Source organism: Thermobia domestica, chromosome 12, assembly GCF_964235325.1.
Source record: "Thermobia domestica chromosome 12, izTheDome1.hap1.1, whole genome shotgun sequence".
Classification (NCBI taxonomy): Eukaryota; Metazoa; Arthropoda; class Insecta; order Zygentoma; family Lepismatidae; genus Thermobia; species Thermobia domestica.
In genome coordinates, this window is record NC_137465.1 from 143,348,981 (window position 1) to 143,493,159 (window position 144,179).

A 144,179-nucleotide genomic window follows, 5' to 3' on the forward strand; every position below is an offset into this window, starting at 1 on the left:
GCGCTTATTTTAGTCAATTAATATATTTTTTAGAAGTTTGTTTTATATTTCCACTTTCTTATTACCCGTTAAAGGTAGGATATTAACTTTCCATAAAATGGATCCTACCTTCGAAATGTGCATGAACATTTTTTTTTCCAAATCGATCTACGCGTTATGGGATTATACTGAGCTTACACACAATCGATATTAACATTGTCGTGTTGAGAAGTATTATAATCTTGTTTCTAAGACTACCACCAGAACCTAATGAAATTAACACAGAATCACAGCGGAAGCATATTTTTTAAACAAAGAATAAATAACCAAAATCGGTGCTCATATATCGATGTTATGTTTGAAGATGTCCACCTACGAGTCATTACATTACATTAAGGTTGCAAACGTGTAGGCTAGGGCGCCAGAGTGTGTTTATCTGATCCTGTACAAAGAAACTTAGAAACCACAAAAGAGATAGTCATAATGAGCAGTGACTGACGCAGAACTTTAAAAACGGGGCTGAAGTCTTCAAGCACTTAATCTCATACCTAAAAAGAAGCAAAATACGAAATTTCATATTTTAAACTATTCCTCATAGGGCAATGAGAACAAGCATCTTAACGTTTCGTGATATCTCGAATCGAATTAACGTATATATATATATATATATATATATATATATATATATATATATATATATATATATATATATATATATATATATATATATATATATATATATATATATATATATATATATATATATATATATATATATACATATACATATACATATACATATAATATTTTGAGAAAATATTCATATTTAGTCAAAATCTTTATATTTTTTTCATATTCTCATGTTTTGTGCGAGGGAACTGAACTTTAAATTTCGATTAACCTAGTGATCTTACATTATCTTCAAACACTTATGTAATGATAAAATTTTTAGTAAGTATACTCTCGACCGGGTACGAACATATAGGAACAACTATGATGAATTCTTACTTGATCAATATTGTTTTGGTAAGAATTTACTTTCAGTAAATGATCACAAGCAAACAATTAGAATATGTATTCAATTTTCAGCGTATACCTACATATTATGTAAATTACGAGTGAGTATAAGCTGTACTACTCCAATATATCGTCGATTACATTCTGCTTTCTAGGTCAAACGCGCTTTTCCTTGCCAAGGTAGAAGGTGAGGTTCTTTTCTTATCAGATCAGTAGCCGTGAACTGAAGCCCATCCTGTAGTTATACCTACTGATGAAAAGAACTTCCCTAGCAAGCGGAAGTCTGCATCAGCGCGTTTTAGATTAACCTCAGATCCTCCTTTTGGAGCCAGAAATCGTCCTGACAAGACATAGTAAGATACCTAATCCCACGGTATGATCACAACCTTAGAAGTCCAACCTATGATCCTCTGTAAAACCAGGGAGGGACTACAATCTCAGAACTAGCTCAGATTAGTGCTAAGGTACAGCGGGGGACACTTCTAAATGGTACAGCCATATGGAGATTTACGGCTAAGGTATACCATTTAGAAGTGTCCACCGCTGTACCAGTTGCACTACTGAAACCAATAACTAGTGCAATAATCTCATTTAGGAGTGGGACGAACATTTCCTTCCCCGGAAGGTTGTCTTTTCATCCATACTTTTATGAGAAAGAAAGACAATACCAGAGTATGGCCTCAGCACATTTAATTTAAGAAAAGAGTTTCCTCGTGGTTACATGGTTATTGTTCTAAGTTTTTGACTCGGTAGTTCCGCGTTCGATTCACTGCGGGAGATTGTGTGGTCCGGATACTACTTTTAATTGTAGGTCCACGTTTCATATAGCTTCGGTATTGAAAGGGGTCCAAGCCCCAATCCAACTTTTAAAAAAAATTACTTCACTATACTTCACAGAGACGGAGCTGTGAGACGTAAAACAAAATTGGGTGAATAGAAATGGTGATCTGTTGAAGTATCTCCCACACTTATTCTCCGTTGTGGAAGGGTAATTGCTCTCGTTAAAGGCTTATGCCTATTGATTGACCTATAGAACCGTAGGTGTGTAGTGATTCCTGGTTCAAAAGATAGCTGTTTCACATATAATATAGCCCCCATATATACGTTTTAATATAATAAGGTGGCTAGCGATTGCATCTATGCACGTAGATAGTCCCAGGTTCGATTCCCGGCGGGAGAGCATAAAAATTAATTTCACAATTTATTCATCTGTCTCCTTTAGCCTAAAGGGCATAAACGCGGGACTTTAAAATAAAAATGTCATTTTCTTATCGCATATATTAGTCTTCCGAAGAAAGGTCATGAAATGCTGCCATTAGGGCAATAAACCGATGTCCATCTCTCAGTACACCTGCTGGTGGAAAAATCTCCCCTATCCAGTATGACTGTACCAGAATCTCCTGTGGCGACATTGGAGCGTGAAAGCAAGTTTCCATCTCCTTTTGGTGCTGAGGCACCTCAAGGTACCGACTTCCAAGGTATGACCAGAACCCAGCAGTAATACGGGGGATAGTTGGACGAACTTTTATCTCATTGACTGAAGTACGTCACGTGACCTGATCACGTGGAATGACCCATAGTGGTCAATGCCCTCTTGATTTTGACAGGACTACCTTCAAACATCTCCTAAATTTTAGGACGAGTGCATTGAACTACCCCCTTAAATTTTGGAAATTGCGAAATTTAAAAACTTGGTATGATAGTATAGGACCAGAGTATGTACCTCGGTAAATTTGAGTAATCCATCTCGTTCCCTTTCATGGATAAAAAATTGCCAAAAATGTAAATTTCTGAGATTTTTGATCTGTTTTATTATTTTTTGATGAAGCATTGTTATCTTATATGATTATATTGATGAGTGCAGGAGCCCATTTTCTTTTATTAGATGTGGATACATTGACCATCCCTCTTAAATTTTGGAAGTAGTACATAGGACAACTCCTAAATTTGAGAATTCTCAAAAAAATAGAACTTGGTAAATGTTCTCTAGGACCCGAATATATATCAATTTCAATTTGTATGGTCCATTTCGTTCCCTTTCATGGGTATAAAATTGACCAAAAAATTTTATTCAGAGGTTTCTGGCCTCATTTATCCTCTTTGATGAGGATTTATCACGTTATATGATTATATTTTTTGAATATAAATGTGTTCATCTTCTTTTATAATACTTGGGTACATTGATATACTTCTTCAAATTTTTGGAGGTTACATAAATTATCCCTTTAATTTGGGAATTATCAAAAAACAAAATTTGGTGAACCTTTTATAAGACCCTTATATATACAACTTCAAATTTGGGTGGTCTACCTTCTCTTTTACGAGTATGGGTAAAAAAAATTGTCTCAAAATTGAAAATTTGGAGATGTTTGACCTAATTTATCTCTTTTGATTTGGCGTTTCACTGCAAGAGTTGCGACAATTGCAAAGCTATCTGACGAATTTCGAAATTATAATGTACAAGTTTAATCGGAGAGGATATTCTGTATAAAGGATCTGGTGGCGAAGACAAAATTTCAACCAATTTGAGGTGCCTCAATTTTCCTTATGGTATATTTACATGGCTAACATTCGTTATTTCTGTTGTTTATTGTTTCTTTGTATCCATGTTACTGCAGACTTTATCTAGTAGGACACTCACAAATCTATCTCCGGCGAGATCCGAAAATGCTGTCATTAAACATGTCAATGGATTAATCAAATTAAGCATCTTGCAGCGAACAAATGTCTTCCATCCTGTGCTCCTATTACGCACCAAAAGAAAGCTATTGTTCCTACTTTGTACTGCATGTGCCACCGAATTAAATCACGATTCCCCATGCGATCATTCCGAAAGCGAAGAATGCTTGACAGGTACGTGGGTGTAGTATGAAATTAAGAAAGCCGTGGAATTTGGATATCAAATCATCGAAGTGTACGAAATTTGGGACTGTAAGTTACAGTGTATGATTCTGAAACGAAGACAGGCGGCTTATTCAGTAAATATATAAATAAGTTTCTCAAGTCCAAACTTGAAGCCTCTGGATGGCCAGCCAACAGCGACATGGAAGAAGAAAAGCAACAATATATACACAGGGTACAATAACGTGAAAAAATTTACCCTAGATACACCCAATATGGCGACAACACCACGTCGCAATCTCTCAAAACTTTGCTGGAATACCACGTAGGGGAATCTTGTCATGAGGGACAATTTCAGCCAGACCACCAGCATTAATGATCTAATAGAACTATGTCAAAAACTAACAGCTCCAGACATACGGGTGAACCAAATTTTACCAGTAAATGATTCATTATTAGACCTTTATTGGCAATACGAAGAAGATGTTCCAGTTCAAACTCGTAACTCTAATATCGTTCTCGGAGCTTTCACTACCTGCCAGGCCCGATTGGAAGTATATAAATGTTAAAAAAAAAAAAAAAAAAAAAACACCAAGAAAGATTCTTATATTTTGACCCCGACTTAGCGATATTTACATTCGACCGTCTGAATCTACATTACATTTAGAGGTATTTGTTGATTCCTTTTCAAATGAACTAGTTGATATTTGAAGAAAGGTATATATCAAGAAATTCGTGTCTCGAGAACCTAAACAATATGTATTATAAATCTATGATCCCGACACGGAGTCAACAAACTATATTTGCGAAATTCGAGAATTTCCAATCAATTATAACTCAAACCAAAATTTAAATTTCAATAGCCTGGAACGAATGATTGTAAGTCAATCCTTGAAAACCCATCCATTGACACGCCACATAAAATTTTCAGGACTTAAGTCCAGAATTCTTTTTACGAAATCAGAAGAAAAATTATAGTTTCAATTATCAAAACGCCGAATAATACCTGACAGCTATGAAACACTTCCAGATATGAGAAAGTAAACAGAAAATTACGTACTATAGCCATATATCCTTCTGCTCCCACCTATAGCTTATTTTCCAACATCACCAAGACGAAGAAGAAGAAACAACCAGCCAACCGTCTCAACTATAACCAGAGTGTAAGCTGTTATGAAAAATTTACGACATTTGCACGAGACCAAACCGAAAACCAAGACATCATACATCTCTTTTCTCCCTCTGAGAATCAGTGGAGACCAATCGTGAAACAAATTCAGTTCGATAAGTGATTTATCTTTAATCATTTTGTGTGTAACTCAGCACACTAAATTCTGTTCAATATCTACAATACATATTTTTCTTATATTAAGATTCACCTGAGTTCCCAGTTTCTCACATCGGTGAAATGGTATTATAAACTTTGACAAAAACTGGATGAACACATTATCCAAGAACAGTTTGTCTCGACCACAGGTACAAGAAGGAAATCATAAACCATAATTAGGTTGTCTCTATCAAATATTTCTAGCATAAGTCAAAGTTTTGTAAACATTAATCATGATCACACTGCTTTTCAGGAAAAATCCTTTCTACCTATAATCTTTCTCTTCCTACAATGGCCATGACATGTGGAAGTGTTCTCCTATATCTGTTGATAATAATAAGTGTGTAATTTGTCCATGCACTTGCTGGAGGTCAATAACTTGGTTCTTTTTTATAGGAAAAATAAAATAAGAATTACACGTATACTAATATGTTTTAATTTGCCCTTACAGAATTGTTTCTTGTACCACCAGAAGAGGAATCATAGATACACCTTTATCACTCCACACGTACGAAGAAAAGGAACGATCTGAAAATGAATGTACACTAACATGAAGAAAAAAATATTTTGTTAAAATATATGTTGTTTGAAAAAATCCTGTATTTTATTTCACATTCTGAAATTCAAATTAAGATTTTCTAAGAATTTTTTGAAATCAAAACTTCGTTGTTTTACAACTTTTGAAATTAAAAAAAAATGGTTCAGATTTATAACTCAGAATATTTCAAAACTAATTTTTCGTTACGAAAAAATTTGCATTAAAATTTCAGTAACACGATTTTTTGGAAATTAAAATTTTGTTTAAAAGTTCTGTTTCAGAATTTTTAGTTTTTAATAAAAAAATTTCAGCAAAAAAAATTTGTGTAAGAAAAGTTTGAAACAAAATTCTGTTTCCATTAAAAGAAACTTCAAAACCCATGTTTCGCCACGAAAACAATCTAACTGCTCCGACCTGATGAATCGATTCATTCCGATAAAAAAAAATTATATATTTCAGTATTGGCAAAGTTGAAAAATCGCGCAAATATTATTAAGACGCCTCATCCCGGCGAAATTAATATACCGCTAATTTTACAGTAATTATGTGATATCTTGAAATAGATAAAAGATAATTGAAATGTGGAACAAGAGCGCCCTAGACAATATTATATTGCGTGAGTTACCGTTATCCCAAGTCACCTAGTGGCTTTCCGTTTCCACTCGTTTAGAAACGCGAGAATAAATGCCAATTTCAAAGTGACTTAAAATCGAAAGCAGATAAGTGAGTCGTGATAACGGTATCTCATGTAAAATGATATTATCTAGGGCGCTCTTGTTCCACATTTCGATTATCTTTTATCTATTTGAAGATATGACATAATTACTGCAAAATTAGCGGTATTTTAATTTCGTCGGTTGAAGGCCCCTTAACTACTTCTTAGCGGTTTATTGTTGTAGTTTTAGATTGTGGTATCACTAAGGCGTTGACTTACAGTTAACTTGAAATTCAAACGATATGTGCATTGCTAGATTCGAACCTAGGTCTCTGACAATAATCAAACATTTTTTTGAACAAACTAACAGCATTCATTTAGGTCTGGTAAGCACTTCATCTTTAAATACAGAAAGCTAAATAATAAAGTCATGTTTATGTCATTTCTTATTCGTTTTAAATTTCATTGACTAACAAAGTGATTAGTATTGCAATATAAGAAACATGTCGTTTCACCAAATATATAAATGGTTTTCTTCAAGCTCAAACGTTGGTAACCACAAAGGAGTGAAGATGATTCATACGAAAATCGTACAAGCAAAACAAAACTAAACATTAAAAAAACCTAAATACATTAACATAGATAATAATAGAACAACACAAATCTCAAAAAAGAAATTATAAAGTAGGCCTATTATTTTAATTAAATGATTACGTTCCTTTTCAAAATCATGGCTATACGAGATATGAATCTACAGCATAAGGTTGAGAACTGCTCTCGCAGGAATTCAAACTAGTACTTGTTAAAAGCTACAATCAAGAATCGAATCCAGCAACCTTCCATTGTACACTATCGAGGGACCTTACTGTTTAGTATCAATCTATGGTCCTATACGTATGACCTTGACCTTTCCCAAAATTATCTCCCAAATCATCTCCCAAAATTAATTTTTGACAATATCGTAGCCATAAAAAGGAAACAAGATGAATAGACCAAACTTCATCATGGTCCTATACCATTTCCATTTCCAAAATTTAATGATGTTGAAATTCACCCCTTCCGAAATTTAGAGGGGATGCAATAAGGTACTCATGTCCTATGGGTATCCCTATACTCATTCATGTCAATAACTTTATAAATTTGTATTTTTGGCTTTTGTTTACCTAACAGAAGAAACGAGATGGCTCACGAGGTACGTACTATAATAATATACTACCATAGGACTAAATTTAAAATTTTGAGAATTTCTGAAATTTGAGATTAGAACCGATACACACCTCCCAAAATTTTAGAATGATGTGTGTTAATGTATCCCATATTTTGGACTTTATATTCAGTCATAAAATAATAAACCATCATTCAAGAAGAGGATCTTTCAGGTGCAAAACCTCCCATATTGGAATTTTTGTACTCATAGAAGGAAATGAGATGATTTACAAGGTATATATCATGGTTCTATACTTTCATACCAAATTTTAAAATTTGGCAATTTCCAAAATTTAAGGATGAGCCTATTAAATACACCTCCCGAAAATTTAAAGGAGTAGTTTTAAATTACACCTACGCTTATTCATAACATAATGAACCATTATTAAAAAGGAGAATCCTTGAAGGCAGAAAAAACCCAATTTGGCTATTTTAGTCCCATAAAATGAAGAAAACATCTATATGTCTTATACGCCCCTTCTAAGGTGGGGAAAGTTACCCATTGTCATTTGATTGGTCCTACGCAACCTTTCACCATGGCCCCTAAGCCAGGGATCCAGAGGCACAAAAGTAAGGTCAATTGACACTCATAGTACTCCAGCAGAGTTGAACCATTTCTGGTGAACCCTCGTTTTTACGTGCTGAAATACTATATACACTCCTGGATTCAATGGTCTGTGTAAATTGCTCATTTGGAAGAAGTGACATGCCTCTCGTCTCCCGGTAGGGCCGGTAGAGGCCAAGCTATTTCTCTGAATTCCTACCTACTTCAATTTTGATTCTGGAGGTATCACGTACACCCTTGGGTCCAATGACAAGTGTTAATCGCCCATTTGGGATATGGAACAAGTTTCTCCTCCACATGTAGAGCCCATAGATAGTAACTGAACTTTCCTATGCTTGTACCCGTTAGTTTTATTCTTACTGTATTACTGTATCTTTTAAGGTATAGCCAATTGAACCACTGATTGGAAAAAGGGAATAAGTACAATTTTTTGCGATTTTAACCTGAGATAGCAGATATGTTCCTTTGAGATAGTTACATCGTTGAGTAGAAAATAGGAATGTTTGGGCAACTCTATATGACCAATGTAGAAGACAAAATATCTCGCTGATTAGAAAAAGGGAATAACTACGTTTCTTATTTCCTTCTTCCAATCACTATAGGATACCACCACAACTGTGAGACTGTGTGTATGTAGACAACCATTAGAGCCCTCTGCTGACGTTACGATACTTCGCATTGTCTTAGCATTGCACAACCTATAGAGAAATATTTGTCCCAATCAGTTACAAATTTACGTGTTTTCAGTGATACAAGTGGTGATCATACAATACCAAAACTGGAATCATACAATGACATTAATGCTTTTCAGTCTGATCGTGTCACAACGCTTTACCACTGTACAGCAATATTTGCCTGTCAGAGGTCACAGTTTTTACCATGTGACCGAAATTTTGTTATAATCAAACGGGAACTCAAACGACACAATCGCATTTATTTACCAGCATAGTATAACCACATGATTACGAATGCAAGAAACACTGATACTAAATTTCAGGTTAACGAAGTTGTCAATGAAGAAATCTTAGATTTTAAACATTGGTGGTAACCGTTTTACAAGAAATCTTCAGGTAGCATTGTGGACAAAACAGTGAAATTCCAAGTAAGTAAATAGAGACACTATTTATAAAGCAGAATCTGTAGGTTATGTGCAAGCTCATAAGTTTATCAATGAACTAAGAACTGATATTTTTCGATAACTCAAAAATAATGTCACAAACGTTCCACTGCCAATGTCAAAGGCATACGATTGGCAAGTCCCGATCAATCAGAAAAAGATAAACGATTCTTCACAAATCATCAAATGCATACCTGACCAATACAAAAAATTTTATAGGATGATTTGTTCATGGAAAACCACTGACCAAGAAACTGCAGAAGACGAAGATGCAGACGGGTAGGACCCTATGTAAAGTCATTCTATTTTGACAACGTATTTTGCTACGTATTTTGTTCAGCTGTCTATTGTACTACTTTTCTTGCTGTACAAATAACATGTACTGTACAACAAAAAAAAAAAAAAAAAAAAAACGGTGACAATAAAAGGGTTAGAAGCCTAACATGCGTGATAGTTCGGATACATATATCCAAGATTAACATACAACATTGTATTCAGCATGTACATTTTCATAGCTTTCTACCATAAACTGCACATTACATGCCCTACACACAATTACAATTGCGTCCAACTCTAATTGATTGGAAAAAGGGAATATTTTTTCCATTTTTAATCTTATTTAACCAATTGCAGTGCTGCAATACAAGATTCTCCTTCTTGTCTTAGTGTTTGTTAGTTCTTTTGCTACAAGTAATCAATTATACACTTTTTGCAACAAGTACAAACAACGCCTCGGGAAGGTTTTTTAGCGTTTTTGAAAACTTAGGTCTGATGCACTTATTCCCTTTTTCCAATCAGTGATTCAATTGTTAACCGTAAGTTTTAACAGTGTTAAGCCTACGCCTGATATGTTTCAAAACGGTTAATGAACAGTGAAATAAATGTAAGCTGATGTTATTTTTAACTATTCTGCCTGTTGAAAGGTTTCTGGGACTAATAGGAAATCTGCCCCCTCCTTTTATGTACGATATGGAAATGTTTCTTGCACGTTTCTTGATCTTCGTCTTCCTCTTTTAACTCCCAATATTTTCTTGCATTTCTCAAATTATCAATAAGTGTTGTTTTTCTTTCTGCTGCTTGTTTTCCTTTCATATTACCCTCTATGTCGGTATCAAAAAGGCAACATATTTCCAAGATGTGCCCAAATCCAGTTGATCAATCTACGAAGATTGTGAGATAAAAGCGTCCTCTTATCTCCTATCCGTTAAAAAAATAAAAAAAAAATGTTTGTTACTCACTCTATCCATTTTATCTTCTCTATCTTCCTTCAACACCACATTTTGAAGCTCTCTAAATATTTCTTCTATAACTTCCGTCATGTGTAAGTCTCTCAAGCATACAATTCCATGTTCCATATGTAGCACTTGACTATCTCCTTTCTTAGTTATATGTTAATCCTGCTACTTAGGAATAATAAAATGATATATCCATACATAGACTACATAGTGAATTTTTTAGAAAGCATTAAAATTTCATATTTTTTTATATTTTGGACTTTTGATTTTCATATTTTTTTGGATCAAAAGATCCAATATATTTCATTCAATAAACATTTTCTTGTACTCCTTATATTTGGAGAACTACATACAGTGTAACCAAACCCAAACTATCACTTAACTCAATATGATGTGCTTATTCGGTAGAAATACGAAAACTCAATTTAGGGGCTGTTCAAAAATTTTGTGGCCCCTGATCCCAAAACTAATTATTGGCAAATATCGCAATCTTTCGATGCATTTTTTGATCATTCCTAAAATACTTGTTTCTTCATACTTTGCTTCTCTTTATTCATCTTTACTCATATTTCACCACACGTGTGATTTATATATATAAATATAAATATATATATATATATATATATACGAGTATATAGTCAATGTTTATTTTTCCACAATTTCATGTTCAAGGGGGTTAAACCTTGAATCCTTCCACGTGTACGCTATTCAGAATAAGAATATAAATGCTTAATCAAACATAGAGAAGATTAAGAGAAATTACTGTAAATCATTTTTAAGAGAGTATACATTCATTTAAATTAATCTGTTTTAAATGGACAAAACCATGAACTGTATTGTTTCACGCTTAGTAGAACAAACTAAGGTGTATTTTTTTTTAAAGAATCCTACCCGAAAATTCATCGTTCCTTTTGTAATTAGTCAATAAATATAAATATAAATGTGACTATAGTTCAAAACTTGTACTGTGACTTAAGTACACAACCACAGATGAATGATGAAATTACTATGGATATTCGCAGAGAAGTGGAGGGGGCAAGTGTTGCTCTGGCACTTCTCTGGAACTCAAATAAACCAATAATTTGAATTAAGTTTCTGGACAACATCAATATTTTCTAAATTTAATAATTTTCTTTATTTTTATTCTTTATTCTTAATTTCTTTACGTTTCCAATTTGGGTTTGGGTACAAAATCTCGCGGCCAGAACCTCGCGGACCAAAATCTCGCCGCCCAAAACCTCGCGGTTCAAAATCTCGCCGGGCCGAAACCTCGCCTGACCAAAACCTCGCCGGACCGAAACCTCGCCTGGCCAAAACCTCGAGTCCCAAAATCTCGCCTGGCCAAAACTTCGCGGTCCTGTTCTCGGGACACAGAATCTCGCCTGGACTAAATAACGCTGGGCGTAATCTTGCCTGGGAAGAAATGTCGTCAGTATAAAAAGTCGTCACTACGATTTCTTCGATGTAGAATGCTCTATATATTGCTATATGTATATATATTTTGTAATAACACATAATTGCATTAAAATAATGACAAGAAAATATTCTAACGCGTGCTTTGAAAATCTATCCTATATAAAAATGAAAATGACTATGTATGTGACATCATACTTCTTGAGCCATCCAACCGATCTCGATCAAATTTTCAACATAGATGAGGTTCGAGTCTCGGATGTATTTTATAATTTCATTTTGACGGGAGGGGGAAATATTTTAAGAAAATGAAACTTAATAACTCTTGAACCACGAGACCAATCTCGATCTAATTTGCCACACAGATCAGGTTAGAGCCCGGCATGGTTTTTATCATTTCACTTTGATGGGAAGGGAAAGACATATAGAAATACATAAAAATGAAAGTGGTTTGCCTTTGTGACTTAATAACTCTTGAACCACTCGACTGGTGTCGTTCAAATTTTCAACATATATGGGGTTTGAGCCTGGGATGCTTTTATTTCACTTTGACGGTGATCTTAGGAAATTCTAACAAAATCTAATAGTATTGTGGTGGATACATTAATAATTGGCAGGTCAGACAGTATAAGAGTATACGGAAATTAACTTAAGAATCTCTTGCATTGTTTAAAGCCAGACTTCCGTGTAAAGAAATCTGTATATGCACATTACTCCATAGACTTCACAATCAAGGAAATATGTAAAATATTTGTAAGAATCTAGAGTCAGGTATAAGGAAGTCTTACTACAAGGAAGACAAATTGAGTCACCTGCGAAGTAATTGTAACGGTAGGAATTTACAGGTAAAGTATTGCAAGAAACACGGAAGGTAGTTTTCAACCTGCATGTAGAACTCAAGGAGAGCAGTCTCAATTAAATTCTCGTTTCAGAAAGATCTCGCGATTCGGCACCCAAGTGTCTGTATCTCTAATGATTGTAATTTCAACACTTCTATACCAGGACTGGAATATATCAGCAGCCACCAGGTCAGTAGTTTCTCTTGAGATGTCTAAGTTAAGCAATTATTAAAAAAACCAAACGATCATTAGTTTCAACTGAAACCAACTAAACGAACTTGCGTTCAAACTGTAAATTTAACACTTTATGAGAGAAATAGGAAAGTAGCTAGTAGCCACACTGCCCATGCAAGGCCCTAAGTCATTATTAATTTAATTGTTATGAAAATTAAGAATAAACTATTTAATAACATACGTCAAGTGTAGTCATTTAGTTGGTTGTCTGGTTCGCCATCATACAGATTGACCAGATTATGATAATATTACCGGCCATTGATTAACCTTGATTATAAATCATCAACATCGAACCATACACCACACCACAATATTTATGAAAATGTGAAATAATATCTGAGTTTTTACGTCCCTCGATTATGTCTTTTAGGTTAAAGGAGACTTAGATGATCAGGATGAAATAAATGATGGAATGAAGAAAGTGGGAGGAAATACGTCGAGAAAGTTCACGATATTTTGTATATTCTTCTTGTTCTTCTTTTATTATTATTATTATTATTATTATTATTATTATTATTATTATTATTATTATTATTATTATTAATAATAATAATAATAATAATAATAATAATAATAATAATAATAATAATAATAATAATAATAATAATAATAATATTTGTAATATGGAATTGCATATTAAGAAACTCGCTTGGCAAGTTTTTGGCCAAACAAGGTTTTTGGACGTCGAGATTTTAACCAGGCGAGATTTTGGGCGCGTGGTTTTGGGCGGAGAGGTTTCGGCTGCGAGATTTTGTCCGTATCACACTAATTTGTTGTGAAAATATGCTTCTTATGATAGTATTTTTTAGGTGATCAGCGAAAACATTGTCTTTTTGCTGAAACTATGCCATCCACGAATACTGGAATCAGCCCCTGAGTGACTCCTTTCCACGTTCTTTCCCTTCATTCCTCTATATGAATAGTTGAGCTTTATTTTTCAAAGGAGTTAATAAATTTAAGAAGAAATAAACTAAACTAAACCGAACTCGGAAGCTTCGGATGAACATGCAAAATTGTAGAACACATTCTCTGTTGCGGAGCCGAGCCTACTCCTGCCAGAGCTTAGTGATCTTTATCCCCCGAAATATGAGCTATTTGCCCACCAAAATGCGTTTAGATCCGGCCAATATTACCGATAAATGAAGTAACGCATACCAGTTGAGCTGACGCTAGCCTTTGCCTGGGCGAGCCCAGCCACCAAATATAGTGATCTTTATTTCTTAAACCATCGGTTCTTGTCTCCAAAGGGAGCTGAAATTAAAAAAAAAAAAAAAAAAAAAAAAAAAAAAAAGACTACTGGGGATAATAGACTGTTTAGGGGGCGTTTGAGATTTTAAGATGTGTTAGACTTTATAATTATTATTATTGGGATGAAAGTCATTATGCATTTCCCAAATTATAAAAAGTATATGACTTTCCAAATAATAATAATAATGCGTTGATTATAATATGCTTTTGGTTTCTTTTAAAAGAAAAGTCGGGCAAAGAAATGGTAGTTGCTCGTTTTTTTTTTTATGGAAAGTGAGAAAGACAAACGTATATTTATAGAAAAAGTGGAAGGAAATAGACGACTAATGTAAGATAAATTATAGAAATAAAATTTATTCTCACTTCTTATATAGGTATATTCTTCAAGACTGATTTTAAGAATTGTAGCATTTTCTGGTTGTTAGACTGTTTCTCCCAAATCTTAATTTAGCCTTATGCATGGGTAGATTGGGTTAAGATGACAGGAGGCGCTTAAGACAGTGAAACTTGCTGGAAAGGGATAGCTCGAAAAAGTTGAAAACTACAGGTTTAGACCATGGTCAACTTGCCCTCCAAATTTCGTTCAGATTCGGCCAGTAGTTATTTTTATTATTATTATTATTAAGGTGGATCACTAGGTGTTCTCGGTGCTATGCTAAAAACTGCTTGAATAGTGTAGCGTTGTCAGGTAGTGTCGAGTGTTTACTCATGTCAGATAATAAAGGAAGTAATCATGGAATTCCCTTGAGTACCTACTGGAGAAATTAGTTTTCGACCCTTACCGCAAATCACAGCTAAGTTCCACTTCTCGAACTGCAAAGCTAAAATCCAGAAAGTAAATGTACAAATTTGGCAACAACGCATTATGGCGTTCTGCGCAAGTTTCTTCTCAAAATCTATTTCCTTAAATGTAAATTAATATTTAAATAAAATGTGAAATATAACACGAAAAACGGTCAGACAATTGATCTATTTTGTAATAAGATCGTTACTTTAAAGTACTTTACACATTCAAATAAACATTTCATAAAATTGGGCACTTCTAGTGAGATCTAACAGCAAGTGGTATCTTGTGTGCTCATTGTAAAACGAATCAAATATTTTCTTTTATTTGTTACCTTTTTCGATGGCGTGGGAGACCCGGGTTCGATTCCCGGCGGGAGCTCATGTGGTTCGGATTCCACGTTAATCAGTAGGTCCACGTCTCATATAGCCTCGCTGCTAAAAGGGACGTTAAACTCAAACTCAACTCAACAACTCAACTCAACCTTTTTTGATATCAGAAGACACAACCAAATGAATTAGTGTCTTGTGTTGTAGATGAAACATAACATTATCTTATAGTACAATATTTATAATATGTAACGTTTCATTGTGCAGTAGCTAAGGGAATGAGCTAAAATATGTGTTCGACTTCCGGGTTGTGATCCACCTTAAGTATTCTGCCTTTCAGCAGGTCCTGGGACTAATGAGGATTTTTTTTTTTTAAACTTTAGATTTGGGCCTGGAAATGTTTCTTCCGCTTTTCTCGATCTTCAGCTTTCTCTTTTAACTCCCAATATTTTCTCCTATCTTTCCAATCATCAATCAGCTGTTCTTCTTCTCCCTTCTCCTCGTTTCCCTTCCACCTTTCCTTCTATGGCGATGTGAAGAAGACAATTTCTTCGCAAAATATGCCCAATTGAATTGGCCTTTCCACGACGGATGGTGGCTAGAAGTGTCTTCTTCTCTCCTATCCGTTTTAAAACATCTTCGTTTGTTGCTCTCTCTGTCCGTTTTATCTTCTCCATCTTTCTCCAACACCACATTTCGAAGCTCTCTAAATATTTCTTCTCTAACTTCCGTAATGTCCAAGTCTCTGAACCATACAGTCCAATGCTCCATATATAGCACTTGACCAACTTCTTCTTAAGTCCAATATTGAGCCTGCTAGTTAAGAGTGATCTTTTCTTGTTGAATGTTTCTTTAATTATGGCAATTCTTGACCTAATCTCTTTGGTGCAGTATGCGTCTCTCGTCAAAATACTTCTCAGATACTTGAAATCATCGTACTCCTCAAGTTTTTCTTGTTCTACTCTGATCCGTAAGGACGTGTTTCCGCGGGATATTCACATGACTTTCGACTTTTCGATGTTCATTTCCATTTCATACAGTTTTCCAGTGTCAACTATTTTGTCAATTATGTCCTGTAGTCCTCCTTCGGTTTTAGCTATTATAACCTTATCATCTGCATACCTGATCTTGCTAATGATCTGCTCTCCAATCTTGAAATCTCCAATTCCCATTAATGCTTCCTTCATTAAATATTCACTGTAAATGTTGAATAATTGGAGCGACAAACTACATCCTTGTCTAACTCTTCTTCCAATCTCTACACTATTGGTATCTCCTTCAGAGAAATAAAGTACCACACATACATCTGGAGTGTAACTATAACCTCCCGTATGCTTACACTGGGAGCTAAATATAAAGGAGTACAAACTTCAATTTGTTGTGCATAGTATCCTGCAGCCAGTGTTCGTAGGTTTCCGAAAGAAAAGTTTCCTCGACTGACAAAAAAATTTACTTTTCTTGATAAATTTTCCCGTTTCTAGATGTCCAATTTCTATGGCAGAGGTTATATGATAAGATTCATTAAAGAAAGTGCCAATCAAATTTATTTTATTCATTTGCTTTTTGTTTCTATTATTTACTATTTCCTTCATTTTCTTTTACACAAACACACCCAGCCAATGGTTGCAAATTATGCTACTTTGAACACACACACACACACACATACATACACACATGAGCTCCTTCATGAAGCTTAGTGTACGCGCTTTGAGCATGATAGACCAGAGTTTGATTCCCGGCGGGAGCTCATGTTCGGATTCCACGTTAATCAATAGGTCCTGTCTCATATAGCCTCGCTGCTAAAAGGGACGTCAAACTTAAAATCAACTTAACTCAACATACACAAATACACAAACTATTGCTCTGAAAAGCAAAGAAAAATTCCGCATTTATATTGGTCAATCAGTGAGCGTGAGAATTTCCCTGGATTTTTCACGTTTTAACTGAAAAATTTCCATTTTCCCTTTTTGCTAAATTTACCTATGAAATTTCCCTCAAACTACGAACACTGCCTGCAGCTCATCATGGCAATTACTCGTTTTGTATACCAGGTACGTTTCTAAGAATTGATCGAGTCCAACTTCTGAAAGCAGAATGTGCAAGCAAACGTTTAATAAGATAATACATGCAGACAGATTAAACCATGGTATGACATAGTACAGCTCACAGATGACGAGAAAAACCCTAGCAGAAGTAGTGTGACATAGGTATGGGCTCGCCTACTTTCGCACGGGGGTTTCAAATGATACCACGGAATAGCACACAGATAACTACCCGGAGTAGCAGACGACACCTAAGTATAGACCACACCTCAAAAACCGAAAATGGACTTGACCGTGTCGTTGACCTTTCCCCGCTACCCCTGTTTTAGGGTTCTTCTCGTCATCTGTGAGCTGTACCTATTTCGCCCATGACTAGAGAAAAGATTGAAATAATAAAAAAATAAGTATCAGATATGTTTTAAATAATATCATATATTTACCTACAGCCATCATTGTCGCTGACAACAATTATTTGGTATTTTATTTTACAGAACAACGAATAATAATATTAATAATAATTACAATAATATCAACAGAATTTTTTTCTTGCTTCAAAAGAAAGCGGGAGTGTGAAGAATTTAATCTCCAACCATATATTATAGTCGTAAAAACATTTACTATATACATGGAAATCTTTGATTTCTTATTTATATTACATGTAAGCGCTTTATTGCACCTTTGTCCTTAAGATTGAGAATTGTTTTGAGATCTTTAAGGATAACGTTGAAGCAAATATGATTTCTACGATACCTCCAAACGAGGACCAATGAAATTGCTTTATGGAAAGAATACAGTATTAAATCTTTTTGCATATTACAAATTCCTCTCGTCATAATTAATATAGACGTTTCTTACGGTATCCATGTCCAAGAAGTATTTACATTTTTTTTTTGGTTAAAGATTTTGCACTTGTCCCTTGCGTCGCCTTAAAAAAATCAATAGTCTCTCGCTTTTTTAATACATTTTTTTTTTGTTTTACAGCCGATTTCTTGGCGGCCAGTTACCACACCATTACTTAGTCCATTGTTGCTATGACGATTTGCTATGTATCCTTTGAGAGCACTCGTGGATATGAGACCTGCGCATGCGCACTCACGAGAGAAATTTAAGTGGGGAGGAGTTTACCGCTGATTTCACGAAGAATGGCCCAGAGTGTGATGGTTGATGTGGTGGAAATATGGATGCGTGTAGGTCTGAGATGCTGGGGGAAGTGTATAAGGTAGAGCGGGGTTAGCCGATGACGGGGAAGTTAAATAAGGAACATGACCGGAATAAAGGAGGCTTGTGTGAGAATATGGACCGGAAGCGGGATACGGAGTTGGCATTGTCGTTACTGGCGGTGGAACTGTGGGGCTATTGACGTCCATTCCGGGGTTTTGTTTTTTCCACTTGGTTCTTCTGTTTTGGAACCATATTTTAACTTGTGTCTCTGTTAAACTTAAAGATAAAGCTAAATTCAACCTTTCACACACAGAGAGATATCGTGTTGTTTTGAATTTATTTTCTAACGCTACTAATTGTTCATACGTAAACGCAGTCCGTGCCCGTCTTGGTTTCCCAGCTTTCGTGTCAGCACTCGAATTGGTCCCCTTCTTCTTCTTACTGCCTTTGCTGTCACGGTCGTCGCCAGTGTCACTAGATTCGTCCTTCGCGTTGCTGTCATCATCCTTGTAATCTTCCACATGATGATCTTTCACTGCAAAATACAACAAAAACAAAAATTTTGTCAAAACTCTTGTTTGTTACACACAGTCAGTATATAGAAAATTAACACAATGATATAATAATGGGCCATAAAGTCAAATAACAATGATAATCACTATGTTTTCTTTTTCTGGGTATTGGTACTTTTTTTTAAAATGTTATTGCAATAACTTCCAACTCTCCCACATACTCTGATTTCTTATTTCATTTGCCCTTCGTTAATAGAAACAATACTATGCAGATATGTATTTGGAGGAATGGGTCCACAATATAAAAATGGCTAGATTTAAAATATCTTTAAGAAAAGGTGCCGGTACTGCATACTGTTGCGAACAGCAGCCAGAAATAATGGACTGATCATAGGTATTTTACATCACTGACGTATAAGTTTATCATTAAAATATCATCCATCAACTGTAATCTTTCTCTTCCTTCTGTCTTTTATTTATATCACTTTTTAAGGGATTTCTAAAATCTAAACTACTTTATATGTTTACCTATCAGTCCGGAAGAAAAAAAAATCACAAGAACTTTTTGATCAATTATAATCAAAATTGGTGAAAATGTAGGGGGTCAGAAGTTAGAAAACGAGTTCGTTTTTGGAGCCAATATTCAAATCACAAGCAGTGTTCGTAGGTTTTCTCAAGAAAACTTCCCTCGACTGATATAATATTTTTCCCTTTTCTTATCCAATTTTCACTAGTTTGTTGAGAGTCCAATTCCTATGACAGAAATTATGTGATAAGATTAATTTAGCTATATTAAAGAAAGAGCCAACCACATTAGTTTTCTTAATTTGCTTTTTGTTTGTATTTTTACTTTCTCCGTCACATCTATTAAACAGAAAATACACACAAACACATCCAGCAAACCATTGGTGCAAATTATAAACTTTGAACACACACATACACACACAGGCACAAAACATACACAAATTATTGCTATTGTTTTGCTTTATTTCTGAAGAACAAAGACAAATTTAAGCATTTAAATTGGTCAATCTGTCAGCGTGAGAATTTCCCTGGATTTTTCACGTTTTATCGAAAAATTACCTTTTCCCCTTTTTTTGCTAAATTTCCCTCAAACTACGACCACTGATCGGAAGTGGTAGAAATTAACTATTTCCGGTTTTAACGTTGATCATTATAGAGCAAAAACAGAAATAGTCTATATAGAGAGATACGGTTTTCTGCAATCGGTTAAGCCTCCCAAAAATATATTACATCTTCATCGTTAACTCTCTGCTAAAACCAGAAGGGTTAGAATTTCACTACTGGTTACAATATTGATTTGTATACCACAAAAACGATAACATAGAGCGAGAAGGGCTTTTCTTGCAATCAATTAAGCGTCTCGAGAATATATTCTATCTCTATTCTAATCTCTCTACTGAAACCGGAAGTGGTATATAGCTACTATAATTTCCAGTTCCAAAAATAAATGAAAAATATCAGGCATACAAACCAAACTCCTTCACGTGGCACTAGTATTTCTATTACATTTCTCAGGTTATAAATTCTTCTCCATTAAAGTTCTAATCAGCGCTTTTTTCCCATACTTTCTCAGGTCATGGAGCGTTTAATGTACCAGGATTTCTCGCAGCCCCCCCAAGTCAGAACATAGGCCCACTGCAAAAAATAAATCAGTGCTTGGACATTATTAAGAAATGACTTGTGGTACATTGTGAATACTCTTAGAGCAGTTATGATGTATTCACAACAATTTTCATTCACTGATAGAATACTTCAGGAGATTTCTGGACATGCTAAACAGTGACCAAAAGTCATTTCTAAAAAAACTTCAGTGAAACTTTCCAAATATTTTGCGGCGCCTCTGCAAGCCAGTTAAACCTTGCAGCTTGGAAAACACTATCCTAAACAATTCCATTTCCGGTTTTTCTTAACCTCGTCAATATTGTCTTTTCCTTCCCTTTACTCTTAAAAATGTATCATCAGTTTTTCGTTTTCACCATTTTCATTCAATCTTCTCCGCATTCACATTTTTGAGGTCAGATATTGTTCATAGATTTTTTTGAAATGATCATGTTTCTGCTCCGTGCAGTCAAGTACTCTACATAACACATTGATAAATAACATAATATAAAGTATTTCACCTAAAACCTGATATTATACATCGTGCTCTTGCAACATATGCTTTAACTGTTTACAACTTCATACCACGAATCACTTCTTTTTATTTTTTTTTTTTTACAAAAAAAAAAGAAACCTCAACGAACGCATAACGTCTTTCGAAAATTGACGTTTTATAGTTTATTTAAAGCAGCAAATTTGAACTTTCATAGAATTCGGCGGTACTACATAAATACAAGTGATAGAGTAATACTAAGAACTTGATAATATACTGTATTTAATACAGGTATTATTACAAGACCGATAAATTTTCCTGTTCTTCACTATTTTCCCCTTAAATAATACATTTCTAGAAGGAATGGTAAAATGTTACATCTATTTTACCCAAGTGATGTTTTGCTCTAAGAAAAAAGTATCAGTAACGCAATTTGTTATAATTATTGCAGGACTAATTTTAAAAATAACGTTTTCAATATGTTATTATTGAAATAGTTGTTCTCCCAAATCATTGGCTTTTTGACATCACCACTAGGCCTAGAGGTTAAAATCTCGCTTTGTCCTATTTTGAAATAATGCAGTTTTTAAGTCGCAATTTGTAAATTGCCTGCAGGAGGTATCGGTACCTATTGACATAAAACAGGCAGACATCGTAATTAAAGACACCTATCACGGTGACTGTGAACTATTACGAGCGTTACACACAGACTAAGACGTTTTTGTATTATAATAATGATAGGAGTGGAACCTTTTTTATACGATTTTCCAATTTGCTTTCGAATTTACTACCCCTTGCCCCTTGCCAAGCGCAGTTTACTGGAGATTGAAAATCGAATTTAAGATTTTTTAGTAAACGGCTCTAACAGTTTTGGTCATCTTTTATAAATAAACGTTTAATTAACAATCCTACATTATAGTATAATCCATTACTTATGAAAAACACCCACAGGGAGTATTTTACTCTTGAGGATGAGACGTTTCTGGCGACTACTCTCGAAAACGATTCAGGCAATTTTGTTTCTATTTAATAAATAAATGTTTCGTTATCAATGTACAAGTTGACTTATATCATTTTCAATGTACAGATCCACAATAATAATTTACTTCTGGTGTGTGTTTCCTTTAGATGAAGGTATCCAAAAATGTTTATTACAAGGGGGAGTCCGAAAATAAGTTTCTCCACTCGTTTTCCCGAGGAAATGGAACAGCAATGGGGGGAAACAAGACAGTGGTTGCACGTCCTGATCTCGCATTCACTGACTTCCATCTGTTTTCGGCTTTGAAGAAGAGACTCTCGGTGGTAGGAGCTTTGGAAGCAACGCCGAAGTCACAGAAGCTGTTCGACGGTTCTTCCCTATTGCAGAGCCCTGAAGGGTTTTTGGAGTTTATAGACCGGCATAATAAATGTCTCAATGCACTGTACATGGTACATATTTTTTCTATGTGGAAAAATAAAGGTACGTCTGTTCTAGATCGCCATATGCTGTTTTTGGTCTTGCATCGCCACAGTCGCTTGGAAAAACTTATTTTCGGACTCATCCTCGTATAATTTTGTTCGCATTTCATATTTTCGTAATAATTACCAAATTACGTATTCATATAAGAAATAGGAACAAGAAAGTTTAGTGCAGTGATCCGTACCTTTTATTTTAAAGATAAAAAGTGAAGCATGGGACAAATACGATGGTAATGACAAAAGTAAGGTTTCCAAAGCTCTGGAGACGCAAGGAAATTGTTCATACGGTTGTTGGCAACACAATTGTGTTTAATGTTTCCCCACTCCCATACAAACCTATGCGCAACTCACTGGGACGCTCAGTCTTGGCTTGGCAGCCGTTTGTAATGGAGCTCCCGCTAAGCGCTATCGCCAAGTGTGAAGTGCACACAATTATTTGTTTTCGAAAGCAAAAAGCATTAAACGTATTAAAATTCACTGTCAATTGACGGAAGTGTATAGCAAGTCATACATGGATGTCGAAAACGTCAGCACGTGGCATGTGGAGTTTGCGGCTGATAGTACTGAAACCTACGACGAAGAAAAAGCAAAAGATCGTCAATTTTCGACGAGATAGTGGCGAAGGTTGGGCATACCAATGACTAGCTTTCACCTATTTCCTAAGTTGAAAGAATATTTGGCCGAACACACTTTAGCAACGACGAAGACGTGAGAGATGAAATTCAATGCTTCTTACCCTCGTATAATATGAAATATTTTTACCCATTTGCTCATCAACAGTTATGTTTATCTAAGGTCACCAAAAAATGCAGTAAGTCAGGAGATAGACAAGGTTTTCAGTTTCTGCAAAAATATTTTCTATTTATTTCTTGAAGAAACTTGAAAGCAACATCATTGTTAGTGTGGCAATGTTCAAATCATTTATCTATAGTAAAAGATAAAAGTAAATTTAGTTGGTAGAATCTTACATTCGACAATCCCGTTCTTAGAAATTCCTGCAAATTTAAGAACCTCGACTGAATACGTTGAATACATGTAGGAAAAGATCTCGTGTTATGAAAACAAAATATTAAGATTGCCATATGCGGTTGCAGCAAAATGGAAATTTTGTGTAATAATTTCTCATTCAAACCATCTGAAGGGAAGGTTCTTAATGTTAGAACGTTTTAATTCTTATACAAAAGACTGGTACTTAGCAGTTGCAAATTTGCTCAGGTGCATTTGCATGATCCTTACTTCTAAAAGAGAGACCATCATTCCTTCACACCCCTTCTCTCTCTCAGTTCTCCCTCCTTCATGCCATTTTGCGTGCCTCTCTTTCCTCCTCCCTCACAAGTACTCGTTACCCCCTCCACACTACCCTCCACCGTCCCGACGCTTTCGTAGAATAGCATAATCTTTTAATTGAGACGAAGTAATTAGAACAGACGCTAATTACGAAGACGGAGGAGGATTTGAGAATCCATTACAAGGTCTATCTTAAATGCCTTGCTGATTAAACTTTAAGATGCGAAAAAGCTCCTACAAAGTTCTTCTGCGATGAGATGACAGAAAACGAGAGAGAGAGAGAGAAAGGAGTTTCGTTTCGTTTTTGTTACCAGAAAATTTCCATCTGGGTAGCAAGCAGCCATTCTTGTCGAACACAATGCAGTACGCAAATGAATTATGAACTGACTACGACGCTTGTACTACCACCATCACCATCCCGAAAAGGAGTGTGTGAACACAAGAAAGAAACGGTGTTTCTCTCCAACCATGCATTTACTTACTATATAGTAGCGAGACAGACAACAGACAATCTGGAAAAAGAAAGAAAGAAGAAAACAGAACATCCAGCCTTCCTTTTTAATGAAGAGAATTTGGTATTTAATCCTTCAGCTCTCGCTTTCTTTCTCTCTCCTTTAAATAGAAGGTTTTTGTTTATTTATTCAACTGAAAATTAATACATTCTGATTACAAAATGCAAGAATGACTAACACTTGCTTTCCCCTTGTTTCTCTACTACTTCGTCTCTAGCTTTTACGTTAAATTCATTTTGTCATTTCCTTCACGTCTGAACGTTTCATCAACAAAGTTCTATCATAACAAAAGAGTATAGTATGCTTAGTCTTTCTTTTTTTTTTAAGTAATAAAACACAATTCACTCATTTTAAATTCTTGTTTTCCTGTACTACGTAGAAATTGTGTAAACTCGTGACTGAACCATTCTGTTCTGACTCTATAACAGTACAATGCCTATCATACTCGAGCAAGAAATCTTTTTTGAACACTGAATTAGATAAGTTAAATCTAGGTATTTCACATTCCAATTGTTAACAGCATTATTTTTTCAATTACACTAGCCGCTTGGACTCCATACTGGTAAGGCGCCCCATGTTAAATGAAAAATCTATGTTTCCAGTTTAGCATAATGTTCGAACGAAATGAAAGAGCACGCAAAAATAACACGTGGCCGGGCAGGCACGTAGCCAGGATTTCGTGAAGGGGGGGGGGGGTCCGTGACATGAAATATTGTGGTCATCACACCAGGGACTCGATCACTCTAAACTATTTTACTGGAACATTATATTGGTTCGTTTAGCCAGGATTTCGTAACGGGAGGGGGAGGGGGAGTGACATGAAATTCCGAAGGTCCAGGACCTTGATCAATCTAAACTACTTTTCTATCAACATATATTTGTTTGTTAGGACAATAAAATTAGGATATCTTGGTAAGTATTTTAATAACAAACTATGAAGAAATCTCGAGTAAAATAATAATATTAATAAAAAAAACGCATTGAAAAAGATTTTACAATATTTACGTCCTTCCTCTGTGGATTCAAATATAACAGTTTTCGTTTCATTGTGACCTCAACTATTATAAAATGTACATATTCACTATAATAAAAAGTACTTCAATAATGTAAAAAGTATTTCAATAATATCTTGCAAAATATTTTACAATATCTGCGTTCCTTTGTCGAATCAAATGCTATTAGAACTTTCTTTCCACATAATTTTTTGTTTTTATTATTCCTTCAACTACTGTCGGTTTCAAATGACAGGTTAAAGGAGCAGTAGAAAATTGTTTTTGAAATAACATGTTTGATACTGCAAGGATGTAATGACGAAAAATTATGATTAAAAATGTCCATGCTGTTACTCAAAGGCACTATGCATTCGGAAGCTTGAACTCTCCTTGACTAGTAGCAGAAATTCTGAGAATTCTGTAACTTTCCTAGAAATTTCAAATTCCCTGACTCTTCCAGGATATCTTGCTCACTTGGCCACCATGTATTGTAAGTAATACAAATCGTCTTAAAAGAAAGAGTATTCAAAAGCTTCCTGTAGTTTTTTTTTATTTTTAACGCTGATCCTTCTTTTTCTCATTTCATTTTCTTTCATTCTTCCTTAATTTTTTTCATGTCTGGTCTTGAAGGGGGGGTCCGGACCCCCCGGACCCCCTTCCCTTTGGTTACGTGCCTGGGCTGGGCACATTGTAGCATTCTTGGTATGGTGAGGATCCAAGAGAACAGCCTGTCTGAACTGTCAATTTCGTTGTTTTCATTTTTAGATTGCAAACTTTTTAAATCTGAAAGTAAAATTTGAGTTCTAAATTTGCTATTCTTAGATTGAAAACAATCTATTTCTAAGAATTTTCCTCTTTTCTCATTTTTTTCCGTATCTTTATTGATAATGGAATCAGAATTTTTGATACACCCTGTATACTTTAAATAAGAGTAAGTTATCACAGGAACAGATAAATAAGGATAAAACAATAACAACATGCTATCCTTTTTTGTATACAAAATTACCAGTCTTGTCGATTCACTTGTAATGGGATATGCAAAGTGGATACTAATTCACAGAAAAGAATATGGCTGACGACTTTCAAAAACCATCTTGAGATAAATGTAACATTTGGAACAAAAGGAGCGGAACAACAGCTAGTTGAATAATATTACATGATATGAAATTCCACAAAACTTAGTAATACAAATAGGCTATAATGTGCACAGTTTGGCGGAATTTTTAACATGAAATATATAGTTTTATGGTTGGGAAATCTTTAGAGAAAAAATCTCCTACTAGATGAAACAAGAAAATATAAAGCTTAATCGTATGTGGGTTAAGATACGTCGTGGTACAGCATAAGAGTCAGTGCCAAAGGAGGAAAACACGAGAAACTAATTATCGAATTCGGGTATGCTAAGGAAGAAGCTGGTCAAATGTAGTGTGGGGTTATGTGCTTCGGATAATTGGATATTACTTACGAGGAATATATATAAAGATTGATTTTCAGTCTTGAAAGTTACTGTATTTTCAATTGAAATTTCATTCACTAGGAAACAATCATGTATCTTTAAAATAAATTACTTAGTGCATTATTTTTCTTGATCTTTTTCTTGATCTTGGAAGACCAATCGGAAAACGACCATTAGGAAGACCTAGACGCAGATGGGAGGACAATATTAAGATGGATTTCGCAGAGATAGGAATACTAAGTAGAAACTGGATCTTATTGGCTAAGGATAGAAGTCAGTGGAGAGTTTTTGTGAACGCGGCATTGAACCTCCAGGTTCCATAGGCCATAGAATTAGTTAGTTAGTTATTTTTTCTTTTCAGTGGTAATTCTAATTAGTATATTTTTTAATACCATGTGAAATTTCAGATAGTATTGCAAAGGGGTTCGCAGATCACTTTCCGAATAAACAGGGGCTCTGCATTATCGGAAAGTTTCAGAACCACTGCTTTAGAGTGTCTGCCACGCTCATTCCTAATGGTTCACAGTCAAGCTAATAGTGCGCTGCATCCTGTGATGCAAAAAAAAAAAAAAAAAAAAAAAAAAAAAAAAAAAAGCCACTAACTTACAGGTAATTAGGAGACGAGCCGAACTTGGGTGGAATAACTAGTAAGCAAACAATTAAACAAATTATACATTCTTACTTTAATACATTAAGATTTTTGTATATCGGATATATTCTAAACATTTCAATATTCATACAATTATCCTGGACGTCATAATTCCAACAAGTGTTTTTCCTGGTTTCTCTTCAGGTTATTCTTATTATTCGAGTTCGTCGATTTGAAGACGCTCTTACACAAGTCTTAAGGAGCGTAGGCAAGTTCTCATTTTTCCTCCTGGTTTAGACAACATAGAACGAAGTCCCATTGGACCATACAAACTCACAGGATATAACTTCGAGTGTAGTATCCCTTCACAAGATCAAATGGCTATGTAAACACATCCTATACTATCTATATTTTTTTTTTTGTATATCTTGTTCTCCCACTGGTGGCAACATGGCATTGCTTTGTTCCTGAGAAAACTCTGCTTAAGTCAACAGTTTGTATTGGTTTCCGAGTCGCTTTTGCGCCACAGTTCCTGAAGATTGCTTTTGAATCAAGTGTTTGCATAGCGTGAGGGGAGTTTTTGGTAATTGCGGTAATGGATACTTGCATTACATTTATTAGGCGCGTGGCTCGCCTATGTATTTGTCGTTATTTATTTACCATTTTGGTTGGTTGAAGAGAAATGGTTCAGCGAAATATCAATTGCCAGATCAATTTTCTAAATGGCCTTCTTGAAAGTTGCTTTCAAGTGTGATTAAACTCTCCGCTCATATAGGAAATATTATGGACCAGATGGAGAGAATATAAAGTGACGAAGTTTCCTCAATAACTAACTGAAACGTGAAGTAACATTTGTAACCCATTAAGAATATTAAGGTAATATTCTATGGGTTGTGTTAAAAGGTTTATTTTATATAACGGTTCCAAATGTAAAATGATATAGAAGCTACATAAGAAAGTGGCAATATTGATGGAAAAATATATATTTTTGAAGTTTTTCATTTAAAGATAATACAGAGTGAATCACAAATGAATAACTTACTAAAATGTAAAATGTGAGTTGTTCATTGTTGGGTTTCTATGCAGATGGTTTTATACTCATTGTTGAGTTTATGTTCTACACCCTCATTATTGATATACTCAATTAGGATTACTATTGTTCACGTTACGTGAAGTAATAGAAGTGCATTTGTTGTATAGATTGCATTTACAATCCATATTATAAAAAGAACAATCTCTCTGCAATAGTGATTGGGGGAAGTTGTGTACCAAGAGGATCGCTTAAGGTTTTTCCGAGCTTCTTGTGTCCCTTTCCCTTAAAAAAAAAAAAAAAAAAAAAAAAAAAAAAAAAAAAAAAAAAAACTGGCAAGATTTACAGGGGAATATGTACGTCAACAATCTGCATACCTCAATGAACTAAAAAACAAAAAAGCATGGTTGTCCGCGAGGCGAGACGAGTTAGAGCTCTTTCAATACAAACATGGATTTTTCGAGACCACTTTCACGACACCTTTTCGAGATGAGACAGCCTGAAATATTGTGTCGTAAGCAACCTTAATTAGCACAATCACTGTGAATCAACTACATAACATGCTGCGATGTACTCAGAAGCACATTGAAACGAACAGATTCACTTTCAACATGTTCCTTGAAATACGCGATAAAAGGTTGATGAAAAAACTTTGAATAGGCGGAATCGGTAGTGAAAGAGAAAGTAACAGGACGACAGAGATGTGCTCTTCCTCTACAGAATATCAAGGCTGATCACGATTTAGCCTTTTGCATCCACGGCGTTCAGTTCGGAAGCAAACAACTGTGCTCAGGTTGTCTTAGGAGGAGTGTTTGCCGAATTCTACACCAAGAGGTGCAAATTGTGCAAGAAGTGAAAGAAAACGATCACCATTTCGTTTGAAGTACTGTAACGTCTATCGACCATTTGTAGCACCTATGCTACATCTGTATTTTATTTATTTATTTATTTATTTATTTATTTATTTATTAAGAAAGACCCAAGCTTTGGTTGTGTGAATGACTTGTAATGCCTTTGCTCCATACAACGCAATACGTCAGTAATTTTTTCTTCGAGAAAGTGTGCAGTTGGAGGGTAATTACGACTGTGTAAGAATGGTACCGGAAGCACGTCTCCGGTTCGGGAAGAAAAAAGAAGATAAGTTAATTATTTTTCTCCAAAACTCGCCTTTTTATTATGAAGTAAAGAAAATACAAAACGAAGAATATGCAGAAATTGACTTTGGTGTAATTTGACAGAAATAGGCTTTTCACATTATTACTTTGCTTGTAGCGCAGCTGCTACATTGGGTTCTAACGACGATTTTACATATTAAATAGTAAAACAATGTTGATAGGCGTGTTTCATTCATGACACTAAACTGCAATATTTTTTCCTGACGTCTAGCTATTGCGAGGATAAAATTTTAGCCTTCATTTACTATAATTTGAAAGCAAATAGAAAGAGTTATTAATAGTTTTTCCTAATAACAATACAGGATGTATCAAAAACAATTTTACAACTTCGAAAACTTACACTAAAATACAAATGCTGAGCAAAGCAACGTTTAATTATAAAGTAATAAAATAATAAATGTGACAGTTTCGGATATCTAACATATCCTTCTTCAGACACTATCAAATTAAATGAAAATTCATATATCTCATATGAAAATCAGATATATGAATTTTCATTTAATTTGATAGTGTCTGAAGAAGGATATGTTACATATCCGAAACTGTCACATTTATAAGTTTATTATTTTATAATTAAACGTTGCTTTGCTCAGCATTTGTATTTTAGTGTAAGTTTTTGAATATAGCAAAGCTAGTATGAATCAGATAGTTTTTGAAAACTCATAGTGATTTTTTCATTTATCTTACAGATATGGTTTTGATGTGATTTTGTAGCAAAATACATCGTTTTGACTCACGTAGTACACTAGTTCATAAACGAGCCACCTCAAGCGCTTGCGGCAATCACAGAGAAAATTAAGCGGCATTCATTTTTCTTTGTTTAAAGCTGTGCCGGATACTGACATATCAAATCTTTTGGATATTATTGATGGAAACATATCTGATCTTTAAGTACCTAAATTCAGTAATGCTGATGAAGATTACATCCCGAGCTAAAATGAGAATGAAAGCAGTTCATTCAGAGGGTGAAGAAGAAACCAAATAGGCTACCAGACACTAAAGCATTACAACAACATGTTTGGTGTTGATCTCTTCAACAGGACTATTTCAAAGTATGCTATGCTAGCAAGGCTTAATAAGTGAACAATGAGAGTTATCTACCACTTTTTTGACTCCTCCCTTGCTGCAGTGTGGCTTGAGTATCGCAGTTGCCAAATCTAACAGATTGTCGAAGAAAGGTACTTTTGATTACTTTGAATTTAGAATGGTAACTGCTGAAGAGTTAATATATCCAATGAGAAGAGCTCATACAACCCTACAAATAGAAGAACCTTGCCTATCTTTTCCCATTGTACTTTTTGGAAGTGAGGGGATGCCATAGATAATTTTGCAAGTAGGGGAACGGCGTCCTCCCGGGCTCCCCCTCTCTTTTACCTTTAATGCCAACAGAAATTGTTTCAGGAGCTTTCATACCTAAAATCCCTTCTTCTAAAGTTAGATGTATATCTCAACATGCTGTCATCAACATATGTATATATATGTAAAAGTTTAATAAATAAAAGTTTAATGTAAACAACACTAAATGGGTAAAGTTTAATGTACACGCTGAAAACAATGTTTATTTTATGCCAGCTATCACTCCAAACGGATGTATTTAAATATTACAATATGAAAGGGTTAAAATTACGGGACTATTATTTACTAGAATATGTAAAAACTTGAAAATATGATCATTACGACCCATTGTAGCACCTACGCTACATGACATCAGAAGACCACTAATACAAATATTTTGAAAGAAATAAATATTTTTTGTGTATTTAACTTCAAAGTACAATGTTACAAGAGGATTCACTGAAATTCAAGTTGTAGATGATTTTTTGGGTCGATAGAGGGTAAACAAATGTGACGAAGATAGACGAGAACAGTGACTTTCTAGAGAAGGTGTTGTAGATGTCAGATGATGCCCACCTCGATCTAGTAGACTATGTGAACAAGCAGAGCTATCGTTACTGGGCAATCAGCGATCCTGAGGAACACTCCTTATTACGCCAGTGAGATGACAGCATGGTGTCCAATTTCGTCACATGTAGTCACTGAACTTTAATTCTCGAAAACAAAGAACAGAGCAGCACACTTCTGTTACTTCGGATAGGTATGTTCAGATGCTGATGAACTTTTACTGCATCTGCATTGAACATTTTTTTTTTCTGATTTCAATAGGGATGCTGGAACATTACACACTGTAAGGCACTTCATGGTACATGTATGAGAATTGTTTGGTAATCGTGTATTATCTCTCGACTTTGTGATATTCTCTGGCCACCAAGCTCTCCGGATCTGTTTGTATTTGATTAATCCTTGTCGGGTTACCTTACAAGTAGAGTGTACATGACTCAGCTACGGACAAAGGACGAGCTGAAGCAAATTATTCAAAATGAAATTGATGACTTCCAACCTGAGATTTTATAACATGCAATAAGGGATGTCAGCGACAATAAATAAACTATTAATAACCAAATATTTAACTTAATATTATTATGGTAATACTGTAATAGTAGTGGTAGTACTAGAAGGGCGAAATCTTGGAATGGATGAGAAAATTCCGTCACTTAATATTTTTGGAATACAATACCCTCCACTATGTTACTGAGGGATGAATAAAATAACATTATTGTAAAATATTTACAAATTAATTATTGTAATTTACACGTAATTAGCTGGGGTGAACTAATGGTTATCGGCATCCATAATCTTACATGGTTTGCTATTTAGGAATATTCAAATATTTGAACTCTCTATATGGAAGCATTTCAGTGCGAAGAATTTTTTACACTCCCGTTCCCCCACTTCGACTGTTATAATTTTGCACCCTGGATAGAAGTAGTATTTTCTAGATAATGAATATGATTGTACTCCAATATAGAGACATAGACTCTACATGTTTCGTGCCGAAACATCACTTTCCCGACACATTTATGAGACCAGATATCTTGCCCGTGCACATCCCAATAATGAGAACAATGCTTTAAACACAATAGACAGCAGAGGAGAGATCTAGTGCATACATCATGTAGTCAGATTGGAAGTACAGTAGCTCAGTGGAAGAGGATTCACCTTTGGTGAGAATAGTCCCTCGTTTGATTCCGGATTATGCGAGTTGGGTGAGCAACGTTGTATCTGTGGGTTTTCTTGGGGTTATCCTGTTTCCTCTCATGGTCTCACTCCACGAGTTCTTTCATAATCACTCGATTTCATTAGCAATTATTTATCCGTCTTCTTTAGTTTGATGCATAAGGAACCGAAACATACACGTGAGACGTTAAATAATAATAATAATAATAAATTTCGTTTTTATATTTAGACCAACTGAAATGTCCGTTATTTGCACTGGGAGTGTAAGTTTATGGAAAGTATTTGGATCTCCTCCCCTTTTAGGACACACAGTTGAATGTAAGTCCAAAAATCGTAGGATAATCTATTTTTGGCAGCCACGCACCCGGAATTTTTTGGTGGGAGAGGTCCAATGCTACAAGATAGTAGTACCTTTATATACAAGGGCCATCCGGGAAGTGGTACCCGTTTGCGCTGCATGAAGCGCTGACGACTCGGGGAGCCGCTGGGCAAGGTCAGATAGCGTGAGTGGCTTGTCTGCCTGCTCTGTGCGAGGTTGCGTGACGCTAGCAGTGCCTGTGTTGTGTCTGTGCTAGCTTATAATGATTAAACGAATTCAGAACCCCGCCAGTTGTGAAGTGAGGGCCGTGATTAAATTTCTTAATGCACGAAACGTTCGACCTTGTGAAATTCATCGCTAATTAAAGGAGGTGTATGGAGACAATGTGATGGACGAGTCGTCTGTTCGGTGCTGGTGTCGCAACTTCAACCTGGGGAGAGGGAGTACACACGACGAGGAGCGTTCAGGGAGAGCATCTGTCATTACAGACGAACTGCTGAGGTTAGTAGACGAATGCGTGAGGAATGATCGGCGCGTCACAATTCATGAACTCTGTGAACATTTTCCTAATGTGTCTCAAACAATTGTTCATGAAATTGTCAAAGACCATCTGCATTATTCAAAAATGTGTGCAAGGTGGGTCCTACGTATCTCAATACGCTGGAGGCGGAGGACTATGACGCTGGAATACAAAAACTCGTCACACGGTATGACAAATTCCTCAATTTGCTTGGTGATTATGTGAAGAAGTAGTGTGAAGAATGCTCTTTCCAATAAAAATGTGTATATTTGTTAATATGTGTCTTTATTGCACAAATGGGTACCACTTTCCGGATGGCCCTCGTAGTATTGACCGAAAAGACGATAAGTAATTATTCAGCACTAAAAAATCTCTCCCACAGGAGAGAAAAGTTTTAAAATTTCCATGTTTCCCACCAACCTATGGTTAAGGAGAGAAAGAAAAAGAAGTCACTTATAAGTATTCTCAGAAAAAAAATAAATAATAGAAGTAGATTGATTTTATAAGAAAAGGAAGGGTAGAGATGAAGTGAAACATCAAATCTTTAGGCTATATGTCATTACTTTGCTAAACAAAGTAAATTTTTATTAAGAAATTATACGCATTTATACGGAAATGTGAAGTTTTTTGGGGGGAGGGGATCAGCGGCCATTGACCCCCTCTCCCCTCATTTTTGGTATAAATTCTTGGACCCAGTATCCACTTAGGATACACCCGTTAATCAAAGTGACGTGACAAAAATTCAGCTTGAAGTAGGTACTATGTTTCAAAATTCATTTCAAAGTGTTCAGCTTTGGAACTGTGTTTTCAACACAAGATTTTAGTTTCTTTCTTTATAGATATTTGATTATTATGCTAGTCAATAAGAGATGATTTAGGATCGAATAAGAAAAAATATGGTGGAAAGCTGGAACAAATTTTATTTTCTTTATATACGTGTCAGTAACAACATACTAATTTTGCACCACTCTACCACCTCTGATTTGGCCGCCATCTTGGAAAAATGGCGCCAAAATTAGTTTTTTGTAAATATCTCGCATGGAAAGCATTTTAGAGCAAAACATGTTATTACAAAAAGTAATCTACATTAAATTCTCTACAAGAAATATCCTCTTCATTTTTTCTCTAGGATGCGCCGTTTAGATGTTATAGGCGTGGCAAATTACGCGTTTTTCTTTCAGTATCGCTTTGTAGCAGAATCTTAAAAAAAAATTCTGAAACTACTTTTTTAGTGATTCTTTTTATGTAAAATATAAATTAGTATATTTTTCATTCATTGCAGGTGTGACTAAGAATAAGTAATCAGGTCTATTAGATCAACTATGTTCAAGATGTCAGCTGAAAAATGTTTTATCTGTGAGAAACTTTTCGGTGATGGTGTTACATGTATAGTGAAAGAAAAGGGACTGAAAACATTAGTAGACTGCAGTATTAAAGGAAAGAAGGAAACGAATGTCAACTTAAGGGACTGAAATTGTTACACTTCATGAAAAATGTAGAAAAGTTTTCATAAAAACAAAAAGTAACAAAGCGTTGCTATCATAACGTACTTCATCACCTACGCCTATAACCCTTAGGTCAGAAGCACTAAGATTTAATTTTGAAGAAGTCTGTCTGTTGTGTAGACAATGTACATAAGGTGAATCTTTAAAGAGACAGAGTAAAAAACTTTTGAGTGAGCGTGAGAGTGTACTTCGCGTTGGCATAATTCAAGTTAAAGATTCTATTTAGGAAGCTAACAAGGAAGAGTGCCAATTTTCATTCAGTGAAATTTTTCAATATTATAATGAAGTACTACCAACTGAAAAAAAAAATAAAATAAAAACTAAACTGAAAGAAAATTACTGAGGAGATATTATTATACCAACCAAAAAAAAAAAAGAAAAAAACATAAAAGCTTATAGTTTGCTTCCGTTATACAGAGCATAATATTCTCACGGATGCATGCTTTGATCGCCAAAAGCGTAAGTAGCTATATGGACGAAGATATGTTGAGAATCATAATGACAGCCGAGCAAATAATTGCTGAAGATATCAGATCCCAGGTTCACGAAACTGATGAATAGCCATCAGCAGATTATCTTTGAATGACGTTAATTTATTTATTCCTGGGACCTTAAAATGTCTTCTCGATGCTACTATCTTGAAAAACAAGACAAGAAATAGCACAAAATGGGAAATAAAAAGTATAACAAATTTTCACGTCCTAATTGCAGCAGCTACACCAAAATATCTTTTATTCTCATCGCAAGTAGGACTTGCGGTGCATCTTAATCAAAAGTCAGCATCGTCCTAATGTTCTCTCTTCGTTAGAACTGTATGCATCATGTACTGAGGCAGCTTGCTTTCAAGTTTCGATTCTTATGCACTCTGCATTCTTTGTTTGTTGATATAATAATATCTTCTGAGTAATTTTCTTTCAGTTTAGTTCTTATTGCTTTTTCAGTTGGAAGTGCATCATTATAATCTTGAAAAATTTCACTGAATGAAAATTGGCACTCTTCCTTGTTAGTTTCAAGGTAGTTGAAAACATGAATCATAGTATCTGAAACAACATTATCTTTCGGACGACCACGTTTCATTCCAGAAGAAATCTTGTAGAACTTTTTTATGCATAATTAATGGTATCTGGCTTCAGCAGCAACTAAATCATGAACTTTGCCAATCCTAATACTAACTTCTTTGCCTAGTCTTCATTTGTTTTGTCGGTTGCTTCCATAATAGAATCTTTAACTTGAATAGTTTCGACTCAATGTACACTCTCACGTTCACTCAAAAGGTTTTTACTCTGTCTCTTTAAAAATTCATCTGATGTACATTGTCTACAAAACAGGCAGACTTCTTGAAAATTAAATCTTAGTGCTTCTGACCTAAGGGTTATCGGCGTAGATGATGAAGTCCGTTATGATAGCAACGCTTTGTTACTTTTTGTTTTTATGAAAACTTTTCTACATTTTTCATGAAGTGTAACATTTTTCAGTCCCTTAAGTTGACATTCGTTTCCTTCTTTCCTTTAATACTCAGTCTACTAATGTTTTCAGACCCTTTTCTTTCACTATACATATAACACCATCACCGAAAAGTCTCTCACAGATAAAACATTTTTCAACTGACATCTTGAACATAGTTGATCTAATAGACGTGATTACTTATCCTTAGTCACATCTGCAATGAATGCAAAATATAGACTACTAATTTATATTTTATATGTATAAAAAATCACTAAAACAAAATAGTTTCAGAAAATTTTCTTTAAAATTCTGCTACAAATCGATGCTGAAAGAAAATCGCGTAATTTACCACGCCTATAACATCTAAACGGCGCATCCTAGAGAAAAAATGAAGAGAATATTTCTTGTAGAGAATTTAATGTAGATTATTTTTTGTAATAACACGTTTTGCTCTAAAATGCTTTCCATGCGAGATATTTACAAAAAAAACTAATTTTTGGCGCCATTTTTCCAAAATGGCGGCCAAATCAGAGGTGGTAGAGTGGTGCAAAATTAGTATGTTGTTACGAACACTTATATAAAGTAAATAAAATTTGTTCCAGCTTTCCACCATTTTTTCCTTATTTGACCCTTCATTGACTGGCTTATAACTTACAAAATTAAATTAGAATACCATAAATAAAAATAAACCCTCGTAAAGACATTAACGAGTTAAAGAGAATCACGTGAAACGTACATTTGTGAGTGAGTCTATCTGGTGCTGAAGCTGTCGGTATTAGTCTATATACCCTCTCATACCCCAAGAATATGCGGTTTTAACTCCATCAAGGGCATCCTCCATCACATACAGGGTGGACACGAACTCCGGGAGGTAATTCGTGACATCAAAAGAAGACAAAGACTCTTCTTACATATTGTCGAATTCCGAGTCGTGTACGAGTGACAGAGATGCTAACTTGGAATCGAAACTCGAATTCTGACAATTGGAACGGAATAGAAAGATGCACACAACATACACGACTCAGAATTAGACAACATGCAAGAGGATTTTTTGTCTTTAGATGTTACGAATCACCTCCCGAAGTATGTGCGCACATCTTTCTGTTCCGTTAGATTACAATTGTCAAAATTCAAGTTTCGATTCCAAGTTGGCAACTCTGTCACTAGACGTCAACGACACGGAATGAGACAGTATGCAAGAGGACTCTTCGTCTTCTTTTGATGTCAAAAATCACCTCCAGGAGATCGTGCACATCTTTCAGGTTCACTATATATATATATATATGGAGAGAGAGAGAGATTTAACCAAAAATCTTATAATTAAAGTTGAACTGATTACCACACAAAACAACATCCTAGGCTCTATATAGGTCTACTTTCTTATACCGTAAGTAAATGAGGTTTTAACCTTACCAACATTTTGTGAAATTTAATTAAAAAAAAAACTAACCTCAAAAAATATTTTATATTTTAACCTATATTTTTTCCTAACCACATGTTGCCATGAATGGATATGAATAGCCACGGTTACTCCTGAAGGTGCTAAAAGTTTGACTCCATTTGCAAATTTGATCGAGGAAATCGCTCAAGTTGTCTATTGAAGAAGAAAATAGGATTCAGAAATCCGTTTTCGTTCAAGACTTACCTTGTGGAGTAACGGATGGACGAAAAGCTGAAGTAAATGGGCACTTTTCGAAAGAGGAAATATTTGAAAAAAGAAAAAATAGGTAAGTTATATGTTTACTTTCTTTAACTGCTTGAGTCCTTAGGAAAAAATACATCTTCTGTTTCTAATAGAGAAGTTTGTTTGTGTTTCTTATACAAACTAATGAGAAAATCAGTATTGTATACCATGCCAAGTTTGGTGACACACAAAAAGAATACTGGGAGAAAGTACATGTAATAGAACCTTTAGACAAAATCTATTACTTAGCTTGGTAGTAATGGATCTTGAAAATCTACTAAAAATTGGAGGTCAACACACACACACACACACAGAGAGAGAGAGAGAGAGAGAGAGAGATAATACGTCGTAAAACAATGATGTGTGTAATTAATCAAGACACATAAAAGAGAAAGAAAGAAGAAATAATACAAAATTTTGGAGAGTTTTATTTACAAATGAGCGATGCCCTGCAACCCTGAAAGCTCGTTTTCTAGCTGACAAACAAGCGCGGTGAATCAACGCGGACAAGTGAATAGCGTTGAAAACCAAACCAATCAGGTTGCGGGAAAGCCACAGGCAAAGGCAATAAAGAAAAAACAAGCGAGTTGAAAATTAAAAAAAGAGAGAGAGAAAAAGAGTAACTAGTGGGGAAAGATCTCAAAGGAAAAGCTGGAAAGTGCATGGCAATGAATACTCGCCAGTAACACATGTTTCGGATCTACAACAGTGAGGAAGAAGAGAAAAAAATCGATTTGTGGTCGTAACTTGACTAATTCGAATAAACTGTTCTAATTAACTGTTAAAATGAACGGAGTAGATTGCTTTAGCAAGAGCAAGGGTCTATCAACAATTAAAGAAAAAAAGGAAGAGAGAAACAGGCTGCTTAGAAATTAGTTATGTACGTCCCAAAGAAAGTGTGAGCTCATAGTTGTGTGGGTTGGGCCTTAGAAACAAAGCATTCCAACCGAAAGAATCTTCATAGCGTCCCAAACAGCAGTCTTTACGGATCCACTTAATTTGTCATTTAGCTCTCTAAGTTCTCCCCACACCTGTTGTTTCGTGATTTAATTTCGTTTGAGATTCCTTAACTTTTTCTTTTTTCTTTGTCAGAACATTTTAAGTTCTTCGTATTACATGGACTAGTACTTTATTTATATATATGAGGCTTTGACAGAGGTATTACGTAGTTTCAGAAATTGCTTGAAAAGTTCATTCAAATATCTTTCATTCCAGTGCTAAGGACACCAAGTCTTAATTAAAACTAAGTTCTTGGCACACGGCGTGTTATCACTGAACGCATTAAATCAATGATTGGAAGTCATATTTAAAAGAAAAATCCAGCGCCAATTTTCGTAAGTGCAAATAAAACGCACAGATATTAGAGCTTAAAGTCCTAGAAAATTATATATAGGGCCGGATTTAGGGAGGTGCAAAGGTGCATGTACACCCCCCTTGTTGTAAATATACACTACCTAAAGTGAGAAGCTAGCAGTGAGTTTTGCAAAATCAATAGTTTAAGTCAATTTTCTGAAGGTTGAAGGAAAATAATTCATCGAGAGCAGACACTTAGCATTTCCAAAGGAATTCCTCATTCACATTTAAAAAACCCAAATTTAATTCAAATGTACTGGTAGTTGTTGGTGCACCCCCCTCAGGGAATCCTGGATCCGGCCCTGTATATATATATATATATATATATATATATATATATATATATATATATATATATATATATATATACTCTCTCTCTCTCTCTCACACACACACACACATATATATATATATATATATATATATATATATATATATATATATATATATATATACAGTGGCGGATCCAGGATATGATCAAGGGGGACTAAACCATAGTTTGCCGCTTTATCCAGTGTAAAGCAAGATTAAAGCCCATTTCATCCAGTGTATACCTGAGCGTCAAGCGGGCTATAGCCTTTTAGACCCGCGCCTGTATATATATACAGTAAAACCTCTACTAACGGACACCTCTATAAAGCGGACACCTTCCGTAACGGACATATTTTGTAATCCCCAAACACTGTAATAGGAAAAGACATATTGATAAACCTCTCTAAAGCGGACACTCTCTAGTATGGACACGGACAGTCTTTCCTGTCTTTTATAGGTATTATTTACCTCCGTATTACGGACACTTTCTCTAGAAACAAGTTGGAAAGTGCAGTAAAAATACATTTTTAGTAACTCATAGATGTGTCACCAAGGAAGCATTTTGACAACATTTTGCTTCCTCAATTGTCTGCTCAGCAACCCAGACGAAGCGTCTCTGTTGAACAACACTCTCATGTCCTTTACTTGCACACCCAACCTGTTTTAGACACAAAAGTGATTAACAGTTGCCCCCTATTTGGGATGGCACATTATTCTGCTGTCCTGCTGGAATCTCTAATCAAGGAGAAGACAGGTTCGGTAGTTTTTGCCCGCGATTACGCATATTTCTTTCTTTTTTTTAAAAAAAAAAAAACTACTGGACTGCAATTAATCCACAAATTAAAGAACATACCGAAAATGTAGTAAGTAATGATAAATGTAAAGTGCAGAGTACTATAACATCTTATTTCCATGTTGTGCCTCGAACATAGAGTATTGAATAGCGGAGGATAATGCAGGTACAGTAACATTTTGGTAATAATCGTGAATACGTAATTCATGCAAAAATATTTTATCTAATTGCATATTACCATGTTTACTAATTTACGTAAGAAAATATTGAAACCTCTTTAAGGCGGACACCTCTCTATAGCGGACAATTTTTGATTCCCCACGCCTGTCCGCTTTAGAGAGGTTTCACTGTATATATATATATATATATATATATATATATATATATATATATATATATATATATATATATATATACGTGTGTGTTTGTGGTATATGTATATTTAAATTGTAATTAACAAATACATAACGGTTGTTAAGTACTGTTACGTTTTTAACACTGTAAGATTATCTCGATGTATATCTAAGCTTAAGCATCATTTCGGAAAACCTGATCACTATTTTGCAATACTTTCTATGTTTAAGATGCGTATCTTATTTTTTAAATTTTATATATGTAAATTATATGAAAAGTTAGTGCAAATTTAATTCCGAATTATCTCTGAATGGTTTTTCAAAAATATATTTTATGTCCTCGCTTATACTGCGCGTTCCTAAAATCAAACTATTAGATGTCTAAGCATTGCTTGAAAAAGTAGGCAATGCCTAATGGAAGAAACATAAAAAATAAACTAATATATCCTTTACTCTAGGACCAGTTAGGGCAAAGAACAAACCAATGTCCAAAGACTTTTATTTTTCACAAATCGCCAGATTCTGTTATTGTTCAGCAGATAAGTTACAAGTTACGTTGGATTTGAAGGCACCAACAGTTTATGTTTTCTATAACAATAATCCACTAGTACTATATACCGTTTAATGTTACTTTCGTATAGTCGAACGGTTAATTCCGTATCATGGTCTTCAGCAACCAACAATGTTTGAGGTTTCATCTTAGTCTAATCTCCGAATGGGTCTAACTTTGTAATAGTATTGCATTACGTTTCTCTGAAAATGCAGTTTATTTTATTTCTTTTGTTTATTAAATAATTGTTTAATTTTACGAAATATCTATATGTTGTTATTAATCATATTTACGTTAATTTCCAACCATTTTATTTCAAAGTTCATTTATTGAAGCTTGATGTAACATTTTAACTTAGAGCCGCGGTATATAAAAGTTACCACTACTACGTCGTGCCTAATTAGGATTTGTACATCTATGCATTCAACTGTATGACACTAAAATTGGAATAGAATTTTAAGTAGCTAATATGAATGGGTTTTCATATGGAAATCGTAACTAAAATAAAAATAAAAATTAATATATACAATTAATACAAATTAATGCCTAATTTAAAATTATCTTGGTGGTAATTTTATGAGGCATCAATACAGCATGTTTGGCTTGGCATGTTATAAAAAATACAACTAATAGTAATAAATAATTTTGTTCTCTTAAGCGCTTTATTATTAATGGTTTTATTCTTTAGTTCTTTAATTATTTTTCGTCTTTTCTTGAAGTCCGTTCACACTTTTTTTTAAAAAATTCTAGTTTTTGATATGCTTTTGATTTCGGCTATTTTTTAAAATAGAAAAGTTTTAATTTTCTGCTGTTTAATGCGTTTTCGAAATTAGTTACTTTTCTTTTAAGTTCCTTTTAAATTAACTTTTCGAAATAACAGTAGTTTACTTACATAACTAAACTAAAGGTAGGTCATTTACTTCGTATAAAATGGGTCTCTCTACGACCACATACTTGAACAAATGCGTAATAATTAGTTATGAAAATTACTGAAATACTTTTTACTGGAAATATAGGTAAGAACCCTCCTTAGGAATAGCTCATTATATTAGTGAAAACCGCATCAAAATATCACGTAATCTAAAAAGTAATGAACCTTTTGCGCACAAAATGACATTAGTGTCCCAAACCTCTCGGTATACGAGTCGCAGCAGATTTAGCCTAACATCACTTGACAGATTACAGTTAAAGGTAGTATAGGGGAAACTATACAGTCGTGGGCACCTTAAGGCATTTTTTTATTAATTAATTTATAACTTTTATACGTTTGGCCATATGTATCTAATATTTGTCAAATAATATTGTTACAGTATGGGCTTTAAAATAAATATGATATCGGACTGAAATGTGACGTTAGGTACGTGTAATATTTTTTATAAAAAAGTACTATTACTTTTATAGTGATGGGCCCTACAGAGACTGAGTTGGGCACTTTTGATTACAGTTATGGGCACCTGTGCAGAAATTTCTAAAATTATTTAATAATGTCAAGAAACATTACTTTGTTACATAAATGCATAATACAGCATCTCGTTTTGATGTTTTGTAGTTTTATAGTAACAATTTTAATAAAAAAATTAAGAACTTATGAAATTAGGCACTCTGTTTGCCTAATCGCTGTCACTTTCAGTTTCGTCTAAGATCTGCAAACACTGGATACAATAACATACATTATCGTAGGCTTCTCCATAGCAAGCTTTATGAAAAGCCTGTCCACAGCGTTTGCAGTTCATTCCTGGAAAACGAGGTCCTACACTCTCACCACACTGGTTACACAATCCAGAAAATGAAAAAGACATTACGGTTTTCTAATTGTTCCGTACTGTTTTATAACACCCTCACTTTCAATATGTTTGAATCTTCTTTGGATGCTGAAGAAGAATGAACTCCCTCATTTTTGTTCTCTTGCAGTTGGCCAAAAAGCACTCGTTTAGCCGGAGGGGCAGAGGGTAATTTCTCCACATCAGCTCCAGTTATACCTGTACGTTCAGAAGAAAATAGATTAACACTAGGAGTATCTTCGTGCCTTTTTTCTACTTTCCCAGCTGGACCTGACTGTTTAACTTCTCTTTTCCTCTTTCTCTCCTCTTTCTCCCTCTTTTGTTTTTCTTTTGTATTTCTTTTCTCTTTGTGCAGCTCTTTCCATTTATCTGATGTTATTACAAATGGGAATCTTTGAATATTGCGACCTTTCCGCTTTGGCATTTCTGGCCATACCAAACAGTCCTTAAAAAGCGGCATATCTGATTTCTTGATTGGATACATTTTACCCCGGTCAGTAGTTCCGTTTTTCTCTTCTGGTGTCACCTCAACTTGTAGAGAAGTGCTTGCTTCCTCAAGTTGTTCTGCTAAAGCACTATCAGTCTGTTGTAATCGTGGTGAGTTTGAGGCTTCATGTGACGGCAACTCATCATTTGTGTGGATTTTTATGAGCGTTTCATCTTTAGAAAATTCTTCAAATATTTTACAGAGAAGGCGAAAATCTTCAGACTTTTCTTCATCACCATTTGCACCTTTATCTGTAAACTGTTTTATTTGGTTACACTTCTCGGGCCGAAGTAAATCACGAAACTTCTCATAAGTCAAATCACGAAAACTTGATTGCATTTATATTGTATTTACATAATCTTGGAAATAATTTAGTCCTTACTCAGCGCCGCAAACTAACTTGGGCAGCTACCTGAGTGAAAACGCTGTGATTAGTTTCTTAAAAGCCGGTATTAACAGCAGTGGCAAATGATGTGCTGAGTAATCACATCCGAGGCACCAATGCAAAAATCACCGATAGACACTGGCCATTACATCACAGAATCAGCTTAAAAAGCAACTAGGCCTATTTCATACTCCATAACTTCACGTGTAAGTACTGTACATGGCCACAACGTAAGTCACTGGCGTTTCTCCTAGCGCGAGGACCGTAGCTATATTTTAAATGTAATAATATGTGATAAATATGAATAGGCCTTGTTATTAATTTTCAAGGAAAAAACTGTACACTTAGCAATATGAAAAAAGAGGCTTCCGACTTCCAACGCACACTGACGTTTGTGCAGTGCTTCCCCTTCTTGTTCTTTTTTGGGATCATGATCTAGGTCTAGCTGAGTCGAGGCGTCGAAACCTTCCTTTCATATTGGTAAGAGTGCAGATTTCCTCCTTTTCCCTAAAGTTAAATGTAATCAGATACATGAGAAACTTAAACCTAGTTAAGTAATTTGATTATAATGGGCCCTATACCGAGATCGTTGTTATACACTTCCTTGTACATTTTTTCCAGAAAGGGGTCTCTATAAAATAAGCCTAGTTCTATTGTTATGCTTAATCACGGCTGACTTTATTGTTATACAGGCCAGTCTTGAAATGGCAACTACACCTTTTTGCCTTCCAGAGACTATCCACCCAGCACAGCCGGCTGCCCAAATTCCCTGCATTAATGTCTAGAGAAAGGGAGGATCCTCGCTAAAATGGTAGAGAAATAGTCTGTGGGCTGACAACTGTTGAAGGTGGATAGTCTGTGGCAGGTCGATTTGCGCAGATGCCACATTTAAGGTCCTGGCTTGTATAACAAAGGAGGCCATGGCTTAATCCAATATAAACATACAGTGATGGGCATAGTGAGTTTACAGTGATGGGCCCAGTGCCTTTAAATAACCTTTAAATTTCATGAAATTTTCGAGCAAGAAACACAAGAGCCTGCAATGCACTTTAGGCTTAAAATAACAACAAAAAAAGATCATATAGTAAAATATAGTTATGGGCACTAGGTGCCCATCACTGTCATGTTCCATTAAATTAAAATACGGTGGTGAGCACCTCATGATTTGAGAGCAAAACTCATTTAGACTTACATCTCATTAGCATGAAGTGCTCTTATCGTTTAATAATCACTCAAAACACAAAATTTTAATTTCCAATTGATTTATAATGAAACAAAACCTTAATCAGTACACCTATCTGATTAAAAGAATTCTTTAGAAATGAACAACAACCATCACAACGTTTCACATCGCGCACCTTTCTACACCCCGCCGCACACACGAAAGAAGGAAGACCTTTGACAAACTGTGAGCGTAAAGAAGAAAGGCGTACCAACATTTGAAAATCGTCAATAGCTCGCTACATGCGCTCAGACTCTTATTATTTGAAAATAATTGCCATAGGTGCCCATCACTATCAGAGTGCCCACGACTGTATAGTTTCCCCTATATGCAAAAAAAAAAAAAAAAAAAAAAAGGTGCTGCAGCGTGAAGTTGGGTGGACTTTTTGCAAAACTATGCTACATTTTACAATTTTATTTAAAGGCGCAGATGATGCGCAGGCCCATGAAGAAACTTGTATTGTATACTTTGGGCAAGATGTGCTACCAAAACCAATAGCCAAAAGACGGCTCATTCGTTTCTTTTCGGAAATTTGCATGTTCAAGATGTTCCTTGTAGTGGGTTACCAACCACAGGAAAGGTGAATGATATTGTGACAAAAGTCCAGCAAGACCGATATTTAAACAGTAACGATATCCATTACCAACCACAGTATTAAACCATTTGGAGAAAACTGCCAACAAAGATGTTTTCAACCCCTTAGTTACATGCAACCCACCTTACTTTGTTGATTATTTGGTTGCCGCATATTTCAGGAAAAAATCATGAGTAGCCTGCAGAAATTATTTGATTTTTTAAAAAATAAGTAATATTATATTTATTGAAAATGAAATAAAATGAAATATTTAAGTTTTACGGCTAGGCCGGCTAGGCTAAAGGAGACGGTGATGATGAGAAATGAATGATATAATAGAATGAAGAAAGTGGAGGAAGCGATAGAACCCCGAGAAAAGCCACGCACACGGTATTTGTCCACCACAAAGTTCACTGGCGAAAGCTGTGATCGAACCAAGGATCTCATGCATCAAAGGTGAATGCTCTACAACTGAGCCACCTCGGCTCTTATATTATATATTTTTGCGAATATTTTATATATAAGAACTTTCCTTGAAAATAGATTATTTGATTATTGGAAAGCGCTGGCAATATGATCAACCCATCGACATATCTATCAATATAAAAAACACAAACACACACACACACACACACACACACACACACACACACACACACATATATATATATATATATATATATATATATATATATATATATATATATATATATATATATATAAGTCAAACAGAACTTTCTTTCTTTTTGAAGTAGGTTAATAAGAGTATTGGAATACTTAAGGTACTGCATCATTAAGATAAACGCAGAGATGGAGTGGATCAATGGGTCGTCGGTCAAGAGGAAGTTACCTACTCTGACTCATCACCTACCATGACCCAGTCTAATCCAACACTGACAATGACCCACATTTTGACCCACTCTGACCCACCGACCCCCGTGACCCATTCTCATCCATTACCGAGCATGCCCCACTCTGACTTACCAACCCACTACGACCTATCCTGCTCAGTGTATTAAGACGGCATCTTCTGAATTGTTGAATTTGTCTACGTTTTACATCATTTTTCATTGGTTTCTATTTATTTACCTAAGTGAAAGAAAAACTTCAGACAGTCTTGGATATTGATGTATGTAATTGTAAAAATAGCAATAGGACTTTCTAATTGGCTTTCGAGACACAGCCTATGAGTTTTACACTGTATTTTTTTTTTACTTTACGTTGGCCTCCTTTTTCCTTGATTTGAGACTTTCAAATTTCATCCTAATTTCCACTCAAAAATATCTGTAATTCAACAAGGAAATAGTTATATATGATAGTTAAATTGAAATTCATTGCAATATGTTCCATGACAAACACTTTACCATTTTCTATCGCAAACATCAAATTCACTGGTATTGTAACAGAGTACTGCTTGATCAATTGATCGTAGAAGTTCAAACTCTGATTAGTGATAATTTGACAATCTTGTTTTATCACAAGTATAAACTCTTTAGTCAACGGAGAGGAGGGCGTGGATCATGGATCAGAGTTGGTGACGATGGGTTTTTGTGGGTCATGCTGGTTCTTGGGTCAGAGTGGGTCACGGTTGGTCGTGGGGTTTGGTGGGTCAGTGGATCATGTGTCAAGTCTTCATTGATTCACGCCATATCTGGATGAGTGAACAGTGAACTTTCTGCAAAACTGCGCAAATTTTACAATTTTATTTTGATAAAGGCGCAAATTCTGCGCAGGTCGATTAAGGAATTTGTGCTATTTATGGGTAAGCTACGTTATCGAAATGAATAGCTGAAAGATGATTAATTCGCATTCGTTTTGGAAATTTCGATTTCCAAGATGCTCCTTGCAATGGGCGAACAATCACATAAAAAGTGGATGATATTCTGGTAGAAGTCGTGCAAGACCGGCATTTAAACAGTAACGACAACCATTAGTAACAACAGTGTTAAACCATTTCTACAAAACTGCTTACAAAGATGTCCTTAATCACTTGTTTGTATGCAACCCACCTTACTTTGTTGATGCTAATAAGTGACGTGGCTGCCAGATATTTTAGGAAAATATTTTTTCATCAGCGCTGCAGAAATAATTTTATTTTGTTTTTTTTTACAAAAGAAATAACTAATACTGTTAATTTTTCTAATATTTTATACGTAAGATCTTTCCTCGCGAATAACTTACTTGATTAGTGAAAACCGCATCTCAATATAATCAACGGTTCTCGACATACTTACTAAGATATATATATATATATATATATATATATATATATATATATATATATATATATATATATATTAGGGTGGAGCGAAAGAAACTTTTTTTCACCAAGCAAAACGCCTGGGGTTCAAAAAGTTGCGTAGTGGCCTGGTGTCAATGGGTGTAAAATATATCCTTGATCGGTTGATATCTTCAGGTTGCGCATGCGCACTGAAGTTTGCCGAAAATGAGGAAAATTTGAAAAAATAGGATTTTTTAATTTATTTTTAATTTTTTTTTGTCACCAAGCAAAACGCCTGGGGTCCAAAAAGTTGACAACGGGTGTAAAATATTTCCTTGATCGGTTGATATTTTCAGGTTGCGCATGCGCACTGAAATAACATCCTTTTTTGCTTTACCAATAAATGCTATTATTCCATTAAGCCCAATTCGTGCACTGAAGTTCTGTTAGCAACATTCATGTATTGTTTGTAAGAGTAAGTTAAGAAGCAATTAGTTAATTATTCATTAATTAATTAATGATTAACAGGGGCCAAAGTCTTTCTTAGTTTCAAACTTCGGCATCGCGAGCCGATTCGGAAGACGTGCCCGGATGAAAAACCATCGCGCCTGTCCTGTCCACAGACTTGAGTTGCAGCTTCTGTCACCACACGAATGCATCGTTCGACTGCTTGCGTATGGCACGGTAGATCCTTCCACCACAGATTTTGAAGTTGATCTTGATCCAGGCTATCTTCTGGCAGTCCAATAACGAGTGGTGGTTTGGTGACAGCGAGGTCTTGCCAAAAGATGATGTCTGTGTAATCCTTGGCGCTGAAGTTCAACGGCGGAACTTCGAAGGTTCGAATCGAGCTGCCAGGACCAGGAGGAGTCTCTCTTGCCTTCAGGATTCGTTTCTTGGCCAAAGTACGAATATGAGGTCTCTCGTCATGCAGCATCGCCAGTAGGAGGTTTTCGGGATGTGCACGAAGGCGTTTCTCTGCATGGTGTCGTAAACGACCTTCTTCAGTCCCGGATCGAGGTACTGCGACCACTGCATGGAATACCACAGATTCTTTGGTGCATCTGTGATATTTCAATGGCGCTTGATATTGAACCACTTTGGAGCGTACACGCGGACCACGAACGTGGACAGGATGACTAGATTTTCAGATGGAATTTCACTCGCCACATACAGCCGCAAGATTCGATTTGCAGTAGTCAACCATCGTGAATGGGACAACATGCCAGGACTTCTTCCTCCCAGCCCTTGCGGGAATTGCCCGGTTGCGACAGCTCGACAAATGTCGAGTAGATACTTCTGGTCGGTGCTGAGGTCTGCGACGACGTCGGGAAAACTGCCTTGGATAGGCTGGAACTCCAGGACAGGAAGGTTCTCGCAAATATGAAGGTTCTTTGCGAGTGGTCCCGTATACCCTCGTGGGCTACTCGTAGGACCCTCTAGATACTCGATTAGATGACGTAGGGTAAGCTAATTGAAGTGGAGTTGACAGACTATGCACTGCAATGGCTTGCCCAGCTGAACTTCCAGGCAATGAATAACCCCATCTCGCTTTCCTGTGTTGACAGCAGTACCGTCGCTGCCGATCGCCTGCAGTCCCGACAAACCCATGTTCACGGCGGTTGCGTATTCCAGGATTGCATTCGTAATTGTTATAGCAGATCCGGATTTTGGTGTCACGTGTCCAAAGTATGTAGACCCTGGTTCACTGATTAGGGACACGTGTTCCTCCACAATCTCCCTGCGATGTAATTTTCCATCAGCCATCATTTCAACAGACATCGTTTTGTCCTTTCTCCCGTCGAATTAGAGTGCCCGCAGTGGTTGGAGCTGGAGAGGCGGATGTTGTAAACCCTCCCTCATCTTCTCTCGCTCTCGCCTTACTTTGCTTCTGTCGATGACTGTACTCTCAGCTGACGAATGGGCTGTGTCGTGCAGACTTGCAGAAGCAATCGCTGCGGCAGGCATGTCAGCAATCCCATATCTGTCTAACACTTGGGCAAACGTGGGGAGTTTGAGAATGGTACTGGGCGACTGCTTTGTGGATTTCCAGGTATCGAAGGTTACTGATTGGTCAGTTGTCTCAGCACTAGCAGACTCCGCGCAATCGGCGCCATCGTTGGAATCCGAATAGTCAGCTTCCATGTCAAATTGGGAACTTGGACCGGGGTCTTCCTTCCGCTTTTTGAAAGATCTTGCTCTGGCTACTTCGGACTACTTCTTACTTAATCGTTTCTGAATTGCCTTGGTGAATTTGACGTCCAGTCTCCCAATGAACATCTGCCGAGCTGTTCTCTGGTCGACAATGAATTCTTGCTCCTGTCTGGGGATCTTCCCTTTCTCGCACTGGCAGAGGGAAAATTTCTGACATTTGCAAGCGGCGATGTCGAACAACTTGCCATTTTCATCTAGAAATGAGTCCAGCGATTTTTTGAAAGCGTCGACGTTCCTTCGTCTTAAGGAACACTTCTTCAGCTTCTGTACTTTCTCCACATCCTTCTTAATTAGTTCCACGACTCTCTGGTGACTCACTGTTGGAATCGATGCCTTAGTCCATACCTCCTCTACCTGACAGGCCACTTCGTCTGCGATGAAAGACAGAGGCGGGTCTTTCTTTTTCAGCTGCTTCTTTTCTTCACGCTTGAATTCCACGTACTTCAGGACATCTAGACGTGTGGGAAGAATTGCATGCGGTAGGCGGGAGGCACTCCCTACAACCGGGCAGTCAACCTGACGTCTTGTTTTCGAAAGATTATAAGTTTTCTCAGTCATTTTTTTACTGTGTAATTGTCCGTTTACCCTTCTACCTTTCTCGGAACATAACTGCGACTGTTGCGTGTGGACTCTTTGTTCATTTCACTTCCTCAGCTAACTATATTGCAACAATCGCTCTCTGCAACAAAGAAAAATGCGTATTAGGTTAAATATTTAAATAAGAAATAAATGAAAAATAGTAAATACACATATTTCGATAATGAATGAGAAACGACAAAAATATGGTGTACCAGTTTTATTTCATTTCACATTTGGTGACCAAAAAAAAAAAATATCCCATTTTTTCAAATTTTCCTCATTTTTGCCAAACTTCAGTGCGCATGCGCAACCTGAAGATATCAAACGATCAAGGAAATATTTTACACCCGTTGTCACCAGGCCACTACGCAACTTTTTGGACCCCAGGCGTTTTGCTTGATGAAAAAAAGTTTTTTTCACTCCACCCTAATATATATATATATATACAATTTAGGGATGAGCAAAATTTTCCGAAAATTTTCGCGAAAATTTATTTTCCGGAATGTGAAATTTCACTTTCCGGATTTTGGAAAAAATCAGGAATTTAGAAAATTTCCGAATTCAGATCTCGGAATTTTTTAAATTCCGATTTTTTTCGAATTCCCGAGTTTTCCGAATTACAGAATTTTTCCGACTTTACTTTCCGGATTTCGGATAATAAAAAATCCGGAATTTGCCATCCCTAATATAAATATACATAGAAAAATAGAAGTCAAACTGAGAACCTCTTTTTAGGAGGTCAGTTAAAAATAAATTGTAGAGTAGTTACGAGAAACGAAATTGGTAAAAATGTCCTAATATAATGCAGATCCAGGTAGTTATCGTTATCTTTTCTTATAAATTGTTAAGAATTGCTGGGTTTCGCAACAAGTTAGTTTCACTAAACAAGTTTTGCAGCATTTAGAAATAAAAATCTTTGATTCAGGTTAACATCCTATGCTTATGGCCTTTAGGCTAAAAGAGATTATGATTACAGCAAGTGATGGTGACGGAAAAATGATAAAATGAGAGTGTTGGAGGAAACAGGAGTATCATGAGAAAATCCATTGACACGATGTTGTCCACCACAAACTTACTTGGCCGAGGATCGAACCAGGGGCCCTAAGCACCAGAGGTAAGCGCTGTACCACTGAGCTCCCGTGCTCCCATTTGGAAACAAAATCAAGGAAATTTATGTCTTTGAAGCTAATTTAATAACAGTCGTATGAAATATGCACGTTCAGAATCAGATCAGTTGATTCAGAATCAGATCAGTTGATATTATGTTGAAATAAACACCGAAAATCCTCACGACTATTTGATCTGCTAATCCTAATGCTAAGTCGTCTAAAATTTGTTTATTACTAAATTGTAATTCTGTAATTTCTGTACATTATATCATTATAAAGGTATTAATGTGAATAGGATTAACATATAATGTAAATTTATATAAATTGAAGAAACCCGAATAATTTTCATGATTTCTAATGTCAGTGACACATTTAGCGCATGAGTGTACTTAAATCGATTTTCTCTATCCAATGCCAACAGACAGTACCAAATTATTAATTAACATCTTATTATGTTGGTTGAGTGATATTTGTGTGTAGGATTATCGATATATATGTGATGATGTATGAAATTGAAAAATTAGAATGTTCAATGAACAATATTTTTAACTGACATATAAATATGAGACTTGCAGAGTGAAATAGTGAATAAGTGATGAGAGATAAATAATGTTGTGAAATAGAAATTATTATGAATATATGAAGAATGTACAATTAATGTGTTAATAAGATAATGAAACGCCCGGGTTCGATTCCCGGTGGGGGCAATCGGTCGAAAAAGTGTCAAAAGTTTTTTCAGGCCAACCATTATGAATGAGGTTTTCCTGTGTTTTCCTCATTCACACCAGACAAATGTCAGGGTGGTACCTAACACATAGGTCCCAGGCCGCTTCCTTCCTTCTCCAATCTTTTCTTCCCTCCCATTCCCCAGATAGTGTGCTCGCCGAGGGACATCATCCCTTAAACATGACGAGACGAGCTAACATGGCCATCGATGTTGAAAGCCCAGAAATCAACCCTACACCCTAAGATAATGAATTAAATGGTGCGATATAAGTAAATAAAATAATAGTAATGTCGAGTTTAGTAGTTATTAATTTGTAATAAGATTACGACTAAGGATTAATTAGCAGAAAGGTTGTATTTGTTTCATGTGGGAATCAAATTTCCTTTCTCGCACATTTGCTATAATTATTTTATTGTCAACAATATCCTTGAGATGTCAGTATTAAAATGCTAGCATAAAAGTAGCCTATGAATTGATTCTTTGTGCACTGTCAGTTGAAGGCCGACAGAACAAAGAAAGGTATTAAAATGTGAATAGTTTGGAACGGTTAATTTACTTAATGTTCTTATTCTATAATTAGAATCTTCAGTAGATGTAGTAATTAATTTGTATTTTGTGCATGTTTTCATTCAAATGAGAAATTATGAATAAAATATCGTTGAATGAATTTGCTGAAATAAGTTGTTGCAATCATTGTCTATAACATAAGGATAATGTTAGAAGATCTAAATATTAGATATCAGAAACAGATTTTGTTCATAAATTTCTCACAATCTAGACACTATCTGTATTCACTATTAATCTAAAAATGTTCTGGTCTTGAATATTTTTATTTAGTAACACTTATTTCTATCGTGACCTTCAATTTCACTTGGTTGTAAATTGGGTATTACAACTTGCTTCCTATAGCTATAAACTTTAAAAAAAGAAAGAAACCCAGAAGGCATTCATTCTTTCTATCTAATACACACTACAAATTCATGTATTATTAAATAGAAATTATGCATATGCCGAACTAGAATTGTAAATTCGAACTTTATCCGGAGACGGGGACAAATATTAATATTGACCCCCTAGAAAAATATGAAATTTTAATCCCTTAGAATTAAAAATTATAATAAACAATTTTATTACTTCTAGGAACCCCATTTGATATTTTATTGAAGTACGGCCCACATTACATCAGTTCTATGGGTAATATTTAAGTCTGTAATTAATTTTTCCACATTTGCGTCACTTTGTAGCTCGGGAGAGACACATTTCTTTTCAACTCCCGGCATAAGTATAAGGTGGCTTATAGTTTCATTCCAGGTATATAAGGTATTTTATTTCTCGGTAACTACTGCCCAGATCTGAACAAAATTTGGTGAGTAAGTAGCCCATGGACTAAGGAATAAAGGTCACTATATTTGGTGAGCGAGCTTGTCCCATGGACAGAGTAGGCTTGACAAAAATGACTGTGTTTCAGAGCTTTGCACCCAGGAGCTTCCGAGTTCGGTTAACGGAGTGTGTTCTCCATCTTTCTTTCTCTTTTATTTCTTATCCTCTTTAGAATATCCTATACGCTACTACACATCAGGTCCGCCATTTTTCCATACTCGATATAACTATTATTATTAATGAGAATAACAAAAGTTATTTTTCTATTTGCTCTTTCATACAAAAGTCAACAAAATTAAAAAAAATAATCTGGCAACCCTGCTTGCGGATAATTTTGGCCAGTTTCCAGCGTCGAATGAAACACGACGGGATTAAATTTAGTGCTATGTAGGAATTTCCAATTCAGGTGTTTACAAAACATGGAATGTTTGTTTGTCAGTTGGTATGTCGGAAACAAATTACTAATTACCGGCGAAGAGAAAGAAAAATGGAGCTAGTTAGATAAGAATGATTGAAGACGTCGCCAACTGAACAGAACTTCCGCAAGATATTGTAATAGATTTTCAGTGAGAGTTAGCCATCTCCATAATTACGTTACTTATCTTCCAGAGACTGTTCTGTGTGCCTTAAATAATGAAGTGTATCATACTATGTATATCTTCTTTCTTTAATCTACCACTAAAATTTATTAACGTTCTGATAAATAATTCTAAATTTGTTGTGTGTTAAAGAAGTAATCGATGAAGCTGACTTTTCGTTATTGCCAGAAATCAGGAGTAAACTTAAGTCACAATATATTGGTGTGTAAATAGGGTTGTGGTGGCTCCGTGTAGTGTGATGTTATTTCATATTATAGTAGAAAAAGTTTTAAAAGAGACTTTAATTTCTTTTCTAATATTTTATATTCGATAAAGAATGTATATTTTGCCTTTATGGAAATAGAAGGCCTACATTTAGGATAAACAGGCGGACGTCCTATATTGAATTCAAGCCTACGTGACCAGAATAAAAAGGAAGTCATACTAACACAGTCAAGCAAACAGTATAAAATCTCAGATTTTTCTAACGGAGGAGCTCTTTGTCTTTGATCTTATTCATTTTGCTGGTCACCATGGGCGCCCGAAGAAAATTCTGTTGGGGCATCTCCCTGGTTGCTACATTACGTTTGGTAATTTTTATTTGTATTAAGAAAATCTTTTTAAAAAAATAATACATTTTCGTGAGCGAGGGGGCGGGCCCCCTGCACCCCTTTGGGCGCTTATCCTTGTTACTACGTTTTGGCGCGCAACAATTGGATACTGCGCTACACTATTTAAGTTGTCAACTTGGAATTTAGTGAGTAAAGACACATTCTGAAAAATAGAATTGTCGTCGTAAGTAATAGGACAATTTTTGTATCCATAAAGATACAACATTGGGTTATGGTTACAATGTTAGCTTTGTCCAATATCACGGATGGTCTGTCTGACAGGACACTAAAAATTTCATTCGCAATTCCTTTTTGTCACATGCATAAACAAGCGTGTAATTTGTAGTTTGACTTATCAGATATCTAAAATAAAAGTTCATTTTAGTGTAGGGATATTTCTTATTTTTCTTAATTATTTCTATGCATAATCATTCATTTAAAATTTGATAATTTAAAATATACACTATGGCCTCTTTTGTATTAACGCATTATCTAGGCTTACACTTACTCATTAGATACTCGCACTATCGCTACCGAATGTCCTTCTATTCTACTCTTTTGTATTAGCATAAGTCTCGCAAAACTAACATTTAGAATAAAAGCTTTAAATTAAAAAAAGAAAAGCAAAAAAAGATGATGAAGAAGGAAACTGGAAGCTAGTTAGGCAATGTAATTCGATTCCAGATCACTCCAAATGGGCTTTGTGGTAGACAAACACTATATAGATGGGTTCTCTCTTTCCTTCCACTTTTGTCATTCATTTTATTATCGTCCCCTTTAGCCTCGGTGCATAATTCTGGAACATTAAACTTATATATATATATATCCTAATCTCAACAGTTTGAGAGCAACAGGTTGTGAACCTCTTTTGACTTTATGTTGCGTATTGCTAACTCTGTTATTATTCTACACAGGTGAGACATAAATGATTTGAAAGGTTATGGAATGGCGTTTCCAACCGTATGCAGCATGCACCAGTGATGTCTTTGGAGGGGAAGCTATTGAGGGAAATTTGGGAAAGTTAAGGTTATTTAAAGAAATTGGATAGCAACACTGATTCCCAAATATTCCACAATAACTAATCTTTCATTCCATCACCTTTTATATCCACTATGTCTCACCTCTGTAGAATAAATACAGGGTGAGCAATAAGCAAGATAAAGTGAAAAATGGTTGATAACCTGTAGCTCTCAAACCGTTGAGATTAGGACCCATGTTCATATGAACATTTTTGATTAGAATCAAACATACTACCATTTCCCAAAATATTGTCCTTCCTCCTGGGAGTCTCTCTCTCAGGTGCTTCCACTGTTCGAAACATTGTTTGTAGTAATCTTAGAAATGGCTGACAGCTCCTCCCTCATTTTTTTCTTGACCTCTTCAATGCTGCCAAATCGGTGTCTTTTCATGCCTCTTTTCATGCGTGGAAATAAGAAAAAGTCGCACGGAGCCAGGTCAGGCGAGTAAGGTTTGTGGGGGCAGCTGAAAAATATTATTCTTAGCCAAAAATTGGGGAACAGAAATGACTGTGAGTGTGTGTGCATTATCGTGGTGGAAGAACCAGTCTCCTGTCTGCCACAAATCGGGTCTGTTTTGACGAACACTGTTGCGCAATCTTCACACTTCAGAATGAAAGGTTTGTTTGACGGTCTGACCTGGCGGAACAAACTCTGATTTCACTACGCCCTTGGCATCAAAAAAGCGAATCACCATTGTTTTGATATTTGATTTGACTTGTTGACATTTTTTTGGACGGGCTGACGATGACTTCTTCCATTGACTTAACTACTGCTTTGTTTCTGTGTCGTACCCATAGCACCATGTCTCATCACCAGTAATGATCTTTAACAGAAACTCAGGATCAGTTTCAAGCTGCTGTTTCAAAGCACGACATGTTTCAACTCGATGTTCTTTTTGACTGTCAGTCAGAACCCGAGGAACAAACTTGGCGGCAACCCATTTCATGCCCAAATCTTCAGTTAAATTTCGCTGAACCAAGCTCCAAGATATTCCACTAATCTCTGACAGTTGATCAATTGTTGGCGGTCTGTGAGCACAAGCTCTCGAATTTTTTGAACGTTTTTTGTCATTTCGGGCACTTGATTGACGTCCAGAACGAGGTTTGTCCTCAATTGACATGTCGCTATGTTTAAAATGAGCAAACCACTCGTACACTTGACTTTTACCCATAGCGCCCTCTTTGTACGCTGTTTTTAACATTACAACAGTTTCAGCAGAATTTTTACGAAGTGGAAAACAGAATTTCACAGCTGCACGTTGTTCACTTAAACTTGCCATCAGAAAAAACGAAACAAGAACACAACAGCGCTAGCAAAAACACTCACTACAGAAGCTCCGCCCACCACAATGCTATTCCGGAACTTTCCACCTATTTCAATAATCAACACGAAATAACTTAAAGTTCGTTCAGGGAACGTTCAGTACCTCATGTAAACAAATACACGTGGTGATGGCTTTATTTCATTGGTTACAGAGCCTATCAACAACCATGCGGTAGAAGAAAATAGTCCATCATCAAGTAAGCTCTTTTTTAAATGTTTTTGTTTCTTATAAAGCAATTTCCTTCTAGAAATGCAATTTCCTTACAATTAAATAATAGAAGTAACAATATATCTAAGAATTAAATTGAATTAATGCAATAAAAGAGAATACGCATGTGCAGAAAGTGGCTTTGCTCCACCTTCGCGCGAATTACAGTTTACAATATGGCCGCGTGCGGGGAATATGTAAAACATCGACAGGGTAAACCGTTGCGTAGTGGTGAAAAACGTATTGTTCTCAATGTTTTCCATAAGCTGTGTGAAAAACATCCAACGCTAGCCATAAAAGACATGGTGAAATTAACTGCAGAATTTACTGGTGTGTCTGTGTTTAGTGTTAATGGTGCTCGCAGTGAAAGATTAAAAAAAGGAATACTGTCAACTCCCGGGAAGAAACATAGACGTGAGAAACCAGTATTGGAAGTTCAGTGTGATGAATTTGTAAGAACTGCTATTCGTAGAAAAGTTCATCAATTTTATGTGAGAAATGAACCACCAACAATCAATAAAGTGCTGTCCGCTGTAAACAGCGATACAGATTTACCTAATTTCAAAAGAACGACTTTTTATACTCTACTGTGTGAAATCGGGTTCGAATTTGTCCGCAGAAATCGAAAACAAATAATCATTGATCGTGAAGATATAGTACACTGGCGGAGGGAATACCTAAGGAAAATTCGTTCCTACAGGCAACAAGGTAAAAAAATATATTACCTTGATGAGACTTGGGTCAATGAAGGTCATACGACAACAAAAGTGTGGGTTGACTCAAGTGTAAAAGATAGAAAGCAAGCGTTTCTTTCAGGTTTGAGCACCGGCTTGAAAAATCCTACAGGAAAGGGGAAGCGCCTGATTCTCCTACATATTGGAAGTGAAGACGGTTTTTTGGAGGGAGGGGTCTTGCTTTTTGAATCCAACAAAACGGGGGATTATCATGATGAGATGACAGGTGATGTGTTTAGCAATTGGTTTCGAAACATTTTGCCGAAACTCGAACCTAACAGTGTGATTGTCATGGACAATGCGCCATATCACAGTGTAAAGTCAGAGCGCACTCCAAACAGATCGTGGGTCAAAAACGATATTATTGAATGGATGGGAAATAAAGACATACCATACGCAAAAGACATGATAAAAGACGAGCTAATTCAGGTGATAAAAGCAGCAAATGTAAAATCAAAATATGATAAATATATTATTGACAGTATGGCAGAAAACGCTGGCCACACTGTTTTAAGACTCCCTCCCTACCATTGTTTCTTTAACCCGATTGAGTTGGTGTGGAGTCAGGTCAAGGGTTATGTTAGAAGTAATAATACCACGTTCAAAATCAAGGAAGTTAAGAACTTGGTTCAAAAGGGTTTGGAGCAGGTAACAGCTGATAAGTGGCAAGAGTGTATTAAACACGTCGTAGGCGAGGAGGAAAAATTCTTAGAATTGGATGGGATCTGTGATTCAGTTGTTGACCGTTTGGTTATAAATGTTGTTGACGACACCAGTAGCAGTGAGAGCGAGGACACGGATATGGAAGGATTCAACCCATGTCAGATTCGCAATAGGTATGTTAACATGTTTTTATTTTTCGCTTTTGTTTACTTTTAAAACCACAATCAAATCATCAAATAGCATTATTGTTATTTTAATCGCGAGTAGGGAAACAAACAGAAATTCCAACTTTAATATGTAGTAATTATTTCTTGCTTTTATAATGCAAAATAGCCATGTTTGAAATTAATCGTTTCGTCTGCAAGATCACAATATTTCTCGTGGAGGTATTGTTTGGTAAACTGCGTGGTATAAGCACGTGCTTCTCGAACGAAGCGCTGACCGACAGCCAATCATCCGATGACTGGCGGAGTAATACCATTCTGCAATGTTTACATCAGGATCAGAAGATTCGTTGAATGAAGATTAGTCTGTGCGTTTACGCTATTCCTAATAATAAACATTACGCTCATTGATATCATCACCTTTATTATTGCTTGTCTGTCCTAAGCTAATACGCGTAAATGTTGGTTCGTCTGTATAACGAACTCTGAATAATTGGGTAAATGTGGTATGGAGTTTGGAGTGGTTGATAGACAAACACCAAAAATAATAATGAAAAATATTAAACCTAAACCATTAGGGCCTTTAATTAAGATCGGTTTTATCCTATACTGAACAAATAGCCAAAGGCTCGAGTGTAACAACTAGCATGTTTTAACGGAGAAATTCTCTAGTGGTGGACACAGAAAGAGGTTTTTAGTTTTTTTAAAGAAATGAAATCGGTTCTCGAACACCTTCAAAAATGTGAGTTCTAAGCCGGTTCGATTATATTTCAAAACCCGTTTCTGTTTCGGTTTTCAATCAAAAATGTATTTTCTTCGTTTAACTTGTGTGGGAATGAATATTATACAGGGTGTTTCAAAACAACACCGACAACGTTTGGGAGGTGATTCCTGACACCAAGATAAGACAGAAAGTATAGACCAACCTGGGTGAACAAATACTTCCTTTCGGAGTTATAGGCTGCCGAAAACATGAAAAAATGAACTTTAAAGGTCCATAGCTCAAATACGATGGGACCTACCGCAGTCGGGTCAAGACTTCACATAAGAACTAGTATGTGCCCTATCCAAATATCCATGTTTCAGAATCCTAAGGTACTTCTGCAACAGTTTCTACAGAGCAGTTGTTGAGTACTTCAAATTATTTGCCCTTAGCCAAAATCCCCCTATAAAAAATGTTGCGTGAGTACCGCAGGATTTTGAAATATGAATTTTTGGATAGGGTACATATTAGTTCCTAAGTGAAATCTTGACCCGACTACGGTAGGTCACATAGGTTTGGAGCTATGGACCTTTAAAGTTCATTTCCCAAACGTTGTCGGTGTTGTTTTGAAACACCTTGTATATAGCCTATAAGAACAAGAACACACATACCGGTTTCGGCCGAACTCACACTGGTTTCAATGATAATTCAAAACTCTTTTGGACAAAACGGAAAACCGTTTTGGTGGTAAACTGATAACGATTTAGGTGAAAAACCGAACCGTTTTTAGAAGAAATCTAAACCGGTTTTGGAGAAAACCGAAATGTCGGTTTTCTAGAAACCACTTTCTGAGTGTTTATAAAAATCGATTCTACCAATCAAACTTCTCTCTCTTTTACTTTTTCTTTTATTTCTTCCATGAGAGATTTTATGAACGGAGCTAATGGTTTGTCAAGACGTTTACCTTCCAACCGGATGGCCTGAGTACGATCTTCGGTAGGAGACCGGATTTATTTCTTGTTTCAAAGTGTCTCAGGAATCAATAATATCCATTCACCTTTGCTCACCAATACAAAATTGTAATAATTTTGGGAAAGCACAAATTGATATAATTCTTTACAGGTAAATGACGGATAAGTTAAAGAATGAAGGTTGCCTACAAAACGAGTTGAAGTTGTCTCGTCGTGACAGTGATGCAGGAACGCCTGCAGGATTTCTTCCAATGGGCGGGAGGAGGAGAGGGTAAGAAACCAACAAACAAGCTAAGTATCGAATACACCCACTTTGATGTTCATAATTGACGCACATTGGATAACTTTATTCACTTCGCGTCCTTAGAGCGCAAAGGTCCTAAGTCCAATTTTTTTCGAAATTGAGTTTTTTATATGGTAAGGACGGGGCAGAGGGACGGTGGGGGCAGACCGACAGGAGTTAAGAAATATAGTAATAGGAAATATACTAACCTGGTAACAGTGATTTGAGTCGTGTGTGGTGTATGGTTATAGTTCGTGCTTCACATCGCAGGAGTGGAATTCACTGAATATCGTGTGTTTGCAGCACTATTGTGAGGAAATCGGCAACAATTACACAGAAATAAGTGTCCCAAATCGTGATTTCTAAAAACTCGACTTCAGAAATTAAGTATTTGATAAGGAAGGAAAGTTGCTAAACATTCGCGGGAAGAGCAACAGACAATAGCATGGATAGGCACACACGCCACTAGAGTAAATGAACGTTACGTACCCACTATTGAGTAGGGTCAGAAATATTTGAAACAATGTGTATGCGGGGCAGACGGACACGCAATTAGCGGGGCAAATGGACAGTGACCTAAATGGTTAATATGAAGTAGGAAAACAATATTTCTGTGTGTGATATTATTTAAGAGGCGGGTTTCTTATTAGTACTACCATTTTTTCCAGAGATGGTACGTCATCGATCTCGCACAACAAACAGATGCAAATGGGAAGATGCGTCCATGGCCGCTGCTCTTAGAGAGATACGCGAAGACAAGATGTCTCTGTCAACTGCAAATGAAATTAAAATGAAATGAAATCTTTAAGTTTTACGTCCCATGATTTCCGGCTAGGCTAAAGGAGACGGTCTGTCAGCTGCAGCGACAATTTTCAGTGTCCCTTGTAATAAACTACGACGATGCGTTATGTCATCGCACATAAACCGAAAGTTTGGAAACCATAGAACATTCTCGCCTTGGATGAAATGATATTTGTGTTAACTTTACGAATTACGAATTTCGAAAGTTGGCGTACAACTTTGCTGTTGCAAACAAATACAAACATTCAATAATGATGTAAAAATGGCTGGCAAAAATTGAGTGCGTGGTTTCCTACAGCGTCACAAAACACTTAGTGTGTGTGTATAGCGCAATCATTGCCCTATGCTAGAGCTAGAAGTTTAACTCATGAAAATGTTAAGCATTGTTTTTTCTGGTTCCATGTAGAATGAGATCCAAACGGTCGTGATGCTTACTTTCTATGTATTCATTGTAAGAGTGTTAGTGGTTTGTACACTTTAACTGTAACTGTCCGTTTGCCCCACTATTTTTGTCCTTCTGCCCCACCCCATGGGGCATATGGACATCTTGCACCCTTATATACTAATTGTTCAATATATCCTTGACTAACTGACAAACTGATTTCTTTATTATACCTTCACTTTGTAGAAAGCTTACTGGTTTGTAAGAAACATCTTGAGTTCTCTTCGATCATTCGTATTCATACAAGCAACAGATAACTGCTTAGCATGTCCGTTTGCCCCGTCTTTAGATGGCGCATGATGTGCTCTTGCACATGGCGATAAGAAAGCACACGAAATAGCTATTATTTTCAAGAAAAATGAATGAAATATTGTCCTATGCCATATGTCTTCCTATGTCCTATGTCCACTTTTTTTTTTTTTTTTTTTTTTTTTTTTTTGTTCCCCTGTAAAATTTCTAAAATTGGAAATATAACTTTTGCGCTGGATGAGTAAACAAATCTAGTATGTTTTGACATGTATTTCGCAGAACCAAACTTCTTTAAAAAATTCAGGGAGGGATAATTGTCCTCTCTTCCCCCAACTGCGGGCGTCAATCGGCCAGATGAAGTAGTAAATTGTGATAATGTACTGTAATGAATTATAATGATATTAATACTTTTTGGTATTTACGCAGCAAGAAATATTTTTATTTGGGGAGAACACAGGAGGGGCTACAAAATGTTTAGTTCGCTTGACGAAACAATGAAAAATAACTTGACTCGAAGATACATTAAATAACTAATTCTGATTGAAGATTTGTTAGGGTTTTCAGTTTGTATATAGACAGTTTTATTTCTTAATGAAATGTAAAATCTGAAATGATCGTTGCTTTTACATCATTGAACAAACATATCCTTGCGGATCCAGGATATGATCAAGGGAGGGGCTAAACCATAATTTGCCGTTTTATCCAGTGTAAAGCAGAATTGAAGCCCATTTTATCCAGTGTAAACCTGAGCGTCAAGGGGGGGGGTCTATAGCCCCTTAGCTCCCCCCTTGGATCCACCCTTGCTTCTGATACAGTATTAGCTTTTTATTATGAAGACAACAGAACACGGTATGGTTAATGATATTTCTGATGCGTAGTTTTTGAAAATGAGAAAGCATTTTTCTAGTATATTGTTCATTGCCAATGATAAATTGTTGGTTTTATTCCGCTGGAATAAACTATTTATGTAATTACATACTGTATAGCCCATTAAAAAAATATTACTAAGTAGCAGATTGCATCTTATCTTAACAGTGATACTTCTATGCTGCTAACAGCGACACACTTAGTCCTAACAGTAACGTGCACACTTCTAACAGCGATACACGTACTACTTATAAAACTAAAAATGAAATGGAATCTTTCAGTTTAATGTCCACGCTTATGTCCGTTAGACTAAGGGAGACAATTACTAAGGCAAGTGAATGAGGATGGAAAAATTAGTGGAATGAGAAAGTGGGAAAAACGGGAGTACCCTAAGAAAACGCACGGTTACGATGTTGTCCACCAAAAATTTACTTGTGATCGAACCAGGGACCCTACACACCAGCGGTAAACGCTATACCACTGACCCACCGTGCCCCCTATAAAACTGAAAATGTTAAGCTACTTATAAATAGAAAAGGGTTCTGATAAAAATTTAGATTCTTTCAATTCTAAAACAGTGCATTGTAAAACAACACCGAATAAAAAAATGCTTTGCGGCAACCCTGTTGAACCTCTTTTTTGGCGTTTGTTGGTGGCGCTGGTAACCAAGTGTGGGAAGCAGTGTCTCTGGCGAACGAGAGGGATGTAGCAGGGCAGAGAGAGAGAGAGAGAGAGAGAGAGAGAGAGAGAGAAAGGGTGAATGCTCAGAGTGAAGCCAAGAGGCGTCGTACAAGAAACTCAACTAATTTTGTTTTCACATCAAGCAATTAATCTTGAAGAAGTAGGTTTTCTTTCTAATTTAATTGTAGCTGAACGTGAAATGGACGCGTCACCCAACGTGTAACACTTACACACACACATACACAAACTAATATTTCCGTTCTCTCTCTCTCTCTCTCTCTTACAGACACACATGGTGGCAATTAGGAAGATGCTGAAACCAGCTACAGCAACAATCAGATATGCTGCTGTAGGTTACATCACATTAGCACGTAGTTTCCTCTCATTTATATATTATCATTTTGTATATTTCATTTTGCATCATTTCTTATAACATTCGTGAGGTAAGAAGAGACGGAAAGTACATCTCAATGAATCTCTCTTGGTAATACTAGAAGAGATGAAAGTAAATAGAAAAATTGAAAAAATAGAAGAAAATAGGATTTTGGAGAAGAAAAAACCCTAGCACCTATAACTCTTGGAAAAGCATTTCGTCCATACTGAAATCCTTTTCTAAGCCTACTTCTTAACATTTTGTAGTCTGATAACAGTTTAAAAAAGAAGAGAACAGTGGTGGTTTCTATATTTTTTGAACAAGATATTCACTAAGACAAAAATTATTTAACCAACTAAAGACATTCTTTTTCCCATACAATTCTTAATGTTTTTAATAATAATAATAATAATAATAATAATAATAATAATAATAATAATAATAATAATAATAATAATTATTATTATTATTATTATTATTATTATTATTATAAGCAAAATTTCCACTACAGGAGTATCGTCGTTAGGAGTAGACCCTCTATGTGTGTCATCCTTAGGGGGAGACAAATGACGGGTAACGTTCATAAGACCTAAACGGCACAAGACCTAAAAAATAAACTAAGTTCTAAAATTTCTATCTCATAAGTTCTAAAAAATATGGGCACGAAAACTAAATTTTAAGTCTTCTGCCATTTAGTATAGGGCTTGTGCCTGTTTCATGAGCCCACCCGCGGCGGTCCACCGGGTAAGGACCCGTTCTCCGCCCCCAAACATTGTAACTCAACATACAATCTCAATAAAATTATACTTGTTTAACACGGAAATGATTGATGCAACATAAAAATATTATCTTACACTTCATCAGTATTCTTTCTCTTATAAAAACAATCTAGTTCTATCATTTTTTTCCCTTGAAAATATAGGCGGAAGTGTTTTATAATTTGTCCGAATTAACACAAATGAATGGAACAGGCTAGACGCGCATCCAGAAATTTTTGTTGCGAGGGGCCCAAACTTTGGGGATAAGGGGTTCAATACTACAAGGCACTACGTCTATGTAGCATTGAACGAGTATTATTCTGCACCCGGAAAGACGATAAGTAATTGTAAAATCATCAGAGCATATTTTCCTTATATTGAGCGTACCTAAAAAAATTGAGCGTAAGATTAGCTCTCTCCATTTAAAAGCTTGAGTTAGAGCATGAGTTAACTCACTTTCTACACTCTGAGTTTGAGCTGAGCTAGCTCGTTTCAAAAATGAGCGCTTAGAGCCCAGATTCCGAGTTTATGAAAAGTCCGAAGCCATTAACCAATAAAGATACGAAAAATTGGAAAGAGAGGAAGGTTGTCCGAAAATAGGTGAATTTAAACCTAAAATGCTGGAATTTTTTCAATCGCTCCATCCGTTTGGACTCCACACTAATAAAACTCCTTATGTTAAATGAAAAAACAACGTTGCCAGTTTAGCAGGCTGTTTGAATCGAACGTGACGGCACGCAAAAATGATACTGGGAACGTGCATATTGTTAAGTGAGGGACGTACAACACCTCAAATCAGTTTTCCAACAATATTCTGTATTCAGTATGGCGAGGCCCCAAGAAAATAGCTTCCTGAAATGGTAACGTTGGGTTTTCATACACCGTATAGGGCGCCCCCACGATTGTAGAGCCCAAACGATACAATTGGAAAAGATATATTTGTATGTATGAAGAGAGAGAGAGAGAGAGAGAGAGAAAGAGAGTTTTCATATGTAAACGGGAGCACGTGATCTTATATCCCTCACATAGTAAAACCGCAGAAAAATCACTTGCAGTGTAATTAAATATGTCATTAACCGTTATTAATTGTCATTAATCATATCTATCACTAATGATTATTAACTGGTTTCCGAAAGGTTTAAGAATATGTACTGGTATAAGGGAAATTAAGAACCATATCCATTGTTTTGAATAAGTTAGAGTCATAGTGTAGATATTAAAAACGTAGAGAAGTGGCTAATAATTCTATGTTCTCATCGAATTATTACCACATCCTTCCATTCTTCGCTATTCTTCTCCCCTGTATTAATTAGGCATGTAGTTATTTACACTCAGTACAAGTAATAGGCTAAATTACAATATTATATTGCAGAGATTATATTCTATGATGTATACTTTTAATACTCATATCATATATGACAAGAGTGGATAGGCTAGTTGTTTGCGGAATACACATTTGCAGATCATGTAATAATATAACAATACTATATATACACATAGACCTATATATTGTGGGAGGGGTGTTATAGGTAATTAAACCAGAATTTACCTCGTTGATATTAATCCGTGGGATATGAACCGTGCAGTAGTAAATGTGGGTGAGAGTAGTAGTACTGTCAACAATTTACCATAATTACATTAGCTTAATAGTCACTTAAGTTAATTTGAAATACTATCAATAATGTAGTGGTGCGTTACTTGAGATTGCAGGGACAATATGTGAACATGCTTGTGGATCAATAATATTGAACACAATAGTCGGCAAATAATAGAACCTAAATGTAAATGGTCACGAAATATGCCTTAAGAGTACTCATCAGTGTGTGGACACCATTTTTATTTTCGAGTGACAATAAGAGGTAGACTATGATGATCTTGAAAAATAAAAATAAAATGAATTCGAGATTTAAGCAGATTGACACATTTCATGGGCACCATGACGAAAATGGGATTTTTGCACTTGTTCCTACGTTCCAATGTAAGAATACGTGACTAAAGGTCACACTGGTCAATATATCCGAGGTGTTATAAAATTGTCTAGAGAGTGTCCTATCCTTAAACATAAGGGTAGATTACTGAAGGGTGAAAGTCCAAATTTTACTATTTTCTCGAAAATAGCTCTAACAATTTTGTTAATATTCTGTGAAATAAAATTCACTATAATATACTATAAATCATTTTTCTAGAGAAAATTCAGAAACTCTTGAGGGTAAGTTTTTCTAAACTACTTTCTCAGAAAGCAACTCAGGCGATTTTGTTCAAATATTTGTAACGAATAATTTATTAACAACTCTACAATAAGATAAAAAATCATTTTTCATGAAAAGAATTTGAGGGGATAATCTACTCTTGGGGTGAGTTTTTGTAAACGTGTATTGTAATTTCATTCGCATTTCATAATAGAATGATTCAGTGATAACTTGAGCATTACTTGATTTCGTTTAAGATAGGGGAACAAAGAAAGATTATAGTGTGGTGCTCCGTAGCTTTATTTTCGGATTGCTTTCAGAATCTTGAGGATAATAGAGAAGAAGATGGTGACATAGAAATGTCTTTTTCTTTCAGCCATAAATCAAGCTCCTTCACATTAAGAACATAAATTGTTAATTTAAATTAAGATATGAACCTTTTTCTTTCTATGACCGAAGAATTTATTCAGTAATTGTAATGAATAAAGAGAAGATGTCAAGCGAAAAAAAATAGTTTCTAAACATAATCAAATCATAAACGTAACAGGAAAAAAAGGTAGAAATATGTTTCGAGAATACAAATAGAGACTGTTTATTAGCTATCATTTTCATTCAGTGTTAAAACAACAAGAAAGCTACAGAAAGTATTTTTCCACTATAAAATCATAAACAATAATGATACGTTTTCTTAAATTTTTATTTTGAACATTATTTACATAAGCATATAATTAGCAAAAATTATCACTTTGGAGATAAAATTAATAACTTTTACAAAATTACTCGAAATTGAATATGTAAATACGTAGACCCTATTGATAGCTTTGATACAAAATTTAAAATAAAATATTAAGATATTCGCGAGGTTCTCACTTCAATTCACGCGAAAGAATAGGAGACCTTCCCAATTTTGTAGAAACTATCTCGTCAGGAGTTTTCTTCATAGTACATGCAAGTGTAAAGACTGTTGATTTCGGCATTTGGAGGTGTTTTTACGCTTCCGTTAATTTCATTTTCTTCTCATTAACCGCGATTATTGTCTGTTTTACATCATCCTCATATCAAGATTTTCTTTTTGCTTTAGGAGTCTGTTCTAGCTTTTTCTTGTGCCTGTATGACATAACCACATACTACTTCGAAAACGTTATTGTATCATGGAGATCGTAATTTTGCTAATCTCCATATCACCACCTGGGCCATGTTGTCGACCGACCTACCGCTTCCTCCCACTTTATTCGTTCCATCATTTTATTCATTTCTCATCATCACCGTCTCCTTTAGTCTGCAGGCATAACCATGGGACGTAAAATTCAAAGATTTCATTTCATTTCGACCGACCTACCCAATTGAGGCCTCAAAATATTATTGCGTGTTAAATACAACTACAATATTATACAACAGTCCGTACTGTATAACATGTAGTACTATGATCTATCTTCCCTGCTTCACAACACAAAGAAAAATTAACTTGTTTTACCTTGATAGCACCGGACACAATACGCATCTACTCACGTCAGTGTTTAATAACATGAAAAACGTACTTCTAACTTTCAACAGAAGTGTTCAAATTTATCCTTTAAATATGTGTTCAAAGGTAAAGTTAGTTAATTAGGCTACTTGCCTTCATTTTTTTCGTATCTACTAAGTTAATGTCTGCCTTTCTTAATTTTACTTTCTTCTGCAGAAACAGTCATTTACTCCCTTCCCTTATCGGAAAGAAGAAAGAGTTTTCTTTCATGAAAAACAACCAGTACATGCTATGTCTGTTTCTGTTATGTATTATTTCACTATGTAATATAAAATAAACATTCACAATTTGGTTTCAGTTTTGTGTTTATGCTTAAATTGTGCTTTTTATTCTCTTATTTTCCATTAAGGGCTCTGCCAGAGACGAAATTTGATACCACAATCCTGGGTAAAAATCTAGGGACGGAGCTGATAGTGCGAGTGTTAGCTGCTTGAGTTTCAGCCTCATAAAAGAGGGAAGAATATTTTCTTTTAAAAAGTGAGAACGAAGATGACGCTTGTACTCACTCTTAAGATTGATTCACACATAGTATGCCATTTCCATGCCGTGCCGAGTTTCACGAAGTTTCTTTTCAGAGTATGATATTCAAAATTCATTGCGAGCTCCTCCGTGGCTAAGCGGTTAGCGTACGCGCCTTTGGCGTGGGAGGCCCGGGTTCGATTCCCGGCGGGAGCTCATGTAGTTCGGATTCCACGTTAATCAGTAGGCCCACGTCTCATATAGCCTTGCTGCTGAACGGGACGTTAAACTCAAAATCAACTCAACTCAAAATTCATTGCATTGTCTTTTCTAATTCATACATGACGTGCCGCGCTCCGTCAGGCTGCCTTGAAGAGAAACTATCCCGGTCACGACTTGCTGACCGCGATGCGATGCTTGCCTTGGAGTACTCGAAACAGCACGAAGTTGACCCTCCTAGCAATCGATCCTGAGAAATGGTGTAGAAAGCAGTAATGGGACAGCACGGTACGGCATGGTATATGTGAATAAACACGGTCGTGGCACGGACGAAGTATGGTAGGAGAACGGCATGGACAAAACACCCTATGTGCGAGTAGTGGAACAACACGGTATGGCATGGTATATGTGAATGAGCATGGCCATTCACGGATGGAGAATGGTAGGAGAACGGCATGGACAAAAAAACACCCTATGTGAGAGTAGTGGGCAACATGGTTTATGTGAATAAACATGGCAGTGGCACGGACAGTGGCATGGACAAAACACCCTATGTGCGAGTAGTGGGATAGCACGGTACGGCATGGTATATGTGAATGGCCACAGCCGTGGTATGGACAGAGCATGGCAGGGAAACGGCACCCTATGCGTGAATCGACCTTTAGACTCTCCAAAAAGCATTTTATCCATTGTAGAAGTTGCTATGATCAAATTTCAATGTTATATTTTTGTTTTACAGTTATTTCTTAAATTGTAGAAAATCTTTCAAGTTTACGTCCCACATTTACCCTGTGTAGGCTAAATGAGATTGAGATATTGAGAAGGAATGAAATAGTGAAATGAAGGAAGTGGGAGGAAATGAAGAACAACGAGGAAACCCACACAAATACATGATATCTGTCCATTACAAGCCCACTTGGTGGGAGCCTTAAATTGCACACACAAGAAGAGTTTAGAGTGCAGGTGGTGCCCATGAGAATATTTGAGAGAGTGAGAAGTTTTGCATTGAAAATGATGCAATCAAACTGAAGAATGATAAATTTGGGGATAGAAAAGTGAATTTTCGGGGAGAAAGGTAAATTTGAGTGGAGAAAGGTTTTGAGGACAAAAGTGAATTGGGGGAAGATAGTAAATTTGTGGAAAGATTGAGAAATTTGAGATTGAATGGCAAATTTGCAGGGAGAAAGATTAATTTGAAAGGAGATGGTAAATTTGGGAGGAAAGAAAAAAATTGGATGCAAAATAGTAAATTTAGGGGAAGAATAATAAATTTAATTGGGTAGTTGCTCCCCAAGATCTTGAGGGGAATAGGCACTCATATTGCAAATTACCTTTCTTATAGAGTTCACAAAAGGTTCATGACAAAGTTAGCTATGTCATTATTCAGCTCAAAATATGTCTAGATTCAAAATCCTTGGTTTCATTGAGGAAAACTTGTAATAATGAGAAATTTGACCTGAATCAGTAAGAAAGAAAGGATTAGTCTTAGAAGGTTATGCTTAGTTGACAGTTATATTTAAAAAGTTTGCTAACGAATACATAAAATACTTCGAAATATGGCCTATACGTACAGGTTTGTTTTGAGTTATGATTATGAATACTCATTATACAGAAAGTACCCATTGCACAGAAAGTACCAATTATCCAGAAGTGTCAAGAATAACGTATTAAACTTCTATGATTCGTAAAATATTACCCATTTTTATTACTTCTTGACTTCATTCATTAACATATTAATTTCTGGTGACCATCACTATGTTTATGATTACTTATTGCTAATAAACAAACTTTTTCATACAACTAAACCAATATCAACTAAAAATTTAATATTCTTCCTTTATTTTCTTCCAATAAATTTATTCAAAGAAATGTCTTACATGGTGTGCATAGTGGTGCTTTTAAATGGATACACATTTTGTGTTTCCAGAAAAGGAAACTTAGATTTCTTGAACATAATCCCGGATTTAATTTCTGAAAGAATTTAATGAAGAAAAAAGGTGTCCAAAAATGAGACATATACCAATCAATAGATTTCATCAAGCTGAACAAAATGATGTGTGTCAGTGTAAATCCTCATGCGTAGTTTTCGAGAAACTTGAAAGAAACGAATTATTTTGAAAACCTAATAATTGATATTGTACGGCTACTTGTTAAAATGATATTGGTATCGAAGTATATCCTTATCAAGGCTTTACATTATGGCACTAGTAATTAAAATGGCAATGAAGATCCACTTAGAAATATCCATGAGACGAGACGAGACGAGACAGAGTTTTCATGACGATGTAGGATAAGACACAGAGCTCTTCTAAAAGGACAAGATACACTTTCTGAGACGTGACATCACTTTCATGACACCTTCCCCCCTAGACAAGATGCCCTAATTGCTTGTCTCGCAGGTAGCCCTAGATTCGCTCTCATAAAATAGAAATAATCAAGCTATTGTCTGTATACAGAATACCGGGAGAAATAATCTAACTATTGTTTGTAAACAGAGTATGGGGAGAAATAATCAAGCTCTTGTTTGTAAACAGAAATGAAATCTTTCTGTTCTACGTCCCACGATTATGCCGGCTAGGCTAAGGGAGACGGTGATGATGAGAAATGAATTGAATAGTGGAATGAATAAAGTGAGAGGAAACGGAGAACCCTAAGAATACAGTACTCACGCACACGGTGATTGTCCTCCACAAACCTCACTGGAGCGGCTGGGATCGAACTGAGGACCCCACGTACCAGAGGTGTACACACTACCACTGAGCCACTGCGGCCTCTTGTCTATAAACAGAGTACGGGGAGAAATAATCAAGCTATTGCTGTAAATAGAATACGGGGAAATACATTCATTTACAGTTTAATGTTCCTTCTCGACAACAAGGCTGTGTGAAATATGATCTACAGTTTCATTAGGGATCCACACTACAGGTACTGTAACCTGGAATTAACTTGAGCCTCCCAATTAAAAGATATGAACAGTGCACGTGTAGGAATGAAGGAGGTCTAGGGAGAGGTTGGTAGAGCCAGGTCTGGTATCAAGTGGGCATTCTAACTAACGATGAATTAATAATAATAATAATAATAATAATAATAATAATAATAATAATAATAATAATAATAATAATAATAATAATAATAATAAATATTATTTTCTTTTAATGAGTAGATTTAGAAGCCAATAGCTGACCATCTAGTTCATAAGCTGTAAAAAGTGAATAACCTACATGTACCCTTCTTCATCCTTAAATAAATCAGTACTCACAATTACTTGTTTTTCTTTTGTCATTGTCTTAATGATAATTTAATCTGTGTTTCTTTTCGTATCAGATTGCCCTCTCATTAATTTGTCCCGTTTCCTGTTTCTCTCCCCCCCTTCTTTTTTTCCTACCTTGAAATGATGTCGAATGGCTGCTGGCGTTTTCACTCACCGACAGTGTCATCTACCGGTCAATTTGGAAAAACACATCGGGGAGTGATCTCATGGCTGAGTCAACAAAAGGTAGCTGATAGCTCGTTGCTATAGAAACATGCTACCTCCATCATCGGATGGATCAAGAGCTGTTGCAATTGATGACTGGCTGGCTGGCTAAACGATTTACTCCCTTTTCAACACGGGATGGTAGGGCTACATACATACATACATACTCTCTTCGATTCAAAGCAACTATATAATGTTTTACCTGCTTCTTTCATGTTCACTATTTACAGTAAATTGATTTGCAATTATCAGTCAATCAATGCATTTCAAAAGAGAAGAGAAGGAAAAGTATTGCATTAATTGTAATTCACGATTCATTACAATATTCATTCTAATCTTCATCTAAATTGATTTTTGTACAGAAACTGAAAGATTCAGAAGCAGAGCGGTCTACCTCTAGTCTTTATCTGAAATTAAGATAAATGCTTTCTTATTATTCTATTATAACATGATTGTTATATTTTGTAGGTCTAATATCTCTAGGAAAATTTTATGGGTATATGTCAGGAAAAAAAATCAAGCAAAAAGGCAAAAAGTTTTCCCTAATGTCAGAATGGGACATCTTCTTGCAGAGAAGTCATTTTCCTGCAACACAGCCATAAACAGTTTTTATTTAATCCAGCCTTAGTCCCAGTCCCATAAGATTGGCTTGAAACCACAATTATAATGTTAATTTTGAGTTTAACGTCCCTTTCGGCACCGAGGATATATGGGACGAGACCTACTGATTCAGTCAGAGATCATAACGAGGCAAAAAATGGACCTGGTAACAAATGATTTCTGCGCTCTAGCGTGTAGTTTCAATTTTCTAAACCTTTCTGTATTTTTTCCTCATAGAGATACAATAATATTTTAATAGTTTGATTTGATTGGTTAGAACTTATAGTATCTTTCAATACCGAGGTTGCTATGAGATGTGGACTTACAACTTGGCGTGGAAGCCGAAACACTTGAGATCTTACCGGGAATCGAACTCAGATTTTCTAATACATTAGTAGTGATCACATACCGTCTCAGTATTCAAATAATTATTTATTCGTACATTGCTTAGCCCGTAATGATAAATTGTAAATGTGCTCTTGCTGTTTTATACATAAATCATAGTTAGGAATGAAATCTGTAGAGATTGCTGGATTGCAATTCTCAGGCTCTTTACTACGGTTTTACATGTCTCATATAGCCTGACAACATATGTTAAACGCGCAACAAACAAACAATTATAACATAGCATTAGTAAATCTGATATTTGCTTTTAGAAATAATATGACATGATTCTTAAGAATGTGTTTGCTGTTTTAGATGATATTTCATATAATTGGAAAAGGAAGGTAAACATTAGTAAGCTAGACCATAGATGGACATCCTCATAAAGTTGAACCTCATGAAGTAACTCCTCAATCTCACTCATCCTCGAAGTTAATATGTGAAGCAAAGGTTGAGGGACCGTAATGGTGAGGGAAGATGAAGGTTGTGAGGGAGAGGATGAGTGAGGTTGAGGGGTTGTGAGGGTGAGAGCGATGAGATTGTGATAGTGAATGGTCATGAGGTAAGGATGAGGGTATTGAGGAACAGTTATTATTATTATTATTATTATTATTATTATTATTATTATTATTATTATTATTATTATTATTATTATTATTATTATTTTGATTACTGGTGAATTTGTCTACGTTTTACTTTCAAGGTCTCAACTTTCTCTCTTTCCATTTGTTTCTATTTGCTTACTGAGATGAGTATATCTAAGTGAAAAAAGAACTTCAGGCACTTTTGGATATTGATATTTATAATTGTAATAATAGCAATAGGACTAACTACTTGACTTTGGAAAGACAGTCGAATTTTACATTTTTTATTTTATTTTTCCCCTTTACGTTCGCCTACTTTATCTTGATTTGAGACTCAAATTTCATCTTATTTTCCACTTTGAAAAGTACCTGTAATTCAGCAAGGAAATAATTATAATTAAATTTAAATTCATAATAAATTGACCCATGACAAACACTTTACCATTTTATATCGTGTAGGTCATATCCACCAGTATAGAAACAAAGCGGTGCTGGAGAGACTGACCGTAGAAATTCAAACTCCGATTAGTGATAATTCCACAGCCTTGTTTTATTAAAAGTGTAAACTCCTTGAATTAAACTGGGTCATGATGGGTAGTGAGTCTGAGAGGGTTAGAGTGAGTCAGAGTGGGTCATGGTGGGTAAGAGTGGGTGACGGTGGGTCCTGGGTCCAGTGAGTCATGGGTGACGGTGGGTTATAGATCGCCTTATTGATCCACGCTATCTCTGGCGGGAGGATTCTGAAACTTCTCAGTGAAATTAAGAAAAAAGTCAAGGCATACATTTTGTATGTAAAAATGTACAAAACGAGAAGCGAAAATGTTTAAAACGTAAATACAACTTTTTTTTCTCGTTTCATCTCATATTGGGTGCACTTCACTAATTGTGTTTCACTTTATATTACATAACAAACAAAGAACACAATAACATGTTATACTCGTATGTAAGAATAAAGATGTAATGACGTATTTAAAATTAGTTTCATAACAACCATTTACGGAGGTCAATTCGTTTTATTGCGTTTTGCAACGAGTATATACATAGCCCAAGTGATACCTTTGTATTAGTGTGTGTATATGTGTGTTCTGTGCAAGGTACAGTAGATAAAGTGGATGTCTCTCCCAATAGCATGGGAGATATCGACAGAAAGAGGCTATCAATTTTTGCACATGACCAACTTTGCTCGTTGATAGCTGTTACTTGAATCTCCATAATACCTTCCCGTTTTCTTTCTCCCTTTTAAACAAATGGCAATGTAGATGTACTTTTCTTCACGAATCATTGCATCAAAAGTTTTATAACTGAACAACTGTTTTTAAATGTTAAACTTCTTTTTGAAAGGTTTAGGTTATAAATGCATTTTCGCACATATTTATTGAATCAAACAGAAAAGATCATTTTCATCCTTGCATTTCATTTACACGTTTAACTTTCTTTAAAGTTGCAGTCTTCTATCGTTTATGATTGAAGTAAGTGGGCGAATTTCTAATTTAAATCTCAAGTATTTACTTAAATGATTGATTAGTAGCTTAGCTAGGATTTTTTTTAGAGGGCAGGCTGGTAGCTACGGTGTCAAGGGAAGAGCCTCCTGCCACAATATTTAGTTCCACCTGAATCTTTCAGATTTTTTAAAAACAAAATTTAATGTAAATATTCCCTCTCTATTTATGAATCTTGTATACTCTCTACCTGGATCTAACAACTCGGTGCATCAAAATTATATTAATTATTTGCATAGCATTTTGCAACCAGAAAGTAATATTCTTCTAATAGGCGATTGGAATCAATCGCACATAACAGGAGTTGATTTTGATTTTCTTAGTTTTATAAACAGTTGCTGGGAAGTACATAACTTTATGAATCTGTACAATTTAGAAACGGGAAATAATATTAAAAATGAACTTCGCAGAACGTTAGCTCTAGTTTTTGCAAATATCTATTATACTGAAATGAACATGAAACCCAAAGCAGGGGTGTCTGAAGATACTCATCACCTTGTTTTATTTATTGATTTTCGCTATAATAAGAGAATCCATACTAAAAATTAACATATTAAATCAGATTATAGCTTCCATAAAACTAGTTACAAACAGTTACATATCGAAATGACGTCTGCCAATTGGGAAACGGTGGCTATGATGCATTCTATAAAATAATGAATGCTGTTTTCGACTAGTGTGTACCACATAAGAAAACTAATCAGAAATATCCTATTTGGTTAACGCCTAAAATAATCAAATTAGTCAAGAATATCATCGAAGAAAGTGGCGACAAGGGATTGAGGACATACATATTATTTAAATAAATTTAAAGAAACTAAGGTTCTAGCCAAAAGAAATTTCAAGCGCTTATGATAGATACATAAATTCAAATCTATCCAAAAATCTTGTTGGACTTACATTTAATAAAAAAATTCTGATAGCAGTACTCTAACTTATGAAGAACGTCACCTAAATACCGAAATAGATGTTGCTAATAAATTTCTGCAACACTTTAAAATATAGTATAAAAAATTAAAAATAATCCTGTATGATCCTGTCATTTATCACATCGTGTTAACTACAATCTACTTAATCTGTTTATATTTACTTATGTTGAAGTGGAAGAAGTCACAGAATGCTGTCAAAAGAATGAGAGCTCAAACATCTCCAGGACATGACTAAATCCAATCGCATATCATCAAAGTTTTCACTCAGTTACTAAAATATCCATTTTTTTTTATAGGGAATACTTAATAAGTCGAAAAGTTTATTGTATTTATCTAATTCAGAACGCAACGGAAATAATACAGATATAAAAATTTCAGATCAGTAGCAATAATCTCTGCACCTACCAAGATATTTGAAATTATAATTTAGAAAATAAAATATATTCACATGTTTATCCAATTATTTCACTAAGGCAATATAATTTTCTACCCAGAAAATCAACAGTAACTATTCTTGCTGAGTATTCGCTCCTAGCAACAAAAATTGATAATAAAAATCAAATAGAAATAATTCATACAGACCAATAAAACATTTGATGTGATAAATCATGATATTCTTCTTAACAAACTTGAAACTTTTAACTGTTTACATACTCTACATAAATTTCTATCTTCATATTGCCGCAAACACAGACGTCGTGTATGCTATAGAAATGTCCCTAAGAGCACAAGATGTGCTAGACATGTGCCATTTAGGTGTCCCAGCTACTTTTTAGGTACCCGACACTCGACACATATGATATTCATGTGCTAAGTATGTACTTCAGCTACCTACAGTTTTAGGTAGGTATACTTGTTACACCTAATTGATATTTGCAACTATGTAATACAAATGTAGCATTTATATACCTGACTCAGTTTCGAACTTAACAGTCATTTGTTTTATGTCGTCACTTGGGACATATATCTGTCATGTTCTAGGCACGTCCTTTAGGTACATACTGTTTCAGATACTTTAACAGCACAAGATGTTCTAAATTAGGTGTTCTAAATTCATCTTCCAGATTTGATGCATTTGTTGCTTCTTTCCTAAGCGATTGTGTACTAGAAGCAACAAACGCACCAACTTTATTAGATGCAACTGTCGCCGATCACTTGAAAGTGAATATAAAATAAAGTAAATAGACACTAGTCATTTTGTTATAAAATTACATGGCGAGCAGATTTTATCCTGGTCCCAAACGGTTATTATCGAATATACGCGGTTAAAGGAACACTGATTAGCAAAATTAAAAAAACAAAAAAAAAAAAACTCAATAATTTATCCCTCTACAAGCGACGTTTTCTTCATCGCCCCCGTGGCCAAGTCGGAAGAGCACGCGGTTAGTAATCCAAAGGTTGGTGGTTCGCGCTCACCTTGGGGTACATTTTTTTTACTTGTTTAAAGTGTTTTTAGACTAACCTTAATGTAAACACATTATGCATATAGGCGATTTAACATATTTTTGGGGAGTAATTTTGTGGTTCATTGACGCATACGGCATGGGGAACATATCTAGAACATCCGAGGCACCTTCCGCAGGTACATGTCAGGCATGTCCCTAGAGGCGGACATAGACTGTGATTATCACTTGACATCCATGTCATTTCTCTCTCATAGGTACATAAGGCACATACTGAACACATTCCCATGTACCTGAGCAAACATGATAGGCATATGTCTGCTATATAATTGTGCTGTTAGGTAGTGATTACTGAATTTGTAGTTCATTCAGGTGTTCTGCAGGGTTCAAACTTAGAACCTTTGCTATATATATATATATATATATATATATATATATATATATATATATATATATATATATATATATGAATTTGAATGTCATATAAATACCTTACTACTGCAAAAAGTTGGTCGTATAACTAATTTTGGTGTGACAGTAAGGTCAAATCTCTCGTTCACTGCTAGTCTCAGGTTTGTAACAGCACTAATGTGCTTAAAATTTTATCTAATGCATGTGTACGTCCCAAACTAGAATACGGGTCGATAATCTGGAAACCTAATGCACACAATATGTACGTGTGCCATCTAGAGTAAATTCAATTCAAATTTGTGTGTTATTTAATACACAAGGATATATGAATATGTCATCGATATGAAAAATATGTACCGCTTCTACCAAATTATTTTTGCATTCCCCTAAGCAAGAATAAGAGTTAATTTTCTTCTGTGTGTGTGTGCTTTTTTTAAAATAAACTTATAGTTAATGAGATAGATACGCTAACATTATCATCAGAAATCTTTTATCGTGCCCGGAATAGGTAAATACGCTTGCGATCAAAAACATTTCACGATATGCCTATATCACAGTACAGGAATGTATGAATTATATCGTCTATTAGAAGAATGTTAACTTTGTATAATGCTATCCAAATAAGAAATCCTACACTATATACGAGTATATATATATATATATATATATATGACTTGATGTACATACAAAATAATACTTTGATGTATGATTTAGTATATAGAAGAAAGATTTATGAATTTGAATTATGTGTGTACTGTATGCTGCGGAATAATGTCAATAGGTGTACAATTTGTGTTAAATTTACAATAAAAGTAAAATATTTAAATGTAAGATGTACTCAAGTTATCCTACTAAGATAATTTCAGCCTCCACTGTCTTAGTGTTCTCGCTACGGTCTAAGTGGAACAGTAAGGGACCGGTAAAATTTTTCAGGAAGCCATTCGTGTTCAACACCCTTAACGAAAGAATTACAAAAGTGACGTGGCACATACACACACACATTATATAGTATATATAGATTATATAAAATCTGATTTAGGATTTCCAGGGTTTCCAGGTTTATATATAGATAGTTTTATTTTTTCTTGAAATGTAAAATTTGAAATGATTGTTACCTTTACTTCATTTGAGCTGAAAATACTTTTCAACAGAAAAAAATAATTAAAAGAATTACAATATACTTTTTCCTTTAACATTCCGCGATTCTTCTCTGCGGCTAAGAGAAACAGTGAAGATAATGATGAGAAAAATGGTGGAATGAAGAAAGTAAAAAAAAAAACGGGTAAACTGCGAGAAAACCCACGCATACGGCGTTTGTCTACCAGAAAGCCTTACAATATAGTTTCGTAACGAGTATTATCTTCAGTATAATTATAATAAACATTTTTTTTCCAGTGCTCAACTCAAAGGTTGGATTAGTCATAGTTACGAGTGCATTAAAAAATGGTTTTTAATCAGTGGTGTAGCCAAACCAACTTAAGTGGGGGGGGGGGGCTGAGATTCACATGGGGGAGCCCTTATAGAAATACTATAGTTTGTTCTTCAAATAAAAATTCACGGTAAACAAAGGTCTCCTGGGCATCTTAGACTCCTAGTAATCGAAGAACAAAAATTTCAGAAGGCAGAGCAGCAATTTCATATTTCATACACAAAGGAAGTTTTTATTTTGGATTATCTAACATGTGTCCTTGTACTTAATGTTTGCAGTAAAAATTTACGTTTTCGGCACAGGGCAAGGGCACCAACACCACTGCAAACATTAATTACAAGAGTATTTGTTAGATGGTTAGGGAGCAATTCGAGATGAAATGTTCGAACAAAATGCGTAATTTAGTGTAGGTTAGATTTGGTTAGGATAAATGTATTTACACTTGTATACAGTTTACAAAACAATTCAACCTTACCTAACCTTTACGTCTATGCGTAAAAATCGATATTCACGTTTACATGTTGATGTAAACTATTCGTAGACTATTTTCGGCGCAGACATGTAGACAGCAACGTAGACTATAATGGCTTCTTGTACTGTGTCTTGTGTGAAACTTTGACAATTGAAATTTATAATTAAGCATACACGAAATGTTCGGAGGTGTTAATTTTGAACTAAAACGTTCGGTTAATGCTAAAGCAAAATGGCCAACACAGTTACTTCTAGACTGAAGGAGCATAGAGGTAAGAACCGTTGTTTCTGGGGAACATTATTAAAACTTAATTTCATTTGTGACAATTAGAAAGGTGACCTCTGAAGAGAGCAACGATGTACTGTAGGTAATTGGTCCACCGTATGTGAAACATTACGAATTCGAGTAGAAGAATGCCGTATATTCTTAATTACAAGGACTAAATGGTTCTAAATTCCATCACTCACACAAATGTTTAATTTACCTCTTCTACAGCAAATTAACTACAATTTCTAAAACCCTAAACACGCTGCGCCGTTAAAATTGTAACAGCATAAATAGGTACAAGTGAAAATATTATGCGAGAATACTCTAGAACAAGGGTGCAGGAGACGAATACGGCAAGAGTGCAGACAAGTCCCATGCTTAGGCATAGCGTTAAAAAAATCCCTTCTGCATGACTACAAGGGTGCATATGGTCAACAGTTATATTTTTAGATAAAAAATTTTAGATGAAACTCGTCTTTAGAATTTTAAATGAAAAAATATCTTTACACAACGAAGTTATGGGCCATGAGGGTACATTAAACATTAAGCTTTTATCACACCTTTTTATAGGACTTGAGGAAAATCTACTGAATGTCTTGAATATGAATTTACTATCAGCTCGCAACAAATAGATATAAGTGGTTACAAGAAAAGGGAACGACGGTACGAATTCTGAACATTCAGAATTAAATTCGTAATTGCATTACAGAAAATGATGTTTTAAAGTTCAAAACCAAACAGATGCAGTTTTTGTTTTTCAATATAGGGAGAGTTTTCGTGACTTCTGAGAAAACCTCTTCAAGAACCTGTAGACAGAAATATCCTCAAAAACTTTGCTTTCGAACGAAAGAAGTACTAAGTTTGCTTTACGACGATGTAGCATCGAGCGTCTATAGGGTATCAATACAGGAGTAAGAGTGGAAAACGAGTTTTCGCACGATGCAGTAGAGGCTCCAAAAGTTAATCCAGCAGCATACAAAGAATACAGCCTCTCTGTACGGGTATAACATTTCCGTCAGTCTGTGAATGGTTATGGTAGGTAAATCACTACACTGTTTCAATAAAAATCGCTTACAAGTTGCAATTTCCTCTGTATCGGGAGTATATGTAATGAGTTCACACAATGGTGTAAGTTCCTTAACGTCAAGAAAATTTCTGAATTTATTTCTCTTAATGTCTTGAGAGAAGTAAAAATATTCGTATTTCTTTCACTGAATCTAGCTGAAATCTCCCCGGTTACACAATCAATTACATGGAAGTATAGCTTCTTATAAGTATCTGGGCTTGTGTCCCTTTCTCTTCCACAATCTAGGGTATTTTCGTACACCACCATGTCGCGTAGTGAAGAGCTAGTCTTGCAAATTCGTTTTCGTGGAGGGCAATTGTCTGTCTCGTCCGAAAATTCATGACGTATCTCGTTTTGCAACTCATTGAAACTGTCTTCAGTGCGTAACGAAGAAACTTCTTCGACGACGGATTGAATAACACCAACTGCTGAGCACAAATCAATTGCTTCAGACTGCAGCATGGCATTAGCAGGTTGCACAATCTTCAGAATTTTCCTCACAAAGTAGGCCAGAAACTTGAACATGGGTCTATTTATCTTCTGTAATAGACCTGAAGCCTCAATGGAGAGACTTCCATCGAGATCAGTTTCCTCTTCAATAGCTGTGAAAAGCACTACCAGTTCCTGGTAACTGGATACAATAGCTTCTATTGTTGCTAAATGGCCAGTCCACCGATGTTCTAGCAAACGTTTGAGCTTTGTACCCTTGTACTTCGTCATTATACTAGGTTTCCTAACATAGTTATAAATTGCGTCGCATACTTCAAAGAACTGTCGAATCCTGTTTTCAGTAGAAAGGGCATGCATAACAACTAGGTGCAACTGATGGTTAAAGCAGTGAACATACGGAATAGTTTTTCCAACTGAGTCTTGTAGTAATTTCTGTACACCGCCATGCCTCCCTGACATAACATTTGCGCCGTCGTAGCACTGACTAAGAATTTTTTTTCGTTGATACCTGCACTCTTCAATACACTAAGAACTGCATTCACTATTCCTGCTGCACTCTGATCATTAATCTGCATCATCTCTACAAGATTCTCACATACTTGTCCTCGAATTACATATCGCACGATTACAGAAAGATTTTCTACACCACTTTTGTCCCTTGTACAGTCGACTTTCAGAGTAAAAAACGAACAATCACTAGAATTTACCCTGGAAGCAATATCTTCCCGAACTAAATCCGCTGCAATTTGAATCACTTCGTTTTGAATTTCGGGAGACGTGTATTTTGCATTTTTAGGAATAATGCCACTTATTTCACGCAAAGTTTCATCTCTCTTGCAAGTAAATTCAAAGAGTCTTAAAAACATACCTGATGCTTCACTGTCACTGTTTTCATATAGGAAAACTTCCTCAACACCAGTACCACTTGCGCCGCTCATTCCTGATGACAAAGTATCGTTTTTGTTTGACGTGTCGTCTTTACCGAGCAATGGCAATTCGTTTGTAGTTAAGAACTTGATAATGTCAAAAATACCAGTCAAATAATAACGGTACTTGTCCAGTTGTTTCTCTTGCAAGAGTGTCGAAACTCCCGAATTGCTAGCATCTCGCAGATTCTTCTCCTTCCATTCAAGCACAGCAGTTTGGTGATTCTTTGATGCTGCGTGCTTAGCAAAACCCTTGTTGCGTTCTAATGCATGTTTCCAGTTCCTGTACCCAGTCAAAGTAAATGCATCGTCCGAGCTTGGTTTGAAAATTCTGCATGCAAAACAAAACGCTGCATCGCGAGTAACTGAGCATTCCAACTACTCTCTTCCATTGTACCAGTTACTTGAAAAAGAACGTTCTTTACCACCTGTTTTAACTTTTGGGAACACTGATAACATTGACTGTGAACGAACCTTATTATTTAAGTCACTTGGCACCTCACTTGACACTGAAATATTTTTTTCTCCTTTAGTTCTTTCATCTTCTTTCCTTTTTTCGATGAAATGGGAGTCATCAGGTGCAGCAGGTTTAGTTATATCTGTCTGTCTCTTAAAATATTTTAACGACATTTAAGATTTTCCAAGGTTGCTAATTTACTTGATCGTGTTGAAAACGGTGATCAAATGGAAAAGACGGCGAGTGCAATGGTTTGAATCCTCATGCTTCCCAGACAGACTTTCGTTACGTAGCTAGTTGTGCCATTCTAGACACTATGATGTTTCTATGCTATTCCAGCTTCAAATATCGATCGGGGTGGATTTACACCGTATTCTTGATATTTATGATTCTTCATTTCGCTCAAAATATACTTTCTAAATAATATGAGCAAAAATTCTGTGAATTAATATTGTTGTGACCGCAACATATAAGATCTTAGATGAATTTCAATGTAACCTTTCTCGGCACACAATTTTGTGAAACAAAAATTCTTTTCTTAAATGAGACAGGTACAAATATCTTCCAATCAGAATTTTGCGTTTGGGGGGCACAAAATTCGTTTGGGATGGCCTGGCCCCACCGTGCCCCCCCTTGGCTACACCCCTGTTTTTAATATTTGATAGCACAAACTAATTATATCGACCAGTACTACGGTTTTCAATATTTTAGTTGGTAGCAAGATGATCACTACTGAGCAGAACGGTCGTTGGATCGCCAAGTTTTCGACTAGAAGGACTTAACCTCCAAATCCTCCTATATAGTAGATTACAGAAAAATATGCTCTATTAATATTCTCCTGAATTTATCACCTTCTTTGGTTTGCAAGGAATAACTACAGATTTTATTCCATTTCACATCCATACATTGATTTGTATTTTCAAAGGAATCAATCTTGCATTTCTTCCATGATACGATTTTAAGAAACGGAAAAACTATTGAATTCTTTGCTTAATCAATCAAACTTAAACCACCGCTGCTTTCTATTCATTAACCTTACTTCCACGTAAAGTTAACAAAGTCTCAAATGCACAACATGCTTCTGATATGCTCGGCAAATTAGGAATATTTCAATTGTTCATTCACTCTTTACTTTCTCTGAAGTATTTGGAGACATTCTGTGACATCCCTATCTCCAAATAGATTCATAAGTAATTCCACAGAAATTTATTTTATATCTAACAATAGCCTATGTAATTTATTATCACTTTGTAGTGATATCCCGTTATTACATGAACTTAAGAGGATTAAAAAAGTTTCTGCTTTATGATTCGTGTTCATTTGTGTTTCTTTCCACACTGTAGTTATAATCCGCAGCAACATTTCATTGATGTTTCTTCCCATACATAACTATAAGCAACAGAAACATATCGTTTGCACTTCTTCCCGTACTGTAGCTCAGTGCCATTCAACCATTTTTCCTCGCGTACCCCTTGATGCAGTTCGTCATCCAATTGTGTACCTCTGAAGCCGTTTAAAAGAAATCAAATCAAAATGAACTTATTAAACTTAATACACATGTTCTGTTGATTACAAAGACGGACAAGTAGATGTCCAACTAAAGGACAATCGCTGTGTCAATCAAAAGATTATTTAGAGAGGGATACAATGCACATTCGAGAAATGAACATGAAAAATTTCAAAACAGATGGGAGACATCCAATTCTACTGAGGGGATTTCACTCTTATCTTCCCTGATAATTCGCATACTGAGGACAATGTTAAAAATTCAAAAAGTAAAAGTGACTTCTGAACTTCATGTATTTTCTCCGCTATGATCATTCAATAAGTGTTGGAAATATGCTTATTTTATAGGATTACGAACCCCCAGAAACATCTTCGCATACCCCAGGTTGAATAGCACTGCTGTAGCTTAATCAGCAAAAACTTTTCATTTACATTTCTGCCCATACTCTAGTTAGTATCCGAAAAAATGTTTCATTTATATTTCTTTCCATATTGTAGTTTTAATCCACAGAAACATTTCATTAATATTTCCTACTGTACTTATGATCTACAGATACATTTCATTTACATTTGTCATGCTATAATAATAACTCATAGAATTATTTTATTTATATATTTCTTCTCACTTCATATTTATAATTCGCAGAAACTAGGGATGTGCACGAGACGAGTCGAGGCAGGATTTTCCTGACAAAATTCCAGTCGAGACACAGCTCTTCCAATAGAGAATTCGAGTCGAGACATCACTTTTACGGCACATTTTCGAGACGAGACAGCCACAAATCTTGTCTCGTGCGCATCCCTAGCAGAAACATTTCTTTTATATATCTTCTCATACAGTAGTTATTATTCACAGAAACATTTTATTTATATTTTTTTATACTATGTAGATCCTTTGTCAAAGCTGGGTACATTATGATCTTATGATCTGCTGTAAGTCTATTAAACACCAGCCAGATTCTTGTTGCAGTTCAGAGATCGGTCTTTACGTAATGTAAATTACAGTTCTAATATATCAAGTGAGATTAGTTTCACATTGTGCAATTATTAAACTATACGGATGCAATGTTGAAACCTAGTGATACATGTCTCAATAGAGGGATAATGACAGACATGGTATCCATTCTTGTTAATATCCATATCGCTAACTTTTACCGCTTTCACCCTTTGAGAATTGATAGTGAAACTACAAGTGACAGACATTTACAACTTAAGATTTTCATAGAGTGATAAGAACAGAAACAGAACCCCGAATATATACAAAACAAAAGAAAGTTTTTCGCTATCACTGTTCTTACCGATTCTGATCTTATATCTACCGTCAACCGGATAGATTTGTCCTAGAAGTCTTAACATATAGAATTGGTATTAGAATAACCTAATGCAAATTAATAATGATTAATACGGAATAACCCAATGAAATGTAAAAAAAAAAAAAAAAAAACTAAATTAAATTTCATCCACACTATTCGACATGAATTTGTTACGGAAACTTGCCCATAGATAAGACATATCTATCTATAGATATTTTTGAGCTGAAAAAAGAATGATATGTGTATGTAAAAACTGACGCGGAGTTTCCAAGAAAATGGAGGAAAACAAATTTCTTTTTAAACCTAAAAATTGATTCTGTACTAGAACTACGCCACTTATTTAGTTGAAATATACCATGAAATATATCTGCATTAACCTCTCCATTATGATATTAGAAACATAACAATCTCATCGTATGGTTAATGACATATAGCCTATATTATCATTAAATCTTTATTTATTTATTTATTTATTTATTTGTTTATTTATTTATTATATATTGAACACAAGATGTGTACACCTATTGACATCTATCTATCTATCTATCTATCTATACATACCTACATATATATATATATATATATATATATATATATATATATATATATATATATATGTACAGAGAGAGAGATATAAATAGATAGATGCTGTGTCTTTTCTTTGAAAAAACCCATAGTAATATTACGTTTTCAGGAAATAGGAAACTGTTCCAAAAAATCAATTCACGTAGTTTACAAAATCTAAATTAAACGGTCTTGTATCCTGTAGTTAATTAATTCCATTATTTTTCCACATAGCAATGAAATAATTGCACTCTTCTTTACATGCATATATTACAACCAGACTATAAAGGAACGACTTCCTGTACTTGAAAATAGTAATAAAAAAGTAACAAGAGGGAACCACAATAATATTTATCTGTATTTCCATAAATTTTGTTTTATAAAGTTTTTTTAAACATACACACACACACACACACACATATATATATATATATATATATATATATATATATATATATATATATATATATATATATATATATATATATATATATATATATATATATATATATACACAGTACCGGTAAAACTGAAGTAGCATGACATGAAGAGGAAACACAATACGTAGGCAGGAACTATTCTTGTTTACGAATCGTTGATACAATTAATGGTTGCAACTAGTAAAACAATTGAAATACATATCAATGATGTGTTGTTTCAAGTGTGTGTATGAAAAAAAAAGGGAGCAAGATGAAAAAGAAATGCTGTTGGAATTGCACAAATGGCGGTTGTCGAGCAGTTAGCAGAGAGCCGCAGAGTTGCTGAAATCAGCGGGCTGGAAGAAAGTTTAGCAAGCGAGTAAATGGGGGACTCTAATTAGCAGGGGCCAGAATTGTTCATTAATGCGCGGTCACCTTTACTGTTGGCATGGTAACACAACATTATATGACAGCATTTGCAAGACCAAAAACAGATTGTTAAGTGTTTCCCGTGCTCACTCCTAGTTTCAGTTTCGTTTCCCTTTCATTTTCCACGAAATTTTGTGCTGAATAGGAAAAAAAGCCATGCCATATCTTGTAACCTTTACTGGTCCATATTGTATAATAGGAATCTAGGAATCATCTGGGCAAACGGAAAGCAAAAAACTTCAAAAATTCAGTATTATCTTTATGTAATATTAACTAACAAACTAACTCCATGGCCTATGGAACCCGAAGGTTCAATGCCGCGTTCACAAACACTCTCCACTGAATTCTATCCTTAGCTAACTGGATCCAGTTTCTACTTTGTATACCTATTTCTGATAGACCTATCGTAATATTATCCTTTCATCTGCGCCTAGGTCTTCCTAATGATCGTTTTCCGATTGGTCTTCCAGTTAAGACTTTGAAAGCATTCGTATTTTCTTCCATTCTAGCTACATGAACTGCCCACCTGAGCCTCCTAGGTTTGATGACCCTAACAACGTTTGGTAAGCCATATAAAATAGGTAATTCCTCGTTATGCAGTTTCCGCCATTCCCCATTCCTGTTCCACTTGGGTTCGAATATTCGTCTCAGGATCTTGTTTTCAAATACTTTCAGTTTGCGTTCGTTCCGCGGAGTAAGCGACCATGTTTCGTAACCATGGAGAACAAAAGACATGATTATCGTTTTACATATTTTAAGCTTCAAATTCCTCGACAGAATTCGCGACGACAAGAGATTTTGGAATGAATAATAACTAGAATTCCCTGATTTTAGTCGACATTTAATTTCTTAGTGAATGTGGTTTTCGTCTGTTAGTATTGATCCTAGATATTTGAAAGTATTCACTATATCAACAGTATTATTTAATATGTTAACGCATCCATAATTTGCGTTATTACGATCCCGACGCACTTCCATGTATTTAGTTTTCTTTGCATTTGCTTCTAAACCCATTTCTTTCTATTGTTCTCTTATCATCTCCTATTAAATTTACATCCAGTAAGTAGGTTTAATACTACAATATGTAATATTGCAAATGTTCAATGGGAATTTCTCACGCCATGTATTAAATATTTTTGTCCCCATACGATGATTATTCAAACACTTTGCAGTCTCCACGATAAGTTTAGATTATTAGTTTACACCGTAACGAAGGTAAGTTACCATTATCCTCACAATCAATCAATCCATCCCTTGTATATGAAATGTTACGGTATACTACGTTAACACTGTAAATTATAAGCAAATATAGTACGCGTGTCACAGTGATTTCTAAAATTCCAGTTTTAAAAGGGAAGGGGAAAGATTTGCGAACAAGATCCTGAGACGAATATTTGGTCTCAAGACGACTGGAAATGGGGAATGGCGAAAAACTTCATAACGAGGAACAACCGTTCACCAAACATTGTTATGATCATCAAATCAAGGAGGCTCAGGTAGCCAGAATAGAATATAGTAGGAACGCTTTCAAACTTTTAATTGTAAGTCCAATCGGAAAACGAGCATTAGGAGGACCTAGGCTCACGTAGGGGGCAATATTAAGATAGATTTCGCAAAAATAGGAATGCAAAATAGAAACTGGATCCAGCTGGCTAAGGACAGAAGACTGGAGAACTTTTGTGAACGCGTGATTGAACCTTTGGGTTCCATAGACTATAGAGTTACTTAGTTAAAAGTGCAGGGAAGAGGTCAATTTCTACACACACACACACACACACACACACACACACATACATATATATATATATATATCGACACATTTAAATCGACGTTGTCTGCCCCATCATCACAGGAAACAACCATTTAAATGATTAAAAAAACATAACTAGCTTTGTCCTTGGGCCAGGTTTCTATCATATCACTTTTATTAAAATGCACATCCTAAGAGGATTGAAGGTGTTTGAAATATATGTCAGAAACAGACTATCTTATGAGTTCCTCATGCAAAAGGAGAAGAAACTTTATATATAAACTTCTCATTAAAAACAAGCGGATATCCGGCAGCGTGTTTGGAAATTACGCTTTTAAGAGGAGAAATATCTATATTTTTCTCAATATACCCTATATAAAAGTAGCATCTAGGTTGACTGTCTTATCACAGAAAAACGGGTGAACCGTTTGAAATAAACTTTCAAATATAGTTAGCATTTGGTTTGGACCGTTTTTTTTTTTTTATCATATTACTTTCATTAGAAGGCAGTATCCTAAGTTCGGAAGAAGGACTCAAAATGTACGCCAAAAATAGAAAGCAAGAGTCTCTCATCTTTACGAAGGTGAAACTGGCATTTAAACTCGTTATTAGAAATGTGAAAACGTGCTCCATCGTTTCCGAAAATCCCGCCTCTCGGGTAATTTCTAAAACATTTTAATTTCCGATTTTTTCATTTTTCAAAGTATGCTATGGTATTAATATCGGAAATCGTAAAGAACGACTTTGTCCGTCCGTCCGTCCGTCTGTCGACCGGTATCAGAGCAGAAACGGTAAAGTATATCAAGATTCGGTTTCTTGCAATTGATTCAGTCTCTTAAATATAGGTTCTATAACCTCTGCTAACCCCCTATTCAAACTGGAAGTGGTTATAATTTACTATTACTTCTGGTTTAATTGCTGATTTTCAGAGAGCAAAAACGGGAAGGAATATCGAGAAGCATTTTTTTTTTTTTTTTAAATATAATTGATTCAGCGGTGCAACAATATATTTTGTCTTCTCCGTTAACCCTCTATTCAAACTAGAAGTTGTTGAAATTAACCATTTTAGGTTTCAACATGTGCCACCAGGGAAAGAAGCTGGTATCAGATAGCAACACGTAATAGGTTTTCTGCTAACGATTCAAGGGTTTCAAGAGAGCATATCAGCATAACCAGCAACACTCTGTATAAACTGGATATGGTTAAAATTTACTACTACTTCCGTTTTCAATACTGATTTCCGTAAAGCAAAAACAATAAGAGATTTCGAGATGTAGTTTTTTGTAGTTGGTTCTAGCAGTAGGTAGTAGTAGGTTCTATCTCATCCCTTAACACTCTACTGAACCTGGAAATGGCTCAAATTAACCACTTCCGATTGCAACATTTTAGGACATAAAATAAAATTCGTGATATACATCGACAAGTGTTTTTTCTGCAATCGATTCAGGGTGTCAAGGGAACATACGAGGGGCGTCAAATAAGTTACCTACCTACACAGAAAGGGAGGGGCGGAGCATAAGGACGCCTGGACACCCATTGTGGGAAACCCCGCTGCTCAATTTGAGGTCAGTCGGAGCAGAGTCCGTGAGCAGAGTGTTTGTATTACGCCACGTAGCGAATGTTTGCCGGATGCAGCTATCCCAAGACTTGTTGGACTTCTTTGAGGAGGACAGGAACAAATTTCTGGCTCAATTGGTGACAAGGGACGAAATCTGGATCCACCATTGGGATCCTGAGACCAAGCAGGAATCCATCCAGGTTCACCAATGAGGTCCAACAGGCTGTTTCCCAGTGGTTTGCAGGCCATGACAAAGACTATTTTTTTCTCTGGGATTTCTTCGCTGCCCACAAAGTATTTACGGTGAGTAGACCTCCATGGGGACTACATCGAAAAACAGTGATGACCAAATGAGTCTATTTGCATTCCTTCCTGTCTAGGAAGATAAATCATTGGACGCCCCTCGTACCATCACAATTCACAACACTCTACCAAATCTGAAAGTTTTTGAAATTTACTACTACTTTCGGTTTCAATACTGATTTCCGTAGAGCAAAAACGGCAAGAGAAACGGAGATGCGGGTTTTTGCAATCGAGTCAGCTTCCAAAGAATATGTTCTATCTTCTCTCTTAACTCTCTATTGGATCCGGAAGTGGTTAAAATTAATCATCTCCGGTTTCAACATGTATAACCATAGAACAAAAACAATAATGCATACCGAATAATGTCTTTTTGATATTGATTCAAGGTCCGAGAAACACGTTCTATCTTTGATCTTATTAATCTATTACAACTAATAACTAGCTACTTAAAGTTTGAATATTGATTTCTCGTAGTTTGGAAGTCTACCGTAGTTTCACACTGTGAAATGAAACTCACTTGTTGTATTCATAAAATGGCCAAAGCAAGATAACATGTCAACTGTTTAAAATGAATTTTTGAATAAAGCACTAGGGTTTATTTATTTATTTATTTATCATTTCACTTTGAAATGCTTAATCTATTAGTCTCAAAATGTCCATAACACTCCCATTTCTGTCAGTGGACACCCCTTGGACATTATACGAAAGTCCAGATGCCCGCTTGTGTCCATGCAATGTGAGTTCTTGTGCGATTTCATTGGAGTCTCTCGGGTTACCTTTGAGGGATAATGACAGGATGACTTTTGAGAATCCAAACTCTTTCTAGTGGTAGGTAGATTCTACGAAAATCCAGTTTCATAGACTTTTCCAATACCCATAAAGTTTCTTCTGAAAACCTGGATGTTCTGGGACAGGTATTGGAGCTGTGGGACTTCTAAAGAACACCCTGTGGACATGCTATCTGTTTGGAAAAAGTTATGTTTATGAAACAACTAATTTTCTGTCTATTATGATAAAATTGCAGCAAAATGAAAGCATGTTTATTTTCCATCATCTCAAACTTGGGCTGAAAATGAACATTTTAATTCCTTTTGCATGCAATAGCAGATACAATAGCATATGATCTTTGCTTAAGATCGTACTGTATATACTTCAGTTAATTAAGCAATCATCAAATATAATCGATTTTCTCTTTATTGTAGCTTAACTGGATTATCGTAATAAGCAACAGAATGCTGTTCTGAATGCTAAATAAAGTACATAAATGAGATTTTTTCCTTATTGTTGAAAGTTGACATGTGAAAAGGAAATACGCATGAATATTTACATGTTCTGGAACCTAATCATGATATATCAGCCTTTTTAGGTGGAAAGATTAAGATAACTTCCTTGAAAGGAAAGGGAGTCGAGTTCGCAAATCGATCGATTTACATACAATTTTTTCAAGAGTATCAAGAGACAAGAGTTGAGGCTGTCTCCTAAAGAATAAGGCGTTGTGAGAGTGCTATCTCTTTTCAGAAAGTGTATCTGTTTGTGTTCGAAGAGCTCTGTCTCGTAGACATCCCTAGCGGTAAAACAGTCACCCTCACTAAAGTTCCACTAGGCGAATGTCAGAATTAGACTTTTAAATATGTATCGTGGCCGACTTTCATTTACTTTTTAATTGTTATTATTACTGTTGTTGATAATGTTGTTGTGTATGTATCTAGATGTATTTGGGATATGTATCTAAAATTTTATTAAATAAATAAAATATCTACTATGTAGGAGAAGTTTACCCATTTCTGTGTTTCTGATTTATAGATCTTGCAAAATTTATAGACTATAAGTTTTTACATTATTTTTGTGCTTTTGGTTAAGTACAGAACATTTGTTTGAGTACGTATGGAAGATCTAATACCTTATGGACAATTTTAATGGCCTAAAATTAGTGAATAGGATAACGAAAACAATAATTCGAGACATTTAACTTGATCCAATGGCTTTTTATAGGATGGGGTTATTTGCTACACATTGTTGCCATGCTATTTCTGTGAAGGAATCACAAACTGTTTGTTGAGTTCTATAAAACCAGACCAGAATATCCCTTACGAGCAGATTACCTAAAATAGCTTGCAAATGCAAAAATAGATCTCAATTTCCCATTAATTGATGGTATCATAATTTGATTGGTTAGATATAACCGTGATCACATACAAGATAATACTAGTCGAAAGACTATTAGATTTCTAGTCGGAAGACCATGCAAAGTTTTAGGGAAAAATGGGTCAGAATAAATTTCAGAAACTTTAAATCAATGATAAAAATAATTGCTAGACAGAAAGTGGAAACAAATTAGAATATTACAATGGGAAACAGAAACATAATTTTGGTATATACAGAATTAACCAAAAATATTTATGCATAAATTTATAAACTCAATAAACTAGCGTTAGAATACATTAATAGTGAGACATTTTTATTAAATATTCATATTTTAATTAAACTTTTCTGTTAGCTAAAACTCTACTAGATATCTGTAGCTTTTTAATAGACTGAATATCTGTGTATCGTAGAACTTACTACATAGTTGTTATATACGTGTTATCCCAAATCCAAATTTTTAATTATTCCTCCTTTACAGTACTTCGATTTCCAGTTTCTCATTTACACAGATGAATGATATTGGCCTCACTATCTCTGATCCTCCTGGCCTAGTAATCTCATCTAACTAAATTAGGATAGATGGACACAGTGGCGGCCGTTGAGGGAAGGACACTAATAAAATATACATAAATAAACTTTATCGCTACAAGCCGGGGAAGAAGCTTGATACAGATTCGGTAAAGTGATAAAATTTTAACTTTTATGGATGTGACCTCCCTCCCTTAAGCCACCACTGAGTGGGTTAGAATCTTAAACAGTCAGTCAAGTAAAGATAGTGTTATAGGTTAGTGTTATGTATGATATATAATAATAATTATTATTATATAGATTCCAGGAGAGCTGAAAAACAAAAGAAATTAAATGACCAAGTCTTCAGCGTACTGTATCTGTATGAGTCGAAATATTTAAATTGGTAATGAAGGTACATCGACCCTGACAAATCAATGAGATGAGAAAACGGTTTGTGGATACACCAGTTAGCAGTTAATGAATAATGATTGGTTCAATCTTGGGCTCCTCTGAACTTAAAAAGGGAATTGGTCCCATGAATGTAATAGCTCTGTTTTCAAAGGTTACCTTCACTTTAAATTTTTCACAGATAGGGCTGCCTACCTTTTACACTTTCCTGGATTTAAAGCTACTTTCTATTATTCTTTTAGCCTTCATTTTATCTATGAGTAGACTCACAAAATTTATTTTGAGATATTGCTCTATAGTATACTAAAAGTAGCCAAATTTTAGCAAATTGGTAATGAAACAATGGGGATGTAATTACTACATTGTCTATGACATACATCTGAGGCATTAAATCTCTCATTTCAGTATTTTGATGTGTCATGAAATAAATTTAAAACTAATTAAACCAGAAAATTTAGTTTTCTTTCCCAGGAGGTTTAAATTGCATTTTTTAAAGTTTAATATCCTAAATAAGGCTATGGAAGACGTCACGATGAGATGGATGGGAATGGTGGAATAACAAAAGTGGAAGGAAACCTGAACACCCCGAGAAAATATCCCACTACAAAGTTTATTTGGGGCGGGCTGGGACCGATCCAGAGACCCCACGCATCAGAGGGAAGCACTCTACCACTAACCCACCGCGGGTCTTTTAAGTCACCTTTATACTTCTTTAAATTGAAAACATTGTCTTAAATGCCATGAACAATTAGTAAGGCCTAAAACCCTACCAATAAATAATGTTGGACAACAGCAAGTAAGTAGGTTAAACATAGATATAAATTTCACCTCAGATAGATGTTTACCAACTGAGAGACATAACCTAATTTCTTGACGACACTGAGACGATTTTTTTTATATTTAGGCCTATAATGATTTGTCAGTAAGGTCTTTTCATCTTTTACGTATCTAAGACCGTGTATGGTAGTGACTTAATGCATTTTGAAAAGTTGAAACAACCATGATTAGGATATGTGGACTTTTGTGATGAGGTTGATTGTTGTTATTTCGACAGAACTACAATGAAATCTTGCCCTCTTACATGTTAATAACCTGTGAAATGTAAATTTATATTATGCTTATAAAATACCTTTTAAAACAGTACGTTGAAAAGTAACCCATTATAATTCATCAATCTGAGTATGTGATAGTATCTACATCTTAAGAGAATCTGAGAAGAGCAACTTTAAATCTCGTATTTGTTTGGTTAATTGGTTGATTTGGAGTTTAGTGTTCCTTTCAGCACCAAAGCTACATGAGATGTGGATCTAGAGTTTAACGTTGTATTCCACTTACGTGAGTTTCCACCGGTAATCGAGCCCGGGTTCTCCGTACCAAAGGCGCTTACACTAACCATATAACCACTAGGAAGCACAAATCTAGTATTTAATACAAATAGATTGTATAAAGAGAGAAGTCCAGAAAAACTTGCTGTATATAATATTATACGCGGCCGAAATTGTATTTTGAAAATTGAATAGGAGGTTCGTTATCAAAATAGATTAGGAAATAGAAGAGAAGGAATTTGATCTCAGAACGGTGAAAAAAAAAAAAAACGATCACAGACCTTATTTCTTTACTTGGTTTGTATATCTTCAAAGCAAATTTATGACTAAGTTTGATAAAACAATTTAAAAGAAGTATAAGTAAATCATTTTTGACCCCATGAAGCAGAATATTTTGATGGAAATGCTGAACTAGTGAATCAACGGAGAAATTGAAGACTCGAAAAGAAACTCATATGTGAACTAAGGTGGCTAATAAAAGTTAGAATAGCAGAAGAATTGACAAAGGAAACTGCATACAGGGCAAGTAAAAATGATGGACCTGATTTCAGAAATTTATTCTGTGAAATCTAATAACAATATGTTACTGTGAGACGTACGAATAAACATACGAAGATACATAAACTGTCAAAGTTGTCTTTAAAGATATTACAAATGTTCTACGTGAGCAACTCGCGTAACACGGCACACATTAAGCCGATAGTCTATATCCTGTCAAACCTTTTGTAGCATGTTGTGGTCAATCTCATGTTAGTCGATTTTCGTTTACAGATGCATCCCCGAATATTTGAAATTTTCATAACCTTACGAATGGCCTTCCCTGTAGATGGGTCTCTTTCATATTGAGAAGATATGGGAATGCCCTTGCATACTAATTACAGACTTGTTTACATGATAATCAAGCACACAGAAAGATCTCTATTCTCCAGTGAGTGTCATTTTCATTAACTGCTCGATGCTGACTCTTAGCAGTAGAAAGTGGAAACCAAACTTCAAAAGTTAACCTTTCGAAGGGTATATGTCACAGTAACATACGCTTATTAGATTTCACAGAATACATTTTTGAAATCGGGTCCATCATTTTGACTTAAGGACCCGATATTTACTGTATAAGGAAATTCGAAAGTGATATTGCATTTCAGCAACATTATGTATTTAATATTCATTTAATTATGCTTCGCTGTTAAGAGTATGTGGTCACCATTAGAAGACAAATAACATTGGATACAGTCTTCCAGTTAGTAATGATGAGTTAATTGAGTTTTGTTCCCGATTTTCTCGAGAATTGTGCAAGTGAACTTTAACCGAACTGTATATTGTTGTCTTACTACTATCATAATAAGAAGCCTGGGGTTTATAATTCAGTATCAATTTCCTCTTAATAGTCGCTCTAGTTATAATACGCAGGGCGGGATTTACCATTAGGCCCGGGCTTAGGGACAAACGCTGGAAGGCAAAAAAAAAATTGCAAAATTTTAATAATAATAACGAATTTTCTTATTGTGTTTCATAATACTTGTTTCTTATGTTTCATTTACTTTTTATTATATTATTGTGGATAAGGAAAATTTTTTGTATTACAATAGAAATATAAATTTCAGCAATCAAAACAATTAATCTATTCGCTTTAGTTATAGTTTTGGTGTTTGAATATTCACATTGTTACAAACAAATTTCTTTTATTATTGCCTTAAGGTATATTGAAAAATTAACGCTAATTATTTTCAAACTTATTTTAAATTCGTGACTATTTTGTAACAAATTTGTAACAATATATATGTAATTATATATCTTTTACAACAGATTCAAATTGAAATTCATTATAGGCTATATAAAACACCTTGAAACAAGAGTATGCACAAATAACTTTATTTTCTTTGTGTTAAACTTTTGTACGTCGGGGTGAGGGGCAGAATCACTTTTCGGCCTAGGGGCGCCAAAACATGAAATTGGCTCTGATTGTATGGCATTCATTTTTAGGTTAAAAAGACGATGTTTTTGGAGGAGAAGAAATATATATTTGAATATTTTTGCGATATCTTATAATATCGTAATTTAATAAGGTCTAACTATTTTGACCCTTTAATTTAAAAACAAATATTATTTTGAGTTTATGATTCTGGTTTTCTAGACTAAAGTTCGCTATGCAGCTTGCCTCTGGATATAGAATAGTATTGCATCCAGGACCAAACGATAAGGGAGGAGTAGCAGATAATTTAGAGTAAATTCACTGTATCTCTTGACTATTGTTTGGAATAATTCACAAGAGTTGCGAAACTTTTACCTGTCATCCTCCTTGTAGGTCTGACGTCAGATGAACATGGAAATTTGATATGAAATCGAGTTTTAATTCTGTATTAGTTCTCTATTATCTAAAGGTAGTCTACGTACGCTCTATACCCATGCAAGCTTCTGTAATTAACGTGTTTTGAAGGCATCAGCGAAGCATACGAGGAATAGAATCGGAGTATCATAAACGATTAATTGATTGATTTGGAGTTTAGCGTCCTGTTCAGTACCGAGGACATATGAGGCGTGAGCCTGCAGCTTCACCTGGGAATCCAAACCACATTAAGTCTCACCGAGAATCGAATCCGCATCTTCTGCGCGGAAGTATCGCAAATAAAGAAGTAACTTTGAGCTTAATTCAAGTATTAAGTATACTCGTACAGAATATAATTGACTTTCGGCTATTACTTTTAGAGTCTTGATTCTTTGCTACAATCAGCTGAACTAATACTCTAAGCCTTAAACTTCAGTTATATATTCGTGTTTTATGAATCTTTTACATTAGAGTCAATGTATTTCTCAGGCTTTTAACCTTAACTCAGGCCCGTATTTATATATTGTGCCTCCCTGTTCTCTCAATAATTTATCCCTTCCCGCACCAGTATGACTGATAATTGATAAGAAAAATAAATTGTTTACATTATTCACCGTCAGTAATGGTTTAATAACGTATATTAATAATACAATAAGCTGTCTGTCTGTAGTGCTTTTCAACTGGGGAATCATAATACGCAGAAATGGTAACTTCGGTAAATAACGCCAGTCGGGTAATAACGCCATTTAAAGTACAACGAGATACTTTGTATCGTTTAATAATTACCTGTACCTTGGGCAGAAAGTGCTCATATTCAAGTACTATACTTGATATAATGTTAATTCAAAATAACAAAAGAAGAATGTTTTTAATATATGTAGGAAATATACATTATGGTATAATTCGTTGCTATGTAGTTGTTTATATATACCTAATCAACATGTATGTTTGCAAGACAGTTTGTGTGGAAATACGTTAAAAGAGTATCAACTAATAAACCATTTAATACTCATCATCGACTTGTAATTTCGATAGAAAAGGTGAGAATACTAGTAGATATAATTATTGAAGATATTTTAATGTGTAAACAATTACTACCACTCAAGATTTACTTATATGAATAGCCGAACCAGGGTTGACGACTACCTTTGGTGAGTCGTTGTAAAATTTTTGGTTTACCTCACCCGGGAACTCTGTAAATTCATATCCTGAAGTACAAAAGTAAGGGTGAATTTACTTCTGTAATAAGGTTCATGACTACGAACTTTACTATACTTAGAAGTGGTAGAATAATCACAAGAAAAATGATGATCGGTGAGACAATGGAGAAAGAAATTGGTGACAGTGGTAACGAAGAACAAAATACAGCTCCTGTTGTATCTGAAGTGTTGACATTTGAAGACAAAATCTTAATGGCTTTACAGCGACAAGAACAAAATTTGGCTCAGATGTTCAATGAATTAAAGCAGACTACCAGCAAACAGTATGAGGAATTAAAACAGACGATGGAGCGGAAATCCGAAGAATCCAGCAAACAGTATGAGGAATTAAAACAGACGATGGAGCGGAAATCCGAAGAATCCAGCAAACAGTATCAGGAATTAAGTAAACGATTGGAGCAGACATCCGAAGAGACGAAACAATCTATTATCCTGGCGGTGAGTGACATCACATCACAGTTCGATGAAAAGCTAAGAAGAGTATCTGAAGATTGCCAGGATAATTATAACCATGTTATTCAAGAAGTCAACTGTGTAAAAAAGGATTTGGAAGTAATAGAATCTTCTGTACGGCAACAAAAGATCCAGGTCATGGATAATTCTAACCAGATACGTGCGAATGCTCAGTTGATATCCACCTTACAAGAGGAAATCAGGACGCTACAGATTAAGGAAAACGTATACCACAACAACATGGTTAATGATCATCTGGAGTTCCCTTGTTCACAGGAGATGACCTCGCATTCACCCGTAGCAGATCAACGTGGACCTCACATTATATCATCTTCAAGTAATCCATCCGATGAGGACATTATTTTGGAAGGAATTCATCCAAGGAACACAGATGGGCGGAAAAGAGATGGTGGAACTACACATCACGCAGTAGGTAGGAATTGTCACTCAACACGAACACGGAATGGTGAAAGAAAGGTAAAGTTAAGTGTAAAGATGAGTGAAATACGTGCTATGAGTAAGTTCAGTGGTAAATGTAACGAAAATGCTACTTCTTTCCTAGAAAAATTTCAGGATGAGTGCAATATAATGTGTATAGATAAATCGCAATATATGAAATTAATCCCTCATTTATTACTCCCACCATGTTCTTTATGGTTTAAAGCAGTACGAGATCACGTCAATACATATGAGGAATTTAAAGCAGCGCTGATTGCAAATTACGAAAATGACTTTTTGCTTGCAAACAGAGATGCCACGATTAGAAATCAACCTTTCAATCCTCGTTTGCACAAATCTGTTGTTGATTTTGTTGTAAATACATATAACGAATTAAAAGTCGTAAATCCGTTGCAATCGGAATCTAGAGTAATTGCATCAATTCGAAATTTGCTACCGTTTAAACTACAACAGATCCTGTTTTCTACCCAGTGTATGAGTTTTAATCACCTCTTAATGCTTGTACAATGTTATGAAACTCAATACCACGCTCAGAATCATCAAGCAGGATTAGGCAAAATTAAAAACAATCCAGACCATCCTGTACCTGTTCGTAATCTAAATATCCGTAATGCGAACGATACGGAACACAACCTAAATCGAGTGAATTTAAGCAATCAGAACGGACAAAATAGGCAAAGATATGTTGGGAATCAACCTAATCTAACCAATCGTGACAACAATTATGTCAGATCACTTAATCGAAGTAGACTTAAAAACAGTCAAAATACATGGCGAAATTCTAGGAATGCTATAAATCCTATGGATAGACATAACCGTAGTGCAAGAGATGGCACTTCATATCAAAATCAAAGTCATGACGCAATTCATGTACAAAATAGTGTGGGACATAATAACGATTGTGCAGTACAATGTACTTTATTAGAATCATATACAAATACGAATTTAAGCTGACTACAATTGATGAAGTAAGGGTTAAACCAATATCAGCTATAGATTTTCATGAACATTTATTTTATTTTTATTCAATTTAATTTTCTTTAATTCTCACTAACCAATGATAATTTTCAAATGATTTTAATTCTCTCTTGTTAATGTGAAGAATTATAATTTAATTCACAATTGATTAAAAGCAAAGGTTATTTATATTATATGGATTTGTGTTGAGAATTTGTTGTCAAAGATTATGTTAAGAATAAGGTTCATTCTATTAAGCTATTTATCCGACGACTGTCTTTATGCGCTACCTTATATATTACTCGAATAAGATTCTTCTATATTCTGACGCCTTTTATTATTTAATGCGCCCTGGAAAGATCAAACATTTTTTTCCTTAACATCACCGTTTGTAATAATGATTGAAATTGTTAATCATTGTGACTTATGTTTTTAAAAGGTAATTTGCCTCTTACGATTTTGACTTCGCACCCTTCATTAATTATATTATTAAGCGACGACGTTTTTGTAATAAAAGATAAATGATAATGGAATAAAAGATTTATTATAAATGTATTTATATATATGAAGCTTAATGAAGATATATATACGAGGGGCGATCAAAATGTAAAGGACATAAGTAATATAACATCATTATTGTAAACGGACCAGTGGTTCTTAAATATAAAAGCCAAGCTCGCTTGTAACTTTTATATTCAGTCCCATCGTCGGGCGACATTTTTATACAACGAGATATTTTGTATCGTTTAATAATTACCTGTACCTTGGGCAGAAAGTGCTCATATTCAAGTACTATACTTGATATAATGTTAATTCAAAATAACAAAAGAAGAATGTTTTTAATATATGTAGGAAATATACATTATGGTATAATTCGTTGCTATGTAGTTGTTTATATATACCTAATCAACATGTATGTTTGCAAGACAGTTTGTGTGGAAATACGTTAAAAGAGTATCAACTAATAAACCATTTAATACTCATCATCGACTTGTAATTTCGATAGAAAAGGTGAGAATACTAGTAGATATAATTATTGAAGATATTTTAATGTGTAAACAATTACTACCACTCAAGATTTACTTATATGAATAGCCGAACCAGGGTTGACGACTACCTTTGGTGAGTCGTTGTAAAAGCTTTCCACAGTGCTAGCATAAACACGTGGTTCGTAAGGTAACCGCTTATGAGTGTGTGATAAACAGTGATGCCTGTTATCTTTGTAGACACAAAGACTAGAGGTCAGCCAGGCACCAGTAAAGAGAAACCGGTGAACAAATGTTGACGTGACAGCCGCGGAGCAGAGGAAACAGCTCGCAAATTTTTAGTGTGTCAAACGAGGTAGGCGAATTGTTTGGGTAAAAGTGAGATTTTACTATTACTAAAGGCATGCGTTGATAGGGCCGTACTTGCATCATATTATGATATATATAAAATACGCAGGACTGCTATTCTTGGTATAGAAATAATGGCCAAAACAAAGTCTATTGTTTCTGAAAATAACGCCACTCCATCTAATCGCTAATCGAAGCTAATACTACTGTTAAAAGTTTTTCTTTGTTGTAGTGGTAGAGCCGGAAAAGTCTAGTTTTATGCTTTCATTGCAAGACACTCGAATATCGTGTGCAGAAAAGCGGATAATTTGAGCTATGGTAAACTCATGCGTTTCAACAGAACTATGTGAACGAATTGTATACACTAATGGGAAATACACTTGATGCTATGAACCTTTTGTGACAATCCTGAACTTATTTACAATGCAGATTAAATGCAGGACTATAACTAACGTACAACAGTAGCCTAAAAAATTTGGCACAGAAAGGGAACAAACGAGTACTTAATGCTACACATGGCGAAACAGGTGAAACTGTGAATGTTATTGCGTGCACTAATATATTAGGTTCAAATTAGACCCCTCCGATGGTGTTATACAAGAGAAAGTATTTAAAAAAATAGTTTAGTGATGATCTTCCTCCAGGTAACACCCATGCAATGACACCTAAAGGCTATGTTACAAAGGGCTACGTTCCGTACATATCTGGAACATTTCAACAGACATCGGATCCCTGGCCGAGCACTGCTTATTGTAGATTGCCATCGCAGTCATCTTGATATTACCATTTTAAATGCTGCTGAAACTATGCATATTAAACTGCTGCGCTTGCCCGTACATTGCACCCATGAACTTCAACCGCTCGACAAGAGCTTTTTCAAATCGTTAAAATTGTATTGCTCTGAAGCAGTTGACAGTTATCGACGAACGCATCCCGGAATAACACTTGGGAAGCTATAGTTTCCAAAACTGTTTTCACGGGCATGGTTCCGTTCAGCAACACCTCAGACCACAATTTCAGGCTTCAGCGCTAGAGGCATCCTTTTAACAAAAATGCTATACCCGATGTCGCTTTTTCCCCAAATGATGTCTCAGAGCAACATCACCCTCCACCAACACTTCCAAACACATGACAAGCCTCCATCTCTCCTTCAACACCACCGAGTGCCCATTCCCTCCACGAGCTTCTGCCTACAGCTAAAATAACTAGGAGCAAATCTCATCCCAGGGGATTTATCTTACTGCCAGAGGAGTATTGATAACACTAGACCCTTTCACTTCGGCACGAAGAAACAAGCATCCTCTAGAAAGACGAACGATGGAAATGTGCTCCGTGGGGACTGTGGAGGATATTACTATGATCTCAGGGGTCTTAAAACGTGGATTCAATGTATTGAATGCAAGATTTGGTTTCACGAATTATATGATTCTGACAACATTGTTAAATGTGGCTTCTGAACATTTTGTGACGCTTGTTGTGCATTGTTATCTGGCTCCGACGAGTAGTGCTCCATATGACTGCAGCTGTTATGTTAAGAGGTTCGCAATCATCACAAGAGTTACCAGTTAACGACATGTACGGTGACTATGAATTTTGTGTACCAGAAAAGCAGATAGCACATTGCCAAGAACATTATTTCGTTGTGTTCAAAATGTATTTCGTTGCGATTCCAACACCTTTCCATTGGCGTTATTTGCAAGCACAGCAATAAAGCAAGTGGCGTTATTTGCCGGCACATTTGGTAATAACACCATCTCATACTCACTCCGATTCTCAGTGCATTGTGGTCGACATTGTATGTGTAGGATCTTTGTTTTCTCATTGCATTATAGCGGAGGGTTCACTCCATCTTTCATGTAATTTGCACGGTGCTAGATATAAAAACACTTGAACACCAGAACAATATGTTGAATTGGTGGCGTTATTTGCCGAAGTTAACATATATATATATATATATATATATATATATATATATATATATATATATATATATATATATATATATATATATATAATGTTGAATTCATAGCTTTCCAGGTCACTGAATTTCAAGTTCATCCTGACCCCTTAGGATGAGGGCGGAAGAGCATGATTTTTTAAAGACAATCAGATAAGCTAGCTAATTAGTAAGTACTGTAATTACAGCAAATTAAACTCATTAGCATATTTTCTCGCACTTGCGCGGGACTTTTCGGATTGCTAGTTTTAAATATTACTGTATTGTGAATCTTTAAAAAAAAGCCGCCTCCTAAATTCTGCCGCCCTGTGCTCGAACAGAGAATAGCACTTACCTAAATACGGGCCTGCCTTAACTGTGCATAGATCGGTATCGCCACATACTCACATACCTATTATACAGCGGCAAAAATCTGTCTTTAACATTGAGGGAGACGGATAAGACCGTTCTTTTTTTTAATTTATTTATTTATTTTTTTTTTTTTAGTGATGTTCAAAATATTTATGAAGTTGAAAAACACTGTTGTGAAAGATCAAGGGAGCAGAGTTTTCTTCAACATTGATTTGAGGTAGATTGGGGGTAGATTTGAGGCTTATTCTGGGGAAACATCAACTTCATCTCACTTTCCTTTGTGGTAATCAGAAACAAGTCATCACATTTCTCCCCAGAAAACACATTTCAGAATCGGATTATTGGGGGGACAGTCCCTCAGTTCCAAGATTGGAGGGGATATGTCCCCATCAACCCCCAGGATTTGCGCCAGTGCTTTTATATAATAGAATTAGATTGCAAGATATGAATAAGCACGCCCCCAGTTTTAAATATTTATAAAGAAAGAATGAGTAAAAATTGAAGCTTAGAAGCGAAGTACAGCCACCGGATTCGAACACGTGACTCCCCGATTGAAAGCAAGATCGGAACAACTATTACTATTAATACTACTACGAGCACTAGTTGTCTATGTTCTGTGTCAGTGCGAGAAGGTATGTGTGTCTGCTTAGCTGCTGTTTAGTTTTTTTTTTTTTTTTTCATTGATTCTGATTCAGTCCCTGGTGGGAGCAGATGTGGTTTGCATTCCACATGAAACCATGAAACTGTATACTTCTAACCTCGGTACGTTATAAGTTACTTTAAACAGACAAACAAACAATTTGTAATGTACTTTTTAAAGTATAGAAAAGTTTAAATTATGCATGACAGGTCTCCGAAATCATTTTTCTTCTCTCAAATGTTTAAACAATTAAATAAGTTACTATGTTTACTGTTTCTATGTTTTATATTCAAAAGAAACAAAACTGTATATATGCAGTTTTTTTTGTTTGTATTATATGAATTTTCGTTCTTTATTTGATTTTTCATTTAAAAAAGTCACAAGGATAGTTTGTATGGATAGTAAATATTATCAGGATCCAAAAAAAATTATCTGCTGAGCTAGACAAGTTCTAAAACCAGGCGCCACAATAATACAAATTCAATTTGATTAGTAAGGCTACAGATTTTGGCCTAAAATTATAGCAAATAGTATTAAAAGTACAACTATATATTGGTGCACAGGTTATCACTCAAATAGTGCGTTCAGTGCACATGTGAATGAAGTCTACCTTTGGTAATTTTGCACATACCTTTAAGCTTTAAGCTCCCTTCTGAGTTTTAAAGATTCATGGTGACCAGATATTTTAAATAACTTTTATAACATATAGGTATATATTAGCTGTTCTAAACTACAAATATAAATGTATATCTTTCGGGCCCTCGTCTAGAGATACGAATTGCATTATGTGGCAACGTCGCAGATAAATAACCTTAGAGAAGATCTACCAATCTATCAAATAGTTGCATTGATTCTTTCTAGATGACAAAGTCGATACATGTTGACACTAGCAGCACTTGTTTGTGTTACAATTGGTGTAACTGCTTGATGGATTCGTAGGGCAATGCTAATGGTTCTAAGTTAATCGGCGAGGTTGCCACGTAATGAATTTTTATTCCCCATAACGGCTAAAGGAGGCTCTGAATGGTATAATACTCGTTGTTCTCCCGTTTCCTCCCACTTTCTTCATTCCAGCATTTCACTCATTTCTCATTATCATTGTCTCCTTTAGCCTAACCGGCATAACTGTGGGACGTAAAACTCAAAGATTTCATTTCATTTCATTTTAAATTTGGCATGATGGTAGATCTTGGCAAGCCTAATTGGTATACGATACAATATGATACATAGGCCTTTCGTTCCCGAGTTATGATTCATCACAGTCGGATTTCGACTTAGTAAAAGAAAAGTTATTGTCTATTTAAACAAAAAATACATGGAATAAACGTCATTAAACTTTAAATTTGAGGCATTTTAAGTAAATGAAGAGACAATTAATTAGCTATGTAGAAAATGCAATTTGTACTTGTAATAGACTTATTTCCGTAATGAGGAAATATACTAGTTTCTCGTGTTTAAATTTAAAGAAAATTCTTTCATTATATTTTACTGTGAATGTGTAAACTAAATAAGCTTTACTTGTCACATTAAGAATCACCTTCGTGGCTATCCAAATATATTTCATATGAGGCTTAACATAAGACAATTTCAAATGATAATTTCAAATCTTATACTAAGAGATCTTGTACTATACTCGTATTGTCACCTCATATTAAGCTATTCATAAACTCATCAAATTTTAAGTATATAATGACTTTTTTAATTTTTTTAAAGATTACTAAGATTTACTTAAGTCTTTACTAAGATTAAAAAAGTCTTTACTAAGATTTTTTTAAGTAGTATTGGGAATAATACGAATGACTGGGAACTCGTTGCGTGCATCACGTATACGTACATTAAAACGATATTAAGTTACCTAGTGCTTGTTGATAACGTTTATTTCAAAATGTTAGCATATAGATATTGACTACTATATTGGAAAACAAGGTGAAAATTTACCCAGCGTACAATACTTCCACTCGTATATTTCCATCGAGCAATTTGCATTACAGATTTAAGCAAAAATATACCTCATTTTGTATGATTCAGATAAATTTTGTAATGTTATAGATCTATGCTTTATAAAACGAAATAAGCAATTATGTCAATAATGTTAATGTGACTGATCTGTATTTACTATGCAAAAAGTGTAAAGAAAAAAACGTAATGTTTGATTACAAAAATATGACATCTAATTATTAAAATGTTAATTAGCTAGTGTTTCTTACATATTACGAATTAGAAATGTGATTATAGTCAATACGAAAAAAAAGACTAGCCTATTCATGAGAAGCTTTTCGAAATTAAATCAAACAACAAACGATCATCACTGTTCTTTTATAAACAAGGTCAGGGAGAAACATTCAAATAATTTATAGATATTAATAGAAAAATATGTTGATAATTTAAATAACTTATTTCTTTACTTAAAATAATGTTCTAAACATATGCAAAAGCTTAACTTGGGAATGGTGGAGAAAAATGACGATTTTCTACCAAATTTCCAATTTAATATAAAAATAAATTATGATTCTTTAAATAAAATTGAACAACGAATTGTATTCGATCGATACGACCTGTATTTGTATGTCACAATTAATAACATTGAAAAATATATGCTTCGAGTAAGCATAGATGAGTGTTCAACATTCCCAATTTGGAGGTTCAGGGTTAAAATCTCGCGGCCGAACACTTGGGTTTTCCCTCAGTCCTATTAGATAAATGCCGGGTAGGTACCTAGAGGCCACGATTGACAACCTTCTTTTTTATTGATGATTAATTTTTCTTCCTGTACTGAAACTTCAATAATAAATTGGCTTTAAATAATTCTAATCTTTACAAAATACTACTAAGGACTAAAGTTCAATTAACATTTTTTCACTAGAACAAAGCAAAAAGAAATCAGGTAAAAAAACAGTTTGAAACATTTAGATACTTCATACAAACTATATATATAGGCTATATATATTAAATATATATAGTTAGTTAGTTATTCGTAGTTATATATGGTTAGTTTAATGTGATTTGTAAATATTTTTTCTTTCATCAGAACGACATTGATATGGATAAAATTAAGATGAAAGTAACAAATTAAAATTCATGGACTCGCTTGAAGATGACAGTCAAATGAATCAATGATTCAAACACACATTTCTTAAAGTATTATATATATATATATATATATATATATATATATATATATATATATATATATATATATATATATATATATATATATATATATATATATATATTTCGTGTATATATATTTCATTTCGTAATATCTTCTTTATAAAATGATCTACTCTTCATTTCCAAGTTTTCTTTAGATAGGACGTATTTAAACAAAGTTAATATGAAGAAACCTCAATTGCCAGTAAAGTCAATATGTTTTCCTATTTTTTTTCATGCATATTTCAGGATTTGTTCGCCTTATTAGTCTATATCAACTAATGGAGTAGTGCATGTAGCTTAGTACAAAAGTTGAAAAGAAAAGACACAATACTAAAATGGAACAAAGAAACAAAATATAATTAAAATCATATTGAACAATATTATACTAGTAGAAGGAAGAAATGATAATTTATTAAGACAGTTTCACAGAATGGGGAAAATATAACAGTTAGTAGAGAATAGTTCTTCTAGAGACTGAGATTGTTAATCTGTCCATTCCAATTTTGGAATTATGCATTTATTATTAACAATCTGTGTTAAGTTTCAAGGAAAGATTATCCACCTTCATCAGACATTATCCAAAGAAAATGAGAGTAGGTAACTCAGATAATAGATAGATTGTATCTAAATAATAAGACTGTCTATATAATTGTCCTCATCAGACAAATATAGTCTGTCTGATGTACTGTAACACAAATTGTTTATAACAAATGTTTGCATCCGGTGAGATTTCATTTTTAAGTTACTTTGTGCACACATCAATTTTATTATTAGAAACAACTTAATTCATATAATTTGCTCTACTGATGTGTGAATGGGCACTAACGACACCGTGGAAGTAGGTTTTAATATAAAGGAAATGTTATTCCTTAGTGTGTTCACAGGTATATTCAAATGGAATGATGATGGTAGATACGAGAGCTTTATATTCCCATCAAAGTGACAATATTGATGATAATTTCCGAAAAGTCAACGTGTAACCTAGTCCAAAAAAATTGAAGCAATAATCGAGGACAATATGTGCCCCCTTTTAAAATTATCTTGCTATATTCGTAGGTAAGTTATTATACTCCTGAGCAATATGCTGCAAACTTTCTCGCATTACTGGCTTCCAGCAAAACTTCTAACTTGAACTTGACAGAAAAATTCTGAATTTGCTACACTGCACAGAGCATAGCGGAAAGACAGAGAAAACCTGTTGCCATCTATTGGCAATTTGTGTATCTTTACACTCACCTTAATTATCTTTTTAAGAACGACACACGGTTTTATATCAAATAATCTTATGAAAACGTAAGAAAATATAGGCTTAAATATAAAATTAGTTTTAAATGCTAAGCCATAACAATTTGTGCATGTCTATAATAATTTCTGAACATATTTTATGTTTGTAAACTGTATTCAGTTCTTAAATATTTCATTTTGATATAGTTATCATATTGAGCTATGTTTGGTATAGTTCATAGAATAAATTTTGATCTAATAGAGAAATGTAAACCTATTGAAACATTAAAAATAAATTTGATCTGTATAACTGAGTGGAAAATAATAGGTATATTTGATCAGGATGAGGAATCACAAAGCTCATTTTTGGAACACTTTCAGTATATTTTTAATTAGCTCATGATACTGTAAGTACCTTGTGATTGTCTGTGTAGAATAATTGTGTTAATAATAGTGCAAGATATTTTATTTTTCTGCTGATGAAGTTCCTTTTCTTATGAAAATCCTTCTCGAAGAAGTAAATACAACAAATAAATTGGATCGCAAAATCTATAGATATGTTATTTTATTGACTAACGTCGATTAATATTTTTCTACCGATTACACTCGCATATTTTTTTTTAAATGAGGATATATTAAAATAAAATGTCAAAATCTAACTATTTAGCTAGGTGCAGAGGTGTCAAACCCGATATTCTAAACATTTTTTTTTCACATATTTGGAATGACTGCTACCACAATAAACTTTTCAAATATAAGTTAGCTTCTTAGAAGATAGAATGCGTAAAAAGAAAAGAAAAAGAAAGAAATCAAAAGAATTAAAAACCTAGTTTCCAGAATTTGGAAAAATGGGTGAAGACGGGAAATAAAATTTACTCATTTCACCTCATAAATTTGACAAAATATCATCTCGTCTCACTTCTGGGAGAATTCTTTCTTGTCTATAATAATTTCTGAACATATTTTATGTTTATAAACTATATTCAGTTCTTAAATATTTCATTTTGATACAGTTATCACATTGAGCTTTCGATTCTTGTAAAGTTTTTTCTCGTTTCACAGAGTTAAAGTTCTGATTTATTGAAGTACAAAGTTCCGATTTATTTTTGTTAATTTCGTCTTGAAGTTACTAGAATCCTTCACCTCACTTGTCACGAGAGGTTCACAAAGGGATTGATATAATAACTTTTAAATCATATTTATTATTGGAGTATATTGTGTAATGTCTTGCCCATCTTTAAACGCCGATGTCCTTCGTTATAAATTGTATAGTCACTTGATCAATTTATAGCTTTTAATTATGAGTCATGTAACACCAAACAGCATTTGAGACATAATTCTGATGTTTACAAGGCTGGGGAAATTTCTCGTCTCGTCTCGGTTCAAACCTCGATACGTTATTAGAAAAATAGAGCCAAAAAAAGTAGTTCATTTGTCACAGTTCTAATATTGTGACTGATATTTAACACATTTTTATGTTTCTTCTTGCTTGATTTGCGTTCGTACAAAGTTTTTCTTTATTCGATTTTACTCATATTATTGTAGTCGCTAATTTAAAAAAAAAAAACATTCTGCATTTGTGTAGGTAAATAAAGAAGTATATAGTTAGAATCTTAAATCTTAGAACAGTAGTATGAAAGAATCTAAACGCAACAAACTGGTACAAACATTTTTTTTAAGTTCTAAAAGTCCACGTCACTTTTCAAACATAGTTTCGCGAACTACAACAACCAATATTTGGCAAAAACTTTCGTCGTAAGAAGAAAGAAACATTTCACTAGCCCAGAAGGATATTTTTTTTCGTCTTGAAAACAAACGTCAAATATGAAGAAAGTGTTCTAAATACACGACTTAAATAATAGTAACATTTATAGGTACAATAATAATAATAATAATAAAAATGAATAGCATTAAATATTCACTCTCATCTTTAGAATAAGTGAGGAAGATAAAGCTACTGCGTTTAATTCCTGATGGGATTAAATGTAGACCCATTTCAAATATCTCTTTGAACTGTTGGTTCATGTCAAATATATATAAATAAAAGTGCCAATTATTAGATGTGATGTACTGTTTTGTAATAACACTAGAGAATATTATTATAATCGAAGTATGTTTTTTTATACATTCTTAATACTGAAATATCGTGTACTTTATAAAAAGAACGTTCATATGGACAATTTTAATAATGTTGTCTTTGCAAACGTAACAAATTACCTGAGATGCTGCTAATAAGCCATACATTCCTTTAGCTTTGAAAATGAAACATTTTATATTAAAATAAATAAAAATAAATTGAATATAACTTTAATATCTTTTTAAATACTCGTATTATTTCTATATAATTTATGTGCACTTTTCATTAAATTTTTTCTTTGCATTTATTTAATTTAATTTCATGATGTAGCCTGTGTTATATTTCATGTGAGTAAGATGTCAGATTGTGAACTTCATATATGTTTTATCTTTTATTTGTTTACTTACATCTTAGAATAAGTCTTGAAAACATATTTTGTTTACTTTTTAGGCAAAAGATAAGCTCAAGCGAAGATTCTTACTGCGAGAACCACTGAAAGAATTTTACCAAATTAAAACTTCATGCTATTCCAAGCAAGAAATGTACGTTAAATTTGCTATACAAATGGATCATTCTCTGAAGCATTAATTCATTTTTTTATATCAAAATATTAAGAAAAAGTGTCCCCATAAAAGAGAACTGAAATGTAGGGAAATCGACATACAGTACGCCTACATTTTACATGTCTAAGCTTACGTATTTTTATATTTGTAAGCATGAGTTTCATTTCCAGAACAATTCACTTGATTTTTTCATATTGAGCAATCGATTTAAATCAATATATTAATTAGATTCTCATAACTAGTTGCAAATTTTATTTCAGTAACTTAGAAAATAATTTTCAATAGCACAACAATAATATTTGCACAAAACTTGTTTATCTGTGTAACTTAGTGTACAAATAATATATTTTTAGAAAGTTATAAATATATATTATCATAAGACATATACTAATTTTGGACATTCACTTGCTTTGTGATATTTGTGAATCTATAACTAAACCATTATCATCGATAGTATGAAAAGAGGAGTAAAAATATGCTTAGGTTAAAAACATGTTCGCAAAATGGTAATTAGATTTATTTTGATAAAGAAATCTATAAGATTTATTTTGATAAAGAAATCTATCATATAGAAATATAATCATGAAATCACTGTTCTATATTTTTTGTGTGTATTTGTTTTTCATATTAAGCAATAAATTCGGAATATTTTCAGAGTGAAAATATTGTAATGTATTACTTCTTAATTAAACATAATTTTGAAAAAACAAATTTCAATCTATTAATTATTCAAAACAATAAATTCTCAGTTTTGAGTTTGTAATTCAAGTTCGAATTATTAATAAACTTGTTTTTCTTCTCTTCCTAATTAAAGAAAGAGGAGAGCATTTCATAGAGAACTAAATTTTGAACCAACTCTGTACAACTTTCACCTTTGTAACTTTTGTGTTGAATGTCCTCCCCCGTAATCCCCTTGACGAAAAACTTTGCTACGACCTAGTTTGGAACTCACCTTGTTCGTTGGAAGAGAGGTCGTCCTCCGGCGACGAGGGTTCATGGGGTCGCCACGTGACCGACGATCTCCCGGTGAACTTATTGGGGTCCAAAATATTTTCTACGGAAAACGCTAACCTCCTGGCTGGGGGAGGTGCGCCCGGTTTCTCGCCTCCCGCCGAAGAACTGCCAGCGGACGTGACAGAGTCCTCAGAAAGATGCCGGCTTAAGTCTACGGGAGACATCGGTTCATCGTCGTCGTCATCATCATCGGCGGTCGCCACTCGCCGTCGTCCAGTGGCGTCATCCTCAATTTCTGACACATCACTCATTTCAGATCGCTCAAGAACTTCCGCGTCACTTGTTGAATCATTATGGGCGTATGCCACACTTAATAGTCTCGGAGTGTCCTCCCCCATTCTTCTTTTTACAGTTTCCTCAAGGTCTCTACTGATAAGCCTTTGCATTGTCCACCAAATGACAGAAACAGTATCACCAACATTCACTAAACATTGTCAACACAGAAATTCCTTTTTTCAACTTCCGTTCGGCTTCAAGCGTCCCACCAAACAACACAGATGTCTTTGGTCTCTCAACCGCAGTTCACGACACGATACCCTTAATGACACACTATCGTCTGCTTACACGTTGTTCCCAAGATGGCGGACCGCGAAGCGTTTTGTTTGGATTGGGCCTATGCTGGAGATGTGGTGGGGGAAGACATGGTAAGCCAAACAGACTAGGGATTGGTTCTAGCGCTTCCACCGCTTCATTGCGATTGGCGTGGAGGTGGAGAGAAGGAGGAGTGACGAAGAACTCCTATTGGTCTCATTGTTTCTGTTAACCTCGGGAGCGAAGATTCTTCAGAGGATTAAGTTAGCGCAGCTCAGAGATTCACAGTTTAGCGTCAATTCGAGTTGTTAATGAAAGGAATCATAAAACGATTCTTACGTAACGCAGACTACTTCTGGAACAGCTGCTGAAGTCTCTGGGAGCGGAGGAGGGAAATGAAATAAGCGTGCCTTCGAGTGCATTAACCGCTCATTATCGTCGGTAACTTGAAAGCCTTAATATTTTACAGTCGCGTAACACACGACCTAATGATTCTCTCAGATAAAAAGAACTCTAGAAACCAAACTGTTTCTGATTCGCTCTCTTTAAAGGCGTGCTTTAATAGACATCATAACATAAAAGAACTAACTAAATTTCGTCTCAATTAGACTCCATAAAGGATTTTATGTATATTTTTGCTTTGAATCACTAGACCCAGTTACAGGCACACATTAAAGATTTCCATTAAAGGGAGCGACGCGTTGCTTTATTTTCAAATTTGCTGCTTCGCAGCATAATTACATTCTCAGTAACACTACTAATTCTTTTTTTTTTCTTTCTTTCTGATTTTGTATTTGATAACTTCTATTTTCATCAACACTTTTGTAATATTCCTGTAATAGCTATTTTCCTTTATTATAAAAGATACGAGTATACGAGTGAAAATGACAAGATGCTCTTTAAGAGAAATTCATTTTTTAAATATATCTTTAGTAGTTAAACTATATTAAAGAATCTTTATCACTTAAAAAATGTGTTTTGCAGTCACTGCAGAGGTATTGGGATAAGGCTCGAGTTCCATATTTTCTTGTTTTCAGAATTTTACATATATATATAATATTTATGAAATGAAACTAAATGAAAAAAAGTTTTACGTCCCTCATTTATATTCTGTAGACTAACGGAGACGTACAATTAATGGACATGAATTATTTATGGAAAACATTGTGGGATGGGAATGTGAGAAAAGAAAAAAAAAACTACAACAAGAAAACTTACACCAAGGCACGATATTGCCTACCACAAACTTACATGGTCTGGAATAGGATCGAATCAGGGATCCCTTGTAACAGAGCTGAGCGCTATAGAAAAAAACACCTCCACGCCCTCCATATATTCTTTTTATGTTCTTTATTTTAATAATAATATTTTTTAATCCTACATCTGTAATTATTCTTTTTTTTTTAATTTTTAAAAGCTATGTTGGTTTTCTAGCTTTTGGAGTGGGAAATGCAAGCTCTATTCCGGTAGGACATATATGATTCCACATTGTTTGCGTCTCGTATACACAATAGGTCTAACTTCGGTGCTGAAAAGTGATTCAAGTTATCGATCAATTAGTTAACATTTGAAAAAAAAAAAAAAGAAATAGGATATCATGGTTAACATTTTCAAACAACAAGAATATTACTGTAACTCGGAGTTTATTATTGTACGTATTTACAAATTGCCATTAAGTTGCTAATTCAATTTTTGAAAAATAAAGAAATAAAAGCAATAAATAGTCTTACTTTAGGATGTATAGATGGAAAAACTGCATAAGTCAAGGGGAATATTGACTTCTGATATGACTGTATTAACTACAGTTGAAGAATGGGAGCACGGTGACTTAATGGTAGAGCGCTTAGGCCTATGTGTGATGCAAGGGGTCCCTGGTTCAATCCCGATTCTGCCATCTGAGTTTATGATGGAACAGCATCATCTACATGAGTTGTTTAAGAGTTCTCCCGTTTCCTCTCACATGATCATTCCATATATTCCTGTCATAATCATTTACTTTGATTAATCAACTATTTCCTTTAGCCGACAGGGCATAATCGTGGAACGTAACCTTCAAAGATTTTGTATTTAATTTGCAATTAAAGAAAGGTGCCGGTACTTTTCTTTGTTTTAAAATGATATTAAAAAGTAATTTTTGTATTATAGCCTATAGTTGAATGTTTACCTGGAATCAGTAGACCAATTTCGATTAAGCTTTTACTGCAAGAATTTATGTATGGAACCGCCAAATTGATGTCGATGAAACTCTTACAATTAATTAATCTATTTCTAAAAGTACGACCTATTTCAGAGGAACCTGAGAGGCGTTAAACTAATAAAAGGAAAAAATCAATGGAACTTACTGGATTTTTCAACATAATCCAGAGAAGAATTTGGAATCACACTCCGTATTTTTTCTACTTATTCTACATCCATGTAGAGAACGTTCTTGTCGCTGTATGGTTAGTGTACACACCTTCGGCATGGAGGACCCGTTCGATTCCCTGTGCGAGCTTACATGGTTCGGATCCCACGTTAAGAGGCCTCATCACTGCAAAATTAAAATACCGCTAATTTTACAGTAATTATATGATATCTTCAAATAGATAAAAGATAGTCGAAAAGTGGAACAAGACCTCCCTAGACAATATTGTTTTGCATGAGATACCATTATCAAGACTCATTTATCTGCTTTCAATTTCCAGCCATTTAGAAAATCGGTATTTATTTTTGCGTTTCTGAATACCTGCATACGGAAAGCTACTAGGCGACTCGTGATAATGGTACCTCATGCATAATAACATCGTCTAGAGAGGTCTTGATCCACTTTTCGATTATCTTTTATCTATTTGAAGATATCACATAATTATTGTAAAATTAGCGGTATTTTAATTTCGCAGTGATAAGGACTCTTGAGCTATAGGTCCACGTCTCACATAGCTTCCTGTTGATCGGCACGCAAAACTCCAAATAAATCATTGAGCTTTCAGATAGATATCTGTATCAGGATCTACTCGTATATAAGGCTATTATACATAAAAATATAAAAGACATGATCTGTTTCATCGACACGAGGAAACGGCTGAACCGTTTGAAATGAATTTTCCAACATAGTTAACACTGTTCTTGAGCTGAAATTGTCATGTCACTCTTATTACAATGTACATTATTAATGTGTGTAAAAGTAGAAAATCTCACGAACTCCTCATGTTAGAAGAACAAAACTTAGTATCTACATAAACTAATTAAAAACAAGTGGATACCTGCTGTAGCGGTTTTGGAAATTACCGTTTGAAGGGAGAAGGTTCAATTTCTGTATTTTCTTCTCAATCTCTACTATGAGTATGAGTTTTTGTTTGATCTAATGATGAGCAAATGCAAGACCAAGACCAAGACCGGAGTGGTCCTGGTCTTGGTCTTGCACTGGAACCCTTGGTCTTGGTCTTGCACACCCAGTCTTGGTCTTGGTCTTGGTCTTGCTGTAAGAGTCTTGCTTTTAAGAAATCTTATGCTTTTAATACGTAAATTTTACTCTGGATAAATTCTACATTGCGCCAATAGTAACAGAAATACAATGTATGTTTCTAAGTGAAATATAGTTTACCTTCGTGTAAGTATGATGATAGTATACAACATAGGTGATGACCTTTATTTTTTTTTTCCAATGGGTCCCCACGCTTCACTACGTATAAGATAAATTACATCGTTTCGTAATCTTTTTATATTTTTTAAACAGACTCAATACTCTACTGGTTTCCAAATCGGGAGACGCATGAAAGAAAATCAAGAAGGCACAGATTACTGAAATACCATAAATTGATGGATTATTTTTACGCTCTAAAGGCGTCAGATATTTTTTTTATTTTCAACTAAGATTAGCTAATCTTTTTATTGAACAAACTTCCAATTAAATATTGAGATTTTATTTTACTGATTCCAATATGTACTCTATGGAACAGAAACATGGACATTACGCAAAAGCGATGAAAAAAATGGAGGCTTTCGATAAAAGGTGAGAATTAGCTGGGTTGAACGGAAAATGAATGAGAAAGTGTTAGAAATAGAAGCAGTAAGGGTTGAAAGAAGAGTTTTGGATGTAGTTAAGAGAAGGGAAAAATGCTGGTTGGGACATTGGCTGAGGAGGAACTTTATTATGAAGGACATGCTAGAGAATACGGTGGAAGGAAAGAGAAGGAGGGGGCAAAGAAGACTGTAGTTGAAGGAAGGTATTAAAACAGAAAATTGCTACGTCAAGACGAAGAGACTAGCTGAGGACCACCGTATATCGAAGCTTCTGAGTTGCAACAAGTGACCTGCCAATAATGGCAGAATAGCTATGATGATGATATGTTAGCAATACTGGCCAAAAAAAGAGAGAGAAAAATTAAAATAATAACGATTATAATCAAACCTCTTAATATTTTAATATAACTTGAGTAAAAACTGAAAACGACTCAACTGTCCATGTCTTTTGTGTAAACTCAACTTATACAAATACTTTTGACCTATATTAGAAATACAAAAACACAGCATCAAACTCCAAACTCACTCAAATAACTGTACAAAATTACTCACACTTGTGAATATGGATTATTTATCGTTGTATAATGTTATATCGCTCAATCTTCGTGTGCCATATACCTGAGGAGGTTAAAAGTTATATTGATAAACAATTATTCAACGTATAAGCACTCGCCCATGAAATCAAACTTGCGGTCACATAAACATGTTTTTGTCAATGTCATGAAAATGTTATTTTGATATTAATTTTTTGAGCACACATTAAAAATTTCTAACGGATGCTTGATCCTTCGAGCCAATGCCATACCCATGTAGTCGGCACCTATGGTGTACGGAATTACCGATGTTCAATACTACATTTCTCTTTAGTTTTAGAAGAAAAATACCACTAGTATGTTTTGAAATGATGTAATATCTAGTTTTACGTACCACGATTATGCACCGAGGCTAAGAGAGATGGTAATGATGAGAAATGAATGAAGTGGTGGAATGAAGAAAGTAAGAGGAAGGATAAAACCCCGAGAAAACCTACGCACACTGTCTCTATTCACCAAAAAAGCTCACATGGTGCAAGCTAGGATCGAACCAGGTGCCCCAGCACCAAAGATGAACGCTCTACAACTGAGCCGGTACTTGTGCAAGACTCTTGCGCAAGAGTTTTGGTCTTGCAGATATGGTCTTGATCTTGGTCTTGGTCTTGCATGCAAGACTCTTGCAAAAACTGCAAGACCAAGACTCTTGCGCTCATCACTAGTCTGATCGCATCACGCAATACCCACTGATCCAGTTTAAGTGAACCTTGGCATGATTTCCTAAGGATCATATGATATTAGATTTATAAAAAATGCAGGGAAGCGGAAAGGTTACAATTTAGGGCTACGAAAAACTTGAGTATTACACGAATCAGTCAACTTTGGAAGATCAACTCGTTCAAGGCGTAAAAGTGAATCTGAAAAGGTAGGGGTACGCATGACGTCACGCCGTTCCCCATGAATCTTTGAACATTGTAATTTTTAGAAAGTGGGGGAACGCCACAGATAGTTCCTGGAAGCGGGAATGCTGTCCCCCGCGTTCCCCCTCACTTTTACCCCTGAACTCGGTATATAAACTCTTTATTCAAAATAAACTGACCAGTGTTATGACATTTTTGCAAATTATCGTTTTAAAAGGGGGAGCGGGAGTCATGTAGTAATAATCGATCGATATAAGTGTCCAATCCATAGTTTTCGAGGTTACTGAAATGAATAGTGACACTGCCGATGCAATTTAAGTCCAAACTTATCTCCCATCGGCGTGGGGGTGAGGAGTGAAAATAGATAGAGTCTATTGGAAAGGGAGTATATAGATAGGGTGAAAAGGGGGAGCCTTACAAATTTTTAACATTTTGTTTTAATTTAATGTGTATCTTCAGGGAAGAAGGGATACATTCTACATACGGTACATTCTATGGATTTATATTTTCCCTATTCGAATAAGGGGTGTTTCAACTATATGGATATATTCTAGGCATATGAATAAATCCACTGACTCACTTACTGCTTCACTTATCAACAAATCTCCGAAACTATTAGGTGTAGGATTTTCGAGTTTGTTCAAGTGTTCTCCTTGTCCATTACCCCTACAGGATGTAGGGGCTTAATTCTTCTTCCGTTCTCGAGATCTCCGTAATACCTTAATTAGGCATAGAACCTTGAAATTTTATATAAATGTTTACTTGGACACTAGGCTGTAGATAAGAAGGGTTTTGAGAAATCTGACCCCTAAAGGAAAGTTAGGGATTTACATGATTTTCTAAGTGACATTCACATGTTCTACATGAATGTCCTACATGACACTCACCAAAAATCAACAACTATTAAGCAACGAACACAGAAATTTTGAAACTATTCATATTCTTGTTGTAGAACAGAGAAATTTTGAAGCCATGTATATTCTTGTTTCATTGTCTAGGCTTTAAACTACACAGTGTGCGTTATTCACTTGCACATATTCAATATCGAAGACGAAAAGGAGTTATAAAGATAGGGAGAGGAAGTAACGACAATTGTTGTCCGCGATAACACGCGAGGACATAACCTAGTACGATGTATAAAAATTACATTGAGGTCGTCTGTCTATGACAGAAAAATGGTGTAATGAGTTGAAGAAAAATATTTTTTAAAAATACATAGATACGATTGCATTCTATTATTCTGTAACTAAGCAAGTATTTTTGGCAGAGTACTTCGGTCCTCAACGGTATTTACTGTGGGGTGTGTGTTCAGTAGTTACGTCCTCCAGGATGACGACGGGCTGGGTATTTAGAAATATTTTAACACGCGTTACAACGGGTAAACCTTTCAAAATGAATTTTTGAATATAGTTAGTAAGACTGCTTGGCTCGGACTGCGCTTTTATCTTGCTAATTTTATTAAGGTTCGTATGATAAATGGCGAAGTAGAATTAATTAAAAAAAAAAAAAAGTGTTTCACGAACTTCTCCTCTATACTCTCGGTACAACTCGGCATATAAATTCTTCATTGAAATTGTATGGCCACGCGCTACAATGTTTTCCAAAATTCCGCCTCTAGAGGGGGGAAAGTGAACAACTTCTAAAATATCTTCCTATTTTGTATTCAAAATATGGCCAAACCGAGCGAACGTACCAACCTTTTAAAATTAATTTTTGAACATGCAAGTTCATGTTATGTATATGTAGTTAGCACTTGAGTCTACCTGGGTTTTTATTATTAGACCTTATATTTTGGTTGAAATGCGTATCCTAAAGAGTGAAGGAACTTACATTTTCTGCAAAGAATAATTCTATAAATGTATTCTTCCCGTGCAAAGAGTGGGCATTTCAGCGATTATAATATAAAAACTAGATCAAAGATAGTTGTTTGATTATCACAGAAAAATGTCTGAAACATTTGAAATGAATTTTTGTACTGAGTTAGCACTACTCTCGATCCGAGTTTTTATCATGTCGCTTGGATAAAAGTGTAAGATTAGGATTAGGAATTACATTTCTGGGCTATCGGCTTCTATGACCATGTTAGCCCGTCACATATCAGGGATGACGTATCTTGGTGACAATACTGCCAGAGGAATTGGAGAGGAAGAGAGAAATGGAGTAGGAAGCAAACGACCTTGGACCATTATTCTAGGTAGCATCCCGGCATTTGTCTGGTGTAAATTGGGAAAACCCAGGAAAACTTCACTCAGGATGGCTGGCCTGAAAAAACTGTTACACTTTTTCAACCGAGTATCTCCACCGGGAATAGAACCTGGGACCGCTCGCATTTAGATCAAAATATATCCTAAAAGGGAGAAAGTTTAGATTATAATGTATATCAAAAGAGAGCAGGCCTTTCTCACAATCCTCTCATCTTATGGGTATGAAATTTGATATGTAAACTCATTAAAAACAAGTGTGTGTATTTTGCGAAGTTTTTCATTTCTAAGAGGGGAAAGGGGAAATTTCAATATTTTTCTTTAATATTATGAAATTGCTTCGACGTTGTTTGTCTCATCATCACAGAAAAATAGCTAAACCATTTAAACGAAAGTTTTGAGCACAACACTTAGCTCAGGCCATTGTTTATCATGTCACTTGTTTTTTTTTTTTTTTTAATGTGTGCCCTAAGAATTGGGATGTACCCAGAAAATTTTTCTTAGAAGGGCTCATGATTTTTTCAGGAGAGACGAACTTTCACATACTATAAGAGAATTGAAAGTCTACTTTCAGGATGTGACAGCATTCATCCTACATAGACTACACAAGTTATATACATACATACAGTACATATTATTATTATTATACTATACACATACAACGCTACTTAGTAAGTATTTTAGAAATTTGATAGATAAACCACATGTAACAGATGGTGACGTAATTAAAGCAATTAGAAAATCGAAATCTCGATATGTTGTGGGACCTGATTACACAGTGTACATACCTAGTTATGCAATAAAAGATTGTAAGGAAGGCTTAATACCAACACTTGTTAAGATATATATATAACATTTTTCTACAAAATCTATATTTCCAAATTACTGCAAATATCGTTTATTATATCAGTTTACAAATCAGATGATAAACACGATCAAAAAGTTACAGATCTATTATCATAATAAATGCCTTCAGAAAATATTATATTATTTAAGAATATATTCAATTTTAAATTAAAGTGTCAGGCACGTGAGTGTCAACATGATTTTGTAAAAATTAAGTAAAGTCTATACTATCACCAATATTCTTCAAATATCCCAGGAAATTTCAAAGGCTATAGCTTCAATCGGATATTATATACGCGTAGATTTTGTCAAGGCTTTTGATTCTGTGCCACACTTGCTCTTACTCTACAAGTTATCAGCTAGAGGGTTGACTCAAAGATTTCAAAAATGGTCTCAGAATTTTTTGTCAGAAAGAATGTATAAAGATATATTCTACACTCCCTGATACTGGAACAATTCAAAGAGGGATACCACAAGGATCTTCCTTGGAGCCTTTACTGTTCTCGGTCTTTATGAATGATTTGCCTGAATTAGTTAATGACATTGTATTCAGATGTATGCAGACGATATTAAACTACAAAATCATCAGAGATTATACTGAAATAGAATGTTTCCTACATCGTATAAATATAGTAATGGATTAGGCTAATTAAAATAAAATGAGTATTAATGTAAATAAGGCAAAAGCTATGTCATATGAGAAAATCAAACTAGGTGATGACCAGATATTATATAAACGAAGTCTACTTAGAAAAAGTTAAAATTATAGAAGACGTAAGTGCAAAATTGACGGAAAAAATTATTTGATAAATATGTAAAGATGATCACCAGAGATCTCATGAAAGCCTTAAGGTTTTTAATCAGCTCAGTAAAAGAATTTTAACAATACTGTCGCAATATTATATTGCATACAATAAGATGTATTGTAAGACTGAAATTAGAATATGTATGTCCAGTAGGGATTTCTGTAGCTGAGATTCATTCTCAAAAACTAGAGCGAATGTAAATGAGGTTAATTAAATACTTATGTTTTAATCTACGATTTTAGCAATTATAATTACGAACAGTGGAACATATTTTTAAAACTTGACCAACTGAAAACGAGATGTGTTACATGATCGGACACAATACAGAACTTTGGAAATAATGAACTACCCAGCTATAGAGAATTGATATAGAGAAAATATTTTGCTGAAAGTTCCTACTGTTAGAGCAAGACAGGGAATGAAGTAGCAGTTCAGTTACTCCGTGAACTTGCGTAAGGACAGAGTGAATATGGGATCTCCACAGAGCGTCATAAGGGCATGTATGCTGTACAATTTCAAACTGATGTCAAAAGGCGGTGTAGCGGGCTGGAAGATATGCCAGGCGTTTGGTGAGTGTGTCGTGACTACGTGGACAGTACAGATGTGGTTTAACAAGTTTAAGGACGGTGAAGAAACACTCAAAGATGCACCACGTGCCGGAATACCAACACATGTACAAAATGAATATCTTCAGGCAGCAATTGAGGTGAACAGTGAGCAGACATGTGAAGAACTGTGACTACAATTCAGTGTGAGTGGAGAATCCATTCAGCAGCACCTCCATCAACTTAGGAAGTACCACAAGTTGGGTCGATGAGTCCCACATGATTTGACTCCGAGCCAGGAGGCAACACGAGCAGACACCTGTGCTTCTTTGCTGTCTCGTCTGAGGAAGTAGCCATTTCTGGACAGGATGTTGACATGTGATGAGAAATGGGTCCTCAGCGCCGTCATCATTAGTTAGCATACCATGAAACGATTCCAAAACATCCGAAACCAGCACAGGACCAGAAGAAGGTTCTCCTGTGTGTTTGGTGGACTGCTCGCGACACTATGCATCGGGAACTGGTACCAGCTGATCAGAGCATCAATGCAACTGTGTACTGTCAGTAGTTGAGCCGTGATAAAGAAAAACTTAAAACTCTGGAGTCAGCATTTCTGAATCGCAAAGGGATCCTCCTGTTACAGGGCAACGCTAAGCCCCACGTGGTTAGGATGATCCGGGACACCATTCTACGCTTTGGATGGGAAACATTATTCCATCCGCCATACTCCCCGGACATTGTACCGTCCGATTATTACCTGTTCCGTTCCTTGGACAATCAGCTTAGAGGAGGCGAGTTCAAATCCTAGTAGAGGTGCAAAATGCACTTGATACCTTCTTCGCTTCACGTCCCAGCATGTTCTACCGCGATGGAATCCATGGCCTTCCAGAACGTTGGCAGAGGGTCGTCAATACTGATGGGGACTATTTTTGATCTTCCAAGTACGTCTTAGGTGACATATCGATGTTCGAAAGTGTTGGGTGAAAAGGCGACAGAACTTTCTTGTTTACATATATATTAAGTATAATAGTCTATTTTAGGTAGGTTGTATAAAACTGCAATTAAAAAAAAAAATCTCTAATAGGTTAAGATAATTGCTCCCTCATGAGTTTACATATATCAACAGTTTATATGATAAGTAGTCAAGCTTTAAGTGAGCATTTTATTCTCTTGTTTCTTTTGTTTACACTTCTAAATGTACAAATGTAATTATGACATAGTTCTGTTAATTGGTTGATCGCTGATCCTAGCACTATAATTAAAACATTATTGTTATTATTATTTGCAGTTGAAACATGGGTATGATACTATGCAAAATTAGTATCAGAACTTGTAGGAAATGTCCAAATAAACTATTCGTAAGAAAAGCGATAAATGTTATAAGAAGTTCGTTTGTTCATCTGTGCATGTTCTCCTTTACATAAGTGAAAAAGTGGTAAAAAGGTAGAAATCAATATCACACTCGGACACTGTTGTCCAATAGTGTAATTAGTACTAAAATCGCAACTGAATGCCTCTGTTTAGGTAAACGAGAGTAGAGAAGTTGATGATTAATCCAGCAGTAACGTAGGCAGAAGGCTGACTGTATTTTCTGGTATTGAGCCAGCATCATAAGTCAATTGGGAGCTGCCTGAATTAAGAGGTATCGAATTCCAATCCAGAAAGCCAGAAATAATGGCGCCTGGGAACCGATAAGCTGGCGAAGCACTTCAAAGTTGAATGTAAACTATCCAGCTGGCAATAGCCTTTCGTGGGCTGTTGGGCCAGGAAGTTTAATGTAGTACTACTTAGTAAATGTCGTCAGTATTTCAATACTGTGTAACTTTGTGGTTTACAAACACCGTGTGCGGGGATTCTCCCGTTTCCTCCCACTTTCTTCATTCCACCATTTCATTCATTATTTCATTATCACCGTCTCCTTTAGCCTAGTCGGTATATCATAACCGTGGGACGTAAAACTTAAAGATTTCATTTCATTTCAATACTGTATAAATAAAGAAAACTAAATGTAATTTCTTTGTTATCTGTCTCACCTGCAATTAACCTTATTTCTGTGTACCGAAAGAAAATATTAAATTTTGTGTCGCAAGAGCCCATGAACTATTCTGGCCGATCACATGACTCACAGTTCAACCGGTGACGCCACATAATTGTTGGCGTAGGTCTATATGTGTGTGCAAGTTCGTTTCTTCGTAATGGCAATTATTATCGCTCTCCATGATATATTTCTGGCTATGCCACTGATTATTGCATTTAGAAAGTTCGTTAATAGTTGTAATGTGTTGACATGATTTAGAATATTTTCTTTCGCATCTATATTCTTATATAAAAAATAAGTAAAAATAAAATAAAATAATAAATAAAAGTAATCCTCTCATCAACATCAAGCCCATACTATTATAAATAGAAAACGCAAAATTTGAACAGGAAACTCCTTTTGCTATGAAAGTAAGGAATGAAAAAGGTTTTTTTTTTTTTTTTGAAATATGTATCCTAAGGAAGGCTAAAGTGTGTTCAAGTCATTTTCCCCCCAAAATGAAGTAGCTCGAGTTAGAAAGATGAAACTCAGTATATGAGTTTTCCTTTAAAAGTAACTGAATACTGCTTCATTTTTTCTTTAAAAAATCCATTTTTAAATGGGGAAAAGGAAGCAATTTTTATAGTATAAATTTCGACTCTTCATTCTGAAACTGCTAAATCTGATGATTCACTCAGATTAGATGTGTAGAATTCGGTATTTCAAGTCGTAATTAAAAATGTTTGGACATGTTTAGGACACATGTTTAGACGCTTTTGACAATCCTGCTTCTAATATGCGAAAGGAATATTCTACAATATTCATATTTCTGCTTCTTTATATAGAAAAACTCAATATGAGTATTAGTTTAAGTTGGAGGTATGAAATACTGTATATAAACTTCTAATTGAAATAATTTCAAAACGTGTTTCAGCCTTTTCAAAAATTTGACTTTTAAAAGGGACAATTTGTAGTATTAAAATATTTGACTCTTTGCTCAGAAGATGTTTAATGTGATGATTCATTTGAGTTGGAGGTACGAAATTCAATACATAGACTCGTAATCAAAAATAGGTAAAAATGTGTTGTGGCGTTTTCGAAACTTCCGCTTCTAAAGGAGAAAGGATGGGCATTTTTTCAATATTCTAAGTTTTGGTTTTATGTTTATTAAACTTAGTTTTTCCTGCACGAAGAACGGGCACTTCTACTTGTTCTATTATAAATATTCCTCATTCGCTGCAAAAAAAACATGTCTCAATAAACAGTTAATAGACGATTTCTATTTGGCATCTGGACACCCATTTATCTTTTCCATGGTTACTCCCTTGTCTAAGGAGGTGAGGAAATGAAAATGAACGTCAAAAATGAATCCTATCTCACAAGCCTCTTATGTTAGGAAGATGAAATTCAGTACAGAAATATAAATTCCTTATCTAAAGTAAGTTGTCACGTGACCCAGCCTTTTTAATCGACTTAAAAAAAGAGGAAGTTTGACCAGTTATACGCAATTTTTATCTCGAAAACCGTTTGCTATATGTCGATGCTATTGTCACTAATCTAGTAAGCAATTCCCACGGAATGTTTATCTGTATAGAATATTAAAAATATATATAAATTTTTAAAAAAATCACATAATTCATGCAACACCGGAGAAAAGCTAAAAATAGCTGCAACCAGAAATTCAACAAGATAAGACGGGTTGCATACAACAAAGGGATAGAAGCCATTTTTGGTCAATTTTCTCGAAATGATGGATGTTTAGGTCTTTGGCGATATCATCCCGGTCTTGCTCAACTTTTTCCAGAATATCATCCATTTTTCTTTGATTGGTTGCCCACTGCGAGGACCATCTTGATCATAGAAATGTCCAGAACGAAAGCGACTGTTTCACTGATTTTTGTGTCTATGTTTCTAGCTTGAAGTGCCTAACTATCCTTAGCCTACTGACAACAAACCTATTAGGAGCCATGATGGCCCATTGGTAGAGCGCTTATATCTGGTTGAGAGAGACAGGAGGAAGATAGATTCAAATATGGGGCAGAGAGGGGATGCATTCACACATCCAAGGTTAGAATTGGAGAAACCAATGATCGGACAGCATCCATATTCTGAAAAATTATGTTTTTTGTAAAGCATAAGAATCAAAGTTTCACGGTCGAATCTGCGAGCAACACATCAGCAGATGTCGTAAAAAGGTGGACATCTCCTTATGAATCATTCGATGATTACGGAGGGAGAGGTAGATTTTAATACTTGGAGAATGAAGAATTTTAAAAAATTCACAGGTTTCAGAGGTTCATTTCGAGAACTTCTCGGTTATGAAGCCACGATGTTAACGACTCATACACTAGGAATGCTACTTGAAGAACCATGTTCTTCTCGCACATCTCAAGAATGTCAGCACTTTTGAGGCATAAAATTGGAAATGTACTTTTATTTCTATTAGGAATAGTTATTTATTATAAATACTGAAACAGATATTGCAATATGTTGCAAAAAACAATATTTAAGGTGCATAGTAGTTGACAAAGTTCAGCTGAACTATTGCAAGGTCTCACAAGTAAAAGTTTTCATTGAACAATCGGAAAATGAAAATGAAATGAAATCTTTAAGTTTTACGTCCCACGATTATGCCGATTAGGCTAAAGGAGTTGTGATGATGAGAGATGAGTAAAATGTAGGAATGAAGAAAGTGGGAGGAAACGGGAGAACCCCGAGAAAACCCACGAGCACGGTGTTTGTCCACCACAAAGTCACACGGCGCGAGCTGGGATCGAACCAGGGACCCCAAGCACCGGAGGTGAACGCTCTACTACTGAACCACTGCGCCCCCCTTGAACAATCGGGAATCTAGAAATGACGTATAAGTACTAACCGAGATTAGTAAAAAATATAAAGACTATCCATGACTTTGGATTGATTATTTTAACAAAAGAAACACTAGCAGAAATAATTATGAACAAATGGGAGAAAAAGGTGAAAGAAGAAGGGTGTAAGAACTTGATCATGTTTTGTAGGTATGTGGATGATTGTCTAGGCTTGTGGAAAGGGACTAGAAGACAATTAGAGAACTTCAAAGATAGTATGGAAGATAATGAAAAAGGCATAAGCTTGGACATGGAGTTGGAAGAAAATGGAAGAATAAACTTTTTAGACATGAAGCAAGGAGAATGGCTGGTTACGAGGTGGTACCAGAAAGAGTGCTCAGCGGGGGTGTACTGCCATGAGAGGAGCGACTTGGATAGGAGTACAAAGAGAAATTTCATAACAAATACGATAAGAAGAATAGAAATGCTGGAGGACGAAGAGGAAGGAAGGAAGGAGAGCATACAGAAATTCTACAGACAATTAGAGAAGAACGGTTAAAGCAAGAAGGAGTTAGAGAAGGAAGAAGAACGCAGGAAGAGGAAGAGAGGGAGAAAGAAGAATGAAGAGGATGAGAGTGGAAAATGGCATGGTATAGAAAGTATGGGAGAAGAAACGGAGAAACTGAAGAATTTATTTAAGAAAGGAGAGGTCAGAACTTATAGAAAGAGTGGAGAAAATTTATTAAGATCAATAAAGAAGAAGAATAGAAAAGGAACTAAAAAGATTAATGTTGAGGAAGAAGGAGTCGTCTACAGGGTATGGTGTGAAGACTGTGATATGTCACATATAGGAGAGACAGGAAAGAGAATGAAAGAAAGGATAAAACAACATGAAGATAATGTTAGGAGGAAGAAAGATACCAATGCCATATACGAACATGTTAAGTAAACGAATCACGGAATTAATTTGGATAAGACGGAAGTATCGGAGATGGAGAAAAGAATGATAATTAGGAAGTGGAAAGAAGCAGATTGGATAAAGAAGGTAGGAAGAGATAAACTGATGAACTGGACAGAGGCTTACTTATTAATGAATTATGACAAGGAAGTTTGGATAGCATAGACAAGAAGAAAATAAAACAAAGGCCCTTATAAGAACCAAAAATGGCGGAACGTGATTAGTTGGAAAGTGAACAAGAAGACTTACGGGATTGGCTGAAGGCCTCAGCAAATAGAAGAATAAAGAAAAAAAAAGTATAACAATTACTATATACTGTATATGTCTGTTAAAAGGATTTAAACTTTTCCATAGCAATGACTATATATATGACTGATAAAGAATTTAAACTTTGTCATAACAATGACTATGTATATGTCTGTATTTTCATTTATTGTCGATAGTGTCTAAAGAAGGATATGTGGGTTTTAAGCTTTGGTCAGTGTTTCTTTTGTTAAAAAATATGAAATCTGATCATAGGGTATAGGAGTTAGAAGGGACTACTTAATTAGAAGGGAAAACTAACATTGTAATCAATGGGAAATCTTGTTTGCACGTGAGTCTGGATCTTCTACAAGCTCTCCTTGCTTGTCTAATAACTAGCTCGTGTATCTTTCGTGCAAGTGGTTCGATTGTTGGTTGGAGCGTACAAAAATTTAATTTCTCGATTATTCCTTTATTAAACATGCACTTTCTGTAGTATATATAAGGAATAATAATGAGAAGTAAAACTAAAAACTTTATTTCTCAAACTTCTACTAAATGTTCGACTGCAATAGTTTGATTCTTATCCTTCACAAAATCACAATTTTCCTCTGTATATGTGTGCAGTCTGATCAATTTTTCTCCAATTCTAACCTTCCTTCTCTCTCTCTCTCTCAATGTCATCCGCTACGAACTCACATGACCTGGGATCAAATCTCCCACTCTTGGTACCAGATGAAAGCATTCTACTACTGGGCAACCTTGACACCCTATAGGTTACTATCCTGCAGGTATTTAGACACTTCAAACAGAAAAAAGACACAAAAATCAGTAAAACAGTAACTAAAAATAAACATATAGAAATAACCAAAATAGACACAGCATACATCAAAAGTACACAAGAACTGTAGACGAACATTTGCATGTAGGTATTGAAAAAAAGGGAAATTAATCATTGAACACTCATTTCTTTGAGTAGTTTCTAAGTAAATGATCCCAGGCGAATAGTTATACACATTTCCTCATGAGTTTCTATTCTTTTGTGACAGCCATGACTGAGTAAACCAACATCATCATCATCTTCTTCTTCTTCTTCTTCTTCTTCTTCTTCTTCTTCTTCTTATTATTATTATTATTATTATTATTATTATTATTATTATTATTATTATTATTATTATTATTATTATTATTATTATTATTCAAAAATGAAATACTTAAGTTCATGTCCCACGCCCTGTAGACTAAAGAAGACACACGACTACGAAAGAATTGCTACAATAATAATATTGGTAGTCCAGTTGCTGGCTACGAAACTGTATGCATTTCGATGTATACACGAACACTCAATGTAAAACGATCCTAGTAGGTCCACTGATGGTAAAAAACCAGGGTGCTTACTTGGCACCGTGATAGCTCTTTTGTAATAACCTCATTTCAAAGGGCGGCCAATATAGTGCTCAGGTAATTGTTTTGACATAGTCACGTCTATTTATACCCCTGTAATACCCGAAGATTTTAGAACATAGTTCTAAATTGGCCAAATATTGTCAACAGTGATTAACGGAGTAAGAACTTGTCACTGTCGATCTTTTTTTCCCCGATATTGACAATTTTGGTTTCTACTACTAGAACCATTTCTAAGTGAGTTTTACCGTACACACCGAAATGTATCTAGCAGCCAGACTATTTCTCGAAATGTATACAGCTTTTTTAGCTTCTAAATCCTGTTTCCCTGTAAGCAAAACATATAGTAGCTATATTGATGAATTAGCTCTAATAGGAAACAGAATGTTGGACGACAAAGAAGAGAGAGAAACAGAAGTTGCATGTTTCGGAGATGAAGCTGCTGGGATGGATGTGTGGAGTGACGCGAAAGGACAAAATTAAGAATGAAGTGATCCAGAGAACAGTAAAGGTGAGACCAGTAGTAGAGAAACTGTAAGAAAGTAGACTGAGATGGTTTGGGCATGTAAGAAGACCTTTGAAATACGTAGCTCACCGTATAGATCCTATAGAAGTAAGTGCAAAACGAGCCCGAGGCCACGGCCGGCCAAAGAAGAAGTGGGGAGATTGTGTTGGGAACGATATGGTGCAGTGTGGTGTCACAGCTGATATGATGATACAAGGTAGAAACAGGCAGCGATCTGAAAGACCAACCCCAGCTAACTGGGAAAATGGCTTAGAAAAAGAAGAAATAAATTTGTTTAACATGATTTTCATTTCATATACTGGAATCTTATCCTTTTGTCATTTTAGTTTCAAGGCGCGGAACCGGCATCTGTAGCAGTTCATTCATACAACTCGAATAAAGTGTGGTAGTGGAAAAGGAACTGATAGTGTTGTGCAAGGCAAAGAAAATGGAAGGAATTGCTCTAACAAGGAAAGCTGATGAAATTGATGGTTTAGACATTCAGAAATGCATTATTTGTCCGAAAAACGCGCAACAACAAGCAGTGAAAATGGACGTAAGCGACTTTTAGAAGTTGCTTATGTTCGAAAAGACCATGTATCAAAACGACTGAGAGAAAGTGGACCAAACGAATCATTTGTAGTATATATCATATGACCAACGAATGTTACAAAGCTTACACACATCGGAAAACTTTAGACATGCTGTCGAGTTGCAAGTTCTACAAGAAACAGAAAGAAATGGCCGTGTTGAAGAGGGTCCAAGGTGCACCAGGAGATTTTCAGCAGTAAGAGATGACTCCAATACAACACCAGCCAATTTCACTGCTGATGATAATAGTGATGATGATGATGTTGATAGTTACTAATGACATTAACACATCAGTGGAAATCAAGCATGAAGATACTTCAAGTGATGGAATGAATAAGATAAAGAAACTTCACATTGTTGCCATCTTCCAAATGATATGTTACGCTGTAAATAATCGGAGGAAGAAAACACAATTCCATTTGATTAAGGGCTAGCTTCTTATGAAACTTGCAAGAGCAGTGTTCTTATTGAAATTTTGAACCATCTTGGTATATCAGTTAGGTATGATGAGGTTTTGAGACACCGTAAGGCTTTAGCTTAACTTCATCGTCGACAACAGCATCATCGTTCCTCTGCCTATTCAATTCGATCCAAAAAAGTACATCATGACGAAGTGACTCTGTCTGGTATGAGAGGGAGACATGACACAGTTTATATTTTATCAAGATAAACCAGAACATCACCATGCAAAGCAAAATTTGTCTGAAACAAATGTAAAGCATGGAACTAATCTCCTGAATACAGACTTGCAATGGCAGAAAGTGCAAGATTTTGTGAAACTTGAAAAAAAAAAGTTATGCAGTATCAAAAGGTTTGGTAAAATGGACATCTTAAAGTATGAGAAGTATGGCATTGTTTGCTAGCAAGTTGGTTTTCTTTAATTTACAATCACTGCAAATTAGCTGTCTACCAGTTAGGTAAACGATGCCATCCTGGTCTTCATTCAACTCTATCATAGCAGAAGATTGTCTTAGTGAGCAGATCGTTGGATATATCCCTTTCATTCCACATCCTGTAACGGAATGTTCCATGACATACACAACTGTGAGAAACTTTGTGAACGTCCTCAGTCAAAACAGAAACAACTTGCTGCGTGTGACAAAGGAGTATACCGTATTGTAACAGAAATTCATGTAATCAAAGCATATGAATTTAAGAATATTGTTTTTATCATGGGGTCCTTCCAGATGACAAAGATAGTTCTTAGCTAGTTTGGCAAATACCTGAGAGGAAGATTTGCGGAGATCTTTTTATTACACTGTGCTTCAAATTACTTCTCTTCACAATACCAAAACCAGACCCCACAGAGTTCAAATTCGAATAGGACACTCTTCACGACTGTATTGTGACTGCACCATATATAATATCTACACCTGATTATTTGGTGCTACTATGTAAGTGTCTGAATTGTGCTACAAGATACTGTATCTGTAAAAATGCTAGAACTATATGTTGTGTATACTGCAAATTGTAATAGTATACAACCGCAGGAGTGCAAGAACATTTTCTTAATCAATCTCCTCTTTGTTCAACATATACAGTATATTTTATAGAATAAAACACTTGTTTTTTTTTTAAATCATATGCTTAGAACTTCGGAAAATAATGTGCTTCCCTTTTTTTTAAAAAAAAAAAAATACTTTCATTTATTTCACATATATTTTGCTGATATTGATGATGATACCGTTGCTATTTTGAAAATACCAGATTTTTTCTTTTTAGATGCTACTTTTTTATTTGGTTTTATTTAGTTTTTTGTTTAGAAACATATACTTCGATGAAATACAAGGCTACATTATGTTTAAATATGTAAAAACAATTACCTGAACGCTATATTTGAAATGAGGCCTATTACAAAAAAAAAAAAAAAAAAAAAAAAGCGCCAGTGCCAAGCGAACATCTTGGTCTTTTACCATCAAGAGATCTACTAGAATAATTTCACAATGAGCGTCGCCGTACACATGGAAATGCACAAAGCTTCATAGCCAGCTGACCAACTATATGGAGGAAATGAGAGAGCCTGGAGAAATCCGACGGCCTCTTATCTACCACAAATTCACATGGTATTAGATCGAATCAGGGACCTCTCGCAATATATGTGAGCGCTATACCATTCGTGTTGCCCTTAAGACGATACGAGTTCTCTCGATATTGTCTCGAAATGTATACACTAAGAAAAATCCGTTATCCGGACAGCGGTATATTGTACAAATATACGGAATCCTGTGTTTACTACGGAAATCAGTACGGAGCACACGTTATTCATATGCTACATACTTTTCCCTCTTAGATGTCACATCATTCAGTTGCAGGGTGTATGACATCTGAGAGTCTTCCTTATATTACATAGGAGTTTACATATACGTATGCTACATACGTCAGCTATATGTTACATACGTCCATCTGTATATGAGATCCTGACAGCCTATATACAATTCTTTCGTTCGTATGGAAATTACATTTATTCGGAACACTTATACTAAAAGTACGTATAAAATATACTTTTTCAGTTATACGTTTGTTGTACGTTAAGTCCAAAAACTACAGGATTTACACATGTAACTTACGTTTTTACGCACGCCACACACTTTTTCTTTCTCAGTGTAGGCCTATCTGTTTGTATAAGAATATCTCTGACCCTCTAGTATCTTCCCACTAAAATGCTGTCTCGTTTCGTCTCGTGGAAAATATTACCTAAAACTGCGAACTCAAGTGGTTTGCATCCCATGCAAAGCTATAGGTTCACTTTGTAGTCTCCGTGCTGAATGAGATGCAAAAATCCAAATCAACACACCTTGAACTGAGTGATCTTGTCCCCATTAAAATTTTGCACTAGAAGAAGAACATTAAATTTTGCTTGAAAATGCATCCGTTATATGCAGATCCACTCATGAAATGAAAGGTTATTAAGAGAAGCAATTATAATAAAATTACTTGATAGCATATTGAACAGAGAGAGAAATTTGGAATCTTTTATTACAATGATAATCAAAAAGAAGAGAACAACAACAATAATAAAACTATTTAAGAGAACGGTTATATTATTTTGGCAGAAACAGTGAGTTATAGAAAAATTTCGTTTAAAATGAATTGTATTACAATAATTGTACAGTATTTCCTCAAATTATTGAAATTCTGTTGACGAACGCAGTCAGTTCGTTTGAAAGGTAAGTTAAAATTTAAAAAAATAAATAAAACACTGATGGAAGACCAAAAAAATGAGTGTTTTTAATTACAGATATATCAGTGACAATTATGTCGAATATATAAGGATCTAAGTACTTTAAATCACTCATGATATCTATGATGGTGATTTACGATTTCATCAACATTTTATATCAAGTATACCTAAGGATTTTTTTTAGGATGAAAGAAAAGATAGTCTTTCTATTATATTCAGTGATTTATTTAAATTTCTTACTCAATTCCAAACATGCATTTTTTTAAATCTCGTTTTATATTATAAATGGTTGTTACAAATATGAGATCCCTTTATTTTCAGCTTTTTTTATTTTTTTATTTATTTTATTATTTTTTTATTTTATTTTATTTATTTTATTATTTTATTTTATTTATTTATTTATTTTATTCAGCAAAATTTTATACGTGTTTCTTAGTGTTTTCTTACGTAGTTCTCCAGTACTAAGCAACGACCATAAGGAAAGTGTAAAAAGGATGTGCATCAGAATATAAATGTTTGTTACAAATTATATTCTAAAATCTCAGCATTTTATGTTACAAAAATACATTTGAAAGTAGTGTGGGTATACCTGTTAGGAAAAAATCAAACAAGAATAAAAATACAATCTGATACTTAATGGTTCACATTTTTCTTATGCTATACATACAGGGTGGTTGTAAATTCAACACCTATTCTTTTTTTAATTTAGATTATTATAGAAACTAGCATCAGCTTTAACTGGCGTGTAATACTGTTCACTAATATAAGGATTACTATTTATGATTATAGAAGTTGATCAAGTTTAAACTGCAAAATGGCTGGTGTATACAATGTAGAAGACAGATGTAAGATTGCCGCCAGGTATGAAATTTGAAGGTCAGTAATGCAAGTGCAGGGATAGTGGAAGCAAGAGAGAAGTAACAATGCAACGCTTAACTCTAAGAATGGGAAATAGAAGGGAATTAATGTTCATGCAAGATGGAGATCCGCCCCACTACGCAATTCCAGTGAGAGCATGGCTTGATGACAATTTCCTTGGCAGATGGGCCGATAGAGTGGCCTGCACGCAGCCCCGATCTACCCCATGCGACTTCTTCCTTTGGGATTGGGTTAAGGAACAAGTTCTATCCAAAACAAGGGATATTAACAGTCTTGAACAAAATATCCGTGAAGTGTTTGCGAATGTTTCAGTTAAGATGCTAAGAAGAGCCGTGGATTCTATTGCTAAAAGATTCCAGAAGTGTGAATAATTATATGAGAAGCCTTTGCAAGTGCTCGGCCAGTAATCTTCTCAGACCAGCAAACAATATCCCCTGGAAAATGCTGGTGCATACGTTGAAATGTAACATAATAACCAAATGATGCACACTAATAATGTATTCAATGGAAATAAAACTGCGATAGATTGTTTACTTTTTCAAATATTCATTGATCCAGATAGGACTGGCACTGACTTTACAACCACTTTGCAAATTATAAATAAAATATTTTCTGGGAAAGAAAAAAATATCAAAAGTTTCATATTGGCAACTAACGACATGCCTTTTAACTCCATAAAAATTCGTTTCATATGATTTTCTCGAAAAATTATCAATGATAATTCACATTCATGCATATCCTTTTCTTCATCTCAATCCGATCTATAGGCTGATATATATATATATATATATATATATATATATCTTATCTTCGGACAAATATCATAATAAAACAAAAAATAAAGTTTAAAAACAGACCTTAATTTTGGGGTATACCTCAATAACCGTACTGAATACTGCCTTCTGGCTAGATCATTATTGCATCGAGGTGATGTTCCTATAGGGATATATAGTGAAAATTTTGATTTAGTAGGCTTCATACTTCACCATTAATTTCAGCTTAACGCATATCGTACATTCTCAGATTTACAAAAAAGAAACTTGTTGTTACTGATTTTCTCGAAAACTACGCATGTGGATTTATGTTCATTGATGTTTTATTTAGTCGAATGAATTCTATTAATTGTTATGCTTCACCTTTGGACCTTTTGGTTTTCGCTAAACCTTGTAATATTGTGGAATATTACTGTGGGATGGTTTCACGGATACAGGAATATCCCGTGCTTTTAAACATACTAAGCAGTTACGAGTCTTAAGTTTGTCATTTTTCAGAAAATACATTTGATCTTCAAATGCTAGCTTTTGCATTCACTTACCTCGTGAATCAGAATCTACAAATAAAATGACAGCGGGTTTTTACAGTATTACGTTAAGAAATGAAATCCCTAAGTTTTACGTCCCACGGTTATGTCGGCTAGGCTAAATGAGACGGTGATGATGAGAAATGGATGAAATGGTAGAAAGAAAAAAATGGGAGGAAACAAAAAAACCGAGAAAACCCACACACACAATGTTTGTCCACCACACAGCTCACTTGTCACGAGCTGGGATTGAACCAAGGACCTCACGCATCAGAGGTGAACGCTCTACCACAGAGTACAGTATAGTTCAGAAATGAAAATAATTGGAGAAAAATACATTATGAAGTATGTAATTTCATAATTTTACACAAAACAGAAATAATTTTTGTTATCGGTACCAGAAGAAACATAATTTGAATACTCCCCGTTCTATTATAGATGACTTTTTTTTTTCCTGAGATGCTATCTCTCATGTGATATGTTATTTTTTGTTAATGTCGTTTTTGTAAATGTTAATGTTCATATCTTTTAAAGTTTATATATAAATCATGTTATATATTTATAGATTAGGATTTTAAATGTTACAGGATTTTAAAGTATTATGTTCGTAACTGTTAAAAGTTCGCGCTTCTCTGCTAGCAGAAGACACAATTTGATACTTAACAACGTTTTTTTTTTAACTTATGCATTACTTAAATATATCTATAAACGATCTATTTCAACAGAACTATCAGTTTTAATCTCTAATTGAAAAATAAAATGAAATAAAATCTTTAAGTTTTACGTCCCACGTGTATGCCGGTTAGACTAAAGGAGACGGTGATGATGAGAGATGAATGAAATGGTATAATGAAGAAAGTGGGAAGAAACGGGAGAACCCCGGGAAAACCCACGAGCACAGTGTTTGTTCACCACAAAGTCCACACGGCGCGAGCTGGGATCGAACCAGGGACCCCAAAACCCGGAAGAATGCCGGAAGCGGCATTCTTCACCAGTGCTGCTGTGGGTGACAAGAAAGTGAGTCACAACTAGAGGAAAGAAACGAGCTTGAGAGCCTTAACTAGACTATTCATTCATCTTACTTTATTTTACTACACACAAACGAATTTCCAGTTGAATTTGTGAACACAACACCTCCTAGAGTATGATGCCATTTCTTAATACTTTGACCCCCTTCTGCTCAAAAACACAAAACGCGCTTTGTTGTGTGTTATGGTATGCTAAAGGACTAACTATTCCCAAAATTTCAGATTTTTTATCCAAGCCCATTGGAGATATTGGCAGTGAAATATACCAAATTGGCATAATTACACAAATTTACGATATTTTTCAGGCCTTTGGGAGAAGCTACAGGTCAGCAAATTTTTGAGTATAAAAGTATGACCCCGGACTACATGCACACAAAAATTCAGATCTCTACGTCAGTTGCTTCCTTTTCCCAAATATGCCTTCAATGTCCAAAAATGTTGCTACTGTAGGCCCTGATTTCACCTCTTTCAAGTCGTTTTAAGCAAAAATGTAAAGATAACAAAGTTTTAGCACTGCACAAGTTGGAGACGCCCAGCAATTTTCAATTTGCTAGGGCAAACACATGCTAAGATATTCAAAACAACGTAAACGCCTGAAATCGAGAAAACGCAAAATGGCAGCAGAAGCTGCGTCGCTACGAGATGTTTTAAAAAATAATTAATTGTGGTTTTGAAGTACCCTGATATAATATAAACATTCATGAAAAAATTAGATTTTTTTGGAAAGTTTAAGCGACAATTTTTATTTTTTTCTAGATCACTTGGCATGGATTGACCCTTATAGATGTTTCGATAACGTTTCATAGTAATCACAATGTTCGATTTACAGACACTGAAACATCAGTACCGGCGGTTGAGAAAAATACTCAAATAGTTGACAACACCTTCGTCCGTGGTACTGTCTTTTCAAGCAAAACTAACCTAATCTTCTTTCCGCCGTCAGTTGACAATATCTTCTCCACTACACAAAAGGTTGATGAGATGAATATTGTATGAAAACAATAATGCCAATTAAATGACCACTGAAGTTATAATTCGTTCGGACAACGCAATAGAATGCGATGTTGCTTGAGAGCAACAGTGCCAAATAAAGGGTTAATAGGCAAATGTGCACTAATCTGCATTGCGATATGCAGATGAAGAAAGATCAACTGTGCTCTTCACAATAAGAAGACGAATGAACATGAAATTATATTTGAGTTATTCAAGACAGGAACCTTGATTAAGAAATGTCACACCGGGGATCGAACAAATGAATTTTCAACTTCGAGTAGTAGTTATCATTAATCCACTCTGAAAGTCTTAAGTAGTGCCGCAATGATGATGCTTTGGTTGCTTCCGAATCACCGGGTTTGTCTGGGTCTCCGGGTGTGTCCGGATCAGACCGGGCCTAAGAAGTGACACCCAGGACCGTACGACCGCACAAAAGTCGTGATCCAAGTGATCTGCTGAGAATTACCCAAGTCACACCGGGTAAGGGACTTTAAGAATTGTAAGTTATCAATCTTCTTGTGTAGAAAATCAACAATCGTTGACGTCGGAGACCGGTTTTAACAATTGACCACAACGCATCACTCATTTGAAGGTACAGTGGACGCACTCTTAACCGCCCTCGCTTTAACTGCCCTTCGGATTAACCGTCCATCTTCCAAGAAAAACATTTTAATAAATAATTTTCTTTATTTAATTTGCGTTATCAGCTGCTCTCAGAGGTTAACAACAATGTACGGTACCGTACAACAATAAAGATACGTAACTAATCGACCAGACGATGTTTTTGTCAATTTTATTTCATTCAGCATTTTTCACTCAGTCGTATTTTTCACTTTTATACGTTTCTTCAGTCAATACAAACACACATTAAATTACTGTATTTTATGATTTACAGTGGAGATAGTCACGCGCTTTAATAAATACAGTATGTACTACAGTGTATACAGTATTTTACTTCATTCAACGGAGTGTTACTGGAACAGTTTGTGGTTAAAGCATCTGATTTTGGTAGTTACATTTTCATAATTAATAGTATAATCCTATTTTTAAACATTGTAGAGATATTATATGATTGAAAGCCTAAAATATTGCAATTTTCGTTTTAACCGACTTTTTCGTTATCCGACCCAAGCTCGGTCCCGTGGTGGTCGGTTAACAGGGATTATACTGTACTTCAAGTACAGTACTTAGTTTATATTGTTTAACAGGCAGTACACCAAAAAGTTTATACTCGATTTAAAATTAACTTTGGCGTTTGTGACAGTCTTGTTTGGACAGACAACAAGGCAGATGGCAATGAACATCTCATTCAAGGTGCAAGGCAATAGTGTCCCTGTTTATCATTAGCAACACTCTTTCAAAACCGGAAGTGTTTGAAATTTGCTTGTATTTCCGCTCTCAAAACTGATTTTCATTGGGCAAATACGATAAAAAGATCGAGAAGTGGTTTCTTTTCTATCGATTCAGAGCCCATCTCCTCCGCTAGACCTCTACTCAAACCGGAAGTGGTAGAAATCAACCCTTTCCGGTTTCAATATTGATTGTCATATAGAAAAACGGTAATAGATAGCTACAAGCGGTACTTTTCAGCTGATTCAGCGTCTAAAGAGAGCATACCATCACCAGCAGGATAACTTTACGGAAACGAGAAGTGGTTGAAATTTATTTTACTTCCAGTTTCAATATTGAGTTTTATAGGGCAAAAACTATAAGACATTGAAAAGCTGTTTTTCGTGACGGGGACATATAGCTTCGTTGCTGACGTCCCCATTAACCCCCTACTCACTCACTCACTGAAAAGCTGTTTTTGCAATAAATTCACCTTCCAAGAAATAGGTTGTACCTTTGATCTTATTTTCTTTCCTTGTTGCAACCTGTAGTTAATGTATGTACTATTTCAAGTTTGAGAATTGAACTCTTGTATAGTTTGGAAGTTACCGTAGTTTTACACTGTACAGTCCACAGCAAAAACTTGCAACATGAACATGTAAGTTTATTGTGAAACGAGGAAGTCTTTTGCTCCAAAATAAGTGTGCAGGGGAGGACGCCGAGGTTTTTCCTGCCGTGATTCGTGCCACATGTTGATTCCCTGGGCTGTTAGGCGTAGTTTCACAACAGACTTACATGCTCATGTTGCAGGTTTTGTGCTGCGGACTATACAACAAAACTAAGTTGTTGTATGCCAAGACCTACATAAGAAAGTAGCATAAACTAACAGTGTTATCATTGTATTGTAAACTGTATAGGTTACACAAATATATCGCGAATGCAATTTTTAGATCGTATTTTTTAAACCACGGAAGTTTGTGTCTCAGTAAGTTCTGAGCTTCCATTTCCTGTTCATCTGTGTTAAGATTCTCTAGAGTTGTCAGCGAATGCCACGATATCATCAGTCCTTCCGGCTCTTGCAAAAATGTCACTAATTTTAATTCATCGTTTATTTTTTTCTCATTCTAATGTGTCTGTCTGTCATGATAGCTTCCTGTCAGACAACAAGTGAGTTTACATTATCATAACACATATCAAAATTAGATCCACACATCAACAGGTTTGCTATTTAATATCACTGACAGTTTCAACATACTTCGTCCTCATATTGTCTCGAATACTAAGTAGTTTACTAGATGTCTAACTTATAAAAGATTTGTCTGAAGAGCAAGTTAGCATATAAAGACTATATAATTAGTTAATCAGCATTTATATCAAACAAATTATTCACAAATGTGGTGTTATCAGAGCGTTGTAAAATAGTACTCAGCGTAAAATGAAATGAAATCTTTCAGTTTAACGCCCCACGTTTATACCCTCCAAGCTAAGAGAGACGGGTGATTATGGCAGGTAAATGATGAATAAAGAATTAGTAGAATGAGAATATGGGAGGAAATGGGGATATCCGAGAAAACACACGGACACAATGTTGGCCAGGGATGAAACTAAGGATCCCACGAACCAGAGGTAAGTACTCTGTCACTGAGCCACCGTGCTCCTACTCACAATGAGACTTACAGAAGTGTCACTCACCGATTTGAATGAAACTTTGCATACTAATAGAAGATCAAAAAATAATCGACAAGTATTTTTTTTTTATTTCGGCAATGGTGAAGGTTCAAGGGTAGAAACTACCTTTTGAACGGTAGGGATGGTCTCCAAGCATAGAACGCCATCATTTAATGTAGAAGAAAACATACTGTCAAGGGATTTTTAAAAGAAAACAAACTGCCAGCGGGCTTTTAGAATAGCTAATGCAGAATATGACATCAAAATTACAAAATTCAAAATGGCGGATCCAATATGGTGATTACAATTACAGAAAATCTTTTGGTTTGAAATGCTCAGTAGTTACGAAAGAACAATCATAGTTGGCAGGGGTTACTGCGAGAAGGTTGCTGACCGATTTGAAACGCCTTTCTGTACATATTTCAACGGGATGCTTGATTAAAGTATGTCTCTGCACCTCTTACTATTAGGGGTGCTTATTTATAGGGAGGCCCTCGTCTCTCACTATTCGGGGTGTTTATT

The 144,179-nt window shown here is 35.1% G+C and overlaps 1 protein-coding gene across 1 annotated transcript; it reads right to left on the bottom strand.

Moving 5' to 3' along the window:
- Window positions 1–17,790: 17,790 nt before the first annotated feature.
- slou (homeodomain transcription factor slouch) lies at window positions 17,791–114,956 on the bottom strand. Its single transcript, XM_081734203.1, has 2 exons — window positions 114,312–114,956; window positions 17,791–19,065 (listed from the first exon to the last, which is right to left on the bottom strand). Exons 1-2 carry the CDS (start codon window positions 114,757–114,759, stop codon window positions 18,503–18,505), a joined length of 1,011 nt encoding a protein of 336 aa, XP_081590329.1. The 5' UTR covers window positions 114,760–114,956; the 3' UTR covers window positions 17,791–18,502.
- Between the last annotated feature and the right edge of the window lie 29,223 nt (window positions 114,957–144,179).

Coding starts and splice junctions, on each gene's coding strand:
- slou (XM_081734203.1), bottom strand. CDS start 114,759: ATGCAAAGGCTTATCAGTAGAGACCTTGAGGAAACTGTAAAAAGAAGA. Junction 19,066..114,311: donor CCTCTCTTCCAACGAACAAG/GTGAGTTCCAAA, acceptor TGTATTTTGCAG/TGAAAGATCATCATGTGGAA.